Source organism: Anopheles gambiae, chromosome 2, assembly GCF_943734735.2.
Source record: "Anopheles gambiae chromosome 2, idAnoGambNW_F1_1, whole genome shotgun sequence".
NCBI classification, from domain to species: domain Eukaryota; kingdom Metazoa; phylum Arthropoda; class Insecta; order Diptera; family Culicidae; genus Anopheles; species Anopheles gambiae.
This window is the reverse complement of record NC_064601.1, coordinates 36683249-36826312: the sequence shown is the minus strand read 5'-3', so window position 1 is coordinate 36826312 and position 143064 is coordinate 36683249. Positions and strand designations below refer to the sequence as shown.

Sequence of the window (143064 nt, the reverse complement as noted above, 5' to 3'; positions counted from 1 at the left end):
AAATAAATAAAGGAAGACGTTAACTAATGACTTCAAGAGGAGCAGGCATTAGGCACTGGACTTAAGAACAGTTCCGCGATTATGTCTAAGGATGGTATGCAGGGCTTAACCAAGGATGGCCTTGCCGTAGGCTGGGTATCCGTATGGAGCGTACGGGGCAGCAACCTTAGCGACGGCGGGATAGGCCAGCGGGGCAGCGTACTTGGCAATTGGGGCAACAGCCTTGACGGCCAGCGGCTCACGGTGGACGACGGCGTTGAATCCGTTGATGGGGTCAGCGTTGTACTCAACAGTACGACGGGTGCCATCGGGCTCAACCAGCGAGTAGGATCCAGTCACAACATCTCCGGAGCGGGACTCCTGCTGGTTCTTGTTATCACCAGTCACGGCATCCTGTCGAACAGAGCAGACGGACGGATTGTTAGTACAGGGATAGTAGTAGCCTCAGGCTTTGGGAAGCTAGAATACTTACGGCAACGGCATAGCTGTAGCTGTACTGAGGGTTGGCATCGTATTCTGCGTACGGAGCAGCAACCTTAGCGACGGCCAGAGGAGCAGCGACCTTGGCCACAGCAGGGTAAGCTCCCAGAGGAGCATGGTATGCTCCGAGCGGAGCGTGGTAGGCTCCCAGAGGCGCGTGGTAGGCTCCGAGCGGAGCGTGGTAGGCTCCGAGCGGAGCGTGGTAAGCTCCCAACGGGGAGGGGTGGATGGCGACGGCGCTGGCGACGGCCACGATGGCGGCGAAGACGGCGAACTGTAAAAGAATCGCGTGAAAAGGGAGTGTCTCAGTAAAATCTTATTCACGTGACTGGCCGGGTAAGCGTGCCCTCTCTGGTGATCCTGGCAAAGACACTTACTTTGAATGCCATTTTAGGTGTTTAGTGTTGTGCTAGCTACGGTTAGGCCGCTGCTGTGTTCTTGCTAGACGAATGAAGTGATTGTGATACGGTTTCAAAGGTATCGGTGGGTTTTTATATCAAAATGCGTGGTCACTTTCCAACGACTTTGCCAACGATAGCTGGCGGGTTGGAATAGTAGCGCCCGATCAACCCACCTCAGAACTAGTTTCGCTAGGGCTTTTCGTCATTGCCTTTCAGTATAAAATAACGAAAGGGGCGATCAAGAAAACTGTGAAAATACTTGTAATGCCTTTTGAAATGTCTCTGCTCTGATACGCTAGTGCAACAGTAAAAGGATATCAATGGACATTAATTGAATGTATAATTATTGAGAAGTATTTACAAGTGTAACATAATAGTCTTGAAATCTCTGTATCAAACATACAAATCCGCTTAGAGATAAAAAGTAAACTGAATTGAAGCCTGAAATGTGTAGATCACGACAGTTTTTTTTAACTTGGTGTGTATTGAAATCGTAGAAAATCTCAGTTAAAAATTGCATCTCAAGGTACCAACTATGGCTATAGTGTAACTTGGTAACTTGGTGTGTATTGAAATCGTAGAAAATCTCAGTTAAAAATTGCATCTCAAGGTACCAATTATGGCTATAGTGTTCCTAGCAATTCGCCATAGCTGTACCAATTGTGGCTTTACGCCGAAATTCCTGAGTATTAATTTTTCTGTTTTCTATCACTGGTTTTGTTTATAGCCACGCTTAATTAATCGCATAATTGAGGAGGCTAATCCTTCCAAAATACTTTATTCCACTGATATTTTTACTTTACTATATTCCACTGATAACACAAGGTATGTCCGTGTTTGGACACAATTCATGTCATCTGGAAATCCTTCATATCACTTGGAAGGTATACGCCAGCTACTGTTTCCGCACGAGACGCAGATGTCAGGATGGTCTGTTTAAGTATTTTTATATGAAGAATCGTAGCCATTATCTAAGTATCTTAAAAAAAAGTTTTACATTCTGGTCGAGCCTTATCCTAACTAACGATCAGGGAAGAAAAAGAGCGCACTTTGCAATAGGACCATACGAGTGGTGTTAAGATTACATTTTGTTTGTATGAAAGTTATGTTGATGAAACTGATTCGATTTCAAAACATTTCTTCATTCACATCTTATTTTTCTTCTGTTTGGCGTAACGCTCTAGGTGGCATGCCTGCCTATACTGGCTTTCGATACTTATTCAATACTACATAGTCGGATAGTAAAACTTTGCTACAGGAGAACGGTCCATTCTAGGCTTGAACGCATGATGGACATGTTATTGAGACGTCAACTCGCACGACTTAACAACATGCCTGTCGTGGAATTAAACCTAGTATGGACTGCTTCCGTCAAATAACATTAATCGTCAAATAACAACACAACGCATTTTTATGACAAGTTTGATTTAAAAAAAGTTGTCTAGAACGAAAATTAAAAGCTTTAATATCCGCAAAACTCCCATACAAAATGTATGGTCCTATCCCTGTAGGCGGTCGTAGAAATTGGATGTTTTTTTTTGCAAAACATCCTATAAGTAAGAAATATATAGAAACACAATTTTCAAAATTTCAGAAAAAATGTGTTTAGTTAAATAACAAGAAGATGAAGCTTTTATTTAAAAAAAAATCGTGCAAATGCAACGAGCAGATCAAATGATACATCCTTTGGAATTCGCAAAACTGCAATCTCCCATACAAAATGTATGCTCCTACACGGGTAGGCGGTCGTAGAAAAAAGTGTAATTTTTTGTATAGATACTACGGTTAAGGGATTTAGTTATGAATTTATACACGTTATTAGTTTAAATTGCACATTAACTTGGAGCTGTGATGCGTTTCCCGACAGATATTTCGCCTGTCAACTAGTTCATTTCGCTGTATACTGTACATCGTTTGGCCGTACGGTTAAAAATTCTTATCAAATATGGTCGTTTCGAGCACACAATAAATTATCATTATTTATAGTAACATTGAATTAACGGATGGAAACATATGAAGAACTGTTATGTATTCTTTTGTAGAAATTGCTTTTATTTTCTTCAGCTCGTCAACCGACGACTCCTACTTGCACAGCAACAACAATAGTTTCACACATCTTGTCACACAGTCAAATCACATGTCTGTAGAGCGAAATTACATTCATTTCGTCTATAGCAGCAGTATTGGCATTACATATGTACAAAAATCATCGACAAGATAGAAAGTTTCATTTCAAGAAAGACGGAAAAGGATTGCTAACAGAACTTAGCAACAGCGTTTGTAAGAAGTACAGTGACAATCGAGAAGGAAGAAATAAAGTAAGGAAAATAAATAAAGGAAGACGTTAACTAATGACTTCAAGAGGCGCAGGCATTAGGCACTGGACTTAAGAACAGTTTCGCGATTATGTCTAGGGATGGTGTACAGGACTTAACCAAGGATGGCCTTGCCGTACGCTGGGTATCCGTAGGGAGCGTACGGGGCAGCAACCTTAGCGACGGCGGGGTAGGCCAGCGGGGCAGCGTACTTGGCAATTGGGGCAACAGCCTTGACGGCCAGCGGCTCACGGTGGACGACGGCGTTGAATCCGTTGATGGGGTCAGCGTTGTACTCAACAGTACGACGGGTGCCATCGGGCTCAACCAGCGAGTAGGATCCAGTCACAACATCTCCGGAGCGAGACTCCTGCTGGTTCTTGTTATCACCAGTTACGGCATCCTGTCGACGGGGCAGACGGACGGATTGTTAGTACAGGCGTACTGGAAGCCTCAGGCTTTGGGAGGCTAGAATACTTACGGCAACGGCATAGCTGTAGCTGTACTGAGGGTTGGCATCGTATTCAGCGTACGGAGCAGCAACCTTAGCGACGGCCAGAGGAGCAGCGACCTTGGCCACAGCAGGGTAAGCTCCCAGAGGAGCGTGGTAGGCTCCGAGCGGAGCATGGTAGGCTCCGAGCGGAGCGTGGTAGGCTCCCAGAGGAGCGTGGTAGGCTCCGAGCGGAGCGTGGTAAGCTCCCAACGGAGAGGGGTGGATGGCGACGGCGCTGGCGACGGCCACGATGGCAGCGAAGACGGCGAACTGTAAACGAATCGCGTGAAAAGGGAGTGTCTCAGTAAAATCTTATTCACGTGACTGGCCGGGTAAGCGTGCCCTCTCTGGTGATCCTGGCAAAGACACTTACTTTGAATGCCATTTTAGGTGTTTAGTGTTGTGCTAGCTACGGTTAGGCCGCTGCTGTGTTCTTGCTAGACGAATGAAGTGATTGTGATACGGTTTCGAAGGTATCGGTGGGTTTTTATATCGAAATGCGTGGCCACTTTCCAACGACTTTGCCAACGATAGCTAACGCTTGGCGGGTTGGAATAGTAGCGCCCGATCAACCCACCTCAGAACTAGTTTCGCTAGGGCTTTTCGTCATTGCCTTTCAGCGTAGAATAACGAAAGGGGGATCAATGGAAATGTGAAAATGCTTGTCAACGTTCCGCAATTATACGGTAGTACACCGGATAAAGGAATTCAATGGAAATAAATTTAATGTATAATCAATGGAAATAATTTATAAGTGTAATATAGAAGACTTAAAATCTCTGTATCAAACATAAGAAGAGAGATTAGAGATGGAAACGTAATAACGTTTGCATAAAAAAAGATGTTTTTCGGCTGGCTGTACAAAAAAAAGAAGAGAAAGAAGAGAAAACTAAGGGTATTTTTTCAATTGTTGCACGCTTAAGAGCATAGCCAACTTATTTAAAATGTTTGAGATGGATGAAATCACAATATGCATGTTATGCGTGTCTAGTATAAATCATTATTGTTTCAAAAATAACAAAAATATTAGGCAGAATTATGTATAATGTCAAGAAATACTGTTAATTCAAAAATACAATCGTTGCACTCTTACAAAAACTCAAAATTATGTTGCACACTTTAAACCAAATTATTGCACACTTTCAAATACACTGAAACCGACGAAAAAAATCCCTAAACTGGATCCATTTCAGTCGAATAGTGTTTAGGGCAATACGCAACGCTCTTACATTGCTCGAGTGTCATTTGTTCAAGCCGAAATTCTACAAAATAAGTTGAAAACTTGTACCTGCTGCCGCATGTCAAAATAAACATCATTTTGTAAGACAAAATTCCTAGCGATTGAGATAACAAATCCATTCGTTTTGATCGAAATAAGTTGAAATATTTTCACCTGTGTTTAAAAAAGCATAAAATGAACTCTTTGAAAAATAAAATAGACAAATATGCAGCAGAAATGGTAAATGTTTAAGAAAAAATGCTCCCTTAAAAAAAGTTTTATTAACATTAATTACCCAACTTCGATGTTTATCAGTTCCTCCTCAGACTTCGCAAAAAAAATTGTTGGAGTAGAGCTTTTGCATAAGGTTCGCCTAGAAAATGATAGGACGCAGCTGGGGAATGTTTGGACTTGTATTAGGGTATCAAATCGAAATGTTGTCGAAATTTGCTTTAAATGATCGAATTGAGTTTTGGCGTTATTGCTTGCCGCTACGGAGCCAGTGGACGCGATTTCTGCTTCCTGTTATGTTTGTTTATGTTTCCCAGGTAATATTTCACTGCTTGGCCGTTTGCATAGACCTCCCGGTCAAGCTAACGCAGCAATGTAGCTACGTTATTATTGAAAGTACAATTAACGTTTCGTTAGTGCGTGTGAAGATAAACCCATGACACATCAACAATCTTTGAAAAAAGTATTTGATACAAACGGTAATAGTCATCATACAAATTAATTGCATTATTATTTTATCATTCGAGATTTAACTTCGCATTTGCTTTTCACTGATACATTCGATTTGTAGTAATCTTTAATATTTTTATGAGGATTTAGATATATGAAATAAGAATGAATTTTCTTTGTTATTGACAGCATGAACTAGTCGTTTGGCTAAGTATGGCCCTGATTTTCTTCAAGAATGTTGGTTTAAATTTTGAAATAGGAGGTCAAAAACAGTAGGACAGTATTCAAGCAGGGTGACGAAAGACATTTAAAGTACGTCATCTTTTTGGTTCCTCATATGTTTGATTATCGTCAATAATAATTAAAGATAAATTCGATCTGCGGGTGTCATCTCCCGTGATTCCTGACAGAGCACGGTACAAACGCGTAGTTAGTAGACGTTGGTAAAAAAACTAGGGAAAGAAATCGTTTATTGTGTCGGTTGCCAGTTCATCTCACCCGTTGCTGGCGCCTAATAGTTCCAGAGGAAAATTGGAACAAGCTGTAGTGAAGTGCACTGTAGTAGGAAAGTTGATACCAAAAAATGAACCTTTTCGATGTGTGTTTACAACATATGCCTAACGCTCGTATTTCGTGCAATTAACATAACATATTTATCCGCATTATTGTCGTTAGCACAGTTAATAACGCCCAGCGATATAATTTGAGTTCAGTTAGTTTAGTTTGTTTTTTAAGTGCATTAAAAATCGTGTTTTTTTTCTTCTTTTCAACTCGTATTAAATTATTTTTGGAACTTTACTCGTCTATTCAATGCACAAACATACAGGGGTTTACGAGCTAATTTTCCATGTCAACAACATTTTTCAATGCTTTTGAGATGTTTTTCAACAGATGTCAAAAGTTGAATTTGCATCACAAATATTTGTTCTTTCGCATGATTTTCTACACATCATAAGCTGGACTAAATTTGGCAGTTCTTTGTGATGTGTTGAAGATCATGTGAAACAATTGAAATTTAATGTAACGCATGTATAATATTAGAGATTGGCTAGGAAAACCCTGGCCTATGCACACAGTTTTGACCACCAGGCAAGAAATTTCAAACGTATATGCTACTGTAACCTTGTATAAGGATCCTGTAACCTGTAACCTGTAACCATCTAGGCTTGCCCTTACAATAGTGCGTCAACTATGAGTTGGAAAAAAATGAAAATGAAGAAACATATGAACAACTGTTATGTATTCTTTTGTAGAAATTGCTTTTATTTTCATCAGATCGTCAACCGACTCCTACTAACACAGCAACAACAATAGTTTTACACATCTTGTCACACAGTCAAATCACGTGTCTGTAGAGCGAAATTGCATTCATTCCGTCTATAGCAGCAGTATTGGCAAAAACCGTTTACATATGTACAAAAATCATTAAGAAAATAGAAAGTTTAGTTTCAAGAAAGACGGAAAAGGATTGCTAACAGAGCGTAGCAACAGCGTTTGCAAGAAGTACAGTGTCAATCGAGAAGGAAGAAATAAAGTAAGGAAAATAAATTAAGGAAGACGTTAACTAATGACTTCAAGAGGAGCAGGCATTAGGCACTGGACTTAAGAACAGTTCCGCGATTATGTCTAGGGATGGTGTACAGGGCTTAACCAAGGATGGCCTTGCCGTAGGCTGGGTATCCGTAAGGAGCGTACGGGGCAGCAACCTTGGCGACGGCGGGGTAGGCTAGCGGGGCAGCGTACTTGGCAATTGGGGCGACAGCCTTGACGGCCAGCGGCTCACGGTGGACGACGGCGTTGAATCCGTTGATGGGGTCAGCGTTGTACTCAACAGTACGACGGGTGCCATCAGGCTCAACCAGCGAGTAGGATCCAGTCACAACATCTCCGGAGCGGGACTCCTGCTGGTTCTTGTTGTCACCAGTCACGGCATCCTGTCGAACGGAGCAGACGGACGGATTGTTAGTACAGGCGTATTGGTAGTCTTAGGCTTTGGGAGGCTAGAATACTTACGGCAACGGCATAGCTGTAGCTGTACTGAGGGTTGGCATCGTATTCAGCGTACGGAGCAGCAACCTTAGCGACGGCAAGAGGAGCAGCAACCTTGGCCAGAGGCGCGTGGTATGCTCCGAGCGGAGCGTGGTAGGCTCCCAGAGGCGCGTGGTAGGCTCCGAGCGGAGCGTGGTAGGCTCCGAGCGGAGCGTGGTAAGCTCCCAACGGGGAGGGGTGGATGGCGACGGCGCTGGCGACGGCCACGATGGCAGCGAAGACGGCGAACTGTAAAAGAATCGCGTGAAAAGGGAGTGTCTCAGTAAAATCTTATTCACGTGACTTGCCGGGTAAGCGTGCCCTCTCTGGTGATCCTGGCAAAGACACTTACTTTGAATGCCATTTTAGGTGTTTAGTGTTGTGCTAGCTACGGTTAGGCCGCTGCTGTGTTCTTGCTAGACGAATGAAGTGATTGTGATACGGTTTCGAAGGTATCGGTGGGTTTTTATATCGAAATGCGTGGCCACTTTCCAACGACTTTGCCAACGATAGCTAACGCTTGGCGGGTTGGAGTAGTAGCGCCCGATCAACCCACATCAGAACTCGTTTCGCTAGGGCTTTTCGTCATTGCCTTTCAGCGTAGAATAACGAAAGGGGGATCAATGGAAATGTGAAAATGCTTGTGAACGTTCCGTTCTCATACGGTAATACACCGAATAAAAGAATTTCAATGGAAATGAATTGAATGTATAATCAATAGGAATAATTTATAAGTATAATATAGTAGACTTGAAATCTCCGTATAAAAGTATTATTAGAGATAAAAACTAAATTCATTGCCAAGAATAGTTATCATGCTAGATGATTGTATTGTTTTTTACTATTCGAGATTCAACTTCGCATTTGTTGTTTACTGATGCATTCGATATGTAGTATTCTTTAATATTTCTATGATGCAACATAGCATGAAATACGTTTTATGTGCAACATGAGCTTAATTTGCAATTGGTTGTTTACTTCCTATGCAGCTTTTTTGTTAGTTTTAGTTATGCTATGTTTTATATCTGTTGTACCTTCCTTCTCTATCACTGACAGCAGGGACTTCGCGCTTAGCTTAGGATCTTCATAAATGTTGGTTTAAATTTCGAATTTGAAAGTCAAGGAGTGTAGTTACGTAGTAAGTGTTTCCAAATGTGTAAAATATGACCTTCTAAATGGAAGTCTTTTAGAGTCCGTAATGCATCATAATGGTTTAATTTCATTTTTTTTATCAACATTAGATATATTTCGCGTTATTCATTGCTTATGAAGTGTCTCCTAACAACTGTCAAACATTTCACCACAGTGCACAATGTGAGCAACGTTCATTGCATTCTATCGCGGTTTTTCTTCATTTGATGTATTTAGTGTGACTATTAATGATACCCGGGACTATTGAACCTACATGAATGCCTGTGTTACATTTTCTCGATTTTTCAAATCGCGTTTGATCTAGAAAATATGCCTCATTCATGACCTTAAATTACAATGTCCCATGTACCGTTCAAGCAAAGTGCCGCAATCAGAGCATTTATTCATTACGAATCGAACAAGTTTTCCAGCATCTTGGATTAGCTGGCAAAATCTTCTAAGATGATATTATCGTCTCCTAAAACACTTTTCGCTGGCGCTCTTTTTTAGAATAAAAAACAATATTTTTCGGGGTCGCGGATAGTCACAGCCATTTTTAACGGAAAAAAAACATAGGAAAATGTTTAATCTTCCATTCGATGTACTACTCATCAGTCAAAGCGAGTAAAATCATAAACATTTTAACAAAAAATGGTGCGATTTCGTGAAAATATACCACTTTTTTAAAAAAAGGTACTTTGGCAGTTCATATTCCACAAAGTTTACTATAAAAATGAGATTTTTTTATTTTATTTGAGGTTACGCATCTATTATAAATATATTTGGCGTTAACCAGCAGTAAATGAATATTTAGGTTTTTGTACATGTGCGCAATGTGCAATGATTTTAAATTTCGCTCACTTGATGTGCTACACTTTTTTTTTATCAAAAAATCATGTTGACGAAAAAATCCCTCATGTCATTTAGTTGAAATATTTGATAGTTTTTAACAACATTTTGTGAATATTTATTTGAATCCGGTTCAAATCAAATAAAACAATTAATGATACATATAAAAAAAGAACATCTTATTCCTGAGTCATAAGTGTTCGACCTATTTTTGGGATTATGTTTGAAACTGTTGTGTTTTTATTACAGTATTTGGCAGTTATTAAATATTAGGACATTTTAGGCTTTCCTGGAAAACTCGTTTTTAAGAATGTTTGAACCTCATTTATGTAATTAAAAATATAAAATAATAATCTTCATCTGCGTGTATCGTCTTTCTACGTGAGAACCAATAGACAGCTGTGCTTCGCCATACTTCAGTTCAAAAATCCAATCATATATGCGCTAGCCATTTCGAGCACACTGTAGTCAAAATTTGCCATTATTTTTGGTAACGTTCAATCAAAGGATGGAAAATGAAAAAAAAAAAAACATATTATGAACTGTTATGTATTCTTTTGTAGAAATTGCTTTTATTTTCTTCAGCTCGTCAACAGACGACTCCTACTTGCACAGCAACAACAATAGTTTCACACATCTTGTCACACAGTCAAATCACATGTCTGTAGAGCGAAATTGCATTCATTTCGTCTATAGCAGCAGTATTGGCATTACATATGTACAAAAATCATCGACAAAATAGAAAGTTTAGTTTCAAGAACGATGGAAAAGGATCGCTAACAGAGCTTAGCAACAGCGTTTGTGAGAAGCACAATCGCAATCAAGAAGGAAGAAATAAAGTAAGGAAAATAAATAAAGGAAGACGTTAACTAATGACTTCAAGAGGCGCAGGCATTAGGCACTGGACTTAAGAACAGTTCCGCGATTATGTCTAGGGATGGTGTACATGGCTTAACCAAGGATGGCCTTGCCGTAGGCTGGGTATCCGTAAGGAGCGTACGGGGCAGCAACCTTGGCGACGGCGGGGTAGGCCAGCGGAGCAGCGATCTTGGCAACAGGGGCGACAGCCTTGACGGCCAGCGGCTCACGGTGGACGACGGCGTTGAATCCGTTGACGGGATCGGCAGTGTACTCAACGACACGGCGGGTGCCATCAGGCTCAACCAGCGAATACGAGCCAGTCACAACATCTCCGGAGCGAGACTCCTGCTGCTCCTTGTTGTCGCCGGTCAGAGCATCCTGTAAGAGATTGCAAGGATCCAAAGGATTGTTAGGAATTTTGGTTCAAGCTTTAGATGAATGTGGCTGGACCACTTACGGCAATGTGGTAGCTGTAGCTGTACTGCGGGTTGGGGTCGTAGTCATCGGCAACCTTGGCAACAACCGGGGCGGCAACCTTGGCCACAGCCGGGTAAGCTCCCAGAGGAGCGTGGTAAGCTCCCAACGGGGCAGGGTATCCGATGGCGACGGCGTTAGCGACGGCCACGATGGCGGCGAAGACGGCGAACTGTAAGTGAAGCACGAAAAACAGGAGTGTCTCAGTAAAATCCTATCCAGTTGAGCAGCCGGTGCGTGTGCTCCACTTTACGATCCTGGCAGAGACACTTACTTTGAATGCCATTTTTTGTGTTGCTAGCTGCTGCTGTGCTCTTGCTAGACGAATGAAGAGATTGTGATACGGTTTCGAGGGTATCGGTGAGTTTTTATATCGAAATCGCTAGCATTAGTTGCGATCGCTGAACGATTCCGAAGTCATTCCTTACCGAACAAGAGCGATCTCGTGTTGCTCGAGAAAGAATTTTTTTTCGCATTTTTCGCCAACGCGCAGTCGTGTGTCGTGATGGCGTGGTTGGGTGAAAGAAACAGAAAGAGCGTACAGCTTTTTTCCTTTCCACGCCACGCGCGGCGACACAGGTGATCTGGCGCACTGGCTGATGCATGCAACTGGTTGACAGAGGGTTAGGGTGTATGTGTGCGATACGCGCATGCGTTTAACGCCACGCATGCTGTTTCCTTTGCCGCCGGGTCAAACGGGCAGCTGGTGTTATTAGTCGGCAATAGACAAGTACAATGCAATGGGTAGGGTAATTGAGACAATGCTTCATCAACTTCGGCCTATCCTTTTTGCGCTCAAATCCACCATAGGGTATGGGGGGCATGTTATGCGTGTGTTTGTGTGGATTGCATTCATGATCTTCACTGTGCAGGGTCAAGCTGTCTTACAAACCGGCCCTAGCTGCTGGCAGTGAACAGGCCCACGATGCTGTAACCACCCTGATAGTGATTAGTTCGCGATCAGGTTAGATCAGGTCGGAAGGGCGATAAGTTATTGCATCCTTTATGATGTCATGCCGCAATGCCGGTTCACGTGTATGGCAGTGGCGGATCAAGGGTATCGGGGGCCCTAGGCGGAACGACGAGTTGAGGCCCTCTGTAAATGAAAAATGTTGTTGGATGGGGGGGGGGGGGGGGAGGGGCCCTAAACTTGCTGTTGGGAGATTGAACAGTAAACTTGAAATGCCGTCGGGGCCCCTTCGATCATCAGTCGCAAACTCTACAATTTTTGCTGACGGGGGGGGGGTGCAATTGATTCATCGGGGCCCCCTTCGCAAATCAAATCCTTCGGAAATCATCTGTCGCAAACTCTAAAATTTTTGCTGACGGGGGGGGGGGGGGGGTGCAAATGTTTCGCCAACCTCGGGGCCCCATCGGCCATCCTTCTGGGGGCCCTTGTCGCTAGTACTCTTTCCATACGGCATACTACAGAATGGCGATCTACGGGGCCCCTAAATCGGCGGGGCCCTAGGCGACCGCCTAGTCCGCCTACCGTTAGATCCGCCGCTGGTGTATGGGGTAAATGAGGTTTATTGAGTTATACCTCATACCGGATATGTATTAGGATGCTAGATATTTTAGCGGAAACAGGCCTATCTATTTATATGGAACCATTCTTGCTCAATTAAATTCGGCAATCGATTTAAAGAGATTTCTTTAAAATCTTTTTTGTAATTGGAAAATCTACGATCAACTATTTTATTCGACTTAGAACCATTAACGAGGCAAACGTGACCGTGAATCAATTTTATAAACATTTTCAAAAAAAAATTTAAATGGATTTCAACTGCGTCAGGCCACTGTTGTATTTGAATTTTAGTGTATAAAATATATTTAGGAAATGGACACACTTCATTCCGACCGTCAAAAATTATACTAAGTTGCTCTAAAATCATGATCATTATTAATAGGATGATTAGTTTTTGCTGTGTGGAACCATTTAATAATGGAAACCATACATGGAGTTTCTTACTGCGATCCAGCGCAAAGTCGCCTCAAATGCATCTCCGCAGTTATGTGCACCGCATACTTGAAAGTGCTAACACGTCTGCACTAGGGCGTGGTAGAGGTCGCCGTAGCGAATCATTGCTCTCTGCGCCAGCCTCTCTCTTTCGGTGCACTGCCTTGCAAACAATGATAGAGCAACCGAGCTGAGTGCAGTTTTTGGTTCGCGCGAGTATGGCATCAAGTTCGTCCGACTGATTAGAATGACCTTTCGAAGGATCTGCAGAGCCCGGCTTCAAAACGTCTCCTTAAGGTATTCTAGAAAAAATGAATGAAAAATAACCTTCCCACTGTCGTCATATGAATTTAACACTAAGCGCGAAGCTCCCTCCTAGCGGCAACAAAGGTGCGACAATTTATGTGTCCCCTTTTCTTTCCTCTAACATCCTCCCTTGTATGATCCACGTATTAAATGCATGCTACAAATGAACTAGTCCGGCGCGAAGTCTTCAAGTTTATTATAACAAAATGCAACATAGTTGTGTGTCACAAACCGCCGCCGGCATAACGTTGATCACTTCGGTGAGCTTGAATGTCACTTGGCATCGATAATTGTTACAAATACCCCCCTCTTACTTCACGCAATAACTAGCCGCTCCAGGCTCGGTCAAGTTAAACTGCAAAGGGCTATGAATTGTAGCATAATGCGTAACGGTTCGTGGAAAATAAATTCAGCATTCATTGAATAGGTAGGAGTGCATGTACCAGATAACCCAATAAACCTAAAGGAGGGGTCATTTCTCTCGTAAAATCTCGTAAAATACAACCAAAAAGCTTTTTCTATATTATTTATCGTATGCGTATAAAAAAAAAGCGAGCAAACTACGTAAGGAACTGAAACAACATTTACATCACAACAAGCACACCACCCACGGGTACTTTCAGCATTTCACGTGCTCCGTTATTGCTCCCTTCGCGAACTTCGTAGCACAATTTAATCGATATTGCACAATCGGTTGTTTGATGCAGGTCAGTTCGGCGCTCGATCGCATTTATCTGATGCAATATAGAGCATGCTTAAAACAGAGACCCTTGCTGCTCCAGCACAGTAGCGCGGGTCAGCCCCAAGCACGGTGCGTATTATATTTGGGTCACATTGATCGCGCACAAGGTCGTTTGCGCATACGCGGTTGCCCGTCACTCGCGTATGTTCTGAGCAAGTGGCTAAGTACATGGGCAATTACACGAGCGAACACTACGCCTCGCACTACGCCTAGCACCGCATTTGGGGGAAATTTATTTATTAACACTTTGATTGCCAGATCATTTTATTGGTTGCATTTTGCTGGGATGCAAATATCTGTAATTTACTCTTGGTGGGTATTAACAATCCTCTTAGGAAACATAACCGCGTATCGTACGTGATAGCCAAGGTAGGTTAAAGTGTTACTGCATTGTTGCTTGTAAATGTTTGTAATGGACTCTTTAACTCGGCGTACTTTCACGGCCTAACGAGTTCGATTTCCACGTGGACCTTCCTCCCGTACTAAGGGTCAACTATCCGGTTCCTTGGTAAATAACAGTGTAGGAACCCGCGAGGAATATGACCGCTTAGGTTGTTACGTCAAAAAGAAGAAACAGAATGCGTAATATACATGAAATTTGATACATTACTGTAGGCATAAAAGTAAAACTATGCAACTAAATATCCCTTTTGATGTGGTTTTAGCCAATCAAACGTTGGATATTTTAGTTTGTGACAGATAGTGATCATTAATATTCAATGCCCAGTAAGGCGACGAACCCGACAAAACCCATTAAATCCAGTTGTCTTATTGAGTACCAGTGCGTTATAAATTAACTGTTACGCATTTTAGTTTTATGTGATACTTTTTACAAGCTTTTCTCTATTTTTTTTTGTATTTTTTCATATATTACTGCCACGCACTGTAAACCAAACTTTACCTGGAAACTGCTTATTGGTAAAATTTAATAAAAAAGCAGTTGATTTACGAACGTAAATGTCAGGGGATTTTCAAAAAAAAAAATTAATAAACAACTAGAACTTATTTCTTTTTTTATGGTGCATTTTTTCGCAAGAAAAGCGAAGAAAAAGAAAACTGCATTTTTAGATTTTTGCTATTTATACGAGTCTGTGTTCTTGTGGTAACATTTCTCCGGAACAAAAGACAGTTTAGTTCATTAAGATTGGCTTTGACTTTGACCCCAAAGCATAACCTTCAATTAGCACCGCCGTTACTTACACATTACTTCCATTTACAGAACATCCGCACTTGCTGTGATGTGAATCACCCGCAGTGAATTGCGCTTATAGACGATCGATCACACTGCAGTTATGCAACAAACCGATCGGCTAATCCTCTGCGCGGTTCCTACATCCGACCATGTTCCATATTGCACCAGGTTTCACTTTTGTGCCGGTGGCCCGAAAGTGCGTCATGCGTGTGTGTGTGTGTGTGTGTCGCGTTTCATTCGTCTTCTTATGCAACATACAGTGAGGAAGGAAAAGATGGCCCAAAATGTATGTCTGGTAATGTGTCCCCTTTTGCTTCAGCATATACTAAGTGGCTGTTGCTGTTGCTGGTCAAATGTTGCCCGAATTAATTTGCTCGGTGCTGGGCGGAGCCCTACTGCTTCCTCAGGGCGGTCACTCTACGTGGTTATCGATGCAAAGTGCTCCACTGCTTGGCTGGCCGACCCGAAATCGGTTGGCCGGTTGACGTTGTGAATTTTTAATCGCATTATTATGAACCCATCAGCGGTTAAGTGGGGCGCATCGTAGTTTTGACTGTAGTTGGTGGTCTGATTGATTTTCAGCAGTAGCAGCAGCAGGGGGTGGATGGGCATGTGCATGTCACCTTATTAAAAACGATACGTCATAAAGCGGACGATACGGCGGAGGGAGTTGATGTAATGTTTGCTTTATAAACCATTGTCCGATGGTACCGAGGGTATCAAAACCATTTCAAACATTACCCAGTGCAGTCTACTTCCTTGTGCTGTTTGTGGAATCGTAACAAACAACAAAACACACATTTCAAAATGAAGGTAAGTGGCAAGTGCGAAGAGAACACGCATTTAACTTCCGTTCAATTCTGACAACCGAAACTTGTTGCTTGCTTGCAGTTCTTCGTGTTCGTCGCTTCGCTCAGTGCAGCAGTGGCTATGTTCGGAGCGCATGGTGCCGTCGTTCCAGTGGCACCGGCCGTAGCCGTTAGCACCAACTACGATCCACTGCCGCAGTACACCTATGCGTACAACGTGCAGGACGCTCTGACGGGCGATAGCAAAAGCCAGCAAGAGACGCGAGATGGCGACATCGTACGAGGTATGCAACTGCTCGAATGGCTTGCACGACGCTCGATGGCTTCGGATTGGCTCGATCGTGTTTGTTCGAGCAGATCGTACGCGTGGTGGTTGAAGTGGTGGTTTTTCTTTTTAAATTCTAATCACCAATCTCTCCCGTTCTTTCTACCTCGTGCAGGCTCTTACTCGCTGGTCGAACCAGACGGCACGCTGCGTACGGTCTTCTACACTGCCGATCCCGTCAATGGGTTCAATGCCGTCGTACAGCGTGGTCCGCTCGTACCGAAGGCAGTCGTGCCGGTAGCGGCCGGTCCGGCCATCCTTGCACCGGCTCCCGTGGCCCGAGTGTTAGGCTAAGCGTTCCAGTAAGATGAACGTCTAATGTAGGATAATTTAGCTCGATTTGCGTTAGCCATCGTTGTTTGTTGTGTTGTGTATAGACTGAAATAAAATAAACGTACCCAATGTTATTACCAGCAAAAGTAGCCATGCAGAATGGTTTGTTCGTTTATTCGTAAACATTTACGTCGGCACTTTGCCATACGCTCAAGGTTGTCTCGGCCATCGGAACGAAAGTTGTAGTATTGATTCTACCAACTAGGGATGTTTTGGCTAATTAGCTGGAGATATACATTGATTTGGCCTGCAGTTGATTGGATGTGGCGCAATACTGCACATCCATTTACGCTAAAGCTTATGATTTAAAGCTCTTTGATCGTGCCCGTAATCATGTGCTGTGAAAATGAGTGATTACTGGTTACGCAAAACTAAAGCACAGACATTGAACGCTTTGAAATTAAATTATTAACCGTTCTGTGTACCATAGACAATATTTGTAGGTTCTATAGTTGATCGGTTTAATAAAAAAAAAGCTTTCTGTTCACTTCATGTCAGCATCATTTCTCGCTCTGTTATCTTTGATGATCTGCTGGCCAGAATCAAAAAGCATGCTGATTATGTTACACGGGTGTCGTGCGCTAAGAAAGCTTCAAACAAATCTGCCCTGTCCGCACAAAATGATCCGTCACTTAAAGCTCTCGTGCGAAAGTAGAGAAACGAACAAACGAGTCAATTAAAATAATACTAAGAACGATCTCAATTCGCACGCCACATCTCGATACACATACAGACACGCATTACGCAATGGTTTGCCGGCGCAAGATCAACGAAACTGGATATCCCGCCAGCGTACGGAATCTATCGAAACACCAACCGGCATGCCATTCTTGTACCGCGACCACCGCAACAACAACCGACCATCCTGCCTCATCCTCCTCCTCGGCGCACTTTTTTTCTTCTGCCCATTGACGTTCTGCTCCTACATCGCAGCCTTGCTAGGGCAGCGTTGTCGATCGATCGAACCGGCAAGAGCGAGCGCGCGCGCGCTCGCGCCCGCCTTCCAAACGGTTGATGAACCGTGTAGAGGAGGTCGGAGCGGATGGAGGCCTTCGAGCGCTTTCCGTGCTCGGTCGGTCGGTGAAATAATTCAAGAATACATGATTTAATTAATCCCGCTTTATGCGCACACACCAGCCTTTGCCGCGATCGCACCAGCAAGACGACCACCACGCTAGGTGGTTGGCACGAGGAACTAAATGGGACTGAAGTGTGTAGCCGTGGGAGAAGGGTGAGGGTGAAAAGTAAAAAAAAAGCGTTTAACTAGTTCACCGTGTCAATTTTGTGACGTTCTGTGCAAGATTGTTGAACTAATTCAGAGACCATGCTTGGGCTGGCCGGGCTGAGCTAACCGGAGTATTGGGAAACACGCCGCTCGAGCTGCGTCCGCTCGATCAGCTGTTTACCAGTGCCGGGCGTGTGCGTGTGTGTGTGTGTCTGTGTAATTGAACCTGTCTGGTCCAGTTCGCTCCTGCCTGGCCAGTAGTAGCCACCTCAGGTGCGCAAGGTGACAAAACTATTCCATTGACGAGTGGAGAAGACCGTTTGTGATCGCGGTCAGTTTGTTGCCGGTGTTGAAGGGTAAATGCGCAGGAAAGGGAGTGTGGCTCTGGTTTAGTGCTCGTTTTTTCTTCTTTTCTCTTTTCTCTATCCTGATCTCGGCGCAAAAGGCCCCGGTCGAAGGGTAACGCAATGATGGGGATAGTGATTTAATGGAGTGTTTCGAAACATAAATAAATTGATTATGCGATTGTGTGTTGTGAGCCAGAAATTAATCTCTCCAGGCGACGTGGTGGAGGTTTCATTGTTTGGTATATTAAATGTTTTGATTACACTTTTTTTGTTTTGCGTAAGTTGGAGAAATTGATGAAATAGATGCAATGTTTGCACATTGTTCTCTTGTGGTGTAATCTGTCTTATATGGGATTTAACAGCAACATTAGCATTATTTTACTAATTAATCCTAAAGACTGCTCTGAACGAATGCTTAATTCAATTTTGCAACCAAATTGACCATTTTGGACAGAAATGTTTAACTTTTATTCTCTCCTTTCGTATGTCAATGAGCTAATAAAAAGGTATATCTTTCCCAACCCGTTGTCCTCATTGATCTAACAACGATCGCCGTAAGATGATATTTTACATTCAACAGCCGGCGAAACGGTAAAGCTGTGGGATACATAGGTTTTGATTTTACTTTTACGTCAGCACAAATCTTCAACCAACCTGCCAGAAGGGTTGGTGGGTGTAATGGTGGTGAAAACGGGTAAAGCTTCCTCCGCATGCGACAAATACCACAAGCACGACGTGGTGGTAGAAATGTGCCTGGCATGTGTGGTGTACGAAAAAACAACCCTCCACCGAACGAAAGGGAAAACAAGTGCCGGCCACGGTCGGTCCAACGAGATCCATCGCCCTTTCTCCCCCACCCTCTGCCAGCTAAGCGAGGGGACAACAAGCCAAGCTTAAGTGACCTGCCAGGGCCGCGCGGCCTATGCACACGTGTGCACAGGAGGTGACCGTTTTTTTCTGCTGCTCTCCATCCATCGTCCATCCACCCAATCCTCCTCCTCCACAGGTTCTGTCAATCTCTGTGTGGCGCAGCATCCGCCCGAGAGCCGTACACGTCGGTCCGTGCTGGTATGGTGTGTATTTATAGGAGCGCACCGATCGTCCTGAAGTCATACCAAAGAACAACCTTGGCTGAAGAACATCTCAAACCGGAGCCGATCGGCAGAGATCAAGATCCTCGGCGCGTGCAGCTCAGTGTGCAATATCGTACCGCGTGTGTTTTTGTGTGCTGTTTAAGTGCATTCTGTTGAAGCGAGTGGTGTGATAAGACTACACAAAATGATTTCAAAGGTGAATAGAAGGATAGCAATATTTAGGTTTTAGATTTTGAACGTGTTAAAGTGCTTGAGATAGTAGAACTAATAGTTAAACTAATTCTTAAAATTGCACAAAGTAAAGAGAAATACTGGAAGTTCTTTGATTTCAACATTTGTCCCTTAGCATGAAGGAGTAGAATTGTGTTTTCTTATTCCCGAGATTATTCCGGCCTATATTTTTTTAAATATTTATCAAACTTTTAGTACACTTTTTGCTAATAAAGAAAGGAATGATAAGCGGTAGAATGTTTAAAGACGACAGAACGATAGGGACAAACAACTGTAAGACATCTCTCTGCATCAGCACATTTCGTTCAACGTTGCCCGCGCTTAAACTCCTTTCCCAGGTACTCCTCGTTGCTTCCCTGGTAGCGGCATCGGTCGCAGCACCCGTCTATGGACCACTCTCGTACGGCCCGGCCCTGTCCTACGGCTATGCGGCAAAAGCCATCCAACCCCTGCACACGGTAGCGGCCGCCCCAGTCCTACACGCGCCAGCCATCGCCGTAGCGGCCGCACCGGTCCTCAAGCACGTGGAAGCGTACGATCCGAACCCGCACTACAGCTTCAGCTACGGCGTGTCGGACCCGCACACCGGCGACTCGAAGCACGCGGAAGAAACGCTCTCGAACGGTGTCGTGCACGGTAGCTACTCCCTCACCGAGCCGGACGGTACCATCCGCAAGGTGACGTACACGGCCGACAAGATCCACGGGTTCAATGCCGTCGTCGAGAAGAGCGGCCATGCCATCCACACGGCACCGGTGCTGAAGAAGGTGGTCGCTGCGGCCCCACTGGTACATGCGGCCCTGCCGTACTACCATCACTAGACGTGGATGGATTTGGCGAAAGCTGCACGAATCAATGCTGTAGATAACGCTCTCTCTCACACACACAAACATTAGCTTTAGGCGCCAACCAAGGGCGCGCACTCACCCTCTCTGTTTAGTAATTGCAATTACGATAGTGAAATGGTTAAGCAAGTTAAATAAAATAAACAAAAAAATACGAACACCAGTACATACAAGTAAAGTAGCCGTTAAAGCCCTGCTTTCCATACCTTCTTGCGGGACCGATGCAAGAGGGGAAATATGGAGCATCATCGAATTAGTGTCGTTTTTGTACCCTTTAATTCAATAGGCGTGAAATAATTCACTCCCTTTTATCTGTCCTCTTTCTTCTCAATAAAAAAAGATTTCACAGATAAAAACCCAAAGCAAAAGGTGTTATTATGGCGGGGTGGAGCCGATGGCATGTACTTCACACCAAGCTACAATGCAAACGCATGCATGCTAACGTGCATCGCATTTGTGATGAGCCATTAGTCGTGCGGCGTTAGCCAAACGGTTGCACAAGAACGGTGCACAATGTCTTAATTATGCTTCTTATTGCGAGACACCGATCATCGTCCGATCCTTGTTGGCTGCAGCTTCACTTTCCCATGGCCTAGTTGTGCGTTTTTGTCTTCCGTAGAACGATGACTGCCACGGGAGTCCGCTGAACCGGGTAGAATGTCGGGGAGCCCCCATTTCGCTCGAGATGGGTTTTGTCACACGCGTTAGGAGTTGGTCTTGCAACAGCAGCAGCAACAACCTCGTCGTCCGGAGCCCCGTTTTAGGTGTAATTAACCCTTTGCAGCACAAACGTTGCGCAAAAATGTCGCTCAACTGACCGGCCGTCGGTTGTTGTCCGTCGCTCACAATTAGGTCGATACGATCAGAGGGCTCACCGGGCTTGCGCACGAGGCGCTCTTGCAAGCGAACCGGTAGTCTGGGACGCGCTTGACGCACGACTGACGTACGCGATCCGCCAACCCATAAGCAGCAGGTACCGGTTCTTGCTTATATAGAGGATCAACGGTGCGATCGAACCCGTCAGACGATTTGATCGTGTTGCCGTGAATATCCTCCGGAATTTATGCGCCCTCTCTGTCACATTGCTGGCCATTGCTACTTGCCCACGGGTGGACGAGGACGAGTGTTGCGGTGGTATTGCTACCAACGCCAATAACCAGCGCCAGCCGCCTGCTTACTTTACGCAATGTGCGCACTAACCGTCGTTAAAGCTGCGTGACCACGCATGGCCACACTAGACGACATTGCCACCGTTGCTATGCCCGCACTGCCCCCCACACCCCCGCACCCCTATGTACTGTACATGGGAAATCTAGGCCATGATACCGGGCGAACTGTTGTGCTGCTTTTACTACAAATTGAAATTCCTCTTCTCATTTCCCTTGGTGCGCACCCCCTTGGAAAGAGCTGGTTGGTAAATTCGTATGCGGTGATCGAAAATTCATTACCATTCCGTTTGGATTTATCGCACGTCGTCGCATCTATATGAATGACAATTCACTTTCAATATGGTGCGTCCTGTTCGGTGCGCATGTGGGGCGATCCCGCGATGACACCAGCAACATGGAACAGCCCCGGGAACTGGGGTGGAAAAGTTTACGAACCAAACCCGTCGTTTGATGAGCGGTTTGATGAGCGAATTTCGTTCGCAACAAACGCTTTCAAAAATATGTCGATGACTCAGTTAATCGATGTGACTTATGGAACGTCCGTTGATGGATGTAAATTACGTTGAAAACTATGCTTAATTAACTGCACGAAAGTCTGACTTGTGAAGCATAGCCGTGTCAATTTGTTTGATAATTTTTGCTTCTTGATAAGAGGATGTCATTTGTTGGCCGACAAAGTGAGCAAATACTCATACTCTGTATCGATGGGATCGAATTAATAAAAAACTTACTATTTCTGAAAACATTTGGAGAGTAAATACAATTAGTAAATAATAAAGATGAGTTCTTCTTCTTCTTTTGGCTCAACACAACCGTTGTCGGTCAGGTCAAGGCCTGTCTGTACCACTTGTCGGGTTGACTTTTAGATAACCCCCATTACAGGATAGTCAGTCCTACGTATGGCGGCACGGTCTATTTGGGGCTTGAACCCATGACGGGCATGTTATTAAGCCGTACGAGTTGACGACTATACCACGAGACCAGCCTAAGGATGTGATACCATAGCCCATACCAGTTCAGCACAAAGTATAGCTGTTTTATTAAGTAACATTATAAAATTGGCTTTTACCATGCAGTACATCAAATTGGCTTCGGTCAAAGATCATGGAAGTGATCACTAACATTATGTTCTTATAATGATATTGTTTCTATTTGGCGTAACGTCCTACGGACACATACAGGCTTGTGAAGCTTATTTCATAATATTACGCTGCTGGATAGTCCGTCCTTGCGCCTACGGGGGGAAGACGGTCCATATGAGGCCTGAACCCATGACGGACATGCTATTTAGCCGTACGAGTTGACGACTGTACCAGGGATCCGCCCTGTTCTGTAATGATACGATTGTCGATATATACGGTGTTGTGTACATAGCTTCTTAAGCAAACGATGCGAATGATTAGCGCTCATATGGTCGTAGGGCGGTCCCGTGGTACAGTCGTCAACTCAAACGACTCAATAACATGCCCGTCATGGGTTCAAGCCCAGAATGGACCGTCCCCCCGTAGCAAGGATTGACTAACCAGCTTGCGTGGCAATGAATTATGTCTCGAAAGCCTGTAATAGGCCGGCATGTCCACGTAGGACGTTACGCCAAATTGAAGAATAGAACGGTCGTGTATCGTGGATTCTAGTGAAGTGGGAACAGTATTTGAATATTTGCCTAGTAACCAGTTCCTTCCCAGTACTTGCTTCTGATCCAATGCTTGGAAGGCCTTTGCTGTCAGGAGAAATGGGGCGTTTGGCGCAGAAATCTTCCACTGGTATTGTCCTTTTTATTTTGATGTTGGGTCTTACTTGTACGTTATCTTTGCTCACAATGCTCAATCCTACCTATGTAATGGTGAGTCGTATGGGAATCGAAATATGTTCGGTTTTGTATCATTCAGTGTGACTTTATTTAGGCACTAAAACGGAATGTAACGCTAGACAAGCCGAAATTATATGTGATCAAACAGTAACAGATTCATAGCTATCAATTAAGCAATACGTCGCCGGCTAAAATGTAATGTTAAATCATAAAACGACAACCCTAAGATAGAGCTTATTGGTATGAATTTCAACAATGCAAAGTCTAACTGTTTGATCTATGACGCTGCCGCCTATTATGCTGGCTGTCATACGCTGTCCAACTAATGAATCATTAGCCACGTTACTTAACCACCAACGACGGCCTTGAATTGTTCGCAATGTCTCCCCAAATGACCTCGCAGCGAACTCCTCTCCCGCCCATCCCGTCTATCCCTTCTGGGCTAGGATGTTGTTCGGTGCCCTCCGCGTCTTTCTAGCTTTGGGGAAAGCCACTTTCCTTCGTACATGCTGCAGTACAGTGACAACAGCTGGATCATGTCCAGCTGTCTGCAGGCGGCCCTACTGGCACGAGCCCCGATTGGGTACGAGGTGAAGCGAAACTCGAACGCATCGGTCACACCACGACGACAGCGCAGTCAACAGGTACCGCACGAAGCAGCGTCGTCCGCTAGGTTTTGATAAGCGCACGTGCATGGAATCAATGATCGGGATTGTACCATCACCCGTGTGCCGCCGATGTGCGTGTGGTTGGGACGATCCATAGCGGCCAGCGATCATCGGATGGCCTTAATATGTGCCACCAGGAGCTGTGAAGTCCCAGCGGGCGGAGGGCAGAACGGGCGGGGGAGCGGCGATGCGGTATGTAAATTTGCCGTGTACCACCCGAAAGTACGCGAGGGCAGTGTGCATCGTCGATCGAAATTGGATTTGTGTTTCGGTATAAAAACCATTCGCTACCATCGATCAGTACGTCAGTCAGTTGCGCTTCACCTCACTAAACAGTGTGAAATTTCACCTACTCAAGCCTACAATGAGTTTGCTCAAAGTAAGTGTGATCCCGGTTTTGCCAGCGGCGGAACAAGTGCCTCGCTCTCTCGTTGTGCTGTGTGTGCCCCAAAGGGCCCGAGAACGAATGACAAGTGTTTCCGGCCGTGTTCCGATTCGATATACCCTGCTGAGTGTTCTGAAACCTCCAACTCTTTTCTCACCCCGTCCCGTCCGTAGGTTGCCGTTTTCGCCGCCCTAGCCCTGTGCGCTAGCGCCGAGCCTAAACCAGATCCGGCGTTGTTGGCCGCTCCGTTGGCGGCTGCGGCTCCCCTTGCCTACTCGGCACCGTACGTGCAGGCCCCGCTGGTAGCTCGGTCGTTTGCTGCGCCGGCGCCGTTGGCCTACTCGGCACCGCTGGCCGCCTACACTGCGCCGGTTGTGGCCCGTGCCGCTTACACGGCGGCTGCCGCTCCCCTTGCTTACAGTGCGCCGGTGGTAGCTGCCCGGGCTGCCCCGCTTGCTGCCGCTGCCTACACCGCTCCAGTTGTTGCCGCTGCTGCCCCGGCTGTTGTTGCTGCTCGTGCTGCCGCGCCGGTCGTTGCTGCCGCTCCAGTCGTTGCTGCCCGTGCCGCGCCGGTTGTGGCCGCCGCCCCAGTGCAGGCCGAGTTCACCGATGCCTACCCGCAGTACCAGTACGCGTACAACGTCCAGGACACGCTGACCGGTGACTCCAAGACGCAGGAGGAAACCCGCGACGGTGACATCGTGAAGGGATCGTACTCGCTCATCGAACCCGACGGTTCGCGCCGCATCGTCAACTACTATGCCGATCCGATCAACGGTTTCAACGCCGTCGTGCAGAAAGATGTTCCGGTTGCTGTGGCGACGCCCGCCGTTGCCGTCGCTGCCAAGACCGTGGTGGCTCCGGCCGTCGCTGCCAAGGCCGTCGTTGTCTAAGCCGAACCCGGCTAGTCGCATGACGCCGTGTACATACAGGACCATCTAGCCCGAGCTCGACTGTAAATAGTGCCTACGTCTGCCAACGCTCACTCTCTCTGCCCACTGCTACACAGTGGGCAGCACTGCACAGGACAACGACCGGATCTGCGTGCAAACTTTGATGCATTCGTTCATCTGTACATAATTTCCACTGTCCCGCTTTTGCTAAAGCACCTCGCTTCTACTGACTTCCTCATTTGCACTCCTTCCTCCCCACCCCCTCACCACCACCCCAGCACCCGTATCCTAGCACCTATCTGGCTCCTAAATTCCTTTCCATTCCGTTTTCCCGTATCCAAAATTGTTGTAAGATTGTGACAAAGAAATAAAAGAAAATCTGTTTTTGTAATGAATTGAAAATAAGCTGTGTTTTATTTGTTTGCTGGTATTTTTTAAATATAATGTTTAGGATTTTTTAGTAATTTTCCCCAAAAATATCGATTGGTTATGCTCTATAACTTAAACTTTTTGTTTGTTTCCCGCTATTTCTATTTCAACACTATAGAACTAGAGAGGAAGAATATTGGCGTTTATCACACCACGAGAATGTGGCTCGTATGCGCCTGAAGCTGGAACCGGACCTGTACCACGATCCGCATACAGCGGCCGCCAATATGCGCGACAACACAACGTCCTCCACCTCGCAAAGCCGCCGCCTTTCGTCCGAGTTTGGATCGACGTTTGCACCTGCCGCGATCGGGGAAGAGAACACCGACGACGAGATGTTGCTGCTGGAGGAGGAAATGAGAAACAGCCTGGAGCCGCAAGTGTAAGAACCAGTGCGGCTGCTCGGGTCGTTTGAGCAAACTGTACTATTTCCCCTACTCGACATATTTTTTTTTTTTTACAGTCCGGAAACGTCGGGACGGGAGAAAATTGTCATCACGCAGGAGTGCGAGCTGATCACGCTGATGACGCGTGTGAAGGGCCGCTTCGATCTGACAACCAACCAGCTCATGTTCACGGAAATAGCATCGCTGAAGGATGACGGCCAGCGGCACGACTTTAAGTTTCCGATCGGTCAACTGCGCGAGCTGCACCTGCGCAAGTTTAACCTGCGACGAAGCGCGCTCGAGATGTTTCTCACCGATCAGACCAGCTACTTTCTGAACTTCACGACGCGGACGCGCAATAAAATATTTACCAAAATTCTCAGCCTGCAGCCACCGAACATACTGTACGGGTCGGGGCGTTCGCCGGCCGAGCTGCTCAAGTCGTCCGGCCTGACGCAGAAGTGGGCCAATCGGGAGATATCGAACTTTGAGTATCTGATGCACCTGAACACGATCGCCGGCCGGTCGTACAACGACCTCAGCCAGTATCCGGTGTTTCCCTGGATATTGGCCGACTACACGAGCGAGGTGCTCGATCTGAACGATCCGCGATCGTTCCGGGATCTCAGCAAACCGATCGGCGTGGTGAACCCGAAGAACGAAGCGGAGGTGCGCAGCAAGTTCGACGGGTTCGAGGATCCGTCCGGCATGATACCGAAGTTCCACTACGGTACGCACTACTCCAACTCGGCCGGCGTGCTGCACTATCTGATCCGCGTCGAGCCGTTCACGTCGCTGCACATCGAGCTGCAGAGCGGCCGGTTCGACGTGGCCGACCGGCAGTTCCACTCGATCCCGCAAACCTGGAAACTGCTGATGGACAACCCGAACGACGTGAAGGAGCTCATACCGGAGTTCTTTTACTTCCCGGAGTTTTTGAAAAACATGAACCGCTTCGATCTCGGCGTGCTGCAGATGACGAAGGAGAAGGTGGATGATGTGGTGCTGCCGCCCTGGGCCAAAACGGCGGAAGACTTTATCGCGATCCATCGGCGAGCGCTCGAGTCGGAGTATGTGTCGCAGCATCTGCACCACTGGATCGATCTGATCTTTGGCTACAAGCAGAAGGGCCCGAAAGCGGTCGATGCGCTGAACGTGTTCTACTACTGCTCGTACGAGGGGGCGGTCGATCTGGATAAGATTGCGAACCCGATCGAGCGGGAAGCGGTCGAGGGTATGATTAACAACTTTGGCCAAACGCCGTCGCAGCTGTTGCGGGACCCACACCCGCGGCGATTGTCGCTGGACGAGCTGACGATACGCCTGCTAAAGCTGGAGCTGCGACGCCCGGATTTGACCCTGATTCTGGACCGCGTCCAGTGTACGGCGTGCGATCTATCCACCGATAAAGACCCGGTGGTGTATCTGAGCACGCCGAAAAGTCCGCCCCGGTCGTTTTTGCAAACCAGCCCGGACATGCTGATCACGGTGACGAAATCGGGCATACTGGGCTGCCACAGTTGGATGTCCTTCGACAAGGAGCGAGGCTTTCTGCTCGAGATCGATGCGACCACGCTGAACCTGAAGTGAGTTGAAAGTGGCACGGAGGGGGGTAAGCGTTCTCTCTTTCCAATGGCCTTTGTCAACCGTGTCTTTTGTCTACTGTTTTTTTCAGAAATCGCAAAAAGTTGACTGGCCCATTTCATCCATCGATAACGCTCAGCTCGAAACTGTTTGCCCTCAGTGTGGACGCGAAGTACATCTACGCCGGAGGGATCTGGGACAACTCGGTGCGTGTGTTCAACATGGCCCGGGGCAAGGTGGTCGCATCGGCAATCAATCATTTCGGTGAGTCGCTACGGATGCTGTGCTGCAATTGCGATCGTGTACTAAACGAAACTTCCGTTGACAGATGTGGTGACCTGTATCGCTATGGACAACTGTGGCTCGTACCTGGTGACTGGATCAAAGGACTGTACCTGTGTCATATGGTCGCTTAGTACGAGCAACAGCGTCAGCCAACCGGCCGGGTCTAATTTGCAGCCCAACACGGCCGCCTTGAACCAGAACCTGGCCGGCAACGTGGTGGGAAGTGCCAATGTTGTACACCTTACCAATAACCTCACGCCGAAACCGGTGCACACGCTGTACGGGCATGACGATGCCGTGTCTTGTGTGGCCATCATGACCGAGCTGGACATGGTGGTTTCCGGCTCACTGGTAGGTTTCCGTGTTTAGAAGACGAACCCTTGAGGTGGGAGTACGAAATAGTAATGCATACATTTTTTCTGTTTCTTTTTTCTCTTCAGGATGGTACTGTAAATGTGCATACCATCAAAAATGGACAGTTCATCAGGACAATAAATCCCATCGGATGTACGGGCTGCAAGATTGAAGTATCCTTCATTACCATATCCTATCAGGGTGGGTAGAAAGTGAAACAATTGCACTACAAATAAGCAAAGTTCGCGATTTTCCCCTTTATGATGGAGGGTTCATTGGTTCTTTTCCCTCCCACCAACAGGTCATATCGCTTTCTCAGCCCTCGACGATACTTCCCATTCGGTGCACGTGTTCAGTATAAACGGTGTCAGCCTCGGCTCCAAGTACGTGTCCGGTCGTGTGACTGGGCTGACCTCATCCTCCGACTATTTGGTGGTTTCGGACGACGCCGGCGACGTTACGATGAGCCGGCTGTACGGGTAAGTAGTGGGTAAGCTATGTGCTTATCTTTCCCTATATTTTGTACCGATCAAAACTGAAAGTAATGATGTGTAAATTGGCTCAAATTGCAGGCTAAAACCTATCTTCGACATTCCCCTACACGTCCCAACGCAAACGGTTGTGGGAACGGTTGGCAATACACATCTGTTGGCACCATTGCGAGATGGCAGCTTGGGCGTGATCGGGATCCAGCAACCGATCCCTTATAAAAAGCACACCGTATTGAACGTCTAATCTTCCAACCTGTAGCCTATATATTATCTGGAAAATCACCTTCCAGAGAAGTTAAGTTTGTATCGCGTCAACGCAAAGTCAGTATTCTTCAAATTGTAGAGATTTATTTGAAAAAAAAAGAAACAATTTCCTGCCTGATATGGGATCGTTGCATTAATGGGAGTCAATTGGTAGTCTATAGATGAATCGCAGGATGAGTTACGTGTTAGGCAGTGTTTTGTTAGACAAATTTCTTCCATGTTTATGTTTTATATGTACCCGCTGTATGCTCCTTGTTTCTTTCGTTTTATATCCATTGAAAGCAACTGGCAACGGATAACGCAAACTACAATCGCATTTCCTCCTCAGAATCCACGAATTCGCAAACTACTTCCCGTCCTGCAGCGTATTGTGACGAACCGTAAACAAAAAGATACTAACATAGGGAATCCTTTTAAAACACAAAGCATTAAAACGTATGAATATGATGTAGAGTAGTGTCAATGTTAAACGTATGTTGTTATAGCTGATTGTGGTGTGGAAGTATTGTTTTAACAGTGTAAACAAAAGCAAATTAAAATAAAAACATTATAAAACATTATAACAAACAATGTGCGATGTAACGTTGGGAGAGGAAAAGATCGCTGTTAGCCAATATATTCAGTATCCAGAGTAGAAGTTTTCTGAACATAAAGCAAAAGTGAGCATTAGTAATGCTATCCCTTCGTGTATCGTGCGTAGAATGCTAGGGAAAGAATTTCGTTTCGAAAATAGTTTCTTTTTCAAGCTTATACACTTATAGGCGTAATCCCTCGATAATAACGATCCTTCATCCTGACAACCCAATTTTTAGAAAACGACATTTTATCAACTACCAAATCCCGTACTATTTCAACATGAGTAAATAAAATACATTTCCACGACTTTTTCTGTTCTTTATTTCTTTTCAATAAAATGCTTTTTTGTAAATCAACTGAGCTTGAATCTTAATATAAATTTACAAGATGCAAACTATGAAAACACATTCACCTGTATCGTGCATAATCAAGCAGTTGAAACGCCCTATTTGCAGTGTTTCAGCTGGTAAGAAAATGGTTCAAAAATATTGTGTCTTTTTTCCAACGTACCCGATCATTTGAATTGGTGGGTTATTTTTTGTGGACCAAAATATCCCACGCAAAATTGTTCCTTGGGACAAGCTGTCACGTTTGGCACAGCTTCAGAACTGTTGCTTGGGAGCGCAGAAAAGGAAGACGCCATTTTGAAACAGTGAAAAACCAAGCTACCCGGTTCCGTGTAAAAGAGTTGCATGATCGCTGTTTGTGGTGTGTCTTGACGTGCTATTTGAGTGAATTTTGCGCCCCTGTTTATTGCCAACCGCATTTTATTATATTGTGCAACGAAATAGGTGAATAATGCTTTGATTTTCTTGACTTTTTGTGATGGCAACTGCGGTGTGCTTACCTCGACGAGGTCCCCCAAAACCGGGGTATCAAGCTCAGCTTTGTTCTATCGCCAATTGCAGCCCAGAGAACGGGCCGAGTGAAAAATCAATAAACATGCAGCGAAGGGTGTTGCTTCCATAACAGTTTGAAACAATCTTTGAATAGTATAATATGCTAGTTTTTGGCGAAACGTCGTCGGGAAAATGGTCTTCGGTAGCATTATCGATTTTTCTATCTTTTTTCTATTCACTCGTAGCAACCCCCGAGAACGGAAGTGAAGTATCCGTTGCCAAGTGTGAACAGCTTACATAAATAATGATGGATATGTCCGGTCCACCGAGAGGTGGCTATCGTGGCCGTGGAGGACCGCCCCGAGGTGGATACAGTGACCGGGGAAGGTAAGGGAGCATAAATGATGCTGTAAATGAGTCCGACGTGTAATACATTCTTAACTTTGTATCATCTTTCCCTTTCTCTCACACACCCAAACACACACACACATATACCCAAACATACGCTGACACGGTTTTTGTACAGCTCACCATTTCCATTCAGAGGTCGCGGCCGTGGAGGCGGACCACCGATGGGTCCCCGTATGGGTATGGGAGGCGGTGGCCCCCCTATGATGCGTGGACGAGGGGGAATGATGCGAGGCGGCGGTCCCCCAAGGGGTATGGGTGGTCCGCCACGAGGCGGTGGTCCACCGATGTCGCGCGGTGGTCCATACGGCGGTGGTGGTGGCGGCCGCCCAATGGGTGGTCGTTCCAATTATGGAGGCCCTCCGTCCTCGGTATCGAACGGATCGGGACCGCCCGCCGCTATTGCTGCGGCAGAAAATGGCGACGGTGGTAAGGTGGCGGAAACAAACGGTGCAACTAAAGCCGTCTCGACCACCTCGAGCGGTGGATCGGGTGCTGGCCAAAGTGGTGGAAGTTCCGGCGGTTCGGGCACCGGTGCTGCCCAGGGCGGTGCATCCGGTGGCTCCGAGACAGAGCACATGTCACCTAAGCAATCGATAAAAACGGCCGATTCGAGCAGTTTGGCGGCCGGATCGCAAGAATCGTCGATACAATCCACACACTCGTCCGCACCGTACCATTCGTCTCCGCGCGGAATGTCCCGTGGACGGGGCGGATTTATGTCACGCGGCATGAGTCGCGGCCGGGGTGGTGGCGGAGGTGGATACGGCGGCGGTGGCGGTGATTACGGTGGGCCAAGGCCGTACCGCGGCGGAATGGGCGGAGGCCGAGGACGAGGCGGTGGTGGCGGGTATGGTGGTGGTGGCGGCGGTGGCGGCTACGGCGGAGGTGGTATGTCCGGTGGTGGCGGTTACGGCGGAGGTGGTGGTGGAGGTATGGGTGGTGGTGGCGGTGGTGGTGGATATGGCAACGCGCCACCCTCCTCTTACAACCCGATGGGTGGCTACGGACAAAACAATGGTGGTCCGGGAGGTGGTGGGTACGGTCAGGGTCCACCGCCACCACGCCAGTTTGACTCACGCCAGCCAGCGAACCCGTCCGCCGTACCGCCGATCAACAAGCGCGGTGGTATCCCTGGAGTGGGAGGCCCCCCGGGACCGAAGCGTGGACGTTACGACGCTGGCCCGCCAACACGCGCACTGCCACCGAAGGCTATGCCACCGCATCACGGTGCGGCGGCTCCGGTTCCGTCGTACAGTGCTCCACCCCAGCCTATGGCCAACCACGGTGGCTATAGCGATCCGAACGCGCATGCTCCACAAATGGAACATCAGTACACGCACACACCTGCGGCCAACACTGGCGGATATGGAAACACGGCCGCACCGCAAGCCGGCTACGCCAGCAACGGATACAGCCAAAGCTCGTACGGCAACACGACGATGGCTAGTACCGGGTATCCCAGTACTGGCACGGAGTACGATACCACACACTATGATTATAGGTACATAAACCATTTAAGTAGATAGATGTTTAATTTTGCCGCTTTTTCAGCCAGATGACCTTCTACTTACTGTTCTTGTCCACTGATTGTTATTGTTCAAGCGTGTGAACCATCTGCTTCTCGTTCCAGTTCATAACAGATTATTCGTTAGTTTAAATTCCTTTTAAAATAACTCTTTTGTGCCTTCTATTTGTTCCACTGTTAACAGCAATACGGCCACATACGATACACGCTATCAGTCTGGCTACACGCAGGATTACAGCCAAACGTACGGCACCACCGCGGACTATAGTGCTGTTTCGACAGACACATACGCCAGCCAGCAGTACGACGATCGCTCCACTGCCTACAGCGGCTACGGTAAGTACGACATAACTCATGCTCCCTTCGTAGATGCATCAATCTTTTCCTCCTTTCCTTGCATTTAAATACTCTGCATTTTCCTTGAACCATGGTGGTAACGTTACCATGGTGACCGAAGCCTGTAGACACTTACTGCGAGCGTGCCAACGCTCTAACTGTGCAATAGTGTCTACCTAATCGGGAAAGTAGAATGATCTTTAAAGATTGTTAAACTAAGAACAGTGAGAATTCGATACCACTTAGCGATTAGTGGTTTATATTATTATTTCATAAAACAAGAGTACATTGTACGATACAAAAAAACAAATAGAAGAGCCGGCTCTATAAACCATCGTATCGTAAGTTTTACGACACACTGAAAACAGTGAAAGTAAATTAAAGGTCCGTATAACAAAATGATGTCGATCGAGCTCGATCAAGTAACAAAGTACAAATGCTAGCGATAAAGTAAAGACAATCATTCTATATTATTTCTTGCAACAAACCAATGCAATGATACCAAAGCTATGAGAATCGTGCAATTGTGATATAAAGTAGACGTTACGTGACGATTATCAGCACGAAATAGTGAATTAAATACCACATTCGCACTATCGATGCGGAAGGGTAGGAATGCAATGAGAATTAAGTTCGTTTTTTTTGCAAAAATAATCTATTACCAACCGAATTATCATTCGTAGCAGCTTAGGCTTGGGAATAATTTACATTTTAATGTTATTATTTCATCATTAATTTCATTCTTAAAGAATTCGCGGGGAAAAAACGGTCGTAGTTGAGCTTGAAGAAAAAGAAAATATGTTTGAAAAAAAAAACAGGCAATACGTATGGAGTATTTTGTTGTTGTTAAAAACAAGTACGACTTAAGACGAGAGACTATGACGAAATGAACTGAGCATACATATGCCAATAATGCAAAACAGTACGAAAAATAACGCGATAAGCTATTCAAAAACACGATGTGAAGGACGCAACTGAAGGAAATGAAACATATTCAACTCTATCACACATTAATCGAAGAACATATTTTGTACATTTGATGAAATAAAACGCTATATTAATAGTCTTTTCATGCGTTATGTATGACTAGTGAGCGGTTGATCAAAATATATATAAAAAGAGCGTGCATTATGCAGTGTTATGTATTAACCGCCATTAACCGCCACGAAGAGAGACAAACTTTAAAACATATCAAGCAAATTCTGCCAAATGAAAATACGCGAAGAATCAAGAATCAAAATACGTACGAAAAATGATAGTTAAATCAACAGCAAAAGAAAACTCAACTGCGATCGTGGGGATGAAGAGGTTTTACGTTTCTTTTAAGTTTTATTAGCCACGTACAGGGCCGAGATGATATAAGATGGAGGTGGTCTTAATATTTGCGAGATTATTTATCATTTTGAAACATGAATTACGCTATAATTGAATGCTTCCGGTAAAGAACGGAAAACAATCACACAAACCAAAGTAGAAACATGGATTGATCATTATTTAACCTTCGCCAAACAAAAAGATATATATTTTCTTTACTATCCAATGATACATGCAAACAGCTAATGAAAAATGATTCAATTTTCTTCCCCTACCATTCTCTGCCTCAATTTCCTTTCCTTTACAAAACCTCCCTGGCCTCTTCTTCAACCTATTCGAACCCAACCGACCATCATTATCAATATTTCATTCTTCCAACTAGACGCGCAAGCGTATTCGCAGGGCTACGCCAAAACTGATCAATACGCACACAGCGGTTACTATTAAACAGCTTAATTAACCGGCTAATCAAAAGCAAAAACGATACCGCGAGCGCATGCCCAAAAAAGGCAAAGGGATGATGGTATAAGGAATAAGAAGGGTGTGCGAGTGTGTGCGCGACAGAGTACGGAGAAGAGTACACATCAAACTGCAGCTGCCGCTACTCTTAACGCGAACAATAACGGCGCAAAACAGCTTTCAAAGATAAAACTCACACATACACACTCTAAAGGCCATGCTGTGCAGTGGGGAAACAAAAACTAAATAGTCAACTGAAGTGTGCGCGCGCGCCTGGGGTGTGCAGGATCAATACACGTCTTCAAGAGAATGAATCCTTTCTCGGCAATCACGCGTCAAAGAAGATAGGATGATAAGCAAACAGTACAGAGTTCTATGCAAAACGCATCTCCCGATTGTGTGGTGTGTAGCCTGGTGTAAAGTGGGGAGGTCTCCCCCCCCTGTGCACTATTACTCAACATGATAACGAACTCATCTATTCAGAAGACCAAAAATTAATAGAGAAAAACGAAAGGAACAATGGTTTTTGCCACATCGCGCTACGCTCCCATACGAAGGGCGTAGAGTTACACCTACCGACCGACAGCGATCGATCATTTACAAGATGTGTACAGAACTACCTAAACGGAATCGGCTAATGCCGTGGAAAAAAAAGCCAGCATCAGCATAAATAGTAAGCAAAAGCGGTGGTAGGCGCATTATTCTGCCAGCTGGCATGGGATGCTCGTTTTAGCATATTAGTAGTTTAAAAACAAGAATCATAACAGCCGAGTAGTAGCAGTCTCTTATCAGTTTCAAGCAGATAGTGTGAGCAATTAGTACGTAAGCACAGTTCGTGAACTATTGCGCAGAATTATTAATGACATAGTGGGAACAGACAGAAAGAGATACACAGAAAGAAAGCCAGGTATCTATCACGTTTGATGAACAGAAGTTTTGTTTTAAGTTTAAATGTATTCCACATACACACAGGGCGACGACAAGCTCGATAGGTTTAAATAATCTAGCAAAGGAGTGCCCGACAAGTGGACAGCAGGAGTTCGATATGCGTCTTCATGCAAAAGCGACTAAAATTAGGAAGTTAGCTCAGAGCATGCGCAGAACATTGGAAAACTGCAAGACACAAACGCAAAAACAGGATTGAATTTGTAATAATTTGATTGGTTTTAAATCCCTTTTATTTGTTACAAAAGATCATCATGCAAGAGTTTCTCTTTAAGGTATCCTTTTTTGTTTTGTAAAAGTATGACTAAGCACACAGACTCTTAGAACCCAATAGACGATACTAATAAACCCAATAAATAGTGTGATTTTGTTTTAAAGCGAATTTTCTCAAAACAGTTAGTAACTTAGCTTTTTATATACTCAACTGACTTGTAAATGCTTTGAGTTTTTTTTTTCTGACGCCTTCGAGAGACAATTATGTATTTCCCTTTATCTTTCGTTATCTTCCACTGAAATATATTGTGTTATAGTCATAAAAATGCAGGGCTCAGCAGGACGCAGCAAGGCATTCAAACATATTTTTTGGCTACCACTTAGAACGTAAGCTTAAGGAATAATAATAATAATAACAATATAGACTAGAAATTACAGTGAGTAGGGATGAGGTGCGTGTTAAGCAAGATTTTTGGCAGGCAACTTACAGCCAATTTGTGTCCGAGTATGCGTGCGAAGGGCAAATTACACATCGGAAAGGGTTTAAGCATTTTTGAAAGCAAAGTATTGGCAGTGGTAGTAGGTAGGTAAGGTGAGTCAGTTATGGAACTACGTTTTCTATACATAATTTGACTTTCACTTGAAATGTAGTCGCCCCCTTTCCGCTCAGTCATTTAACGCAAAACGTGAAAGATGTCCAAGCAAGTCAAGCAAGTAAAGGGATCAGTTTGTGCAGAGTGTACTATCTTACGGTGGAGCAGCAGAAACGAAAATAAAATGGAAACATTAAACCAACTACACACAACCAACCGATAAAGCTAACCATAAATAAATTTGGTAACACAAACCGTACAGTATGCTTTAGAGGGCGCGTTTCATTATTTTACCTACTACACAAACCTTTCGTAGACTCCGGTATCTCTCAAACGAAATATTTTATTATTCTCATCATTTTCGTGTGTAACGTCCTATTTTGATGGCAAAGGCAGAGGAAGAAAAGCACGTTTTTATGCCCTAAGTCGTACAAAAATCTACAATACCAATTGCTCAAAGCACTGAAAGAAGAGGAAGGGACAGGGAGAGGGTACACATGGTTATGTGTTGTGGAACATATACATATCAACGAGTACGTACAGGTATATAAGAGAGTTTACCTGTAAGGAAATGAACACTTACCTGTGTACCGGATGGGGGTAACAAACAGCTTTAATCTCTACATTTCGGTCGGTACCAAAAGCAAGCAACGGCTATGCAAAGTTATGTTTCGAAATGATTTCATTGCATCCTCTTATCTATAGAACCTTCACCGAAAAGTCATTCCCTTGAAAGACAAAAGCTACCTGGCTGTTGTAAAAATCCATCTACCGGGTACCTGCAAACGCCCTAAATCTACAAAAAGGTGTTCTCTCTACCTATTATGCTGTATAATGTCTATAGACAAGCAACAGGCAAACCTTAAATATGAATTATTTTCAATATTCGTTCGTATTGCTAATCTTATAACAGTAATTTTTGAGTAAAAATCGTACCAATAAATTCCAACGTTCAAAGCTTTACGATATTGAATTAATTCAGTAAATATAGTGTAACAACGATAATGGTTAAAACATGTCTTCCCTTTCCAAAATGTTACAACAGATCTAAAATCAGCTCAGCGTATTTGCTGCGTGCTACGCCTTCGTAATTATTAAAATTGAACCAAATTATTAATGTTTTTTTTCTAACAAATCCAAGCATAAGAAAGGAGATGAACGCGATGTAATGCAACGCGCTAATAGATTATGTGTATGCATCGTAATCATTTGCCGTAGTAGAACCAATCGGTTTCTTTCATTGTTGAATGTTGGGATTTATTTTGTTTAAACCGTCATAATATAACGATGAAAATAGAAGACTTGAAACGCCACAAAGGTTGAAACTAAATTATGAATTTGAGTAATTTCACTAAAGTTGAGCAGTGCTTATCTGCTGGCATGGAACTAGAATGGGATGTGAAACCTATTATTCCTGATTTTCCTAAAAAAAAATAATTCAAATCTGTCCTAAACATGTGCCTTTCCATGGGTTTAAGCCATAGATGATAACGGGGATTAGAATGGGAATGTAATCGATTGATATCCGATTGACAAACAAACAAAAACAAGATGACGAACCAAATCAGAATCTAAACACAACTGAAAACAATCTGGAGAAAATAGTTACGAAATGAGAAACGTCTGCACGCATTGTGTCAACTGCCAGAGAAAACAAGGTAATTATTGGTATTTAATATGTTTGCTATTCAATGCTTCTTAATTTAAAAATCACAACCACTTACGATATGCCGTCCTGTAGTACATATTCATAGTTTGATTATACACATACGTAAATAGGAAGAACCTCCTCACCACTGCTGATCAATCGGCAACAGCTGAACGGTACACTGATAATAATACCCAATGCACAGTTTGAATATATTTTTTTAAATATATGATTTTTGCGGACCCATATATGAAGGTGATGGCCCCAATACGGTGCAATTCGACGTTGGTAATTTAAAATTTCGAAAAAACAAACATTTTAGTTCGTTAAAGAGACTATTAATGAGCAACGATATTATGATATATAAACGAGTACATTACATATAGCGATTATACATGGTCGAATGTGTCTGACTGCCGCAAGGAAAACTGTGTAAATTTAAAAGAAATCGCACTAAGTCAAATACCACAATGTGTGCATTTAAAAGATTATTTATTTTGACTAAACAGTCCCCTATATATACTATATTATCTGACTGAAAAAAAAACGCAATCCTGATTGCTGCACTGCTGGGGGAACGCGCATGCGTAGTAAAAAAAAATCAAGAAAATATGCTGTACAACAAACAAGCCATAAATTTTGTCTAATTTATGTTGAAATTACCAAAGACTGTGATAATGCATCTCTCGCGCATTTGAAAGGATGCTTTATTATACAAAAAGCGAAGTAGAATTATAGATTCTATTTAAAGAATTAACCACTAACACGATAATAATAAGACACACTTTTTATATATCGATACGTAAACGATGATACGTACACTGTTGCACTCGTTTGGAATATTTAAAATTATTTGCGATCTTGCGAATAGCTTTTTAAAGTTCATACCTAGAAAGGGTTTACCGGCAATAATATAAGGGGAAACGTAGCTAGCATCCCCGAAGTGGCCATCTACTGGAGAAATCAATTCCCCATGGACTGCTACCGTTAATTGCCGCATATGCTGTTTGGGTAAGTTTTGCAATCTAAATATTCTTATTTTACATTAACATACACAAATGATGGTTAATAAAGATATACAAGCTAATGACAAAAAACAATTTTTCGCTAATGTGTTGATTTTTCATTTATTCGAACTATTCTGTGGTGTAACGTAACCGTCGTTTTGAAATGGCCATGTCCGCCAGTTTCCGTTATGTCCCAAAATATCCCTTTGGTTTAGTCAAAATATGCTGCGAGCGAAAGCGTTAAATTACCTTTCGTACATTAGGTATTTTACATTGGAAATGGAATTTAACAAATGTATCATTTTAATTGCATCGTGCAGTTTTTGTATTAGATTGTAACGTACAGCAAGAGAGATTCAGATCTCCTATTTTAAGCTTTTTAAAAATCATTTACCAAACGAAACCAGTTGCAAATTACCCCAAACGCACAAATTTAAATTTGTACCCTTGTCAGTTTTGGGCCACATTGGCTCGAACTGTCACGATGCTCAAAATTCTCACAACCACCCTGTTCGAGGCCATCTGCCAAATGGGCTGAATGCGTGTGTGTGCGTAAGCTTGCTGATGAGAAAAATCGACCAACGGCTATCGTGCATGTGTGTGCGTGATCTTTTACGCCTGTTTTAAGCGTTCTATTCGTGCGAAATTGATGATAAATCAAGTGAACTTTATATTATTCGAGATTTTCAAGCTCATTTCTACTGTATTCACATATTTGGCGAACAATTGTGACGTTACGAGATGCAAAAAATAGTCGGCGTCAGTGTTGGACCGCTAATAATACGCAGTGTTGTGGTGTGTGTGTGCGGTGTGCATTGCACGAACACAGTGACCGTGTTGGACGTTGTCAATATAAAAAAGAGCATACGATGGTGAAAAGTCGGCCATTTCTAACTGGTGTGTGAAGCAGAGCAGTTGGTGCGTGCGTGAGTTTCTGCGAGCATTGCCGCGCGGGCGCCGGGTGTGTCTCCCGGTAGCACCCCCGGTTGTTGCTGGAAGGGCGTTGCTACTGCAGTGGCGGCAGCTGAGCTTAGTGTGGCTGGCGTGTGGCAAACCGGCATCGCAGTTCAGTTAACCCTCGGATGCGGTCCACGGCACGGCTGTTGCAACAAAATGGCTGCCGTCTGGTGATAAACGTGCGCGGCAAAGCGTTGGCGTTATTTCCGTGGATGGCGTCATGTCGGCCTGCCGCAAGGTTAGAAAATCAGTGCGTATGTCCGAACCGGTTTAACCAGCATGGAACTAGCGGCTGTCAGTCTTCGATTAGAAAATGGTTAGTTTTCAATTCCGCTACTAAAACCTTCCTTCTCTTAATCAAAATAAATTTTAATATTCATCTTTCTAATTGTCTGTTCACAGATCGCCGTTCTAATTGGCGTGTTCAGCATGGACCACCTTAAGGAAACGACCCATCGCGTCGCCTAATTCCCCATCAACGTGCGTCGCAACCGCGTGGCTTGTCTCTGCTCGTGCTGAAGCGGCTCATGTTCCCGGTATTAGAAGCTGGCGGCGGAGACACGCCGGTACGCGGTGTGAAGATCATGGTTAACGACTTCACCAACACCACAGCACTTCATATTCATACATGCGCATCAGTGTGTGTGTGGGTATAAATCATCGCGATTTCCACATTGGAGTGGATCGCAATCGGGAGAGCGAAAGAGATGCAGTAATAGACCGACTATTCGGCTTTTCAGCACTAAGTCTCAGCAGCTCTTCTTTCTTCAGGCCGATGGCATGGAAAGCCATCCTGGCTGAAAAGATCTTTTAAACAACCACTAAAATTTCGGATGTAACATCTAGTATAAAACCTTGCACCATTGTGAATAAGGTAAACTGATACAGCACCAGCCCCTTAGCGGATAGTGACCAGCAATTGCATTAACGCCATTGTGGATTAGGTATGTCACTATAGCATCAGTGCCGTTGTGGATGCGATGCGGCTATACAGCGTCAGCTCCATCATGCAAGCTATGCGGCGAAAGTGGCACCCCTCTATTCTAATTCCCTCAAACAATCACTAAAATTTCGGATATTATTCAAAGCCTAAATCATTGAGGTAGTCCGTTGTAGTAGGAAGTTTCGTGTTAAATTAAACAACCACTCAAATTTCGGATGTTAACATGTGATATGCATTGCCAATCGCACTCTGATACTTAACCATCGGGTAACCGAGAAAAACCCACGGTAATCGTACAAGTTCTTTGTTCGTGTAGTTGGGATCGTAATCCTAATGTAATTTTGGATGTAGGAAGGAACGTAGAATGTAATAAACGCGTTAATCATTTTCATGCGCTGCATGGGAGAAATATCAAAGAATTTGTGCTTTGTCGTGTATTCGCTAAGAAAGAAAATAATGAACATAAGTGGTAATGGCTTGTCGAGCATAGGAATGTTCTTAGGAAGCTCTGCCGGGATTTTATGAATCAATTGTGAATGCTGACGAATGGTGGTGTGATTAAGGTGGTTAAATCAGGTTTGAGTAGGGTATTTTATGATATTGAACATATTAATTTCCTTCGGAGAAATCGTCATTCCATTTTACATTCCTGCAGGTCAGAAGGCTCCAACCTGTGGTCCGCGAAAGAATTTACTTTTGAAAAAGATAAGCTTATTACACTGTCGTGTATTTTTTTTTCCACAACTAAGCTTACATTTTCAACAAGCACGTCTAGAATAAGATTTAGAGATATTTTTGATCAAAAACTTCGAACTAAATCTACAAAATGTATGCCCTCAATCGATGTGGGCCGCGCGCAATTGTATTTTCTAAGCCAAGTGGTCCGCGATCCTAGAAAGGTTGGAGAGCACTTCTGTAGGCTACAGAACAGGTAAAACGCTTTACGGTACAAGAGCAATTATTTATTGATATCAGAAAGCCTATATTCAACAATACTATATGTTTGTAAGCTGTTCCATGAGCTCCAGAACACAACAAAATAGGTCATATTACGTAACCGAAGTCGCCCAGTGGCTTAGCTTCTCGAAGAGCATTCCAATTTGTAGATGTTTAAATGTTTTACACGCTGTATCGTACATGAAGTTGTATCTTGTAAAGTTTACTACAATGGTGATGCGGCGTGTAACATGTCATGCTTCTTGTTACTTGTTCTGCGATAGTTTTAATGCTTCCACCAATATCTCGATCCCAAAAACGATTATTGCAATTGCCCATTGAGCTAAGAAAAACAGCATCAGTGGCTTAAGATGACTATAGCTAATGATAGCGGATGATCCATCGTACATATCATATTGATGTTTACCGCTATTAATATACCAGATAAAGCAATTGTAATACTCCCGACGCCAGCACTGCTGCATACCGGCTTCGAAGACGCGTTGTTGAAATTTTTGAAAGCGCCTTACCAGCGGTGACTTGGCTCCAAATACATAAAACGGAATAGCCTCGTACACATTTTCGCTCAGTAGTGTGTATTGCATTCCGTACCCTTTCATTTTATCAGCAAACAGCTTTTCCATCATCAGAGCAGCACGATTTTCCACCAATGTAATACCATCGAACGTGTAAACCTCTTTGTCGTAGAATGCTAGCAGGCCGCTCAGTTCATGCAAATAGGTAATGTTGATTTTTCTATAATGTACGGTGATGTTGTGTTCACGCAAGTCTTCAACCGACTTGGCGTCTGGGACACGTGGCGCTTCGGTGATGTACGATACAAGCTTTGCCTCGTACGCACACTTGAGTTGGAAAAATAGCACGATCAATGCACAGGCGGTTATTTTCTCGATGCTTTTGGAAAGCACTAGCTGACGCTTATCAAACCCAAAGAGTGCTAAAGCTAGCAGATTGTTGGAGAAAAGTGTCGGCTTCAGTTGATGGATTATCTGGTAGGTTAAAAGGATGCCCAGTATCATGCCCCAGGCAGAATGCTGAAAAGGTTTGAGCATAATTTCCCACACAGTAAGCGAGCGTCCCTTCGGCGTGGCAATAGCGAACTGTTCCATTGCTACACCACTTACGGCGAATTTGTCGTACTGCGCCATAAAAAATCGATTTAGTATCAAATGTATCGGATTATACCGCGATACACACTGGGCCAGAGATTCATTGCTGTTGCATTGAAGCTGTTGCAAATGAAGTGTAAGATGTTGCGTTTCAGCAAAGAGTAGAAACAGCATAGTGTCCTCACCGTGCAGCTTTTCACAGTAAGTGGATGTGTAGAAGTCCTTAACGTATCCGGCTACTAAAAGTTTGAACTGCATCGTCTGTAGCCGGTCGAAGAACAGTTGATCGAGCGTGGGGAGGCCGGAGTGACTCGTGATGCGTAACGGTTGATAACGAAAGCAGAACACGGCGTCCTTGTTGATTGCGATCAATACGAAGTAGAACACCGACCTCGTTTGGAAATACTCTCCAATGTTCCTTATCGGAATGGTCCCAGTTGAATCGAGCTCAAACAGGACAATGGTGGGACATTCTGGCGGTATGTTCACTATCCATTGGCTGGAGTAGAAGTTGTCAAATGTTTGCTGTTGGTTTTCCCATAGTATTATGACCATGTTGGGCTCTCGTAATGTAGGAACATGGTGGCCCCGATGGTCCGCTTGTAACAGACTGACATCTTGATTACTCAGGCGCTGTGCGATGTTGTCCAGCATCAGTGATAGTACAGATTTGTTGGAAAAATGGAGTAGCCAACAGTTATATACTCCAGAATGTTGGATCTGAAGATTGTGGGTGATATTGGTTAAATAATCTATTACTTGCTCTTGTCGATCGGCCTGTGCACGAACACTGAAAAAGGTGAGAATTGCAAAGGATATTAGATCTATCTTGCGGAACATGTTGAACAAAGGCCGTTTTCAAGCACACTAAACTGGAAAACTTAATTTGCTTAACGATTTTGTTTCAAATTGTCTAGTAATTATACCGTTTATAGTTTACAGGGTTTCAGTAGCAATTTCATTATGATTGCCTAATTATTCGCGACCAGAGCTGCTATCACGGACAATAATTTTTCATTAAACTGTTTAAAACATCAAATAAATGAAAAGGAACACAGCAAATTTTCTCATCCTGCTTCAGTAAAGTTTTTTACAGAAACGGTTCAGTAATAGAATATTTTACTGATTTTCAGTATGAATGTCATGTTTTTACTGACTTTCAGTAAAACAATTTACTGAATGCATTTCAGTAATACACATTTTACTGAAAATCAGTAAAATAAGTGTCAAATTAGTCGTTTCACTGGATATCAGTAAAACAAATGACTGAAAATGCAGCAATTCATTCTGTCAAATCGACCTGTCAGTTAGAACATCAAAACAAAACAATGCGGTACCTACTTGCTCGTGGTGTGCAAAAAGTTGATTTTGTAGGCGCTTAAAGGCACCCTGGTGAAATTTCAGGTGATATTTCGGCTTACGGGATTAATTTAAAAGAATTGGCAGCCGTGTTGGTGTGTAAAATGTTTGCTACAATCAACTGTGCTTGCTGAAATTGCGTGGTGTCTGTGAGCGCTTACTGAACCATCTACACTTGCGGCGGTGAAATACAGTATAAAAACTGTATAAAACAACACGAAACATGTATTAATATGAACTGAGCGACTAGCAATATCTGCGCATCAATAAAAACTCAATTTAAAAGAAGTATTTCGTCATTTTTTAATCGCTACCAACTACTGAAAAATCAGATATGAGAATATGAGAATGGCTTTACTGGGATTTCAGTAAACGAGCTGTCATTTTGGTGAGCACCGGACATTACTGAATGATTCAGTAAACATCCCAAGTGCCACAAATCCACTAAACGACCACTAAACGGCTTCTAAACGACTCAAGTTATCTACCTAAACGGAATATAGAAAGACTTCGTTTAGCAGACGGCAAACGACTCATGCATTCTAAAAATAGCGAAAAAGCTGGTGGCGCTCTCTGTTGGTGGGATACCCCAACCAGTGGAGCTTCATCGCTTGGAGGAGAGCTTTCTCATTTCCTGTGTACTGTTGTATGGTTTCGCATTGAAGTTATGCATCGCTAGAACTAGAACGGCGATACGTTTGTTTAAATACTAAACTCCAACGGAAACCACCAGCACTGAAGCAAGTGAGATTTGAGTAATGGTCGTTGGTGTTGATACCCACGTATCTGACCACACGACCATTCATATAGATTTTTGCTCGGAAAGTTAGAAGCTATATAGGTCATGATAAGATGAAACTTGCCAAAACACATTGCAAGAAAAGGATAGCAATATAATAATCAGTTTTAATACGCCATCTATTGATCAAAACAATGAAGCTGTGGAGCTTTCATTTTTTTTCTATGGATATTCAATTTTCCAGTCCTTTAAGCTTAATCTGTGGCGCTTGGGATTCTTTTTACTGAAAGGATTACTGAAACTTTAGTTAAAAAAATTTCAGTAAAATTTTACTGAAGTTCAGTAAAAAAAGTTTTCTGTGAACGAACGAAATAAACTGAAATATGGCGTAGAAGGATTAACTTACGAAAAGTACGATACGATGGTTTAACCTAGCCACAAGAATTCACGTTGTGCTGTGAGCTCCATGTAGCCATACTAGACTTAATTGCTTACATAATTGGATGAAAAGGACTGTTCACTGCTAAGATGAATGATTCTCGCAATTTTCACCAATACCTACCGATTTTAATGGCCCAGAATCTGTCATTTTATTTAAAGTCTACAGGCAGTCCCCGAGATACACGGTACCTCTTATACGCGGATTCGGAGATACGCGGTTTTCTAAATTTGACAGTTCTTTGAGCAAATTGTACTGATTTGACACATCAATTGTACAGGCGGTCCCCGAGATACACGGTTAATGGGGACCGAAAACGGCCGCAAAATACCGCGTATCTCGAATTTCCGCGTAAGTCGAATCTCGTGATTTCCAGCTAAAATATCACTAATTTTTGTGTAATTTTGCAAGTAGGGGGCGGTTTCAGTCACTTTATGAATTATTTGATTTGATTCTGACTGAATATAACAGTTTTAAACCTTTTGAAATAGTTTTTAACATTCGATCGAAACGGAAATTATTTGGCAATTTACAATTGATGTGTCAAATCAGTACAATTTGCTCAAAGAACTGTCAAATTTAGAAAACCGCGTATCTCCGAATCCGCGTATAAGAGGTACCGTGTATCTCGGGGACCGCCTGTAAATTGCCAAATAATTTCCCGTTCGATCGAATGTTAAAATCTATTTCAAAAGGTTTTGAACTGTTATATTCAGTCAGAATCATATCAAATAATTCATAAAGTGACTAAAACCACCCCCGACTTGCAAAATTACACGAAAATTTGTGATATTTTAGCTGAAAATCACGAGATTCGACTTACGCGGAAATCCGAGATACGCGGTATTTTGCGGCCGTTTTCGGTCCCCATAAACCGTGTATCTCGGGGACCGCCTGTACTTTGTTCTGATTGAATTCCATTCATACAGTAGAACGTCGATTATCCGGGTAGCTCGGGACCGGACGGTTGCCGGTTAATCGATTTGCACGGATAATGTTCGAGGAAATGTCAAATTCATATAAAAATTATAAAATTCACTAGTTTTGTGATTAATTTACTTTGAATCAATCGATTAATTGTTAGTAGAATTTTATTTTAATCAATAAGTATAGGTTTAATAACTGTTCATGAACATAAATGAATTTCGAAAATATCACTAGATACTACAGAGCTGCACAAAAACCTGGTTGCCCACTTGGCTATTGTTGCAAATGTTCGCTGTACGCTTGAACAGCTGTCACATTTATGCGCACGATTAAACCGCCCGCCGGTTAATCCGCCCCCGGATAATCGACGTTCTACTGTATTTTTTAAACTGGACCTTCAACTGAACATCACCCCACGACGGCTGCGTACGTACGCAGCCTGCTTGATGCTGTGATTTAAACTGACAGCATCGTAAGTTAGAAAATCCGTTGCGGTCATCAAGTGTATGGTAATGCTTTTTATTTCACATGATTTAGCTGGATAATCAATTAATGGCTGTACGGTTCAATTAAAACTGACAGAAGTTAAATTTAAAATATGTAGAAGTTGTCAAATGTTTGTTGGTGGGCACTTGTATTATGACCATAGTATTATGACCATGTTGGGCTCTCGTAATGCAGGAACATGGTGGCCCCGATGGTCCGCTTGTAACAGACTGACATCTTGATTACTCAGGCGCTATGCGATGTTGTCCAGCATCAGTGATAGTACAGATTTGTTGGAAAACTGGAGTAGCCAACAGTTATATACTCCAGAGTGTTGGGTCTGAAGATTGTAGGTGGTACTGGTCAGATAATCTATTACTTGCTCTTGTCGATCGGCCTGTGCACCAACACTGAGAAAGGTGAGAATTGCAAAGGATATTTCAACTGTCTTAGGAGACATGTTGTCCAAATGCTGCTTTAAAGAACACTAAACTAAGGTTAAAACTACATTAAGGGTATCCTGTCATATGAACGATTGTTTCACTGACCATCAGCTAATTATTCTTAATAAAGCAAAATGCAGTAGAGGGAAATTGATAAAAGTGCGATATTAAATATAAGCTAATGAAAGATAAGGATAGTGCCATGGGAACCCCCACTTTGCGTGACATTTGGCAGCGGCACGATAGGAAACTCCATACGAATAATCGGTGGTGTGACGGTCGAATCAATTATACCGCATGGTTTCGAACAATTTTTATACAACACGTCTTTACTTCACCGCGTGGGATTGGTGATAATTAATTGCAAGCGTAATAAGTGCTTTTTTAACATTCTCAAATAGTTTGTTGAATCATTAGCTGAAAAAAAAGTCATATTAGCTTTGGTATAGATACACGGTATGCACGATAAATTTGACACTCAAGTTTTTTTTTTTTATTGGCGATTGATATCAACACAAGCGATCGAAATGTACTCGTATAGGCGCTTTCCTGGCCAATCAGCAGGAAAAGTGCTGCAACATGCGTGCGAATAAAGTGCGTTATTTTTACGATTAGGGTCTCAAACTCAATGCAGCTAGCTCAAACTGAAAGCTTCAGCAAACTGTAGTAAAGCCATAGAATACAAAAGTGGTCAATGGTAGGTCTTTCATGTGGCAGTAGTACACGATACTTTACCACGCGGCTGCCAAATGCTAAACCACCACGAGGAAATTTACCACATTTGATCTCCTAACTTTCCAGAACTGAAACCTTTTGTCTATTTTGTTTTTGGCGAAGTTGAAGGAGGTATTAATAGATGGGTCTGCACCAAGGGCTTGCGCCAGGGTGGACGGGCTTGCCTGATACCTATTCATCCTGGTGCTAGAGAGGGCCATCCGCGACTCGAGGGTGGAGACTACGGGAACCATCTTCTATAAGTCAACCCAGATCCTGGTATACGCTGATGATATAGACATCATTGGTTTGAGACTCTCCTAAGTAGCAGAAGCCTACCAAGGGATCGAGCAGGTGGCAGAGAGCCTCGGATTGCAGATAAACGAGGCAAAGACCAATCTGATGGTGGCAACATCAGTGGACCTACCAATAAATAATCAGAATCTACGTAGGCGTGACGTGCAGATAGGTGAACGCACTTTTGAAGTCGTCCCACAATTCACCTATCTTGGGTCAAAGGTCAGTAACGACAATAGCATGGAAGCAGAGTTGCGCGCAAGGATGCTGGCTGCCAACCGGTCATTCTTCTTCTTCTTCTTATTTGGCACAACAACCGCTGTCGGTCAAGGCCTACCTTGTATTCACTCTAGTGAAGTGAGCTTTGGCTTTCAGTGACTTATTGTTACCATAGCAGGATTGTTGTGGATAGACGTACCGAGCCCTGGATTCGTCGTAGCAGTTGCTCTGCTGCTGGTCGACATCCAGGAATCGACACTGCGCTCACGCACACTATCACGCCGCACTTAGCGATGCGCGCTAAGTGTGTGCAGAGCGCACCTAACGCAGGAGTGTGTTACAGGCTACCGGTCGAGCAGGGCTCCCGGTAGGGCTCACGGTGCGGCTCGTGCGTGTGGCCCCATACTTCAATGTATTGTGTTTTGTGTTATTATTTATTATGTAATTCGTGCAATAAATGTGTAAATGTGCAAGACATAAAAAGGATAATCAGTCCTACGTCTGGGGGCACGGTCTATTCGGGACTGGAACCATTGACGGGCATGTTGTTACGTCGTACGAGTTGACGACTGTACCACCAGACCGGCTCAACCGGTTATTCTACAGCCTGTAAAATCCGTTTCACCTCAAAGAACCTGTCGCGACGGACGATGCTGGGACTATATAGTACCTATATAGTACCGGTACTCACATACGCCTCTGAGACATGGACACTGTACAAATCTGACGAAACCCTCTTAGCCGCGTTCGAGAGGAAGATGCTCAGAAGGATACTTGGCCCCGTATGTGTGGAAGGACAATGAAGGAGCCACCATAATGACGAGCTATACGAGATGTACCTAACTGACCTAACTGTCGTGCAGCGTATCAAGCACGCCAGGCTCCGGTGGGCTGGCCATGTTGTACGCATGGAAACGGACGGCCCAGCCCGTAAAGTCTTTTTAGGCTGTCCACAAGGACAGAGGAGGCGTGGTAGTCCCAAACTGAGGTGGCAAGATGGCGTGGAAGCGGCCGCCATTAAGGCCGGGATGGACGCGAGAGCCAGTTACAAGAAAGTTTGCAAAGCTACCAAAATAAATAGATTGTTACCAGGCGTAACAACAAATTGGTTAACTCAATGCAAGATAGTCAGTTTAGCTCAGGTCCTGGATGAATTACACGAGGTATTGCCGAAGTAGATTAACATTCAATATTCAATGAAAGTTTTAGATTGAATTATTTCGGATATTTTTTCAGCTTCTTTTTTCCCGGAATATTCATCCGTTCTTGACTGGAAACAGTTGTGCCTTATGTCTCAGTCATATCATCGCCCGCTCGTTTTTATTATTGCATGTCTTATGAAGCGTTGTATATACTTTACGGCACTCCATTCCTTTTCATAACTCCGCAGACGATGTCGTAGAATAAAGCGGTGAAAGAGCAATGAGACATTAACATCAGCTTAGAAGTAACAATTATTTTGAGAATCAAGTAAACGAGTAAGCGATATTGATTTAGACTAGATGTTCGTCGATTGATTTGGCCTTGAAGTACAGCAGAATTAGGTTCTAGATAATTTCAATACATTTTCATTCCTGTGTACTTTATCCGCAGACTTGTGATAACACCGCTTATAATCGCATGGTTTCTAGTCTTAGCAGTAAAAGCGTCCAAAAGTGTGGATTTACATGGCTTACGATCATGGCATGATGACGATCGGAGAATAACACACCAAAAAGCAAAAGCTGATCTGTTCACGAGATTTAATGTATGATATTTAAAACAAAAGTGCAGTAACGATTGAAGGATTTAATCCACACACGTTATATGACATCAATGTATTACGATCGTTTAAATATTCCCACCAATATTTCGATCCCAAAAACCATTACCTCCAAGGTCCATTGAACGAAGAAAAACAGCATCAGCGGCTTGAGATGATTGTAACTAATGATAATAGATGATCCATCGTATGTACGTTCGGAATGATGTGTGTACTTAAGTCGATCTCGAATGATGTACCAGAGAAAGCAATTGTAATACTCCCGACGCCAGCGCTGCTGCATACCGGCTTCCAAGACGCGCTGTTGAAAGTTATGAAAGCGCCTTACCAGCAATGACTTGGCTCCAAATACATAAAACGGAATAGCCTCGTACACATGCTCGTTCAGTAGTGTGTATTGCATTCCGTAGCCGTCCATGTTATCGGCAAACAGCTTTTCCGTAATCAGAGCAGCACGATTTTCCACAATGGTTATTCCATCGAATTCGAAAAGATCTTTGCCGTAGAACTTGACCATACCGTTCAGTTTATGCACCAACGTAATATCGAAATTTCTATAATGTACGGTAATGTTGCGTTCGCGCAAGTCTTCAACCGACTTGGCGTCTGGAGAACGTGGCGCTTCGGTGATGTACGATACAAGCTTTGCCTCGTACGCACACTTGAGATGGAAAAATAGCACGATCAATGCACAGGCGGTTATTTTCTCGATGCTTTTGGAAAGCACTAGTTGACGCTTATCAAACCCAAAGAGTGCCAAAGCTAGAAGATTGTTGGAGAAAAGTGTCGGCTTCAGTTGATGGATTATCTGGTAGGATACAAGGATACCCAGTATCATGCCCCAGGCAGAATGCTGAAAAGGTTTGAGCATAATTTCCCACACAGTAAGCAAGCGTCCCTTCGGCGTGGCAATAGCGAACTGTTCCATGGCTACACCACTTATGGCGAATTTGTCGTACTGCGCCATAAAAAATCGATTTAGTATCAAATGTATCGGATTATAACGCGATACACACTGGGCGATAGATTCATTGCTGTTGCATCGAAGTTGTTGCAAATGAAGTGTAAGTTGTTGCGTTTCAGCAAAGAGTAGAAACAGCATAGTGTCCTCACCGTGGAGCTTTTCACAGTAAGTGGATGTGTAGAAGTCCTTAACGTATCCGGCCACTAAACTTTTGAACTGCATCGTCTGTAGCCGGTCGAAGAACAGTTGATCGAGCGTGGGGAGACCGGAGTGACTCTTGATGCGTAATGGTTGATAACGAAAGCAGAACACGGCGTCTTTATTGATTGCGATCAATACGAAGTAGAACACCAATCTCGTTTGGAAATAATCTCCAATTTTCCTTGGCTGATCAGTCTCTGTTTCATCAAGCTCGAAAAGGACAATGGTGGGACATTCGGGCGGTATGTTCACTATCCACTGGCTGGTGTAGAAGTTGTCAAATGTTTGCTGTTGGTTTTCCCATAGTATTATGACCATGTTGGGCTCTCGTAATGCAGGAACATGGTGGCCCCGATGGTCCGCTTGTAACAGACTGACATCTTGATTACTCAGGCGCTGTGCGATGTTGTCCAGCATCGGTGATAGAACAGATTTGTTGGAAAAATGGAGTAGCCAACAATTATATACTCCAGAGTGTTGGGTCTGAAGATTGTGGGTGATATTGGTTAGATAGTCTATTACTTGCTCTTGTCGATCGGCCTGTGCACGAACACTGAGAAAGGTGAGAATTGCAAATGATATTCGAACTATCTTGCGGAACATGTTGAACAAAGGCCACTTTGAAGCACACTAAACTGACTAAACTGACGATATAGTTCGATTCACGGTACAATTAATGTGTTGATTACACTTAGATAATTAAACTCATTCCAATAATTGACTAATAATGATACACCTATATTTCGTTATTAAGGTGAAAACCAAAAGCATGGAAAGGTGTTGCGAACAAAACAAAAAATTAAGATTTTTTAAATAGAATTTTAATCATCAAATTTTAATCATTCAAATGAATTGATATGAACTACTATTATATAAATGCAACTGATTTCAATTAAATTTATAGTTTTGCAGCTTAATAGGATCACCAATAATTTATTATTTATATTAATGATTTACAATTGAATTTCCCTTTCGTTAAATTTAATGAGTGGGTACCAACTCTTGAATTAGCACTCGACTTTGATCGTAACGTCGCAAAACGTGAGTGCCGCATTTGTGTGAAAAATCAAAACATATAAACAGCAAAATTCACGATTGCTTTTGATTTGTTCTATTCCAGCTATTTTTTAGAACAACGAGGTCGCAAAAAATGGTCGAAGCAAACACTGCTTCTAGACAGGATACATTCGGTAATCCGCACCTTTTTAATCTGCACTTGATGGAGTGACGTTTGATGACGTTTTGATGCGTTTTTTTATTTTTGTCTCAGTTGTATAATAACTAAGTAAACATCATACATTTTCTTGTCTAGCACTGCTTCTAGACGTCCCAAAAAATCTTCCCCGAAAATTTTTGGCCACACTATCCATCTGTCAAACCATTTATGTTTTAGCACGAAAGTATGGCTAACTTCGATTGTTTCGTCGCGAAACTTGAGCGCTGCGTTTCTGTAAAAATTTTCGACAGACGCGGCTGCCCTTGATTTTGTTCTAAAACCGATACGTTTTATTAGCACAAAGAGCTCGCAGAAAATTTGTCGCGCTGCAACAGTCGTCTTGAAGCAATGTAGAAGCATTGTAACACCGCTTTTATTTACGCGATAACGCTTCTAAATATATAAAAAAAGCATTTTCTAGCTACCTTTAAACACTGCTTCATATATAAAAAAATACCGTTTAGATTGTAGAAACATAGAAACATAAATTCATTTTGAAAATCAAGCTATGTTTTTTAAAGTACAACAAACTTTTATTTATGCTATAACAAGAATTATTGGCATCTGTTCGATCTGAAATTTACACGACAAACCGCCGTGCGTTACGAACAGCTACGGCAAACCCTGCAAGCGAACAGGCTACAGACCAATTTCCATCCAGCGCACATGTCATTTGCACTCCGAACGTCGAGTGTGCCGGATCGCGTTACGCTCACGCTAACGTCTCGTTCAGTCTCTCACTCTGTCTCTCGCGCTGCCGTTCAGATTGGTCTCGTGTGTGTTTGTTCGCGCTCGACTTTCAGATCGGCCGGTGGCGGTTTGTGTTGCTGTCGGTATCGCTGGACCGTGTGCGCCAGTGGTTGTGTTGTGTGCAAGCGGGTATCTCGCGAAGGGTGCCTCACCGGCATCTATCCGGCTGGACCGTGTTTTTGTGCGGTGTCCTTTTTGGTGAAGCGTACACAGGGTAAGAAGCGAGCATCGTACCACCAAGTACCCGTGTGTGTGTGTGCGTGCGCGTCTGTGTGTGAATGTTGTGTGCGTGTGCCCGCAGGTGTAAACAAAAAGTGAGCGGCCACCAGCGAAATATATGTTCGATCAACACAGCATAGAAGCATAGCTGGGCAACGTTGGAATTAGTGCGGCAAACTTCGACAACAGCAACGTAAGAATGTTTTCTTTTAGCTTTTCTTTCGAATTTGACTTCTTTCAAAATTTAGTTTAAAATGTACAATAATTTGAAAATGTATTAAAGTGTGCACCGTGTGGAATGTGGAAGAATGCGGCATGAGCTTAGAAAGCTGCCGAACGGGAAGCAAAGAAAACCGGGAAAGTAAGACGAGAAGCAAACGCTGGAATAGGATATGTGCGTTTCAAAGCCGTTTCAAAGCACGGTTCGATTCTATCGATTCAGGTATTCCCCGTGTTTGGTGGGTTAAAGAGAGATACCGATCGAAATCGGGCGAACAGATTACACGCCAAGGTATTTGTCCGAGCGGTCTGTGGTTGCTACGAAAGCGTAGCTAAGACACCAAACAGTCCCGCTTACTGTGATACCAAAAAGCATGACAGGAAAGCATCGAAATTCCTATAACAAGTTCATATGCAGGAACATGCAGGTCTGTGGCAGCATTACGAAGTGCGTGGAAAACATCTAAATTTGTTTCCGTATCCGTATATTCATCCAGCACAACAGACTAATGAAAAATCATTCAACAATTCAATATGTATTCTAAACATTACTTTTAATTAAAGCGCTCTCAATGCACAAAAGCTACCGAACACCAAATCACTGCTGGCAAAACATTGCGTTTTTATTGGGCGTCCGTGGTGCCGGCTTGCCTTAGCTGACCAGATCGCCACAGGGAATGGCGAAACCTGTTAAAATCCAATTTCGCTTCCACTGCAACATGGATTCACTGCGACTGTGGGATCCGGGTGGGCAGTGGGCCATCCTCGAACGGTAGAGGACGCAACGTTGAATTGAATTTCTTCTCCCTTCGTCGTGCCTTGGTGTTGTGGTCCAAACCGGCGTTCTGCGTTTTTTGGCCTAATTACTTTTCACCGCACAGCGGTTGTTGCCGCTTTGCCGCACGCTTGAAATTGCAACGAATAAAACGGTTTGACGGTTCGTTCTGGACCTCCGTGCTTGGGAGGAAGAGAAGAGCCGGACAAAGCAGATGGAAAGGTTCGCAACACTAAGCATGGTCGCCTATGCCGGATGGTTGAACTTTCGGTGGAGTAGTTTACGCATCTGCTGGAGACTAAATTTCAATCAAATAGAACGACTTTTGGGTAAAATACGGGACACAATAGAGACAAAGGTAGCTTCTTTGTTTGTTGCGCAATGTAGATGCAGCTGACATATTTTGTTACAAATTGTTGCTAAATTTTACAGAGAAAACGACTGACAAAAATTGATTTAATTGTACCAAACTGATACGCACAGGGTGTGTGTCTGTGTGTATGTTAAGAAAATATTATACAATTCACCCGTTTCTGTTTGAAAGTGTAAGCTACAAACATGCGGTTTTGATCGATCAACATCTACCACGTGGTTAAGGAATGTTTTGACGCAGGAAGCATTTAGCGTAAAAGTCAAAACGGAACAGTGGGACACATTCTAACTCCTTTCGGCGTCTCGCTCAGGGTCATCTTACTTCACTCGTCTTGCTTGAACACCACTCCTGTCCGTGGGCCGAGAAGACAGCATGCCAACGAAGCCACTAAATGAAAGATAGAAACAAGATTCAACTCAACAAAAGAAGCAAAAAACGGCTCGTGTTCATTCATCTTTTCGATCTTGTCGTGCCCCGTTTGCGCTGTCGTCAAAAATGAAATCCACAATCAGAGGGCCAAAAAAACTAAGGCCAACGTGAGATCTCCATTCCATTTGGGCTAGAGAATGCGGGCGCTGAGCTCAATTCGACTTGGCGAAGGCCCGAAACTCGAGGTTATTTTCCCGCGAAATCAGTGGCCTCTGAAGGTCTAGCTTTTTGGTTTTGTCTTTTTTGTATAGCAAAGTTTTTCTTTTGTTTTTGTAAGCTAACCAATCGGTAGGCTATCGTATCAAAGGTACTGCTACTACTACGGGAACGGGCGTGTTGCATTGACATTCCATTAAGGGAGAAGATATTGTACGGTTTGGGAAAAGTGGACATTTGCTTTTTGGTGTGTACTTTTGCACGCAAACAGTTGTCTTTGTCTCGTTGGTCTTTCTACATGCGATAAGCTCACTCATGCTGCCACTGTATAGGTGGTTTTAAAACATTTTTTTGTTTGTTTTTCTATACCCATTCCGTTCATGGTACGGAATCCACTCGATGTACTCCAGTTGAGTTTGATACATTGATTTTTAGTAAAATGCGAAATGTTCAACCGTCAGCAGAGGTAGAAGTAGAGCAGTGTTTGTTCTATCGAATGAATGATTTGATTTTCATTCGCTCGTGATTGTGATGTGATTTAGACCGTCCCACAAAGAGGAGATGACCAATTTCGCTTATCCGTTTACGGCTTTTGCCTGCAATTTTATTTAAATGTTACAAAGAGGCGAGCTCGAACCAAGTATCGATTTGATGTCCATCTCGCATAGAACTGTAGTCAATAGTTGTTAAAAAAAAGGAAAAGAAATATTGTCGGTGTGGCAAATTCTTTGTAATTTGTTGTTTTATTATTCGTAAACCATCATACACCACGTAAACTGCTGCATCGTAACAGGGAAATAGGATACATTTGTGGTGATATTATTTTTTTATGTAAAAAAGCACAGAGAAAAAAATGTTCAAGCTCTTAAAACAAGCACTGTGAACAAATACTACACGCAAATGTAATGGGGTATCAAAATTCTGCATACTTTTAATTTAATTTAATTATGGTCCCAAAAAAACTGCAGGCGTTTTGTACCATCAGCTGCCAAAAAGGTGTGCTGCAAGCAAATAAATGATCAAATTAATCGGTTATCTTACCCAACCCAGCCCTGCGGGATATAAGAAAAAAAAAAGCAAAACAAAAAAAAAAACACCATACCAGCAGCGTAAATATGAAACCAGGGACAAATTTGAACAAACCACACAAAAGTGAGGAAAAATATGATAAAAACAAAATCGAGAAAACAAAACACAACAAAAAACGATAGTAACAGATGGAAAGGTGTTTTAAATCATCGAAACACAAAAAAAAAGATGAAAGCAGCAGCAACAGCAACTTTAGCCACACAAACACACACACACATACAAAAAAAGTAGTAAAACCATGCGTTTTCAGCACATTTTCACAGCACGGTCACCGATCGCCGTGGGCTGCTGCTAATCAAGGTGAACCTTAAAACATGTGCTTACCACTTGAGAGCCTTCCGGGCCTCCTCCCGCCCGGGCGAGCCTTAAGGGCTTAGGTAGGCGGTAATTGGTCGTAAGGTTGGCCTAAAGAACCATTTCCGCATCGTAAGCTTTATGTTTTTTTCCTCAAAATTTAATATTGCATTTGTTTCGGGCGAGTTGTGTGGTTGTGTACGCACCTTTTGCTTGTTTTTTCCGCCTTTTATCGTGTTCAACAATTTTGTCGCATTGCTTTGCAACATTTGCAATATTTTATTGTGCGTTTTGTTAGACTTTTTGCTTACATTTGTAGCATTCCTTGTTTTACGGGCTTGATTTTGCCGATTGTATTGCCGGTTGGCATTTTTTTGCGTATGTTTTCTGCAAAGTGTGTTTTTTCCACTTTTTTTCGTTTAAGACGCTCTTTTCTTCCTCTTTGCACACTTGGCAGCCGATGAAATATGCAAATATGGATGGGAGCTTTTGTGTGTGTGTGTTTCAGAACCCCCTCTCTCCCCCCCTCTCCCTGCATCATTTCACTCTGCGATGGCGTGACTTATTTATTTATTTCTTATTTTCTGCCTGTGATGAAGTGCCGAAACTTGCAGCATTTGATGTAAGTTTTTGTTTCTTCTCTCTCCCATTTGGCCCTGTTCGAATTTCGTTCCGAGAATTAATAATGCCGCGGCACGGTCGTCGTATGACCGGCCGGCTTTGACGGCCGAATTTAGATTTCGCATGCGCTTTTGATCCGGTGCGCCACGGTTGAGAAGTTGTTCGATCGTGTCTCCAAGACGTGTGTGACGCATGGATCGCGATCACATTGCCAGCGGAGTATGCGATGAGCAGGCAATGGAGTGGAGTAGAGGCGGTGATAAATTGTGGAATTTATTAGCGAAAGCGAACGATTTATTTGTGTTTATGTATGCACTCTACGTGCGGGCACATATGTTATGTCATCGATTAAGAGTTTAACATTCAATTAAGAAAATGTGCAAACATAAATTTACTACTGCAGGTTAGTGCTTCATTAAGGAAGATACAATGTATAATATCATCACATCGACGATGCTTGTCGTCGCGAGTTGAACACAGCAATAAGTGTATGAGCAAACTGAGTCACAAGTTACACGCGAAAGCAATGCTTCCTCCACGGTCCGCTCCTCATTTGCCGCCGACGATACGTCCCCGCCCAACGGCATCATTATTGTTATTATTTTATTATTACATTATCATGATCATCAGGAGCGCAGGCAACCGAAACAACCAAAAATTCGCCAGATCACGCACAGGAACGTAAGGCCTTCTGGCGACAGTCGCGCCACAAACCGACCCGAGCACATCGTGCAAGATTTTCCCTCTGCTGGCGCTGTGCTTTGTATGTGTACGCGCGCGTTTGCATGTGATAAAAGCTTGTTGCTGTTGTTTTTCGGTTATGCTTCGTTTTTTTTCACCGGCAATTTCCCGGCGGGTGCCGAATCTGCCGTGCGCTATCTTCATGTGTGAGTTTCGCGAACGTGTCCGGTGCGGAGCCTTTTTCCTTATTCCGTTACATTGCTTGGCCCGGGTGTGCCGATGGCTTCACTGTACCGAATGCGAGATGTCCTCCGGATGATATCGGGCGTTGATAAGCGCAAGTGAAGGTTGCTTTCGCCTTCCCACCGTTAGCGGTTAGCGGTGCGGTGGAAATGTTGAGTGCGTTCCGATGATTCCCTTTGGGCCATCCGGACCGGGGCTCGCATTCGGTACACGCCGACCAACCGGTGACTGTGCATCACTGTATCGCTTTCGGCCTTTTTGCAGTGCCCCGAATTTCCGTCCATAAATGGAATAAACGGTCGAGGAATCGCTTTAATCAGCCCACCGTCTGGGATCGTACGTAGGGCTGGGGTTTTGTTTGCTTTTTGGCATTGAATTTTCGAATCCGGTCCCTCCCTTCTCTCACCGTCCGTGTAATGCTGGTACCGGACAACCGCAGACAGGACGGGCTACGGCAGGTTTCAAAAGAGATATTCGGCAAACATGATGCGCACATGTGATGGCGCCAGCTGCTGCTCCGGCTCCGGCCAGCATCGATCCGAGGCAGCATTTAGCTGTACGTACGCGGGCCACAATTGCGCCCCGTGGAACGTGTTTTTCACAGGGGCTGGCAACATTTTTCGGGGGTTGGTTTCGATTTCGAAAGAATGTTTTGGGGGGGGGGGGGGGGGAATTAGGAAGCGTGGTGCACGATAATGACGGTGGTCTCGGGAGAGAGGGAGTGTAAGGTTCTCGATATTATTATTCTGCTGCGCCGTCGCCACCGATACTGGCAAGAACCGGTTTCCCTGTTGGAGTTTTCACCCGCCATGGATCGATCGGGCAGCCGGGAGGGTCGATTGGAAGAAGTATGAAAGCATCCTCAGCTCATTAAACGAGTTCTTGGCCGGAGCTTGTTTCTTCTCCCTCCTCTCTCAGAGGTACTTTTGGGGCCATCCGGAGCAATGAGGACACGCGATGCTGTTGCAGCCAGTGCCGAGTACTTGATAGATTGTAGTGCATTTTTGTTACTGTTGTTGTTGCTGCTGCTGCTGCTGGTACACCACCCCCAGCCCTGCCAAACGAAGGTTGCATCAACCGCGCCAGAAAACCTTTGGCAATTTGGCGTTCCTTCTTCACAGTTCCTTCCCTTTTCAGGCGGATTTCAATGGCGTTTTTTTTTTGACAGCCGCCTTACTTTTGCCATCAACGTCCTTGCACGCATGAAGAATCTCGTGGCATGCGTCGGTGGATGCAATAAATTATCTCCAGACAGCGCCGAAAGGTAAAGATATGGAGGTGCGTGTGGTTTTGCGCAGGACGGCGAGGGGGTTCGTCGCCATGATCGGGAAGGAAAAACCGGCATCGATGCCCCCTTTTTTGCTCCTCGTCCGCTGCTGTCATCATCTCATCCCTGCGGGACCAGCATCTTGGCAAGAAGAAGTGCCTCACGAATATGCAAAAAAAAAGTACAGACACGCGGGAGAAAATAAGAACACACGCGTGTCGCACACGATCGCTGCGAGATCGGATCGGTTTTCGGCGCGGGTTAGAGGGGGCTTGCCGCGGTCGCTTGCAGTAAATGCAGCCATGCGTTCGTTTTGTACTTGCAATCGAGTGTAGCTTCATGTTTTAGCTGGTTGTTTTCTTCCCTGCTTGCGATGATGGTTACAGTACCTAAACCGTGGTTCGCTTTCCTGGCCCCGTTTATCTCGCATTGCCCGCGGCAATGGTAAGTACTTGTGGTGGATGATTTTTTGGATAGGTTCGACTCGATCCGATGGGGCTCATCACTGCAGCATACTGGAGCTTGGTTGGGTTATATTCTTTTTTTTTGCATTCATCGGGAATGAACCGGGAACTGCCGGGACCAGCAAACTCAACAGCGACAAACAAAAAATCCTCCCAAAGCGGACAAAACTGCAGCTGCTTCCTCTCTGTTGTGCATTATTTATGTGCTGCTGTGTGCAAATGTACACGGACCGAACGGGGGAGGGAAGATTGTGACGCGCCGAAATGCAACAAAAGATTAGATAAAGTAACAGCAGTTGTGCGACACAAGCTGCCCCCCTGATCGATGGTCGGAAATGGAGTGTCGAAAAATTGGCGATACTTTGCATTCCAATTGGCTCCATGCCAGACTGTAACGATAAATGTGTGTGTTAGTGTGTGTGAAGTAAAGTGTGCGTGCGAAGCAAAGCGTTAAACATGTTAACTATCACCTATCAGAAAATGACACGTGTTTCTCAACTCACGGTGCTGTGGCATCCAGTAGCGTTGAGCTCTGAAGAGTCAACCATGACTCACCAGTTTCGGCGCGATTGGTATGATAAATTATTTTGCCAGCTCTGCCCTAGCCCTAGTTTCGCACATGGCGGCGCTTTACATCGCACCCCGGTTGTAGTGCCGCACGATCATGGCCAGTTCTGATTCGGCCCAGACAGACCGGATAGTCAGTCCGTTGTGCCAGGCAGGAAAATGCACAGGCAATTCCCGAGGGTAAACGGTGGTTCCCCCTTTTTTGTGGTCGTAATATGCACTCGTGGCAGACGGTGAAAAATGAACTATCCGTGGTGCAGTCTTTGCAGACTCAAACACAGGCACACGAACGCGAAAAACCCTATAAATGGAGGAAAGAAGTAAGAGATGAAAAATAAAACACACGAGCATGAGGTATGGTCGAGCAAAAGGGAGAGGGAACACAACTGGGTTTAAATTTCGGAAAAACGACTGCAGTAAGACATCTCTTCAAGGAAGTGCTGGCGTTTGCGAGCACGTTTTTCTTGGCTACAACACTTTATCACCATCTCAAGATAGCGGTGACACGTGAAAAAGTGGAGTCCGTCTGTGTCGGAAGAAGTTCATTCCTTTTGTATTGAGCGCTTACTAGCCTCGGGTGGCCAGTATTAGTTCGTTGTTTCCTTTTTTGTCATCGAGTTATATTGTGATGTTATTTTGAGGACCTAATGCTTTAGTTTCTTTTGTATGCTTGAAAATGTTCGCATGGATATTAGTTCTTTTCACTTTTCATTATGGAAATTTGTTTTTGATAATTTTAGTATTGGATCTTTTACTCAGATTTCAATTTTAAGTGGTAAAGATTTGTCAAAGATTGCTACAATCTCCTCCGCTGTATTTCATCTGGCATTGCTTTAACGGAGGACATAGAACGAAGCAGCCCGGCGTGTTTATTGTTGCGTATAAGTGTGTGCGTGTAAAACCGTCCGACAGGTGCATCATGCCAAAATGGCATTTCTGTCCCTTGCACCAAACACGGCCACATCCACCCGGTACTGTCGCGAGTTGACAGTTTCCACACTTCTTGCGCTAGTCACGCGCTTCTAGTGCCTTCTGGCTGGTAGGTTTTCCAGCTCATGCTGCTTGATGCTAGTTTATTTTTGCACACCATCATCTGCCTCATACCATCATGATCGGGAGTAGGTTTTACCATAAACGACCTCACCAAGCGTTACACCGTGGTGTGTGCGTCTGGATTCTGTCACCACGCGTCGTTCGCAGGAACCACTCTGTTGGACCTGGGCAGAGCACACCGAGTGACGGCTTTGATGTTGTTGGTGGGTCCGGGGTCCGGTTCATACTGTAGCCCGCTGTGACTCATCAAACGCTCACGCATCCCACTCTCTAGTGGCATCCTCATTATCGCCATCGTCGTCGCAGCATCGTTCGACGGCGAAGGTCTTAGGAATGGTTCTAGAATAGAGTGTGCACGGCACACGCACACATATAATACATGCGAAACAAAAAGCAGTAAACATATTACGCAGTATTGGGCTAACTTGGTTCTAGGGAAATTTCCGCGCTAAAACAACCGACTGCACGGTTTCCCTGTGATCAATCGATCGTTGTCAGTTCATTGATCGATTGATGGTGTAGAAAAAAGAGATGTTTCACGGCAAAGATTCGATTCAGCCGTGCTTACACAAACCAATTAGCACGGCACCATTACGAACTGCCGCTAAAGGCTAGCGGACTTCGGAGAAAGATTACGGATCGTTGTGCGGCCTCCACCATCGTTGATCGTTCGCTAGGTTCTACCCTCGGTTTCGCACCCTCTGTCGCTGGTTACTCACGCACATTCGAGTTACTCGCGAGCTTTATGAAAAGTGCGAATAAAATCCTCCCATACCTCCCCCAGTCCATCCTCTCCATGCACCGAGTGTTAAGTGGCTATAAATTTGGACCAACCGTCAATTTCCTTCCGAGTTTCGCCCATAGTTCGCACATCGAGCAGAATGTGGTCGCGTCCTTGGAGGTTGGGAGACGTGCGGGCAAGTGTTGTTGTGGCACTCACTCGACACTTTTTGTGTATGTGTGTGTGTCTGTGTTTGCATTGGTGTACTGCGCGGAATGCGTTTCGCGTCTCGGATGGGTAGTTGCCCGACTGCACCCGAGCCCCGGCCCAAGGAAGATGCCGTTTTGCTTACTGCTGCAAATCTCGTCCGCCAACCGGGCACGTGATTGCAGGCGGGTTTGTCTGCTGTGGTGCCCCATTTTGCTGCCGCCGCCATTGGGTTGGCTGTTTTGCGCTGCCAAGGCAAACGTACACATGTTTTCCGATACGGCACCGGCAGTGGAATGAATCACAAGAGGTGCGTTGCCGCAAACGAACAAGTATGCAAGTTTTGAAACACAATCTCGAAAGGGAAGCTGTACCGGGTGTCGCACGTTTTACATAGAACTCGTACGGGGTTTTACAAGTTTCTTGGCGGTGTGAAAAGCATATTCAATCCTTTCTAACGGGGACGTATTTCTATTCGGCAGCAATATTTTCTATTTTCAATCTCATTCATTTTCCACGAGTTAGCCTGGCATGTGGTTTGTACCATTTTTTTAATAATACTTTTTAGAAACTTTAGGAAAATAATATGTGAACTTTGAATGATGAGGAGTTTTCTACAACCGGCAATTTGAACTAAAAATAAATTTAACTGTAGCAGTTTAAAGTATCATCCAAATGGGTTTGATTACATTCGATTTTGGTTGTCATACTAGAAGCAACGGAACATAAAAATGTTGTAAGGCAATGTATTTTCAGGACAGTGACGCCTGGACAGTGAGTGTAAGAACTGAGCTATAAAGTTTTTATCGCCAAATGACTTGTAATACTTAGTAAATCCCATTCAGAATGCGAAAATAGCCACGTGCTGGATGTAACACGCTAATTTTTCCAGTCTCACGTTTTCGGTAAATGGTTCTCTCGTCAGGCGCGCCCAGACGAACGATCGAACGACGACGGTCTGACGTCAGTTCGCCAGTGCGATGGGCAAATAAATAGCTGCTTGTTGATATTTAGTCACCTCTTCGCGAAGGTACTCTTGTAGCAAAGCTCATCTATTCTGTAGCGCAATGGACGGATGCTTAAATAATGGCAAAGTAAACACATGGGGAAGGTGATGAGTCTGTTGAGGGGTGGGGAGAGGGCATATTCACCCCCCTCCAAGGTCAGTTTGCATTTTTGGCGAGTAACAGAATAGCTCTCTTTATTTATCCCAAGCAAGACTGCTTCGAAATGAAGTAAAATTGAACAATACGCCGGCTTGATGTTGATTGAATTCTAAGCTTTCATTAAGCAAACCATTAGGCAGCCCAAACAGGTTGGTAGGTGACACGCTAAAGGTTAAAAATTCTTACCATATTAATCACGGGCAGCTAGTACCACTGGTCGTAAAACCCCGCAGCTCCACCGTTTGGGACGAGGCTCGGAGGTGCCAGAACCGGAATACTTTAACGTACTTTATTGCCCATTTGGGTGGAAAACCGCAAACCTCTCTCCTCGCGACGCCCCCGACGGTTTCGGTGGGCAGCTAATTTGACATGCATAAACTTTAATGTTTCGTACCCGGGATTAGTGAAATCTCGTGCGGTAGTGGTGAGTATTGGGGGAGGAGGTATGCGAGATAGAATAAATAATATATTTGTTGTGGGCAATGAAGAGAGACTGGTGGTGGTTGGCTCGAGCAAATGGGGGAAACAGTAGTAGCGGCATTGGTGCCGAACGTGTGCGCCAAGGTGTTAAAGTTTGTACAACTCGGGTTCTCTCTCTCTCTCTCTCTCTCTCTTGTACGCTTGCTGGTCGCACACATTCCTTGCCCGATGGGTTTTACATAGTTTTCCATGCAACCGATGTGGGACCAGTGATGGAGACAAACTTATTCTACCGCACGAATGCTTGCGCTAGCGCATACACGCTCATACCGGCTTCAGGAGACCGTGCGAGACAGTCGGAAATGCAAATACCCTCGGCGGAATGTATCGATGGCAGCAAAACAGATCCGTCCTTCTGCTACCCCAAAAAGCCCCATCTGTGTTCGTCCTCCCGTTGGGCAGAGCACGAGACGCAAAACCTGCGAAATTCCCTGGTACTACCAACTTGTCCATCAGCACCCGCTGCTTGCGCCAAGTGTAGCAACGCGGAAAAGCGCCGATTGGTTGCGGCCGGCGTGAAGCCTCTCATTTCGTAATTAGTTTATGAATATTTATTGGCACTTACAGTGATTTTATGCCACTCGTCGCTAATACTCTCGTGGCAATCGAGATAGGTTAGGGCAGGGCTTTGGACGTTGGTCTCCTGGGACGGTGGCAAGGGAATTCATTGTGTTTCAGGAAGGGTCCTAAGGTCCGCTAGGTTTTGATGTGACATCTTCGCGCGGGCCGCGTGCCCCGCAATAGGGTGGTGAGAATCGGTGATGTGTGCTCGTTATGCTAAACGAGCTCCCATCAGAACGAGTCACACAACAAGGGGCTTAGAAACATTACTCCAATCCAAACTGCCAACGCAACCAAAATGGCTGCGTGATGTTGTTTGTTGGGTAAGGTCACGACTGTGGTGGTCAGTTTTTCAGCGATTACTACCATTACGCAGGAGCAGGTGGTATAAGGCGGGGGTTAATATGCTTTATCGGCTAATTCCATATTATTTTCTCACATTGCCGCTCACCCTCGGCGTGTCATAAATTTTATCCCTCACCTTAATCTCCGCTTCTGCCTGCAGAGGAAAAGGGGATAGGGTGGGGATGGGGATTTCATTATTTCGCTGTGCCCTGTGAAACGACACCTCTAGTGACACTTAAGCCAGCCAACCATACCGTGTGTATCGCTAGTTGTGGTTTGTGTTTCCTTTTGCCTCTAATGCTTCCACCACCACCGCCGCACTTTATGACTTAATGAATGACTTAATGCCGGTTCCTAGGGGCGCGTCGGGCTGTTCGCGTGGTTCCCTCCCCCCCCCCCCCCACAAGTAGAAAGTAGCGTGCCACGTGTCGCCGTGCTGCCCAGGTGGAGTCCCTGTGCTACCCAATACCCGCTACCTGTTATTGTTGTTGACAATGTTGTTTGAAGTGGGTTGAGTATTGTTTTTCGTCCCGTGCAGCACAGCGAAGCGTGTGTAATGCTATCCTTATTAGAAATGAGGATATTAATGTATTTTTCGATTTGTTTTTGAAACTCGGTGCGCTTGATGTCTTAGAATGTACCTGATGCTTTTTGTTTTTCCAATTTCCTACACCATCAACATTACGCCCTAGAGGCATCGAATTGCGTCGAGGCAACCTTGGTTTCCGTTCTAAATTTATACAATGGAGAAGAAAAGCAGATTTGCGCTCCCTCTGACTCATGCTCGCAGTAGATTGGAAAATGTGTAGACTATTGGAAATAAACACACAGCGTCTCTCCTGCCCGACGCTCACTAATGGAACTGACTGAGCGGTTCGTTTTTATTTGGGAAAGCTGCATGCGCAAAAAAAATGTGAATTGCTTTAAAACCAATAATCAAACCAACAAAAACGACCACCTTTTGGCAGACTGCTGGCCGCCGACCAGCCGACGGGGGCGAAGTCGATTAGCGTGTGCATGGGGGAGTGAAAATATCGTCCAAAACCACGCGGGGTCTGTTTATTTTCGGCTTCGATTCGGCATCGTTCCACTAAGCAAGAAAGGAAACGACAATGTAGGAGGAAGTCGATTAACGTCCCAGCGCACCAGCTAGCGGTGAGAATACATCCGTAGTAAAGAAAGGGAACTTATGACACTCCAAAGCAGCACAACAGTGTGGATTTTAATGGACCTTGCCAGCCCTGGCAGTGGTTGTGTTTGGAGCTAATTTCGCGTAGTTTGTGTATTTCAGAATCAATTTGATTAATTTTATGATTGCGCACAAAATGTCTGCACGAAACGATCGGCGTGAAGCCAATGTCCCATTTGGTCAATGCATTGAGGTACCGCAAGTGATTACAAAATGCATTAATCCGATATAAGTGCGCTACAAAGCAGACCACCAGATTACCGGTGCCGTTGAAAAGTCTTCCGATACAACTGTCTGTCGGTCCGGTTTCACCCACTGGCAACAGCATAGCAACCTGTTGCTGTCAGTGTCGATAACGACACTTTGCATCTCGGTGCTGCAATGAAGATAACCGCAGCCGCTTGGCAAAATCCGGGACTGGTGCGCCGACCGAACCCGAATCATCCGATCCGCTCAACGTGTGCAGGAAGAAACCCTTACGGTGCAGTGGCAAGAGTAGCTTGCGCGGAGATTGGTGATTGGTCTTGCATCACACGCAAAGCGCAAGGAATGTGTGTGCACGCGCACGGTTTGCATTTGCTTGCTGACCCGACCGGTTTACCGGATCGATCTTAGCCCATTTGGCACCTGCTTGTAGCCGGTGCCCCTTCTGACAGATGGATATCTGATGCCCTTTTTACGCAAACACATCCATATACACGTTGGAGTCGGTGCTTGGTTGCCACGGTTGCCGATTGAAGCCAGTGCCGTGACGATGGTTTATTTTAGCACGCTCGCGTACATCTTGCACTGTTCACGGTGGTTTCCACCACACGCTGCAGGTTGATCGTAGCAAAACTGTGGAGGATTAGCTGTTTGGAAGCGAGGCCAAACATTTCCCCGGCGTGTCTTGGGTACGCTGCGGGGAGATAAAAATCACAGTGCTTAAGCCAACCTCGTAACAGTTATTTTGAGCACATCTAGCGAAGTAATGGAAGGCATGGATTAGGATTGGAGAAACTACAAGCCGTCGTTGCTATTTCCTATTTTTAATGACGATTATATATGTTAGGCTTTGCAGTGAAATATTTAGTGTTAACACTTTAAGCGCCGCGTCATATGAAATCGCACGACGGCTTTGTTCACCGCTCAGCTCTGCATCTGACGCTCACCAATTCTCTTGATAACGAATGAGTTAGGAAAGAGAGAACGAGAACGACATGTGCTACGCCGCTTATCGAAATGAAACAAAAGAGTGATAATAGTCGCACAAACAATTGTCGCTCTCATCGCTCTCTTGTCATGCGCTACGTGCTCACTCGCAAACTGTGACGTCAGGCCGGCGGTCAAAGTGTTAAAGGATTGATTTATATCACATAGACCATGTTTGTATTCACCTCTCAGGCTTACGGATGGATCCGATTTTGAATTTACATGGTGTTCAAGGGTTGTGGAATCTTTTTTTACTTATTGCATACATATAAATGTCAGAATCAATGTTAAAAAGACATGTCGTGATACATGCAAATTGAGACTGTCACCAAGCAGATATATTTGAAGGATAGCAACTGTTTCACTTCATAAGCAATGAAACGTTTCCTTCACGCCACCCCATTGAATTGATATGTAGCGCCACTCTAACATTAATGTCGGCTGCGATATAGAATTAAAATAGTCCGACAAGCGTCTTCTTACTATAAAAACCTCCATTCGTCTCACAAGTAGCCTTACACATAATAAACATATCCCGGACACTTTACCCCGCGCACGCACAGAACCCCTTTTTGGACAAAAGCTCCACCGGGTACTGACAGATAATTTATGCTGTCACCGAAATCACGCATCAACGCACCTGCCACATAAATGCCAGTCCAGACGGGGGCATTTTTACGACTCCCGTATACGTTCTACGGTACCGTATGCGTACAGTCTTATTGCGTACAGTATGCGTATCGCACTTCGAATGTGCGTCGTCGTGTGTTTTGCGTAGCGCACCGCGTTCGCGAATAGCGTGTGAAATGAATATCCCGTAATCAATAACTGTCAGCGGGTGGCACACCGAGTGCTTTACTATACCGGTACGCCACCTATCCGATATAGTTTTCTCCTTGATTTTTCCCCGGAGCTGGTCTCTGCTTTCGATATGATACAGCAGTTAGGTGTTGGGCGTGGAAATGGGATGTGTTCCTACCGGCCTAGTGTAAATATTTTTCACCATTCCGTTGTTGAACTCGGAACCTACTGTGGCAAGTGAAGTGATCATTTTTCACTGTACCAAAAGGCAAGCAAATACATCGTGTACAATAAATAAACGAAACATTGTGTGACCATACGTTACGTTATGTACGAATCGCTCCGAGTGCAAAATCAGCAAATGGCCGGAGGGAAACTCACAAAAGTTTGGTTGTCGTGCGATCGATTAATCATTCTGTGATGAAGAGATTTGCAGACCGTCGCAGATGTGAGTGCGTGCGGGACAAATCGGTGCAATTATTGAGCAGACTTCAGGTGATGTGTAGGTCTTTTGCACAGGCTAATTGATACGGAGCTGTTTTAATTTCTGTCGTCATGGTACGTTGTGCGTAGTTTAAAGTCGTTATTTATTAATGTATGACTATGAAAGACAGGGTAAGTTAAAATGTTAAGAAACATTTAAGCTGAAAACATTGATACGTTCACAAATTGGACAGATCACAAGTGCGCCACGGCGATCAACGTAGTCCATTATCACGCGATCCGATTTGATTATCCAATCTAGCTCATCTCACAGCAATCGTCTCGTCTCTATGCGGTTTACTTTCCTGTCCCTTCCATCAAGGTGATCCTTCCCATTTGGTGTGGGGACCATAGAAAGACCTCACGAGCAGCGCTATCAAGAATACCGGGACAGAGAAAACGGATTAAGCTGTTTGCCGGGCGTCCTAAATTGGATAATTCGGCGTGACACAAAGCTAGCCGCCAGGGTCTGTTACCGGTGCGAGAGACAGTTCGTTGAAATTATCCGTTTGATTGCCGCTAAACCACCCAACAGGCCAGATGCGAATGGGAAAGTAAACGATCGCCGATCGTCTCTCACTGTCCACCGCGGTTACTGTGCGTGGTTGCTGGTTCTTCGAAAACTTTCTTCCAGGGTGGCAAAGTAAAGATATGCTAATTGTAGCTGCAGCTGCAGCATTGCGCTGGAACTCAATTCCCACTTGTGCCACGCTTCCGATGCCGCGTTCGTGCGCTCCGAAGTTCTGTGGGCCGATAACTTCCCGGATCATTGGCCAATGTGGGATGAAATCGGATCATCCAAATGTCCACGGTGGTGGTGGTGGCGGCAGATTCCGTGAATGACGGGCGACACCACTCATGGTCCAGCAATGCAGATAAATGACCCCCGGGAATGATTAGTACAAGTGGAAAGGCCTGGTAGTGGCAACAAATTCCAACAGAAACAGTCAGCTGGCAGGAAGATTATTGCGATGTGTCTGCACGTAGTGTCGTAGCCCACCCACTGCTGACCTGTTTGGTGTGTTTATGTGTGTGTATGATTCTGTATGTGATAAAGTTTACAGTATCTCGCTGGCCCTAGTGAGACGTTCAGAATATCAAACAGGTTTGCTGGGGTTTGTACAATTTCTTGAGGATCATTCGCAAGGTTCTTCCCGTGGTGTTTGCTGTAGAGAACTCATTTGAAAGGGAATTAAAATTACTAAAGTACTAGGATGCAGTAGTCTATGCCATGACTGTTGTCCGAAGGGATTGCAATGAATGGTTTGTTGGTTGCGTGCCATCCTCATGATAGAACACCTCACTACAGGATCACTTTCATGCTAATGCGCGGGACACAATCAGTGGAAATTAGATTGTTAACAATCGCGGCCGGTTCGGATGGGTCGTCGTTACGCTTGTTCACAATGCCCTTGACTGTATGCGCGTTGAAAGAAGGTAAGAAGTGAGAAGAGGGCAACTGCTCTGTTAAAGGTTCTTTGCAACCAAGGTTGGTTGGTTTGTGCAGGCGAACTGTTAAGAACGTACCGGAAAGCGTAGGCGCGATACACTTGGTAAACGCTGGAGTGAGAACTGCTGCCTATTATTGATAAATTTAACAGGATGAAACCGTTTGTTAAGCAACGTGACCTACTGTCCACTTCAAGAGTTATGTTTTTATTACCTCAAGCAAGCAAACTGCAACTTAGCTTATGCACATTGAACCCAGCAATGATTTCAAACCAGAAACCAAACCATCACCGATAGTTGAATCTGTGGTTCGGTTTGTTTCGTCTCAATTTGCCAGCCAATTTGTAACGCGTCTTAATTAACTGTCTGTGTTCTTTTTGCCCCGCATGTCGAGTGGGGGGTCACACCCATTAGTCCGGAGTTGATAAATGGACTCTCTAAAATAAGCAAACTTCTTCCAGATGGATTCATGCCGTACCAGAACTGGCGTGGAAGAAATCTTTATTTGGAATTTCCATATCTGTAAACAAAAAAACCAAACGAAACGACATACGCAAAGACACGTCCCAAATGTAACCCAATTTCGTCCCAAACACATCTGGCTACGGGAGGGAATATGGTTTAGACTGCTCCATTCCCGTCTGACAGCATCAAATTCTCACCAAAAATCAGCCCCCGGCTGTAGTGATTAGAAGGAACGTGAAACGCATTAATGTCCGCTGGGGTCGCACATCGATACTTGATCCGTAACACATAGCGAGGCCGGTCGGTGTCGATCAGCACCACCCGGAAGCGGTTTCAAACTTGCGGAGGCTTGTCGCATTTGCGCGTCGTCTGAAAATTTCTGAGTCGATTGAGTGGCCATTCACGCGCATTTTCACACGATCTCCTCCACATGACACATTGGGCGGTAATGGTGGGCAATCGGTCCTGTTGCGCTGCGGTCCCATTTGCGCAACACTCACAAATAAATGGTCGTGTTTCTGATTACTTTCTAACCATAAACGGAGACGTGGATTCCGGGATGGCGCACGGGATGGAGCGCTCGTAAACGCTCTAACCCAGGCTGCGTTGAACCAGCGGTAGCATTAAGTAGCAGGCCGTACTCAGCATGGCTCCCTGCGGTGGCGTGATGTTTTTAATGAGCATTTTGATGGCGTCAAACCTCTCCGTGCATTCTGGCCAGCTACCCGTTGAGATCCAACCGAGCGCACAGCTTGGTTGGGTGTCGGTTGTCATTGGAGTGTAGTGGTAGTTCTTGCTGTTTTGGTATTCGGTCTACACCATTTAGCATTCGAATGAACTGTTTGGTTCTTGTGTGAGATGATTCTTGTGTTCCGCAACGTATTGGATTCGAGGCACAGAATCTTTAGCCGTCATAATAGCGCTTGATTGCCGATCCTATTAGAATGACAGCTAGAGCATAAGAAGTATCCAAGCTTTACGAAGTAGAAAACAAGCTCATTGTGCTTCCCGGTCTCTTTTTCGAACGTGATATGTGCTGTGAATTCTTTTGTACCGGCACCATTTATGTGCTCTGGCAAACAACAGCCACCCCCCTGCAGAAGGGCAGCCAATGAGATGCGCTGAAGAGTGGACATCGGCTTCACTTCGGTATCGTTAAACTGCCCCCGAGCTGGACTTGTGTAAAATGTAAAAATCGAACCGTTCCCACGGCTTCTCCTTACAATCACATACGAACCACAGAACCCTTCGCTGCAGGCACATTAAAAACACAACACATGGTTTGGCGATTGCGGGACAACCAACGAAACAACACAAAAACTGACGTGGCGGACGTGAATGTCTGTTTTTGGAGTTATATGTTACTGTCGTGCGGATCTGTCCGCGCTGCACGTTACTTTCTTCCGGGGTTTTGTGTGTTATTTCATGTTGTCGTATCGTAAACTAATCGTTGATTGGAATGTCTTCATTGCATGATTCGTTGTTCAGTCGCATAGCAATAGTAGTATTGCTGTATGCTGTCGTTCACGATCGAAACCCGTCCTGCCACGATGCTGGGTGCCAGCAGAAAGGGGTTTGTTTCGGTCGTAAACAATCGACCAGGCATTGTTTCTCCGAGAGGGAGCCGTGGCAGGCATCGGAAGGAATCGATTGGGCCATCGAAAGCCAAAGCAACCCGTTCGATGACACCGTGGCGTGCTGGAGGCGAGCTTTTATGTTAGTTTGCCGACCTCCCTCCTACCCTTGGTGATGCAATAAAATAGTGAAAGAGAAGAGACATGTTCCATTTTATTGCCACACGATGGTGACGTTCGGCTGTCGCATGATGCCACAGGCTTCCCGGTTTCGGGCGGTTTTGACTAGGTACGGGTCACGAAAGCTTTCACCGGACGGTCTCTATGTCCCTCCAGGACGGCTTCCGGGACGACCCGGCAGTGTGAAGGATTCAATAAGCTAATATGATTTTCCTGCCGGCTCGATTACGCTACCGGGATGCGACAGAATCGAACAATGAATAACTCTTATCCCTCGCCATCGCCCGGCACGGTGACAACATGCTGATGAAGGTGGCCGGACGGGGACGGGACCCCCGTTGAAGGACGTGATGTGGATGGTGAATTATGATGAGACATTTTTTCTCCCGGGATTGTGTGTTCGCTTTAGCTGCTGTGAGAACCGAACGATCACGAACCGATCGATGAGTTGATGATGAGAGTAGGTGGCGTAAGAGAATGGGAATTGAAACAGGATGGCAGCAGGGTGGGTTGCTTTGGTGGGTGGAATTAGATCCCGATTTCATCCCCCCTCTGAGCAGCAGAAGCAGCACTGCTGCGAGCGTATAAATAGAAATGTTTATGAGAGCAATATGAATTCATATCACACATATGTTCGGGACGAACGGTCAAATGGCGCCCGAACGCCGCGGGAAGCGAATGCCGGACCGGGGCGGCGTAATGAATATTGGTCTTTTATGGAAAGCGAGAAAATTATGTGTGCAGAACGTAAATGATTTGGGCAAATAGCGCAACCGTCAGCAACATGACACATTACAGAAATGAAATTCGTAACCGGCAGCGAAATCAAGTGATAAATGTTTCGAATCAAACGACCCTCACGACAACAGCGAAGGACTACTGTATTTTGCACGAGACGCTCTTTGTGGTGAGTGAAGGAAACAAGTAAAAGCCATTTATTGAACTTACTTTGTTCATGGTTGCACTTGATGCTTTTTTGCTTTACGCAAACACAGCGCAGCTCGTCCATATGGTTCCACTCTTGGTCGCTGACGTCAGAGGGGCTAAGAACCACAACGCGCTAACGCTTTAAATCACTTTCATGTGAAGCGTCACGGAGTGCAGCTTTCATCACACACATGGAATGGATGCCGTCGTGCACCGCGTGGTCAATGACAAGTAAAAAAAGAATATCAAACCATATTGTGGCTTTGTAAATATGTTTTGCCACAAATCAGTACCAAATATGCCAGACCGCGGTTCCGTTTCAGACTTTGCGCAATGTGTTGCATTAAATGGTGACTTTTCGGTTTGGAACGATTGCAAATGCGGTCATGAGTCGATAAGTGGGCAAACTGATAGTAAATTCATTGAACAGATACAATAGTATATTTTAATTGAAATTGTAAAAACAAAAAATTGTACGTTAAATAAAAAAAAAACATAATCATTTATGTCTTCCTTCTTCGATGTTTGGCGCGAAATGTGTAGTTCGTCCGTAGCCCGGCGCAACATTCATAACATTTCCTGGGCGAATAAGATGAAAAGTGATTAATTTAACAGGCCGTTCTGGTGGTACAGTCATCAACTCGTACGACTTAACAACATGCCCATCATGGGTTCAAGCCCCGAATAGACCGTCCCCCCATACGTAGCACTGACTATCCTGCTATGGTAACAATAAGACACTGAAAGCGAAGTTCACTTCACTAATGGGTACAGGCAGGCCTTGACCGACAACGGTTGTTGTGCCAAAGAAGTAGAAGAAGAAGATTAATTTAACATTAAGACTTTCTACTATTCAATATTTTGTGCTCTCTGGTGAAATAATATGTAAAACGATCTAATTTATTGTTCTAATCGAAACGCCATTTAGTCAATGTGCTATCTGCTTTGAATGTACATTTGTTTAATTAATTATCTAAAGAAGTGAAATAATAATGCTCGTACAGTTTTGGATGCATGCATATCGAATTGTTGCTCTAATATATTTGTTTAAATATTTGGCTATAATCGATAGCTTCAATGTATTTAATGCCCTTAAGAATTTACCTAAAGATACTATCCCTGTTAATGAAAAAAACCTTAACCAAACGGAAAAAATGAGCTGTATATTTTTTGTATTTTTTTTGAGCTATTGCGCGAAACCGCACGAAAGCGATTGGCAAAAAAGGATAACATTTTTTTCATTTGCATAATGTTGACCAAAAAAATATCTACCAAAATTGAAAGTTTTTCTACAAGATGCCTGCCAGTTATTGCCAAAATAAAGGCAACCATCATCATAATAAATGGATATGGTCTGCAGCTAAGAGCAATGCACGCAGAACGCGCACAGTGTAAAGAGCGGCTGTAAACTGTCTCCCCGTTTGTGTGAGTGAACGAGTATGTGTCCGAGGCAAAGATCCACCGCTCAAGTGTCTGGAAGGTGGCAGGAAGCTCATGATTGTCACACATTTTCCACCCACTTAACCCCGTTTGCCGAGGAGCATCGTTCCCGGTCTCTAAAGGCACGACACCATCTTCGTCGCCCGTGCGGTCGATGCCCGTTGGAGCAAAGGGCCCGGTAGAGGTAGAGCCGAGCGCAACCTGAAGTGATGCAGCTTCTCAGGGGGTGAGAATGAAAAAATGAGAATATATGGAGACATTGGCCTTTTTTTAGCATGTACACTTTCTTTTGCACTTGTTTTCCTTCCTGATCGGTAACGATTGCGCTGAACCGAGTGGCTTTGTACGTGGTTGGTTGGTTGGTTGAGAGCAAGGATAATAACTTTGACGTGTTTCTGGAGACGGTTCATGCTCCCAGTTATCGGGTTCTTGGAAGGACGTTAAATAGTGCAGTAAGATACGGGCGAATGAAGGCAAGGATTAACTAGCGCTGCAAGTGTTGGGAAGAATACAGCGAGAAGGCACTCATCACTCGGAAACTGTTAGGTTCGCCTTCTTGTTGAGCAATGGGGCAGATTACATGTACATGTAGCATATGTAACAAGGACGCATCGTTTCGAATGGCGCCTTCCAGTCGCACTGCAATGAGGGTTGATTGTGGAGCTGTTCCTCCTGCTGTGAGAAGTTGATGATTGAACTGGGTGTAATCCAACAAAAAAGGCATCTTCTTTTGTATTAATCCTGGAAGTGCTTCTAAAATACAGTAACACGTTTCCAATTACCACAGCAAATACCAAAACTTTGATGGTATGGTCTCAATTTTATTAAGATGCTTTGGAAACATAAAAAGTGGTCAAACTTTGGAATAGTTGTGGTACCATCATCGGCGCTTTAACCACTATTCCTCGTGCACACGTTGAACCATCTCGAGAGCCGTCAGTCACACTTTATGTCCACGGGGTTCGCGCTCGCTGCTCAGGATGTTCCTTAAGTGTGTTTGAGTGAGTGTGTGTGTGGTTTTTTGCCCTCACCTTCACCCATGTTGAAGCAATAATTTAACGACGTTGGTGGTTGGTAAGCGTTGGAATGTTTCCTCTACCCGGATGACATCGCAAGTGGTTTCGTGGTGTTTCGGGTTTCGCTATTTTCGTTTGGAGCGTCAGGGACGTTTTGGGTTCCCAATTTTTTTTGTTTGCTGTAGCATGAAGCGTTTAGCTGCACTGGAATTTCTGCACTCATTAACGGCGTACAGTGTGGTATGGCGCAAGCTATGCTGGATAAATGACGGAGAGTAAAATTCTTGTGGGATTTTTGTTGTTGTTCGCTTCAATTTCATGTGCGCGAGAAGGTTTATTGAGTTTACCGCGGATAATATTCGCAGCTTAAGTAAGGTTAGCCAAGTTGAGGCAATGAGAGGGATGATGCTGTTTACGTGGCTGCTATGGCTACGGGAAGGTTTGATAACGAGGAACATCAAATTTACATTTACTTACAATATGTGTTGTGATACTATCCTTATATTCAGGGACACCTGCAAACACTTCAAAGCGTGTTTCAATCTATGCATATTCTCTATTATGTGGTTCTGGCAGCATAAAGCGATAGAGAAAACATGAACCATCCGATCCACCCTAACCGGTCACCAGTTTGACACACTTTTCGTTTTGTCTTCCTCTGTGTGTGTGTGTGTTGCAGTATCCACCGATGACCGGGATGAATCGAAACCGGAAATCGAAAGCAATCAGCCAAGACGGCGACAGTAAAGATCTTTCTCTTTCTCTCGTTCTCTTGCGTGCGTCGGAAAAGACGAACCGGTCCCCGAGGCTAGCCTAAATTAGTCGGTCTGTGTGTCGCCAGTTTTGCTCGGGTGGCCCTAACCGATCAATGAATGGAAGTTAATTTTAGTCCCCCGCTGACTCTTCCCCACGGTTAGCTGTGACTTTCTTCGATGGCAAATGGGTATGCCTAGTGACTGTCATTCATTCATTCAATCGACCATTTCATTCATTAGCCTCCTTCCCAATGTGCCAGTGAAGGTGGGGCCACTCGTTTTAGGCTCGATGAAACGAATTGCACAGTCGTTTTGTCGTCCCAAGGAGTTGCGAGACGAGAGTGAGATAGGTAAAAGGGCAACAACAAAAAAGCAGTAAATACAAAATACGCCCCAAAGAAAGGGCTGGCCCGGTTTGGGCAAGGAAATGCCGAATGCCCGGCGGACGGTTTGTTGATTCATTGATGGCTGGTTGAAATGGCTGAAAATGGTAATCAATTATGGAGCGAGTCGATTTTAGCATTCGTCTGTACGCGCTCACTGCCACCGCACGATAAGCGTTAGGCGTGTGGAGTGGAAAATCAGTGCCCAGTGCCTTTGATTGAGGAAAAATTGCTTCTGCCGCATTAAGCAATAGCGAGAGAGGGAGTTGGGAAAATGGTTTACGGTTTGATGCGTATCGTAAGTTGATTTAAAAGAAGGAGTATGTTTGGGTGTGTGTGTGTGAGAGAAAGATATAAAACCCACAACCAAATGTAGAAGACGGCATAGTGATTCATGCGTTCGTAGTATCCTTCACAACCGAGGACCGATTTTCAAATGGAAGAAAAGGGTAGAAGCATTATGTCGGGTTTACTGTGAGTGTTCAATACACTAAAGATGGTACCACACATTTGTGGGTTTATTTTTTGCGCTTGTTCTTGTGAATCCCCCCCCCCCCCCCCCCCCCCCGTGGCAACCCTTTTAAAGGTTGATTGGATGAGTGTCTGCCCGGAAAAGGGGATCGCATCGGGTGGCAAAAAGGAAATAAGCACACGCAATCGCCGTCTCTGGTCTCGCCATCGCGAAAGAAAGTATCGCATGGACAGGTGCCCAGATGCAAGGGGGGGGGGGGGGGGGTGTGAAATAAAAGGTGGGATATACATGAAAAAACATCACAACCACAGAAAAGGTAAGCATCATCCCGCAACTGTAAAGATGGCAATCGTATTGAATGGAATGGCGGCGAGCGTACCCGGTGTCGGTCGCTTAGGCGAAGATTGTATCCACACCGGGTTAGGAAACGGAAGCTTTAAAGCACGCCGAAGATCTCGCTCTCCGAATATGGGGCGGTTCGTAGCAGGTGGTTGTCCACCTCGGCTGAAGGATCGGGGGGTATTGAAACTTCGATTCCATTGCGGGCTACGGTGGTCGCGAATGTATCAGACGGCAGTGTTGAAGCGCTGCTGGGAAGAAGATGGTCCCCGGTGGGTTTCCTTTTTCGTGAAGGCATTCATTGGCCTTTCCTTAAAGAGGGTTGAAAAATAATTTAATAAATGGATGGAGCTATCCCGGGCCCTAATCGATTACGAAATGTTTGATTATAAAGAGAGAGAGAGAGAGGAAAAAAACACCACGGGTAATCCACGCTTGCTGAAACTTGTTTGTAGATCAAAGAGATCGTAGACGAATGTATTTCTTTGAGATGAAGCAACATTAACCTCTGGCTGAACATATTTGCATCGGTCGACATTTGAATGGTAAGCTTTTTGCCCCGTTCGCCCGTGAATTGAATGAAAAGCCACCGGGGGTAATCTGATCCTCCATTCTTCTGCCACTGCCGGAGGCGCTCCGTTTCCTGCGCCGTGATATGTTGTGCGATAATGCTGCTGTTGCTGCTGCTGCCAGTCATTAAAACCGGTGCCCACTATCTCCGGCCCAACAATCAATGGAAAGCGGTGCGGAAACGATTAGTCCCACCATGTTGGGTGAGATAATCGTGAAAAATTAACTTCCCTAAAATCGGAAGTCATCGCTCTCTTTCTTGGCGTCTAGGACGATGGAACGGCGGGCGTACGGTGTGTGTACCTTTTGCGCGTGCAACTTGTAGCACGTCTCGGTCGGTGGGATTTGGACAGCGAGCAAGATCGCAAGGTTAAATGAAAAACATTTCACATCGAGCAATTGCTCGCGTGCATTGCGCTGGTCTCGAGGTGGGGTGGGGTTTTCCTGTGCACAATCGCACTCGAGCTTAAAGTGAAACAGGATAAGATTATCGTAAGCGCAATGCAAGGAAACAGCACACAATTACCTCGGCTCGTTAATCGGAAACCGAAACGAAGGTAACATGAAGTTGCACACTGGATCGATTTGTATCATCCTTCTTCAACCTTGAGCAGCTACTGACGCTAATTTTTTCCTCTTCCAACTGTTTCGACGTGGGCTGGTAGAAGGAAAACTGTTTCCACTGTGAACTGTGAAGGTTCGGAGAGCGGGTGAATTGATGTTGTTCATTAGAGGCACGTAAATAAATAAGTACGTAACAGAGTTGCTTCCTTCGTGTCTGTCAGCCAGTGGATGGGTACCGTCGCCATGGCTATGGTTTGTGAAGATTGTGCGGACCAGTGTAGTCAAACTCATTTGATCAGGAGGGACAAATTGGTGCTATAATCAGTAGAATGTTGTATCTATGCGAATTTACGAAAATTTCACAATCCAAATGTTTCACAAACACTGGCTACAAATGTTGTATAGCTTTTAAACGTCAGTTTGGGGTTTAATTATCTGTTCTCAAAATATGTGTCAATTCGCACATGCAGCCAGTATACTTTTCGAAGTGACATAATTCTTGGGATGTTGGAGATAAAGACATTGTGTGCACATCATATAGCGTCCTTATTCTATCACCTATAATCGAAACATAACCACTTTATATTTGATTAATACTAGAATAAATATTGAAAATTACAAAAAACTACAATGCCACCGCAGTGATTTTTTCTCAAAAAGGTCTCCCATCTTATCGAATGTTGTCAAGGACCGGATGTTTGACTACTCTGGTATTTGACGGTCATCAAGAACTGGTTTTAGGATGCTACTAGGTTGCCACCTTTTGCGTCCCCTAGCAGAAGATATCTCACGTACGGTGAACACACACATACACACACACAAAGTGTGCAGAAGCATTGTGTGAAGGTTTATTGTCCGAGGTACACAAGGCAAAGGTTACAACGGCACGATGGATGCACTAGAATGCATCGCCGGTGAAAGATCTTACCGGCTTAGACAAACAAAGTAGAGTGATACTAGAAGCATTATGGATCGTTAGGAATAGGATTTAGAACCATTTTGCTGTTGTGTTGTCATTTCCCACGGGACGGGAATCGTTGTAGCACGAACCAGTTTTTACTCAAAGTGTCGGATGCTTTTAACAGCTTCTATTTTGGCAGAGTAGTGGCGAGCGAGGGCTAGCCTAATCAGTTCTAACAACACCATAAAGGAAGCTTTTAGACGAGAGTTTGGGATCGAAGGGGTCGTCCGTCATTTGCCTGTCTCATTCAATTTAACACACAAAACAGTGTCGTCTGCTGCTTTATTATTCTATTAGCAGCGAAATCAATTATGTAGCGTTTTTTTTTTGTAGTGAGTTTATTGCGCTTGAAGCAGTTAAACTAACCGGGCGTTGTTACGGCATAGTTTTTGTTTCTTTACTTTCGCGCAGTTTTATGGAAGGTGAAATAGAGGAAAAAGCTTCCACAACCGATCGATACTCCCCGTCCAGCGCTATGCAGGCATCGTGGGGGCCAACTGCATTAGCGACTCTGTGTGTTTGTGTGACAGCAAAACGCGCCCTCCGACATAACAAATCGCATCCACTTAAAAAAACTGTACACAACGCACGGCGGCATTTATTTATTCGGCTGTTATTTTTGGACACAGCACCGGAAGGAACCTTCACGATACTTCAGGTTTTTGGATTTCCACGCGATGACATTCGGCGACGACCGGGGGAAGCGAACGCGAAATATGTGTGCCTTTCGAGTGACCTAGAACGGGTTGGCCGATTTTTGTTGTATATTTCGAAAACACTCCTCTCTAACTTTTTTGCAATGGTTGGCCGTTGAAATGTCACGGCGAGTATACCAACGAAGCCACAAAGCTAACTCGGCGGTGGTTGTTTGGACGACCGTTTTTTTTTGCATAAGCGCTGACGTAAAGGACGAACACGAGCAGCTTGCTTGTGTTTAGCCTGATACAGTATTTCCTGCACCGCGCCCTTTGCCCTTAATGGAGCTCTCGCTGATCTTCCACCTGCTCCACTTTACCGGAATGCCGTCCTCGCAGCAATCGTTCCTTTCGGAGTTCCTTCTTCGCGTGAATGCACTTGCTGAAAGGCAGATGGTATAAAATGTGTACCACAAGACAATGATGGAATTTTGCTGTTTTGTTTTCATTGCAAGTGGAGAGTGGTGGTGTTGGAGGTGGAAATTTTTATGCTTCTTCCCTTCCCTTGCTGATGGGATTTCTCCAATGCACTTCATCTCCCTCTCGCTCTGGGCTTCAGGAATTGTTGGGCAAGTGATTTGTTGTGTTGCTTTGTGTCGCACATAGAGACACACTAACGTAACGACTAGCCGGGCGGGCTGGAATCATAGATGCATGAAGCTACCGGGCGACATTGATCGGCAGACGGATAGAGTATCACGATGCGATGCAGTTTGTGCAAGCATTGTTTGTGATGGATGGTGTAATCATCATCTCCCTTCGTTACCGTACTGTTGTAATGATTGTTGTGTAAAAATGTCTGAGCGAGTCCGGCCCGACTGGTTGTAAGCTTTACTGCACGCTATAAGATTGGAAGTAATGGATGAAGACTCAACGCTTCAAAATGGGTAGTATTTTTAAAATCGCTTTCTATCTAGGTCATACAGGACATTGTTTAGAGCCACAGCGGTAACAGTGTGCTAAAATAATCGATCGCCAATATATCGTAGTTTTGCTCCAGCCTTTACTATCTCACGCTTTGCGCTTTGGCTCATTTCTAACCAATTCCGATGGACTTGGTATTAGGCGATGTTGTTCATAAATATGGCTTTAATCGTGCCATCGCGCTGACTCCACACAGTCTGTGCCTCACAGTCTGGTGTGAAAGGTCGAGTGACTTATGACTTGTTACCTTTCGCTGACCCCTTGCGCATAGCTCGCGGTTGCAGCAACGAAACATTCCCAACAGCGCTTCAAATCGGCCTGACATTGTTTGTCTAGCTGACCTCGACCAACAAGATCACACTTCACGCCCTACTTGAGTTTGGATGAGGTGAGGTCCTACCTTTTAGCTGTATTAAGCCTCATGCAGAGCCTCTTCGGTACCGGAAATGAGGCGTACTCCTCGAAGGTCAAATCACCCATCTTAATGTCAGTCCGCTTACCGCTGCACCACTCCACCACTTGCGAGGTTCGTGCGATTCACGATTCTTTTTTGTTTGCTGTTGCTTTCTGTAAACCAATGCGCTTCAATTAACGATCTAATGCCAATGGTTTTGGTCGTTCCCGTCAGCGCCTTTGAACTTTTCTCCGCCCAGCGCGCTAAAATACCTCCGGTTTGGGACGGGTAAGTGGGACTCTAAAGTCTGTGTGTGTCTGTGCGTGTGTGTGTGTTTGTGTGGGCTAGCAAAGGCTTCGATTCATTAGCGTCGAGGGAGCCGTTCGGCACTCCGAGATTTTTGTGGAACGCCGGGGTACATCATCAAAGGTATCCGGTTCTGTGTGGCTTCAGCGCCCCGGATCGTGTCGATTTGTTTGATGCTTTCTTGTAGTAGAGGTAGAGTAACAAAAAAAAAGCAACCTCAGACACACTCGAACAACGAAAACGATACCTTCATGGCTCAATAAACTCTTTTGCCAGCCAGCCATTGGTAGGCCGGGACGCTTTGCATGGAATTCATTTCGTTCGCTTCTCCTTCGTTCGACCATTTAGAACGTATGAATATTTTGGGGCCGCGAGCTTTATTTGAACCGGCTGCAGCATTCTGGGTTCCGTTTCATCTTTGTAATTAAACAAATTACAGTGCGCCCCGAAGCACGCGGTTATTAGTGGCGGCAATGCCGGGTGGCGCTTCCAGTTCGTTCTTGTTCTGGTTCCGTTCGGGCGTGCGTTCTCTTCGCGCACCGTTTTTCCTTTTGCGGTGGAGTAGTTTTTGTAGATTTTTTGTTTCCTTAAATCTCTTCCTTTATTCACCGTTTATCATTTGGGCGGCATTTCCACTGGAGGTTTGGAAAAGAACGGGCTAGAAAAATAGGCTTATTCGAGTGCCCTCGGTCGGTTCTGCGACGGTGCAATTTCGTTTGCGAAAAGTTTTGCACGTTCTTTTGGCACGGATTCGAGTAATGTTGAAATGAAATTTACGAATAATGCCCCTCATAATCTAAAGTAGCAGCTTATGGTGATTCATGTCCCTTTTTCTGTCTTGCCCCGTTTTGGAGTATTTCTTTTTTTTCGCTTCGACTGGCATAATGAGACAGTTTAGTGGACGTACAATTTCGCTGCCTCGTCGTCGTCGCTTAGCACAACATTAAGCGCCATCGTCGGCGTATTTGGTGCACAAGAGTGATGTGATATGAAAGAAAGCGAAAAAGAAACGAACAGCTATATAAAACGCATTAAACTGCATTCAGCTGCAACGAGGAGCAGAAAGGATGCGAAGCTTGCTCAAATCCTACTTTTCGTACTTAGCTATTGTGGACGAATAATCAGGCGATTTGTTACGTGGAATGGGTTGGGTGGTCTGCGTCCTAAAGACGGAAGTGTAATGCAGTGTTGCTGTTCATTTCCAGCTTTGTGGATCCGTGCTTCGTGCTCTATGGTGCACTTTAATTTCGAGATAGCTATTCTGCCCGAAATAATTCTTCGTTTTAAAAGAGAAAGAGTACATGACGGGCAGGTTTTGGAATGTTTCATGCTATATTTTTGTTTTGTAGGTGAATTCCACACCGCATAAAACTCCAAACATAGCGCTAATTCAGGCAGAACACTTCAAGTTAGGAGCTGGTCGGCTTAACAGCTCGTTAACCACATTACTCGCGAAGATCTGCAAATGGCAGTGCAAGAAATGAAGCACTGCGCTACAGAATCGTTCCTGCTCTGTAGTGGAAGTGATAACGAGAGCCGTTTAGTAAAATGTCCCCTGTTGGGTTCTAATGTACCCACTCAACTCTGTCCTCACTATTCGGAACTAAACTATTTAACAAAGAGCTCCCCCGTTATAAAAAAAATACCCTTTAAGGGCAAGTGTCGGTGCATCGTACTGCCGAAACTATTTTCAGAAAGCATAACTTTAGCTCTCGAAATAAAATTTGCTGGAGCAGCAACACTTTATGCCCATTCTTATGGCTTTTTACAATTAACGAGCAGCCCTCCTACAAACTCGCCATCATCATCATCATCACCGTTGGAATTGCAGTTTGTGCATTAAAACCTCCCACCCACTTCCACCGAACCGTACGAAATGCACCGAAAAGTTGTGCGCTCAGCCCCCACTCCGGGGCGCAAATCTAGAGCCGAAGGTCGATGCATGGTCACGTCATTTCCATCTCAAGAGCATGACTCATCGAGGAAAAAGCTTCTCAGGGCCGAGGAGAAACCTGTTTTACCGGAGGGGGGGGGGGGGGGATTTGCCAGGAGCACCAAGAAAGCAACCGGCAGTGATGAGCAGACGTTGGAAAAATGCACAGCAACCCTAACCGGGCGGCGGGCATACTCAAAACACTGAAGTGTACGAACTTTCCTTTGCATTACGCTTCTTCGCATCTTACGGAAGTGCTAAAAATGGACGCACTAATTACCCGCCCTTTGACCCCTTTCCCCGTCCGACGGGGTAGGAAAACGCCGTGTTTTTCTGTTCTAAAGCAGTCAACTGCAGGTTTTCCCTTGCTTCCGCTTATCATCCTCGGATGTATGGGGTTGGCCATTTCGCCTCCCTCCTTTTGCAGAGAGGTTTCTTCGTGCTGTCCGGAACGTTGTGCAACTGACACCGGAAAATTCGCCCTTGTTGCCACGGACTCACTCGGATGTTAAAACCTGTTGGGCGCCGTGCTCCACCCAAGAAACACGGACACAGAGCCTTGCCGTGGGGTTTGCTCCATTCCCTTAATGGACTTCCGTACGGTCGATTTAACACTGTTTTATAGATGCTGCACAGCTAATGAAAGCACCATACGATAAAGTGCACAAATTCGTTTGAATGTTTGGGTTGGATTTTTTGAGAAAAAGAACCCCTTTTCCTACAACATTGTCCTGCCGGAATACGGGGTGAACGGAAAATCGAATGACAAGGATAAAAGCAAAACACCACACTCCAGACAGCACAATCTCTCCCTACTCTCGGATACCTGTAGAGAGTAACATTTCGGTGGTGGATTAATTGAAAAGGATCGGTTCTTGAGGGGCGATGTTTCTGCTTTGAACGTTCAGGCGAAGGCGGAAGCACACGATGGGAGCACAGTTTTCCCGCTAGTGTGGTTCAGTTTGCAGGAAGATGGCCCCGAGGGCAAAGGTTGAACAGTGATGACCGCTTTGGCCGGTATTGGCTGGGTATCAGTTTCAGCTCGCCCGCCCGCCAGCCGGCAGATTGGAAAAGAGCCTGGTGGCAATTTGATTAGGTCGTCATGCTCTCACCAAGGGACATGGGATGCACGAGTTGTTTGGGAGTTGTTGGTTGCTGTGTCGGAGGTGTTGTGAATGTAGCGAAACCGGTCGATAAGAAGATTGAAACATTAATTTAGTTTGCATTTCGGAGAGCAACGTGAAGGGAAATAATGCAAATAGGCTAGGGCTGGACTAAAAGGATTTTGTACTTGGGTGGCTCAAATAAATTGGATGGTCACCACATATAGATAGCTTTTAGATAAGTACAAAAGAAGGAAGAGATAGTTTGTTTTCAATTAGAGCATGTTTGGTTAGGAATGCTAGTGAATTTAATGAATGTTTGTAATGATAAGACTTATAAATCCATTTCGTTTCTTTTCATTTTATACAGGAAGTCGGTCAGAAACGTTAGTAATTGCAAAAAAATCTCATTTATAGTTTTTAGTTTTAGGTGCGAGAATTTTTAAACCCAATTTCATAGCAGAAGGTAATATACAATTACAAATATCAATTAAGGGGCTTATTGATGCAGAACCAAAATGGTTTAGTTTAGTATCAGTTCCTGAGTTTAGAGTCAGAGCTAGGATCACTACGAGTTCAGGCTTCTTTGCGCGACCTGTGTTGGGTTCATCATCAATTCCAGAACCGGAATGGATTAAAAACGTAAGCAACATTAAGGCACTCACAATTTTCATCTATGAATAAAATGTTAATTTGATTTAGCTAAAATCCAATCGTTCACCCTCCAGCCGGGATATAAAAATGAGATTCAAATGACCACAAATTCAGTCATCTTTTCTATTCAAGACCGTGCCATTAGTGTTGAAAGGTGTGCGTGCTATTCTTCCCTCAAGGTCAGATAATTCTATCACTTCCAGCAACCGCAACACCAATAGAATTTGCGTTTACTTTCTTTCGCCCGTTGTACTACCAAGCTGCTGTAGATAATTTGTCTGTATTTTTTCGCTTTTAGTTATACACATTTTCCTTCCCACCATAATTCGGGCAAGCATTCCATTTACTCTTAATGGTTTCATTACGTCAATCTCGTTTAATCTGTGGTCCGCTTTTTTGTTCGTGTTCTGTTGGAAGGGGCTTCCTTTGACTTTCGCCTCATCGATTCGACATCGTTCTTCGTCGACTGCGACTTCGGAATGTAAAAATGCGGCGTATGAACACTGCTCTCGTTGTGTTCAGGTCGCGAACGGTGTTCGAACAGGAGACATAAATTCACCTGTTATTAATTTGAGGCTTAGCGTGTCCGCGCGTACAACGCGGTAGACCATCGGCTCAGGTATTATTGGCACAGGGCGAAGAATTTTGGGGTTTACTCTTTGGCTCACGGCCTCGCTCCACCTCGTCGACCGGCGGAGAGTGCGTGGATTCCCGAGGTCGAGAGGTTCTCTTTTCGGTAATTTAATTGCCGCGCTATTACGTTGTAATGCGAATTTTTATTACCTCCACTGTGTGCCCTTTGCCATTTATATTCCTTTAACACACACAGACACACACACGCGCACGCACGGGCTGGATAGAATCGGCGAAAGACACAAGCGGACGCTGGCGCCGCTTCGATTCTGAATTTCGTGCAGTGTGGCGGACTGTCGGTTCCTCAGTTCATGGGGCGGACGGGGTAGTAATTAGCGGATGCGGTTGCGTTTGCACACGATTCCTTACGATCGTTAAGAGAAAGGAATTCGATTCGATTGGCACGACCCCATCGTCCATAAAGATCGCAGATTTTCCGTTGGTGAGCTTTGGTTTGGCGGATAAATGAACCCTGCTTTGTGTCCGCTTCGCGACCACAGCATTAGAAACCATGCTGTTTCTGTTGAATGTTTTCGATTATTTATAAACTATTCTCTAGGTAAATGCTTCAGAGCCAACCCTGTACGCGTCTGTTTGCGCCTGTAAGGTATGCAAATGAGCGTTCGCATTTCACCAACATTTCGGTTGCGCGTTTATGCGCTTGGTACATAATTGCAGCTGGTAGCAGTTTCGCGCTCGTAAACCCGGAACCATCGCAACTAGAAGGTTTACGAAATAAATCATCACAGGTCGCGTTCTCCGTGCTCCCATCTTCCCCCTGGTGCTCTTGATTTATCCTTTTGTCGTACCGTTTTTTGTTTCACTTACCCCGGCGAAGACTAGCGAATTTGCAACATGTGCAAAATTAGCGAAACATTAATCATATTGTGCCTTTTGCTCTTTGTTTTTCTCCTCTCTTTAGGGCTAGCGAGTGGTCACACCCGGGTTGGGAGTGAACGAAAGAAGTGGGAAAAAGCCTCTCCCGGATCCAACGCTGCGCGGCAGGCAGCCCCCTCGGACGCACTCATTAGAGATCGAACCACCGGTGGCACCAGGGTTGGGCCCCGCTGCACCTAATCGCCGTCATCACCGTCACCGAAGTCACGATCATTGACCCCGGAAAATCGAGCGACCAATCGTGGCTTGCGGTGGGTCGAGGAAGCATCGCGCCCCGACCGCGAACACGTGATTGCGTGCGTGCTTCAGAGCGAAACGATCCATCTCGCCGGTGGTATAGTGATGATGATCGCGCCGAAAGCACGATACATTGGTTAAACTCTGCTTAAAGTAGTACAGTGTAGCGGACAGTGAAGTTGGACCACAACGCACTGTGCCATAAATCTGTCCCGTCAAGCAGTGTTAGCTTATGAACGTAATTAGCTGTAAAATGTGCAAAATGATGTGAATCGAGGCGGGCAAAGGAGCGGGTGCGATCGTGATGAAGTGATCGTACAATCTCGGGAGCAATCTGACGGCCAAGGCACAAGCGCCCAGATGCAGGAAATGAGCGGTGAAAGTGTGAGAGCATTTGTGCGACAGCTGCACACCTCATTGGTGAGTGTTTAAAGATGTGCCCGGCCATGTTGGTAGTGCCCGCACCACGATCTAGTTCCCGTTTGTTTGGGAAAATGTGTACACTTTGCAGTTGGTGCCCGGCGTGCCCTTAAGTGTGTGACGCCTCGTTAATACACTCCCAAAGTATATTGAACTGTGATAGTGTTTTGTGTGTGTGAGTGTTCTGTTAGATTGGACGCTGAGCCAATCTGTTTTTCAGTGTGCTTCATTTAAGTACTGCCGAAAGTGATTGTGTTTGCATATTAAAAATTTGTAAGCCTTCAAGTATTCAAGATGGCGTTACAGTGGAAATCATTTACACTACGCACGAAGCGTGGAACAAAAGTCGAAAGCTTAAGACTGGCGGTGACAATGTGCTCCATGCTGTTCGTGCTGCTCGCCACACTCACGGTGGTGGCCGCGGCTGGTCAAAAGGAGGCCGATGCGGAAGCTGCCGGCAGTGTGGCACACCGTGACGTCCAGGCGGACTGGCCCAACTACCAGTACCCGGAGCATCATGCTCCGCATCAGCAATCGCGTCGCAACGGTCACCGAGCCAACGGGCAGCATGCCGGGCGCCGACGACACCACCAGTACCGGGTGACCAAGAATCGACGCGTCCGGGCACCGCAGGATGGGCGCGGACGGGTGAAGAAAAGCGGCACCGGAAGCGTTACGGGCAATCTGCTAGCGCAGGACACGGTCGGTCAGCTCCCGTTGGCCGATCTGAGACAGACGCGCGAGCGCAAGCCAAACATCATCCTGATCCTAACTGACGATCAGGACGTGGAGCTTGGTTCGCTCAACTTTATGCCGCGCACGTTACGGCTGCTTCGGGACGGGGGAGCCGAGTTCCGGCACGCCTACACCACCACGCCCATGTGCTGCCCGGCGCGGTCCTCCATCCTGACCGGGATGTACGTGCACAATCACATGGTGTTCACGAACAACGACAACTGCTCGAGCACCACCTGGCAGACGACGCACGAGACGCGCTCGTTTGCCACCTACCTGTCGAACGCGGGCTACCGGACCGGGTACTTCGGGAAGTATCTGAACAAGTACAACGGGTCGTACATACCGCCCGGATGGCGAGAGTGGGGCGGGCTGATCATGAACTCGAAGTACTACAACTACAGCATCAACATGAATGGGCAGAAGATTAAGCACGGGTTCGACTACGCGAAAGATTACTATCCCGATTTGATCGCGAACGATTCGATCGCGTTTCTGCGCCAATCGAAGCATCAGAACCACCGGAAGCCGGTCCTGCTGGCGATGAGCTTCCCGGCACCGCACGGCCCGGAAGATTCGGCCCCACAGTACAGTCATTTGTTTTTCAACGTCACCACGCACCAGTAAGTATCTAAGGCATTAAAAAACATGAACTCATTTATGCAATTTGTACGACAAAGGACCACATCTTATTTCGTATTTTTTGCTTTAAACCACACGAACCACACGTGACCCTCTCACAAGCGGTCTCGCAAAAGTCGGAAATCAGAGCCAAAAAGAGATAGACCACATTGACCGAATAACATTTAAGATCACAGAGAGCGATTTGTGTTAACGACCACAGATAGCATTAAACGGTCTAACATGGTGTGATCTCGTCGGACGGTCTTTTATCATGCTAACACTAGCGGAACAATATAGTTCCGACAATTAGACTGATCCCCCGTTCTACAGTTATCAATTCGTTTGACTTAACAACATGCCAATCATGAATTCAAACACCGATTGGACCCGAGCCTACGTTGGACTTACTGTATCCTATAATAGGTTCATCAGTGACTTATTGAGAACCAAAAAATCTGTAAGTGGCTTAGACAAGCCTGGAATCTCTAGCGATTGGTGAGATTTCAATATCTTGATTTTGCATATTTAATTTAGTTTGCCACATAGACGCAATCGATCTGTGAAGATATTAGTGATATTCAAGGCTATAAAATTCTATTTTCTATTATTAAGCCGATGGTTTTAGTTTTGTTTCCTTCAACATGCTTCTTTTTTGTAATTTTACTACCTACATAAGTAAAATAACGTAATTTCTTGCAAATTGTAGAGAAACGATCCGGAATGGAAATCGCCACGACTACTACCCAAAGATTAGAATTACAATAAACCGTTGTTAGAAGCAGCTATTGTGTAAGGGAGTGTGAAACGATCATGATCGTTCCTAAGTTTTTATCGTATCTTAACAACTTAGCACTCAAACATCGAACTATTTACACACCTCTGCTACAATGTTGTTGCATTATGCCGTAGTGTAATGTACGAAATAATTTAACTCCAATTATCACTTTGGTAGCGCTACAATCAGTTTCTTCTTGTTTTGGGGGAAAAAACTTCGACGCAGTCTAACATCTTCATACGGCATTTGAACACATCCCGACGCTAAGTAATTGAGTCACAAGAAGACAGGTATTGATTGCATCAGGCAAATGTAAAAAAACACTCTACTCATACCGTTTGCATAACTCATGGAACATGGAATACTTGGTAGCTTCTATTTTTTGTACCGAACCTGCGCATTTCATTTCAAACCAACGTTAGACAACCATATTTATCACACGAGGACACGTGCACCAGACGTCGTCACACAGGGGGCCATTCTGTCACTTCCCACACTCAACGCGCTTGTTTTGCATCGATTAACTCACATGGGCCAGCGATTAGGAAGTAGTCGCTGTTAATCGAATCAGACACATCCTAGACCTCGAACGGTGCTGAATGCTTCATCAATAATCTATCCGTGTGAATTAATTATTTAGCGCTGCGCAGGATTGCGCAAATGAAACTGTGAAGCGTCATATCAACAAAACCCCCCGTAACGTGTTGCAATCTGCCAGGCACCGCCATACACGGCAGGATGTTTGGATGGACTGGAGGCGCAAACGTATGGCCGACAAAGTACGCCGACAACTATTTTTATTAATGTCCCATGTCATCGATGATATTAATATTTTGACTCACGGCGGCGCACACTCGCCAGAGAAGAAAGGGACCCGTTAGACTGGATAGAAAACGGATCCCCTCTCGAAGCAAACCGTGCCCAAGCAGACGCTACGGTAGGTGCCCTCTGAACCAGGGGCTATAAATCACCCCCTCAATAGGTTGGCACGAAATCCACCACACTACACCATTATGGCCCACTAGGCCGCCTCAATGGTCTGGGTTGGAATATCCACCATCCACCACACAAGCTATTCCCGACGACGGAGAATGGCAAATTAATTAATCGATCTCACGCCATCATCCATTAACTCCCGGCGGTGCTCAACTCTGATGGGCTTTACTCCCCGAAACCCCCTTCTTACTTCTACTGCAACCATGAGCCGACGTGCCCTGTTCGGCTAGAGACCGCTTGTTAATAGTGTGTCATGATGCTGGCTGGTTGGTTTTGTTTGTTTGCACCGGCTTCATTGCGACCTCAGGTATTTGCGCTACCGCTCCTGGTACGGGTTGCATGCTTAGCCGCGATTGCACCGAGATAACTACATTCTCCCGGCTTCCCTCCGTTGCAGCAGCCGCTGGAACGCTATAATCGTGTGGTGCATTATTAACACATTCGAAATTGAAACTTAACTATGCATATGATTTGCATATCGAGCGCGACCGACTGCCTGGTGGGTCGTGTATGGATGAGTGATTTATGAACCGCCGGATGCCGGCGGTGTGTACCGGTATTTGCGAAGGCGAAACACTACTTTTCCGATTCCAATCGTAAGATGTGTGCCAATCAGGTACGCGGCACTGGTGTGCTGGTGTGTGACCATTCGATTGGAAGGATTTTATTTTGAACTTCAACAGTCCTTTACATTATTTACGAAAAAAATCAAAAACCCAAGTAGTAGTTGCATATATGCTAAGAAATTATACTGATCTTGACGGATCATTACCATGGTGGGAATGTGAAGGATATATCCATCCACGAACCAATCAAGCTTCATAGTGCACAATACGAAGACATATTCGCGTCAAGTTATGCTGATTGCGACACAATATGCGCCGCTGGTAGCGTGGATAAGGCCCCAATGGTGCTCATAGGTCTGCAAAACTTGCCAACACCTTGACAGCTGCAAGTTTTTATGCAACTTGTTCCGTGGGAATCGGAGATAACCTGCCTACATGGTCGTGTCCCTCAAGGACTCGTTTGGTCGCATTCCACTTCATATGGGCGAGATATTTGATGAAGTCCTCTCCCCGGGTCTGAATTTCGAATGCACCGATATAAATCATCATCATAAAACCAATACACTCCCACCGGGCGTGCATTAGTCAACCGCTCATCCATCCATCCATCCATCTCATTCGCGGCGGAGTACATGCATGAAATGAACCGCAACGGATCGGGGATATAAACCACGCGCATCAAATGTGGGCCCCGTCGCATGGGGACAATTATTCTTTTGCTACGGTTAGAAATGCCGCACACTTCCTCGCTCCAGTCGTGGCGTGTCCAGTCGAGCGTGTTGAACGACGCGTTTTGCCAACCGAACGAACGTTTGCTGCGGAGCGTGGGGAATTTAATTGAAATTAATCACACTTTGTGGGTCTTGTATTTGTTCGTCTGCAGGTTCGGTCGGTTTTCGGGCGGGGGGAGAGTGGCTCGAATCATCCAAAGTGTAGGACAAATGCAGCGGAAGAACAGCCAACAAAAAAGAAGGTAGATAGTTGTGGGCTTCTGTTCGGCCATCGCATTACTGAAGTGCACGTTCGGTCGCTCTTCCTGGGTAGCGTTGAATAGCTTTTGGTTGTCCGCCCGTAGTTTGGGGTCGTCCATTCCATCCATAATCGACCGGGAGTGTGTTGGGGTCTGATCGGAGAAAAAAGCGTAGCAACGGAACGGATCGCATCATAAATCAGAAAGTTTGTGAAGCATGTAAACGAATGCTATTTATCGATTGCTTCCGGTGTGAGCGGTGTGTGTGTGCGTTGAACCGCATCATGGCAAGATTAGTGATGGGTTCTTGGTGCTTGGGAGTGCATCAATGACTCTGGATATAGTCTGGTGAATCTGGTACGGTTCCGATGGAACTGAACGTTTCGAATGGTTTGGGATAGTTCCAAAGATTCCACAGATTCCGACTATTCTAACAATTCCAAACGATTTCGAACGGTTCCAGACGATTCCGAACGGTTTTAAAGATTTAGAACATTACGTATAGTGTTGACGTCTCGAGACGTCTTGGTACCGAAAATTTCAAATGATTTCCAAGTTCTGATGGTACAGGTCCGAACGCTTGCGACTATCTCGGCCATCCCGGAAGGCCCGGACGTCGTCAAAAGAATTCGACGCATCCACGTCGATTCCGGATGGTTCCGAACAATTCCAGACGATTCCCAATGGTTCCTAAAATTCCGAGTATTTTATATGGTTCCGATATATCTAGATGCTTTCGATGGTTCGTACCGTTTTGGACAGTTTGAATATTTCTAGACAGCATCAAAGGTTCCGACGATTTCGTACGATTCCTAATGATTCCATACTGCTCCAAACGATTCCGAGCGCTTCCTGCCGGTTGCTAACCACATATCCATTACTGAACTTTGCCCAACTCTAGCAGCCTATATGCCAAGTTGAATCCATGTACTGCTTTTGTTATAATTTGGGTCATCCTGGTATGATTTACGAGAGGGCCTTTGTTTGTTAAAATTGATGATGCATATTTAGAAATTGTTTCATTTCTTTACAAATCGATTCGCAATACCGATGGAAGCACACATAAAAGCTTACCCCTACACATGTCTCTCTTGCCGGTATTGACTGTCTCTTCTTTACTTTCAGCACACCGGCTTACGACCATGCCCCGAACCCGGACAAGCAGTGGATCCTGCGAGTAACGCAGCAGATGGAACCGATCCACCGCAAGTTCACCGATCTGCTGATGACCAAGCGGCTCCAAACGCTGCAAAGCGTGGACGTGGCGGTCGAGCGTGTCTACCAGGAGCTGAAGGCACTCGGCGAGCTGGACAACACGTACATCATCTACACGTCCGACCACGGCTACCATCTCGGCCAGTTCGGGCTGATCAAGGGCAAAAGCTTCCCGTTCGAGTTTGACGTCCGTGTACCGTTTCTGATGCGCGGTCCCGGTATCGAACCGGCGACAGTGTAAGTGAGCGGAAATAAAGTCACTTCATGTCACTTCACTTCATGTCACTTCATGATCATGTTTCATATTTATTTCATTGTTGCCCCCGTTTCCAGCGTTGACGAGATCGTGCTGAACGTTGATCTGGCCCCAACGTTTCTGGACATTGGTGGAGTGGCTCCACCGCCCCACATGGACGGGCGCAGCATCCTTCCGCTGGTGCTGAACCGACACCGGGCGGTGCTAGACAAGTGGCCGGACACGTTTTTGATCGAGAGCTCGGGACGGCGCGAAACTCCGGAGCAAATACAGGAGCAGAAGCAGCGGGCAGCGGCCGCTCGGTACAGTGCTCGGTTTAATTTGGTGAATGGTAACGGTTCGCAGCCGAAGCTAGTGCCGGAAGTGCTGGTCGAGAGCCGGCACACGCACGGGGAAGGGTCGAGCGGAGTCGCGAGCGTGATGACGGGTGGGGCAAACGATCGCAAAGAGCTCGACTTTAGCTCGCACGAACACGACGACGATGAGGACGAGCATGAGCTGGACGGAGACGATGGTAAGTAGATGGGCCAGGGGTTTGCAGATGATGTGTGAGTGATTCGTTCTTTCCTGTTCGCTGTGTCTGTCCCAAACAGATGACGACCATCTTGGAGCGATCGAAAGTGAAACCGAAGCGATCGAGCTGACGAAGCACAACGAACAGCCCGAAGACTATGTGATCGATCATCAGGAGGCACACACATTAGATCGTAAGTGTAATTGATCGCCAGGAGCTGCAAAAAGCGTGCCATTAACCGCAACCGCAACAATTTCGTTTCGCAGAAGCCCCACCGCAACACGACAACCATCATCTGGATAATCATCTGACACCGTTCCGCACGAAGATGGATCGGCTCAACACGGAGTGCTCCAACCCGGCGCTGCAGCAGAACTGCGTCCCGGGTCAGAAGTGGCAGTGCACGAGCGAGGACGGCCGATGGCGCAAGCACAAGTGCAAATTCCACGGCCAGCTGCAGCAGCATCTGGCGGAAATGGCGCGCAAAACGAACGGCCAGGCAAACGGGCGGAACTGTGCCTGCTTTACGCAGGATAACTTCTTCTACACCAAAATCAAAACTAAGCGTGACCACACGAAATGGCAACCGATGGCGACCGGGCAGCCGATGGCAACGCATCAGCACCGGCGGCGGCGTACCCGCCAGAAGCGGTCCGTGTCGACCGGGCTCGGTGGCGGTGAGGAGGAACAGGTGATGCTGATGGAAGCGGAAGGACCGACGATGGAATCGTTGGTGCAGGTGGCCGCACGAATCGATGCGCTACAGCGATCGCTTTATGAGGGTGAGCTGGAAGAACACGAATCGGAAGGCAAGCGAACGAGAAGCAAGCGTGACACGACGTCTTCCTCGCCTAGTCACTTGGCGGATGTGATACATGAGCTGCAGCAAACGCTGGTAGAGATCGAGCGGGAGTACGAACAGACGGCAACGGTGGAGGGGCGTGATGATCACACCACGAACGGCTCGAACGGCTCGAACACGACGGCGAGCGGCGAAGGTGTGGTGGAACCGTACGGTGTCACAAAGCGATGCTCCGTCATTGCGGCAGACAAAATCAACTGCTCGAATGTGATCTACGAGGACGAGGTGAGCTGGAGGCGCAACCGCATGAAGGTGGATCAGCTGATCCGGGTGCTAAAGGATAAGATCAATGCACTGAAAGACATCAAGCGGTTGCTGCGCGAACATAGGCCGGCAGGATATCGAGGCGAAGACTCGCAGCTGGAGGATAATGAGGAGGAGGATGAGAACGAATCGATTGGTAGCGGTGGGATGGAGGAACGGACGACCTTAAGCAGCAGCAGTACGACGTTTTCGAGTACAGCTGCAACACCCGCGGCGACGGAACCGTCGGAAGCTGTCCTGACTCCCAGTGGCAGCGCTGGGCCAAGAAGAGTACCTTCCTCAAGCGGTACCGTTGTACGTCGTCCCACTGGGAAGTATTCACACATTGGGTACGGTCAACGGCGGAAGGTACCGAAACCGACGGCAGCACCGGCAGATGACGATGCCGAGGGATCGCTGATTGATATGAGCCTGTTCATGACGGATGTACAACCCTCTCCATCAGCTACACCGAAGTACAATCGTACCGGTTATGGTGGTGGAAGGCATCGCACAAGTGGAACGCAGCATCGTGGCCATCGTGGACGGCATCGGGGAGAGCTCGGGGGACCGTATAATGGCAGTACGTCTTCGACGGCTTCATCCAGCACAAGCTCCACAATAGCAGAATCTACAACGGAATCGAATGAAGGCTCACCAGGGGCAGTACGCGGGGAGCACTGGTTCACAACGGATTCGAGCCGCGAGTCATCCGGTGCAGGGCCCGGTACAACTGAGAGTCTCCAAAACCAAACGTACACCAGTGACGAACAGATCTCGCCCAACGCTATCGATGCGGGTGTAATGTCGTTCTCCACCACGACAACGGAACAGTCATCGGTTAGTTTGAGCACAAATTCCATCGATCAGCACAACATTGTCATCGATCGACAGAAGACCACAGACTCACACCTTGCGGGCGGTAACTCGGTGCAGCAAAATGCGATACCAACGCCCTCAACCGTCGGTGCCACGATTCCACCGACCGAGTGCTACTGTGCCGCAGAAACGGAAAGGTAAGTGTTGTTGCTACTAAGTTACTTTGCTGGAGATGGTTTAACAGATGGTCCTCATCCTCTTCTTGTTCGCCGCACAGCCCCGTGCCGGATGAGAAGGAGCTGGCCCGCGAAACACGCCGCCGGCTGAAGGAGGAACGCCAGCGGAAGAAGGAACGCAAGCGCATCAAGAAGGCGAAGATGGAGAAGGAGTGCCTGTCGGAGCGGATGAACTGCTTCAGCCACGACAGTAACCACTGGCGCACGGAACCGATGTGGGACGACAAACCGTTCTGTTTCTGCATGAACGCGAACAACAACACGTACAGCTGTCTGCGCACGATCAACCAAACGCACAACTTCCTGTACTGCGAGTTCACGACCGGGCTGGTGACGTACTACAACCTAAGAATAGGTAAACAGATCGTTCCGTACTAGAAGCTGCGATGTATGAACGATGACTGAGTGGTGTGCTGATCGTTTTCCATTTTTTGTTGCTGTAGATCCGTTTGAAACGCAAAACCGTGAAGCATCCCTGACGGCGGAAGAGAAGGCAGTACTGCACGAAACGCTGGAGGAGATGAAGCGCTGCCGTGGCAAAGGCTGCACACTGCCCCGGCACCAGCAGAATGTGCTCCCGGAGAGTAACATGCTGCCGTCCGGTGCAGGAGCAGCTGTAGGTGGCTCCATTGGCAATGGTAACAGTGTGGGAGGTCGTCACGCAGGTGGCTCGATCGGTTACGGCATAGGAGCTGGAGGGAATCGGCGAAAGTATCACACTCACCGTGATCACCTTCAATCTGGCGGTTAGTTTGAAAAGAGGAACGCTGGGTAAAAATGAAGTAATTTAATGTTGTCTTTTCGTTTGTTGCAGTTGGTGTTGGAGGCAGTACTGGTACGGCCGCGCACTACCCAGGAGAGTACGACAGTGGGATGCATCTGCCCGGTGGTATTGCGCCTGGGGCGAGCTCAAAGAAAAAGAATAAGTAATAGCGCGCAACTCTGCACAAACTCCGTTCCACTGACTGTTGTTTTTGTTTGTTTGTTTTGTTTTAGAAATTGGAAAAGAAAACATCACCAGCAGCAGCAACATCCGTCAAACCGTCGGCAGTATGGAGATCCAGCAGGATCGGCAGCGGAAAGTGATATCATGCCGGATTTGCTTCTACCCACCGGTACCGGGAGTGCCGCGAAGCGAAACCGTACCAGCCGCCGACCGGTTTGGCGAACGATCTACACCGAATGAGAGATTTAGGGGCAGTCCGAGCCTGCCGGCTGATGTAATTAACGTGTGCAATCTTTAACTTGATATTTAAAGCGGCACGGAACCGAGCGCTGCGCTGATCTATACTTTCAAACAGTAGCAGCAGCAGCATGGTCGTGATATACCCAGCGATCGCCATTCCCACAGCGCGAACCCTGTGCTATGATAAGTAGGTCCCGCTTCTCCCGCACCTTTCTGCGGTGGTATGGAGTGTAGTATTTTTAATGTAATCTCTATGCTTTATCACTGTTTATAGTTTTTTTTTCTCATGTCCGCGTGGCTACTAACGCTGGATTTGTTTTAGTGTGATGGTTGTTTTTCTTTGAGCCATTTTAACGAAGCGATAATGACCCCATGCAGGAGTACAGTATGCTAGGATCGTATTCGCCAGGACCGTAGCTATTGCACAACATTACGTTCAACCTTGGTCCACACTGCCATTCCAGTACAATCTGCTAAACAAAAGAGAGTAAAAAGGATCAGGAAAGTGCCCTAAACACACTAAAACTAAAACAATAACGGAAGCAACGGTTAGCTTACAGTCCCTGATGGATCACAGTCGATGCTATTTGCACTATGTAATGTGCAATGTATCGTTTAGATCTTGTGCTTTTTTTTATTTTATAGTTTGGCAGTCACAATTACGCCATTAATAATTAGCTCTGGAGGCTTTCGTAAACTATTTATTGCCAAAAAGTCGAAGCAATTAGGTGTCTGCGGGCTTTTAAGATCGGTCAGCACTCGGCTTGAAGCAAGCGTAGGATCCATTTTGTTAGGAATTGAATTTGCCGCGAGTGTACGCGCGACCCGCTTGATTTTAGTCATACGCTTTTAGCCCAGTTTTATTGGAGTAGCTGTAAGTAAATGTGTAATAATTTATCGTATGAGTGGCGGGCGCGTACGAGTGCAGTGAATTGATTAAATTTTACTAATCAACCAAGGTACAGGGGGTGGAGAAGATAGATCCAATCCACTGTACACTATACTTATCGAAGGCATCGAACAACGCGAACGAACAGAGCCGCACACTCAGAAACGAAATAGAAGAGGCGTCCGTGCCTCTTGGATACAATTTTACGTACAGTAAAGGTGTTTAGTTCAATTAGAAGTGGGATGTTTGTTCTGTTCACCGCAGAGTCCGCAGAGCATATTTATTGCTTGAGAAGAAATGCGCATTACATCCTACAGGCGCAACGTTTGCGGAAGCACAAATCCATTTATGCAAGCGATTTTACTATCACACTACAAAGAGCAGCAAAGTATAACGCATTTACCGATGGTATGTTACGTTGAAATTGTACCCCCCAAAATTGCCGAGCAAGGCAAACCCCCTCTCAATTGTACAGCATTGCGCAGCGAAAAGCTTAGAAACGTGTTGGACCGGCTTCCTTTTCTAGGGCTTAGTATTTGGGCGTTTGGGACAGTGGAAAAAGGGGGGATGGAAATAGAGCGCACCACCAAAAACCAACACGCACACATCCACCCACCACTGCGCATAGTTGCGCAGGGTGGGCAAACAAATAATCGCAACGATACACATGCATGATATGATAGTAGTGATGTATACAGTCTTACTGAGCAAAGTAAACCCACGCACCTTGACTAGTATAAGGTGCGTTGAGAAAAGTGAGGCAAAGCTGTTCGACCGATTCCATTACATATTTACATCCGAAACGTTTCCAGTCGGTCTGTCGATTTCGTTCATTTATCCAGAAACGTAATTTGTTCATCCATTTGAAAGAACTGAACGAACTGGCTAGTTCCAGCTGTTAACATCACGGTTAATGCAGACAGTCTGTTGCAACTACTGATGGATGCATACGTGTCGATGCATACTGCATCAGATAGAGCAGTGCGGCAAAATGTCACTGTCAATGTCATAAAAAATCTGACTGAAACAAAATCCATATCAGCGTCACGTACTCAATTGTGATAATCAGAGGTGATACTCAGAATGGTTGGTGTGACCAATACATGCTCATGACATGTTTGCGACCATCGCTTGGTCAGTCACTATGTCATGATTTTTTTTTTTGGTGTCAGGACTGACATAGTCATGACAAATTCCGACTGCAACAAAATCATGTCAGCGTCACGAGCTCTACTGTGATGATCAGAGGCGAGCCTCAAACAGTTGGTGCGACCATCACATGCTTGGTGATATTGTGTGCAACCAACTCTTGGCCAGTCACTTGGTCGCGACATTTTCAGTCGGTGATCATCGCGATGGTCACGGGAGATATACGGTACGTGCGAGTGGTTCCAAGAAACAAAATGAACATGTTTTCTCGCTCTGTTTGACCCAACAGATAATCAAAACAGATAGAGGGAGAAAGCATGCTCATTTTTTTGTTAGAGCCCACGCGCCAAGTATATTCCAAGAAAGTCACGATGAATGTATGTGATTATCACCGATAGAAAATGTCGTCACTAAGTGAGTTATCAAGAGTTGGGTGCTGAACAAAACGTCACCAAGCATGTGATTGATTCTCCAACTGTTTGAGTATCGTCACTGATCATCTCAGTTGTGTACGTGATCTGATTTGAGCTTCGTTTCAGTAACGAGTGTTGATGACTAAAACAGTGGCATTTTGCAGCACTGTTCACAGCCAGAAAAAAAACATGATTATGCTTGTGCCGGCATTAAGCTAAGCTTGTCAGTCAGAGTATCGCGTTGGACTAAAGAATTCACATGTCGTGTTCAGCATGTCATGACACACTTTTATAGACTATCAGCAATGAGCATCAAGCTACCACGGATATCTTCATTGTTTTGGTTGGTTAAAATATCGCGATACTCATGACATTCTGTAGCACTTGATAGAGTGTCTGATGTACATGTTTGCAGCGAAAGAGTTGAACTAAACTTATTTGTGAGTTGACTCTTAACGTGGACAAGCAACTCACTCACTTGAAATGAATCATGCGCGAGTTAAAAACTATTTCTTCTAAAACTACTCTTTATGCCGATTAATAACTCACTCACAATGAATTGGATCATTCGTATGCTAAACAACTCTTTCGAGAGTTAAATCTCTATGAGCTAATCAATCCTTCACGTCAATTAGATGATCACTCACTGTCAATACTACAATTTGTAGGATATGTAACTCAATCACGATGGTTGATATAACTCTTCCCTCATGGCCAGTGACTTACTCACAAGTTGTTTCTCATTAATTTTCGTTACAGTTTTAACTCCCAATTCTAACTCATTCACACTCAATGAACACATTAAGTGGACTTTCCTATGACTTCATACGGCTTCAAAAAACCAACTCAAGGAATGCCATTTGATTGGTTCAACAGTGTTGTTTTTGTGTGTAAATTTTAACACAAAGTAAATCAAGCATCTTATGAAATCAACAATATGGAAAATAAATGCAAAAAATAGAAGAGAAAATTGAAAAAATAAAGGATTGTTTTATTTCTCCTCATGGTCATTATGAATCTCATATTTAATTTACTAATTATGCATCGACAAATGTTTTCATTTTCCAGCTACCAAACAGTGTTGATCATCAAATCAAACGTTCGCTTCCTATGCACGTATCTACTCCCATTCGTTAATAATATCCTCCAGAAACAGGATGGCCTTCCCTGAATGTGAGAATACTAATTCATCATTAGTTTAACGACAGGTGCGCAATAAAACCAATCACGTGTTGTTTGTGCTGTGCCAAACTGGCCGCCCATGAACGCCCATTCTTCAAACCCAATTACTTTCTAGCTGCAAATCTGCAAAAATCCTGTTCGAAATGCTCCCCTCCCCGAAACACACCACATCATACCCGACGTTTGTACTAAACCATCAATCTGTGAACGCGCACAAACGCGTATTTGTTTTGTTTGGCGATCGCGAAGCGTGAACCGCCGCAGAACGGTCGCGCGCGATTTAGAAAATGGGAATAAAACAAAATCGCACAACAAATAACAAAACCACAACGGAGCACGGAAGGGAATGTAGTTCCTCTTGTGAATGGGGAAGGTGAATATGGGGCCTGTTTTTGGTTGGGTGTTTTGTTGCGGTCAAACACGTCAAATCGCGCCAGAATCGGGGCGCTCGCTTGTTTGGCTTCTAAGGAGCCGACCATCGAATGGCACGACCGTTGAATGGCGGAAGGGACGAGGGATGAGGAGGGGAAGGCCATGTTGGATAGGCGATTAACAAATTTCATACCGTAGCTAGCGGCATGTGCGCCACGCAGCTTCTGGGGTTTTGCGTTTATGATGATCTCTTTTTAAATTGGGCTTGTGGAGTGTTTGCTTATTTTTTTACCTCCTCCCCGCCCTTGTTTACCAGCTCATTTGACGTCAGTTATGTATGTTTTTTGTTGTACCTAATTGAAAAATTCGATCTAAACCTTCCAGAACCGGAGAAACTTGAACCTTGCGTGTGTGTTTGTGTATTTCTCGGCATGCGGGTTTACCTGCGGTTGTGAAATTCGTCGATCGTGATCTTTGCAAAGGGGTTGTCGCATTCAATCTCAGCAGCCACTGGTTTGCCTTTTTTTGTTGTTGTTGTTTTGTTCCAAACCTCCCATCCGCATTGAACCGAAATCACACCGTAACCGTTACGTCGCATTAGGCCTTCACGTGTGTGCGAGTCTATAGCCTACTGTGATGCACCTTGCAGAACGGCTTCCTTGTTCTGGGACGTCAAGGTCGCTACGTGTTTCGCTCCTCCGCCCTCCGTTTAAAGGTTGTGGTCGGGGCGGAGGAGCCAAAATCGAATTTGTTATTTAATTCCCTTGTGCAAAAGTGGCACCAAATAGGGCTGGTGTGGTGGTTGGTGTCCGAGGGGCCTGTCCGAGGGGTGAAAGCAACCTTCTTAAAAGACCGCAGAAAGCATGCGCGAAAGACGCGCTACCCATCCCACAGGAAGTGGACAGCAAAACGCGACCGAAACTGACTGAGCAAACTGTCGTCAGAAATTGCATCATTCGTCATGGCCCGGTATGAGCCCCTCCAAGAAATCGTAACCAATCCTATTAATTAGCAGACGAAGACGGTGCTTCTTTTTGCTGCGTGTCGCGTGACCTCATCGCGTACACAGGACGAGAGCGCGCGCGCGCGTACCACGTGCAGCGTCTTGACTGGATGGCGGATTTTTGTTTGCGCCGGAATCCGTGACGTGTGTGCGTGTGTGTTATCCGTGGAAGTACACGCGAATCTAATCGGTAATCTATTGCTGGTGGTGGTTTGCTTCGGTTCAATATCCTGCTGCCACGTGTCACCGTGGAGGCAATTTTGGGGCTGAGGTGATAGCGCTCGTCCTTGTCCGGTGGTTGCCATTTTCGGATGCGCAGACAGAACACGTGCCCCTTCGCAATTATGCGCAAATTGTGGCGTATGGCTTCGGGGGCCGGTAATAGGTTTAACGTGAATAACGCGTGTAACTTGCCCCTCGCCCCACCAGCGGACAGGCAGGCAGGGCAATGCATCGTGAGCGGCTTTGCGTTGTGTTTAATTCGTTTAATTTGTGCTGTACGCACCCGTGTAGACAGGCATCTCAAAATAAAACAATCCATTAGCAGCGTGTTCCATTTGCAGCGCTGTAACCGATTGCGTCATACTATGGCGCACAATTGAAAGGCTTACCCCACAGGGCTTACCATTTCTCCAGTTGCCGGCTGGCGCACAATCGAGCCTCCAGATCGCTTATCTGCATGCTTTAACCATATTTGCTCCATTTGAGATGCTCGGGGGAATGTGTTCTAAGGTGCAAACATCGACTTGCACACCAGCCAAATGGAGGCTGATGGTGCGTTCTATGACGCACGATGTTTTCATTCGCAAACGCCCATCATGAAACGGGTGGTAATGAGCAGCAGCAGCAGCAGCATCAGCATGGTGCATCTCCGGCAAAACAAAGCGGTACCAAGCAGCGACTTGTGATTGCCGGGAGCATTTAAATTCCGTTGGCGTGTATGTCGGCGATATAAATGCGCCAATTGATTTGGTTTTTGTCGCTGTGACGGTGGGATTTCTGCATAAGGAGCGTTGAAAATCACGTGATTGATTTTTCGTGGGAGCGACTGTCAAACATACTACCAAACAAACTACCGAAATATTAGTAATAACAGTGAACATTGCCTCATTTAATAACGTTTCTCCATTTACAGTGTCCTATTAAGCGATCTAAATGTATCAATTCTTACACAAACTGTGCGTAAATTTGGCTTATTTGCCAGTACAGTCGCCTCACAGCCCCAGACTTTGCACGTGCCAATGGAAGCTTTCCCGCTTAAAGTCCCCCATTCCAAACGCGAGAGTACGATATGATCTTTCCATCATTAAAATGTTCTATGGCAAAAGTGCAGCACTAACGACAGCACGGCATCCCAGCAAACAATCGAACGCTCGAGCTGTGCCACCGCACAAAAGCCCTGACTACCTTTAATGATGATACTCCATATAGCTTTGTAAATCACACTTACACCAACTGGCCCAACTGTTTTACAACTTTACCGGAGTGCCGGTTTACTGCCAGCATGTGCATGTGGAGCTTGCAACTCGAATGAAGGCAACCGAGGGGAGGAGGAATGTCGGAAGTAAAATGATTTACCAGTTGGAATGTGATTTTATGAGGTAGTTCAGTAGAGAGTTGCAGTTGGTCTTTAAATCAGCCTTACTTTGTATTTTTAAAGCCGCGATAAAGACCCATTTTGGCACGCTTCTGTGACAGCTTTAATTAGCTTGTTTTTGGCGGGCTTTTTTTTAATAAACAAAATAAAATCGCACAATTTAATGCAAGTTTTTTGATAAACAACAATTAACATAGATGCAGCTGTAGATAGAACCAAGCGAAACCAAATAAACAATCGCGCACCAATCGAGGCATACACAATTGTCATCCTCAAATCGGGTTTCGATCGTAAGACGCATGCGTGCGTTGCGCTTCGCACGTGGAGCGTCTGTGGCAAAGCGTTAGCGTTAGTTTGTTTCGGTAAAAAAAACACACAGATTCGCGCGCACTTTCCGCCGGCCAAGCCGAAGCCGTGGCGGGGGGGGCGGCTTATCGAAGCCGACGCTGCGAACAGCCGAACCACCCCCCTTCATTACAGTGTACAGTGGTGGCCGTTTGTTTACTGGCACTTCACTTTGTTCTATGCGATGGTTTCCATTCAACGGACCATCGCATCGCACCATCGTTATTTGATTCGCAATAAACAAAAACGTTGTTGAGGGGCATTTTAATCGTTACCTTTTGGTTATTATGAGTAAACGTTCTAATCTTGTTTTGAGAGAATAAATATTTTTTTATTATTATTGTATTTTTTTTATTCTTCAAAAAGCTTATCCATCGGCCGTATTGAAGGCTCTAGAGCAGGGATCTCCAAACTACGGCCCTCGAGAGCCCATAATGCGGCCCGTGATAACTTTGTAAAGACTAAAACACACATTATATTAGTTTGATTATTTTAATCATAATTACAATGCTTACTTTTTATGTTTAAATTTAGATTCAACAATAGAAAGCTGTACAATTTTGATACATTCAGTTGGTATTTTCACATTAAAAGGAAATTTAAACGTTCGAATATTAGCTAAAGATGGCGCCAAAATGGTTCTCAAAACCGGTAATTGTGAAGCAATGCGGCCCGCGAACTGAAAAGTTTGGAGACCCCTGCTCTAGAGGGATGCATTTTGACCCAAAAAGCCAAAGTTTGGTGACGTCTGATTTAGATGAATTTAAATTCATTACAGATTCATTAAATTTATTAATTCTAGAAAAACTAAAATGCTTCATTTTGTTTCTTTGTGTGTAGTGTTTAGCAATCGAAATTTATTATTTTTATTATTATTATTTTTATTATTATTATTATTATTATTATTATTATTATTATTATTATTATTATTATTATTATTAATCGTTAGTCTAACAAACTCTCACATATTGCACCCTTCATTATTATTATTATTATTAATCATTATTCTCACTAACTCTCCCATATTGCACCCTTCGCTCTAGACTACGCTCTCCCCTGTTCCTATTAGTTGCTAGGATAATTCGTGCCTTCTCTCCATATTGATGTTTTTCTTTCTCTCACCACGTTGTATTTTTCGCAATATTCTTGAAATGATCCAAGTTACCATGTTCGGCAAACCATAAATATGACGTCATCAACTGTTTTCAATGGTTTTCAATGGTTTTCAACCGGTGGGGAATTCCCCTCAAAGGGGGAAATTTTGATTATTCTGGTGGGAAATTTTGGATCAACATTTCGCTAAAATCCATGGATTGTCACGCTCTCTCTCTCTCTCTCACGCTCATGTACTTTTAAGGGGGAATGAAATCCTACATGCACCCTACATGGGGCGGGGGGGGGGGGGGAAGCTGCAAAAAGGTTGAAAACCACTGATGTAGTAGGATGAGTCTGATTAACGAAATATCAAAGTTTTTAAAGTTTTAAATTTCATTTTATTTTTTTAAAATTTCAAATTACTATTATTTTGCAGCTATTAGAACACAGTGCCACAACGCACTGTAAATGTGCGCGGCGAGTTAATATTTTTCGTTGAGTCATAACGGAACGGAGGGGACACCTGGGAAGGGGACTATGCTTCTTCCCCTCTTCCGTATGCACAGTGAACGAAACGTGAATTGTTCACAGGCAACAATTCTTATTTGGTGTTTTATTGCCATTTTTAGCAGCAACATGAACATTGATCGATTATAAATTAATTACACCGCTGCTTACACTGACAAATGTTCGCTTATTTTTTAATATAATTAATCGTCCTATTTAAATTACCATAAAGTGGATAAAAACATACAATACTACAAATAGTCATCAAATAACTGTCACCAAAATTACACTGTCTAAAAATAGATCCACAATCACAGCCAGTTTCTTCGTTCTAAATACCATAGTGCTTTCCGCCCGTCCTCCCCGTCTTGCCTTGTCGCCTTATCTATTGCATCCCCAGGGCAGTTCGTTAGAGCGAGATTTGAGCGACGGCCAGCGACGGAGGAAAGGCACCACCGCACGCAGCACACTCTCATCCTCGTTTCGGTTGCGCCCAGGACACGATCACTGTGTGTGCATGTGTGTCTGTGTGTGTGTGTTAGTGTTTGGCCAGAGCCAGTGTGCGTATTCGGCCGGCCGAGGGTATTTCATACCGACGCTCGTCCGTACGGTTCGGTCAATCATTAAGCGGACGCCGTCGCGGTTAGGTTCTCCTCTGCTCTCGACACTCTCGACAGCAGTGAGGCACACGCAGCTCAGCATACCACAGACAACGGGTTTGCTAAACGTTCGGTGTGCGTCGTCGTTGCCGAAAAGTGTGACGATTTGCTTTTTGGGAACTGTCACACATTCCCGCGTAAGTGCAATTGGCCACCTGCATACACCCGTGTCCCGTGTTGCAACGGTTTTGCCGCTCGTACCCGTTTCTGTGTGCCCCAAATCTTATCAGCTAGATAAAGCGACGTGCAGCATAATCGCGGATAGCTAACGGGTGTGTGTGTGTGTAACGAGATAAACGAAACCAAAAGACCAAACAAACACAGTGTGTGCGTGTGTCCGCGGGGGCAAGGCAACATCTGTTTCGGAATTTCGGCTAGTCCCGGTCATTGGTGTGCCGCACGCAGTACGGTTCGGGAAGGGTTCCGCGTTTCCGTGGCTTAGTGGCGTAAACAAGTGACCGCAGAGTGACAGTTTCGCGTTGCAAGGTAAGGGAGAGAAGTAAATTTAGAACATCATTCCTCGGACTCGGGAGTGCGTTGAACGGTGGCAACCTTGAGCGCTGCAATCCGCCTGCGTGCACATGTGCATTCGTGACGCGTACCGGCGTCAGTCAGTGTTCCCGTGCCAGATGCGTGGTGCTTAAAAGTGGCGAAAAATAGCGCACACAAAAATCGCGTGATATTCGTGTTTGAAAGGGAGTGAGATTGAGCGAGAGAGAGAGACAATAAAAGGATAAATTAGAACCGCGACCGGAAGAACTTATTTATCCAGAGAAATAATAGCGTCTTGTAAGAACAAAGAAAGTGTAGGCAAACACACACATACATACGCAAACGCGCGCATCGCATTAGATTTTGCGTTTCCCAGCATACGCGTTGTTTTATTCGCGACCAACAGCGCAAAACCGGGTACAAGGCGAACCCTTTTATTTCGTTGGCAAACCAAGCAAACGCTTACACCAAGAAGAAGACGCATTTCGGGCATAGTGTGCGTGTTGAGCGTCTGATGCAAATCTGCTGCTCTTCCGCCGTTACCAAGGATACACGCGTCAAGGACAGTTTGCTGTGTGTTTGTGTTTGTGCTGAATAGGCTGTGTGATCTTGGCGCTTCGGGGTGGAATTGGAGGTCCTTCGGAAGCCTCCAAAATAGAAGAACCGGGTTTAACGACCCGCTCCGCGCACTGGGAAGTGATTAAGGAAGGTTTTTATGTTGCAATCGGGGCAACATCCGGCCGCTGACACGGAGAAAGCCACCGTCGTCTATCAGCTGGCCAGCAACGGCAACCACACCAACGGTGACATCGGTAAAGTGAGGTTAGTAAACACACACACACTTGAACTATCTAATCGCTTCTGGAGTGTTAAATAACTTCCAACAAACCACACTTGAAGCGTTCCTTGCCCGGATTCTCAAAAGCTAAGCTTAAGGGGGAGAAGAAAAAAACAACCATCGTCCGGCGGAAAAGGGTCGTTGGTCTCGTTCGCCGGTAACGAGAGCCTACCGAGGATTGGATTGCCTTATCTGGTCTGATAAAGTGTTGTCACTCTGGTGGACTTTGGTGTTCTATCAAAATCGGTTTTTAACGATTGGGGTGATACACCACGGCACTACCGATAAGCTTCACTTTCGAGATCCGTTTGCTCCGTTTCCGTTTCTTCCCAAAACCTCCTCTCATGTGCCGTGCCGCTGTGTAATCTGCCCCTCGTGACAGATCGCGGATGATGGCCGGGACTCAATTACGCCTCGAGAATTCTGCTTGGCCCATATGCTGTTGGCGCTCCCAACACTCCCAACCCCCGGAGATGGGGTGCAGCTAATGTATGCGCTGCTTGATGACATAAATTGCTTGCCAGTGCGCTGATATGTCCAGATCGCTCTACACTGATACAAAGACATTTCACAGAGTGTGAAGATGCGAAGTCTCCCGCGTCATATTTTTATAAGAACAGTAAAACCTAATCAAAATCACGTAAATTTTGAAATTTCGCAAAACCGCAAATCCCACTGATCGGACAGATCGGAGCAATGCGCACGATGTGCTCTGGATTCGTTGCAATCTGCTGCCCCTAACAGATGACCAACATTGCCCGAGATTAGAATCCTGCACAGAGAGAAAGTGTACCAGATAGAGGGAGAGAGAGAGAGAAAGAGCGAAAACGATCACACTCTGGCACACGTCTCTACACATGTCCGTAATGTAATCGCTGTTTGCTGTCAACATCGGACAAGACGCGGAAACTATCGCGGCCCGCGTACTGCCGTCCCATTGCTGATAATACATTCTCCAATAGATAATAACTACTTGTGTGGGGAACAAGCTTGGCCATTACATCTGGGCTGACAATTTCTGTGTGTTTTGTTTTTTTTGTTACTGCTGCTAGTTTTCTGGTTTCAGAACCCTTCGAAATGATTAGAGAGCTATCTCCGGGAGGATGCACCCGCGGGGACCGTTTCGTCCCATGCCGCTCACCAACAACGAATCCTTCTAATCATCCTGGGAAAAAAAGGGTGAGGAGGGTTACGAGAGGGTTTTTTTTTATTGTATGTTGTTTGCTCTTCGCTTTTGATGGCGCGTTGTGTGATGTGCGGGTCTAGTCGCGAGAGGGTGGCTGAAACGATCGCGACGATGTAAACGCAAAGCAATTGATAGCACACAAGCAAATGAATTTGATGACCCCCTTCTCTCCCGTTTTGGGGCCACTGCTGCACAACCTTGAACCTCCGCGAAACCGCGAATCTTTGGCCACTCTCTCCGCTCGGCTCAGCACACTCGGTTTGGCATTATCGCAACGCAGCTGCTTTGGAGGCAACCTTTTTCTTCCACGCGCTTTCAATTCCTGGTCAATCGCTGTCCACCGCCCTTGATGGTTCTAAGGAGGAGGTTCTAATGATGGGAATGTGTGCGTTTGTGCTTTGTTTAGAATTGATAAAAGTGTGTTTATTTAATTTTCTTGCTTCCAAAACAACAAGAACACACAGCGGGGGAATCGTTAAATTGAATGCTTGACGTTTGGCTTGACGGGTGCACGTTCGGTGCTTCTCACTTTACGTGTTACTCTTTTCCGGTCCAGTTACTTTTTTTTGGCGAATTAAATGCATGGTGCATGAGTGACATTGCAGTGTTTGTTTGGAAAACGATTTACTAATAAAGTTTCACAAAAATTAGGTTGCGTCAGCATTTGGATGCTAGTTTACACACGCATTAGGCGCATGCGATCACGATCGTGTTTGAAACGTAAAACGCGCGTTGAATTACATTCATCCAGGTCCTTGATTTTTTGACTACTCGTTGAAATTGACAGTTATTGGCAATCAGGTCAAAATTTTTGAAAGTTTAAATTCATGCGCAAGGTTAGCAAATGTAGCCTATGCTATTATCAGCAGTGTGTACAAGATATGCTGGCCGAAAGTGACGTGGTGTCGGGCATGTATGCCAACACCGGCAGTTGGACATGCCATAAAAAGAACTTTATATTTGCACAACACCTCAAACACCAGCAGCGAGCGATGATTCACCTTACTGTCCGGTAACTAAGGCAACCGGTACATTTTGCGCAAATGCTCCCCATTCGCTAGGCGCATTGTCGCACCAGGTTGGCGCAAGCCAGTTGTGTGTCGACCGCAGACCGGAAAGAAATCGCAACGCTTACGTCGGAAGCTTATCAGTTCGGTTGGTGCGACATGGTGTCGTGTAAAAGAGGGAAGAGGTGGCCGGACCGTTCGATTACGAGCGATTGAAGGAAATAATTTCAACACCAATCGGGAAGGGGCACTGTCTGCGAGCCCTTCAACCTGATGCAGTACGGGCGTGATCGATTCTATAGCGCATCGTACGACCTCGTCCCCGTGACTTCATTCACACCTCGGGAGCAGACACATTCATCAACACGGGAGCGGGCACTTAATTGGGTTAAACACTTGTTAAGCGATCCTTTGATGAAGAAACCCGCAAAGAAGGGTGTGAAATGAGACTGGTTTGAACTTCGTCATAAAGATCCCCCAAGATTCCCATGGCCTCAGGCATTACAGTGTAGATATTTGGCTACCTGCACGAAATCTAAAGGCCGGGCTACATTGATCGTACTCGCAAGCGTAATTTTGATTTTCACTAGCGCATCTGGCGGCGGCTGACCGAAGCATTTTTCCAAACAATTAGGAGCCGCTTCAGAAAATATGTTATTTTTCCATGTTTTTTACCTTAACTGGACTGTAAAAGCTTTGTAATTGATAGATGAATATGTTGTGCAAGTATTTCAGCCGTTTTCGCATCGAAAAACGGCGAAAAAACTAATTAATTTTGAGATCCGGCACGACCATTCCCTTGAAGATGAAAAAAAGCTTCCACCAGCCGCCGCCAGATGCGCTAGTGAAAATCAAAATTATACCTGCGAGTACGGTCAATGTAGCCCGGCCTTAACATTTGTACAGGTGTTCCTGATTGCAATCCTCCGCCGTTCCGTTTAGTCATCGACTCGCTTGTTGCTGCTGCTGCTGCAAGGCGATAGCATGATGCTGATAAATGGCTAATAAGAATACGTAAAAAAAAAAACAAAACAACCAACGGCCATGTATCACCCAAACAACATTTGCTGCGGCTCTCTTACCGTTTTCGCAACACCTGTGCGATAAGACAAACGCGTTTGGAGCTCACCCCTGGAGGTGTTGTTGGTGTGTGGTGTGTGCTGTAATTTGTACACACGATCGTTCATTGCCGAGCTGGAAAGGGCAAGGGGAAGACTAATTTCGAGAAGGGACGACTCAGCCAGGGTAGGCTCTATCTAATCGCGACTGAGGTGTTTTTTTGCCCAAATCGTCATATCTAGTTGTTGTGTGGAGGCGCTGATTCCCAACACCTGCGGAGGAGTGGTTTATTGGGTGTTGATTTTGATTTAGCAACTCGTTTCATGGGATTCTTGTATTTGAAATGTTTCTAGAATGAGTTCAACACTCAATTCTGTGCTGACTGCGTTTGCATCCTCAGTTTGAAAGGTCGTTGAAGTCATCCTTCCAATGTTAATACGTCCAAGAGTTGGGTATAACACCTTGGCAGGGAAACTAATACGGGGAATCCCACGCATCTGCCAGCTTTTAGCCAAATATTTGCATTATTATTAACCTGTTTTTACCTGTTTCTAAAAGTCTACGGAAACATTATACATCTTCATCTTCTCTTTCTGCTTAAGTTGATCACGGTAAACAACATTTGCCATTTTGACGTCTTTCAGACGATTTTCCAGAATTAACAACCCCATCGCCACCCAGTACCCGGTACTAAACGAAACAAGTGAAACAATCAATTAACACCGCTGTCGCGTAGAATTAACTGTTGTTAGTTGCAAGACAATACCGTCTCCTCCTGCCAGTCTTACCCACCCCCGTCAATCAGATCCGCATCCGACGAGAAGCATCGTTCAACGATCGATGGGCTCTTGATAGAAACATCCAGGTTTCAGGCATTGACGAGCACACGCAGCACGCGGAAAAGGGTGAAGTCATGGCACGACGACGGTGACATTGCTACTTTTTGTGTTCGTGTTGCCAAATTTTTGTCAAATCATCGTTCCCCCTTTCTCGGCACGCTTACCGCCAAGGTTAGCGGGCACTATGACTAATAACCTGCTTGTGTGTGTGCGCGCGCTTAGTCGGTTGAATTTTAGGGATGCTGTGGGGCGCCCGGGGAAATACCATTTGGTGGACGATATGGTCCAAAACGGAAGGCCGCAGCGAAAAAGCCGGTTCCAACCATTTCATTAATAATCTGGAACTAGCCAGTTTTTAAGCGGAATAAATTCACTCCATTGCGTGAGAAACCAGTTTTGGTATCTTACTAAAAACAAACAAAAAAAAGGAAATAATGTATCACACCACATCCGTGGACCCTAATGCATACAGCGTCGGTCAAGGACGCATTAACTAAATGCATTTACCACGACCACGGTACAGCAGGGTTAGTGCATTTCGGCTGTACTAACGTCACGATAGCATTACGGGCGATCGTGCTCTCTGTTATGCCGATACATGTCGTTGACCTCCTTTCTTGCCACTTGTCAAGCTGTAGGTTTTTATTCCTTTTTTTTTTCTTCCGTTATCAGCTAACATTCGGCAGCACAAGATTCAACTAGTTCAACGCTAGGCGCTATTCTTTGAAACCTTTGCCGCTTTGGCAATAGACGACGGCACAATTCATCACCTCGACACGGCACCAATTGGTCAATTAAAGGCCACACACAATTGATCTAATTCGTCGTAACTCAATTTCTCCAGCGGACACCAGCCTGTTTCTTGGGGCCTCGCGTCTTGCTGGCGGGCCATGCACACTCTTTACAACAAAGCGGTTGCGCGCGATCTTTGCGTTCGATTGCGTATTGCAATATGCAAGGAGGGGAGAGCATGGTGGGATTTTTGGTGACAATTTCCCACCGTCTGATCTATCCGCGTCTGGGCCGCACCGGACAAAAGCCTGCAGTGTTTGCCAATTGCCGAGCCGAGGAAGGAAGTGTTGCCTTTTTGAAGTGACACGGTTAAGGATCTCGACAAAAGGGCACATCGTATGAGTGATTTGGTGGGAGTTTAAAGTTGAGGAGAAGTTTGCCAACCAGCCTGTTTCTTGGGGCCTCGCGTCTTGCTGGCGGGCCATGCACACTCTTTACAACAAAGCGGTTGCGCGCGATCTTTGCGTTCGATTGCGTATTGCAATATGCAAGGAGGGGAGAGCATGGTGGGATTTTTGGTGACAATTTCCCACCGTCTGATCTATCCGCGTCTGGGCCGCACCGGACAAAAGCCTGCAGTGTTTGCCAATTGCCGAGCCGAGGAAGGAAGTGTTGCCTTTTTGAAGTGACACGGTTAAGGATCTCGACAAAAGGGCACATCGTATGAGTGATTTGGTGGGAGTTTAAAGTTGAGGAGAAGTTTGCCAAGCTAACACTTAGCAGTCATCTATTGTGCAGTAGACTTCCACTTTAACAGGCATGCAATCATTCGGCAGAAACAAGCTACGCTGTGCGATTTCGAGTTTGTAATGGGCCTTTTTATTGCTTGCAATTGGGGTCGCGGATGGTGTTGGACATTTAGGATAGCCATTTAAAATTCGCACTTAATTTCTCTAACTGGAAAAAAGTGTAATTAAAACAGGTTGTACTACATTAAATAAAATTATTGCCCTGACAAACTTCGTTATTACATAGGTCAGCGTGTGTAAAACATAATACGAGTTTCTTGTTTCTTTTAGCTTATGTGTAATGAACATTAGTGATTGACAGAATGAGATGAAAGCCTAGATCGAAGCATGCGGATTAGAATCTCCGGATTCAATGCCAATGCTAGTGTGCTGGCTTCTTAAAACAAAGATGATAGAAAAAGTAAGCTTAGTGGATCTCTAACGCAATCGGATTTAGCTTTTGGAAGTTTGAGAGGATCTTCAGAATTTTCTTCTTTATTGCAACAAAGCTAGAATAATTGGAAAACGTTTATAACATAAAGAGAGATTAAGCGATCGAGTGAAAGTGATCGTGACATTTTATTGCTTAATTATATTTCACAAAATACCATTCAAAATGTTAATTATAAGATGTCAAAGGAAAGGAATCGCTAATTTGACCTCTTAAACGGTCGGTTCGGATGAGTATTGAACACATTAGACCAGATTATTGGACCTCTCCAAACTTTTAAAAGCTCGAATCGCATTGCTTTTCACATTGGCTGAAGAGCAGACGTTCGTATTTCACTTAGGATTCAAAAAAGTCTTTAATTTTTAACAATTCTTTGCACTCATATTTTGAGGACTAAACTAAAAATGTATAAAAAATATTGTTATTACAGCTTTTCTTAGTTAAAGAAAAAGTGCCCAAAAAGGCACCGCCCCATAGAATTTCGACTGAATTTTAGCTACGTATAACATATCCAAGAAAAGGATCAGGATTTGCATCTCTTTCTCTTGTTTTCAAACATGTTTTCCAATAACAACTTATTTAAAAAATCAATAAAAATTAAACATTCTTAATTCTCACGAGATATAAGATTCACAGTTGGCAACAATTATACGAGAACATTAAATCCAAATAACCCCGTTCTGATCGCAAAACAAATAAGAAAAAAACCCTATCGTTACCAGAAAAGGAAAGTGCGAAATTGAAAGCAATGTTTCAAAACAACATTATGCACAAAAAAAACAATACAATTTCATGTTTACAATTGCTTCCGGATGTTCTTTATCTCTGACAATAACAAAGTTGTTGAATTGAAGAATGGTTTAATTTAGGCCGCTGACGTTCATACACACGCGCGAAAGGTGCATGATTGAGTTTATTCTTTACTGTTGACCTTTCCAACACGCCCCATGCAAACACCGCGGCGATGGCACTTTATGGTGACCCACAAAAAAAAGACACCAATCGATCGTTTCGGTAGCAGCAGTAGCAGCAGGAGCAGCAGCAACAGCCTTAACGCCACGCCGCGTGGGTCATGTTTGGCCATTTCCAACACGCTCGTGGCGCTCAAACTTGACAGTACATTTCAATTAACGTGTGAATTTCGGTAGCGCTCGTGCACCGTTGTTTGGCTGTTTTAATCTATTAACATTTCAAATTCAATCGCAAACCCCAAAACAATATTTGGTTTTGCTCCCTTTTTTAAAACACGCAACGAATGATGCGATCGATGCGGCACTGCGTTGCTTATTTATTGTTGGCCGATTTGGTCGACCTTAGCCGTGTGTTGCGATCTCGATCCCGGCACGTGTTTTGTAGCGTTAATGCAATTTACCCACACTCCTCCTAGGATTGGGCCGGGCCTAAACCCCGAGTGTGCCAAAAATAAAACCACTTCTGCGGACCGAATGCGGACGGTTCACGCAAAAGCGACACGAGTGGGCTAAAGCTCGCGCGAACCATTTGGCTTGGCCGTGAGATAAGGCGGCCAGATAATTGGCGTGGCTCGAACGATGCTATTATGGTGTGTTTGCGGTGGCGATAATGTTTGTACCTCCGAACTTTAATGCAAATAGTGCGAGGAAACGATCGCGTTTTGGAATGTTTTTGCAAGTTTTTACTTCCTATAAGATGCTGAATTATTCGATTCGATTTGTTGACATGATCGCGCCACACTTCCAACGTGGGACGGCATTCCAGGGCTTGTGTGTTATGATACTCTGAACATTTTTCCGCTTTTGCCGAGTTCCCTTTTCTCGCTATTGTTTACCCCATTCACGATACTCCCCTTATCATCGTACGGAGCACAGCGGTGAACCCTTCTTTACGCATTTTATCGCCTCGCTGTGTGTACACTCGATAAGATAATACCAATAAAGCGGTGACAGTCGTCTATCATTTGATATAAATAGTGGGGAGGACGAGGATGAACATTTTGACGTATGCTTTTCCGCATGAAAACACCGCGAGGCAGTGCACGTGCGTACGGTGAGGTTGACACTATCTGATGCAATGCAAAGGGCGTCGAAACAGGCCGAAAAGATCAGTAAGGATTGATTTCAAATCTATTCAACCTGTGCACCGACCTTGAGCAAAGGGTTGCGCTGATGATGAGCAGCAAACATGTGCAGGCTCTAAATCGTTTGGGGATTTTTAGTGTAACACCTTTATCTTTAGTGCAGGATTAGACTTAAATCGCATGGATTGGGAGCCAAACAAAAAACTAGTTTAGTAGACCGGATGTGGAGCAAATCCCATTCCCAAAACGGGATCCATTCTGCGTGGATCAAACCGCAGGCTGTGAGCCAACCCATACCTAACCACGGTGGTGCGAGAATATATTGTATTTGGGCATGGTTTATGTGCGCGAGATTCGAGGCCGCACAAAACGGCCAGTCAAAAAGCCATGCCCCTTGCGGTGGTTATCATCATCGTTTCGAAGTGTTTGATTGCAAAAATACTCCCGCTCCCCCCCCGACCAGCTCACAGGCTCGTAAAATTTGCTAATGAATGTTTCCCAACGCGTCAGATGCGTCAGCATCAGGGCAAAGTGAACAACTGACCAGTGGGGCCGCTGCGGCTAAAAGATCACGGAAGGTTAAATGAAAGCGCTATCAAGAGAGTCAGAGGCAGTGGCCAAATTAATCTCGCTTCCTTAATTGTTAAGCTCCCCTGGGTCTAACGATATGAGAACGTTGCAAAGATGGTTACCCCAGTACTTCCTTTACACTTTACACACTTTCAACGCTAAGCGATCGTCTGCGTTTGGCTAATAAAAACCATGATTTGACAGAAACTAAATGACTCCTCCTTCTTGAACATTCCTGGAGCTAATTGTTTATCCGCAAGACACTCACTCACGTCGCTTGTGGGTCTGATCTTTCGCTCAAACGCTGGGTTTCCCGAGCTTCCTCGCCGACGTTTGATCTGTCTGCCAGCCATCGACAAGAACAACAAAAAAACATCTACAAAACAACGTTCCCTTTAGTTTCTCATTAAGATTGATTCGTTTTAGGCTCCATGGCTGGCTGGCTGGTTGGCTGGCTGGCTGTGTTAGTTGGCTGTCTGGGTGGTAAGTTCAACCTTGACGCACCAAAGCCAAGGTCAGTTGTGTGTTGCGGATGCGAAGCTTGATGAGAACTTTCAGGGCTTGGTTGTGAAATTGGCCAACCGACGATCATGTGTGCGTAGTTTAGAAGGCGGCATTTAAGCGGCGGCATCTCATTCGCCACTACCCCGTTACCCCGTTACGATCGGTTTGGGCGAACAAGCGGGCCGAACAATGTAATTGAGCATCCATGAATGAGTGAATTAACTGGTGCCGGTCTGTGTGTGTACTGTGTGGTTTTAAATTTGTTTGTGTGGTTTTGTTTTGGTTCCAACGCGAACGTTTGGCAGACGATCATCAGTCGACGAACCATGAAACAACGTCACGCATTCGGTGTCGCTGAACGCTCTAGCTTATGGCTGTGTTTGTGTGAGGTTTTTTTTTGTTTTGTTTTTGAGGAAGATATTTTATGCTGTAATGCTGGAATGTTCGTTGACTCATTTGGTTTGGTCGTCAATTTATTGCCAACTTACAAAGAGCATCGCGATAGACCAGAGGGAGAATAAGACAAACGAGTTCTTATTTGGTGGATACAGTCGGATACTGTTTGCTTAATGTCAATTTGTTTTACCAGTTTTTTTTTTGGCAATATTTGCTTAACAACACACTCAGATGATGATAGAATGACATCTTCCCACCAAGAACAGGTTCTGGCCAGTTTTGAGAACGATTAAAGTACACTTACGGAGACTATCGTCAAACACATCTCGCCAGGACAGGTCATGAAGCGCGGTGGAGCTGAAACTGTAATGAGCCATCAGCCTCTAATAAAGATACTTTGTGCGGCTGATGTCTCGCCGTGATATGTACATAAATGGTTCATGTACCGTCCCGGAGCTCGGGTCTGGTTCAAGGCTGCCCCGGTGCCACTGAGCGACTGCAGGTGGCAGGGTATAGCTTGATGGCCGATCAAATTGAATTTTGATTGATGTTAATTCAAAATGTCACACACCCTGTGCCACGCTGAGCAGCATCTTCCCGTGGCGGCTGGGAACGATCTCACACATCTCGGGCACATCTAGATCAAGCGACGACACGCACCCATGACCCACAACAAAGAAAGGTGCAGACGTGCGTCTTTGTGTGGTCCTGCAGGGTGGAGAACTGTGTCACACGCCGACGGATGCACATTGGCAATTTAATTAACAAACGATCAAATCCGATAGCAGCGCTTGGTTAGCAATTGGTTTAATTTCGTGCCCATTCCATCCACTTGCAGATCACCATCGACAGGAGCTGGAGTAGCAGCACCGAGACGCAGCAAGATGCTCGTGAAGGAGTTCTGTAACCGGCGGTGTATTCTTACATCGTCCGGACTGCTGCTGGTTGCCAGCGGGACCTTCTTCATACTGTTCTTCCCGATCATTTTCCAGGACATACTGCACGAGGTAAGCCAGACAAAAGGGAAGCACGGGAAAGCCATGCAAGATCTGAACCGAAAGTGACAGGGAAATTGAATTGTGAAAGGTCTCACCCGAACTGATCGATTGACTGTCCAATTAACCCCAGTTGCTTCGCCGGTGTGCGCTTGGACGATCGCGATTGGTCGGTTCAATTGGATGTGGAGTGAATGAAGTTTAACCGCTTTGCTAATATGCTTCCCCCCTTCCTTATTGCCCGCAACATAGGAGCTGAAGCTGCGACCCGGGTCGCGCAGTTACGATTCCTGGGTGTCGCCACCGTTTCCGCTCGCCATGGACGTGTACTTCTTCAACTGGACCAACCCGGAGGACATTACGAACCACTCGACGAAACCGATCCTGGAGGAGCTCGGCCCGTACCGGTTTATCGAGCATCCGACCAAGGTGGACATCGAGTGGCACGATGCGAACGCGACCGTGAGCTACCGGAAGAAGAGCCTCTACTACTTCGACGAGGAGGGCAGCAACGGCAGCCTGGACGATGTGATTAGTAGTATCAACATTGTCGCTGTGGTAAGTTACCTCATGTACATCCAGGCATTTGATCGATCACGATCGCGATCAATTCAAAAGTCCCCCAATGCTTGAGTGCGAACTGTGGATTGACAATCTTATTACCGCTATAATGCACCACCGTGATAAGCCGGGCCGCCGGTGGCGGAACCGGCTATTAAGACTGGAGTTAATGAACATGCTAACGCATTAAACAATATGGAACGAATTCCTATCCGCACTGCTGAGTGGTTTCGTAACATGTGATCGTACTGTGATTCACCGTTGAGAAGTTTACTGAGCTTGGGGATGAAACCTGTACAGCTTCACTGTTTACTCTTTCCAATCGTAGTAAGCAGGAATGTTAATGAACTTCCATCGGTTGGATTTGATTTGAATCATTAATTTAGAACATATAGGGAATATATAACTATTGATCACAAGAAGCTCAAATTAATTGAATCGTAATACAAATACAAATATAGTACCATGAAAACAGATCGTTAAAACTCTTTTCCATGGGCCGCAACTTCTATTAAGATAAGGACTAGGCACTAGGCATTTTAAATTATCCGTTATGGCTTTAAAATACGTAGGATCACTCGATCTTCATTCATAAGCCTTTAAGAAAACCTGGAAAACGTACATAAGTACACATTTCAGCCTTAAAACGAAGGTATTTTAAGCCTAAATCTTACTCAAGAAGGACGTTTTTGATTTATCATTGGATCTTTTCATATTATGAATTGAATTACGCAAGATCTATCACCTTCAAACGATAGTCCCAAAGTCCCTTTATAACCTGCGATCGCTTACGGATTCCCATTTCAATCTGGTCACTTTCAGTCGGCAGCCAAACGGTCCAAATACTGGGGCTACCTCAAGCAGAAGGGTGTCTCTCTGGGGTTGAACGTGTACGAGCAGAAGATCAACGTAGTCAAAACGGCGGGCGAGCTGCTGTTCGACGGCTACGAGGACAATATGGTGCTGATGGGCAAACACATGTTTGACGCCGACGAAGTACCGTTCGATCGTGTCGGATGGTTCTACACGGTAAGTAGCGAATGTTGTAAAACCATTGATTACATTCACTTATACCACCACCCTTTCCCTTTCCACTAAAAAAAATCGTGTAGCGTAACAACTCGGCGGACCTGATCGGCCACTACAACGTGCACACGGGCGTGGAGGACATCGGCATGCTGGGCAAGATGGGCGAATGGAACTACAAGCCGCGGACGGACTTTTTCGAAGGTACGTGCGGCATGCTGAACGGATCGGCCGGTGAGTTCTACCCACCGGGTCTGTCCAAGGAGCGACCGATCGAGCTGTTCACGCCCGACATGTGCCGCAGCTTGCCGCTCGACTTTGAGGAGGAAGTCACCATTCACGGGCTGAAGGCGTACAAGTATTCGGGCGATCGGAGAGCGATCGACAACGGGACGCTCTACCCGGAGACGGCCTGCTTCAGTGCGGGCGAGATCGTGCCCTCGGGGGTGCTGAACATCTCGTCCTGCCGGTTCGGTACGCCCGTGTTTGTGTCCTTCCCGCACTACTACGGTGCCGATCCGTTCTATCTCGACCAGGTGGAGGGGTTGAGCCCGTCCAAGGATAAGCATCAGTTTTACATGTCCATGGAGCCGGTAAGTTTGCTGCTTACGGTGAGGTGAGGTAGCGCAAATGGTGCTAACTGTTTTGTTGGGAATGATTCGTTACAGACCACCTCGGTGCCGCTGGACGTAGCCGCACGCTTGCAGCTAAACATTATGATTGAACCGTACGAGAACATCAAGTAAGTTGTGCGAAGAATGGCAATTTAAAGGACCGTTTGCTAACACATCCCTTCCTTTTGCTCCGCTAGCCTCTTCTCCGATGTGAAACGCGTCTTCCTGCCCGTGCTATGGTTCGAGCAGCACGTGCTGATGCCCTCCGAGCTGGCGGGCGAAATCGGCCAAGCACTAACCATACCCTCGATCGTGCGGCTCTGTGGCATCGCAATGGTAGTGTTCGGTGCGCTGATGCTGCTCTGGATCCCACTGGAGCGTACGTTCTTCCGAAGGCGGCGCATAGCCGGTACGATCGGTACCAAGGATCCGGCCGCCCTGAACGGTGTCCGTTCTTTCGCGCTCTCCAACGAGAAGCCTCTGCTCGGTGCGGGCGACAAGCAGAAGAACGGCAAAGCGACAACGGCCACCGCAATCGTGCTGGTAGACAAGCTGCTCGAAAAGCCGGAAAAGCAACCGCTGCCCGATCGTCCCCAGTCGCCGCAGTCGGCCGAACCGGAGAGTGCACCACTGATCGAGGGCCGCAATGTGACGATCGTTAAAGCGTGAAACACGTGAAAGCACGCATTGATAAATGTAGCCCAAAGCGGAAACGTGCAGCATTTGTAACAAACAAAACACAAACAAAGCACAGACCACCCTCCCCGGTCTGTGCGGTACTGTGTGAGATTCCATGAGACGTGGCCCTGCTGCCCCCGTCTGTTGCGTGTTCGAAATTCTGACTGATTCGATTTTCGGTGGCGTTTTAGCGTTTTAAGTGATACCAAACCCCGCCTTAACTGAAAAAAAGCAATTCCCCCAAAGTGATAGATAACGTACGTTGCGCGTGTGACAAGCGAGAACCTAGAAGCTACGGGTTAGACAAGTAAGCCTACCGATATATTTACCAATAGCTCCTCCATCGGTGTAACGTGAATCGTGAAAGGGACCCATCCCGTGGGGCCGTTGGCGAGTCGCCCTATGGCCACACACTAACTTTGAGAAGAAGAAGCCACCTGATAAAAGACAAAGCAACCAAACGTAGCAGGAAAAGGGACCAGTCACTCATATTTACACTTTATGCTGTAAGGATCAATTCATGCCCTGTGACCTCCTGAATGATTGCGTCATTTATTGTCGTGCTGTTTCTATGTTAGGTCTTAAGAGCACTTTGCGCGATACATATTTCAGACATTCTCTATCGTCGCGCGTACCGCGATCGCACATCTTCTAATCGTAGTTGTATGATTATACAAAGAGTGTTGTGACGTTGATACGATTTGAGGGAGGTTTTTTTTTCTTTGCTTGGCTGGCTGGAGAATGTAGCTCTACACATACATTAGTAGCACTTTAATGAAACAAATCTCGTCCCTTATAATAGATGTTTAAGATGAAAAAATTAAAGTGAAACAAAACTATTGTCGAGCTTGCTGTTGGGTTTGCTGTTTTTCTATTGAAAATAGCAACCATCACTCTCGGCTGTGTGCGTATGTTTTTGTGCTTGTCATCAAGCAAAGCAAACACACTGAAAAATATACTTCAAACCAGATGGATTGTGTTAGTTGGAAAACAAAAATATTGGAGCAAGATTTGGTTGGAAAAATCGTTCGGAAAACATTTCCAAATCTGTTTGCAAAAGCCGAGAACAGCAGATGATGCGACTGCTTAGTGCGTTAATATTAAATCATCCAAATCCGTTCCTATCGATAAGCAGCAAAGACTAGAGTATAGATAAGGTGAAAAGGTTTATTTTGAAGAGCATCCCTGCTTTTCTTCCCATTTGGTTTTATTGACTGTGAAATGCTCGTTACAATCACAATGATCGCAGCGTAGTGCCGCAGGTAAAGTTGGGCCATTTGTTAACACTTAAGACAGTGTGATTCGTTTTGCCAATGTAACGGAACGGGAAAAGGAAAGGATGGCCAAAAAAAAGAAACCTACTATTGAACGAAACAGTGTGGAAAGATTTCTAGTTTAAGAATATTGTCAATAAAGGAACAAAAGATTGCATGCTAAAAACAGACGAAAATATAGAATGTATATTTAAAAACAAATTATGTTTGATTTTAATGCTGACTTCTTGTCGCAATATATCACAAATACATGTTATTTCCTTGAAAGTGTCGCTTGAAAGTGTGCTTAAATTGTGTATATGTGTAAATATTTGTGTTATATTTCATTGAAGGGTGTTTATAACTGAATTGTTTCAAGATTTTTAGTAAACTTCGTATGAAGTGCTTTAGGAACTCATGCAATAGTTGAAGCTTAAATTGAGCGTATTTTTTGTGGGAAACATATTGATTTAATCGCAAGTTTTAAATTATAAACTCACATCATCAAAAACAACGGTTAAATGAGTGGTGAGTATCGTTTGAAATATGTTGGAGCACGCTCACAGAGTTCCGCTGGTGAAATTGAAAACGTTTCATGAAATATTTCATGAGATTTTCACGAAATTCATTTAAATTAACGGTTGTGATATCTGGCACGCATTTCATAGACAAAACACAACTTACTTTTAAAAATCAATATTAATAAATTTAGTTTTTAAAAATAGCGGTAAATAAGATCATTAATCCTTTAGTTTAAAGTTGTGTGTGGAAAACGTTATGCAATTTTGTTTCAATTCGTTTCGGACTAGCACGCTATTCTATTAACGGATTAATATCGCCTTATTATCAAAGTCTTACAAATAATTCAACAAGTGCCACTTAAATTGATAAACATTTTTATAATCTTTACTTTTGCATCCTGCCAAATAAAGGAAATCCTTGAAGCTGCGAATCGATAGACAACGATGGACAAAACATCTAAACAAATTATACTTTTCTAAAGCATTATAACGCTTCAGACCGCATCAGCCGTTTTCCTTCACCTCATTCGGACCCGCCACACGGGCCGCAAACGGTGGCTAATCCCACTTCCGTTACGATTCCTGACTGTATGCTGCGTAACCCACGCGCTCGGAATCACCGCACAACACAAAACATGAAATCACCCGCGTTTTTTCGCATTTGTTTGCCAGCGGACGGAAAATCCACCGTTTAAAAGCTCATAAACAGTTCAACGTTGGGCAGGCCGCGAACCCGCGATGAGATGGAGGATGAGGTTTGGAAGAAAGCGCAAATAATTGCACGGTTTCGGCCGGGCTCAGCTGGTTTCGCATCATCCCAGTCCCGCTGCCATTTGACGTCATAACGAGCCACACTCCGGAACAGGTCGCCCCGGGGACTGATGGATGTGTTAATCCTGTCTGGTCCGGTTGTTTGCCATTCCTCCCACCGCCGATCGAGGCTAGCGATAGCGCAGAAAATGACCGGCGATCAGTAGCAACCGCTCGCTTCTCGCTCCCTTTCCACTGCCGCCGCTGATCGTGTGCTGATTTTATGGCTGCGCAGCCGTTTCCTGTCCCGACGCAAGAGCAGCGGTGCCCGAAAATGAGAAAAGAACAGGCTGGCTTACCGACCATCACAGCCTAATTTGCATGCGGGGTGTGGATGTTATCGATCGGTTTTGCGATTGCTTCCTCCCCACCGTCTGCGCCGTTGTTCTCAGCATCATCTCAGGCTGATCGGCCTGGGGATGATTGTGAGTTTTATGACAGCGAAATTTGAACCGTTTGTCACTGTGAAGAGCGGGATCCGTTGACCCTTTGCAATGCAACACACACACAGGCATTAGCATAGCCGGGATGGTACAGAGGGAACACGCGCCAACCATTTAGTAAAATCTGACTAGACGAATGAGCTCAAACCCTTGGCTGGAAGAAACCGAAACACGTCTTCTACCAAAAAGTGTGCAAATTTGGGAATGAGTTTCATAATCCCCTCTCTTGGTAAATGGCATCGCTTAGTAATGAGTTTGCAGATGTTCTGCCCCAGTCCACCGGTGACCGGTTTTGTTGCCTTTCCTCCCTCAGAACGGTACTTTATTGAGCCTTTTATTTCGCGACCCTTTCGCTTCGTGTAACCCCCCAAGCCGCCTCAAAAAGCATGGCGAAGCAAAGATTTTAACAGAACGCAAAAGCACACACACACAATGAAAAGGAATTTTATGATTATTACTTCCGTATGGTTTCGCGAGATACGTGATTTAATTGTCCTCAGTTGACCCGAATGCAGTTTTTCGATAAGCGGTTTAATGACGCCTTTGAAAAGAGGCTGATAAGAGGCTGAAACCAACGATAATCGCTCGAAGATGGTTCCGGGGATGACCTCAACTTTCGAATCAGCGAATGGGTGAAATTCAAATTAAATAAACGAACATTTAAATGTACACATTTGCAGTGTGGGAAAAAGAACGGAAACCGCCAACTTCCCCGATTGGCTTCCCCGATGCAACCAAACAGCGAACAGGTTAGATCGTACCACCTGAACCCATCTTAGTTCTATTTTCTCCACAAACACACACTCGCAGTAGCGGTTCTAAAGCATCTAAAATTTGGTGTATTCGGCCCGCCCGAAACGCGCTTACCAAATCCAGCACCAAAAACGAGGCCAAACACCGGCCGGTTCGTCGCCAGGCCGGCCGGCCGGCTTGTCCAACTTGGAGCTGCGCTCCATCAAACGCAGCGCCAGAGCATGCGCAAACGTGTCGTGAACGGTTTCGATTCGGATTTGTTTGTGGCCTGGGTAGAGGAAGCGTAGGGGGAGGGGTATGGATGGCCTCCCATCCATCCCCAATGTTCTCCATCGGCCTGGTCGCCTGGAACCTGAAGGCGCGTGCGCTCGTGCAAATGTGTGGCTGTGTGTGTGTTTGGATCCCCGATTAGCCTTCTTACGGCGGTGCGGCGTGGCGATGGCAATTGGGAGAGGAAGGCAGGGGGGGGATGTTATGTTTCGTTGTTGTTGCTGTTGCTGCTGATGGGCGGTGGGACGGTGCGGGAAGATGGTTAGCGGCTTACCGCGGGCGCACCACTTAATATGACTCCGCTGAGCGCGTTCACCGGCCATCCAGGCAAAACCGGAATGAGCGCGATCGAGAAGAAGCAACAAACACTCACACAGACACACACACAGAGTCCAAACGGCTGAAATAAAATCCCGCTATGTTGTTTTGTCTCTGGCCGCCTGCCTTCCTCCTGCCCCAAAACGACGGTCAGAATGATTTCGATGCTGACTTCTCTTCACCCCGCCCTCCCCCCCCTCACAATGACCCCGTTGCAGTGCGTCTTTGACCCTTCCCTCCTGCGACCTTTCGCGTCGGGAATGCCGGCAGCCAGCGCCAGTTCTTTGTAATCCGTGTAAGATCATCATGAGCGACTCATCATCTTGGTTCTTAGAAGGCTGACTTGGGGGAGAGAGGGGATGCACTGATTGGCTCTACAGTGCGTAACGATTGTTGGCGCACGTCAAAAGGTAGAACATTGATCGTGCGCCAGAGGAGGCAAAGAGGTTGGAGTGTGTGATTTAGAATGGAGTGTTGATATGATTTCAGCCAACAACTGTCAAATTTTATGTAAAAAAAAAATACTGACTAGACAATGACTGATAGTGAAAGGCTCCATTATTACTAAAAATACAGTGAAGCGTCGTGTCCCCGGGCCTCCCGGATACTCGAATAACACGGATAATAAATCAAAGTATATATTTAATTTAAAAAAATCCTGATTTTTGTTTACTTTGTGTTATGTTTTGGTATTATGTTATGTTATGTTATGTTTGGTACCAGTTTTTATTAACATCATGTTTTTCGAACTAGAATATTTGAAATGTTTCAAGAATTATAGCGTTTTATGTTATGACAATGTGCGCTGGTAACCTTTTTTTATATCTTTAGAACTCAATGTCACCTTTGTATTGAACTGTCATTTCTCAACAGCACGGATAAACGAACAGCCGGATAAAAGACACCCGGATAAACGGCGCTCCACTGTATACGTATTAAACAAGTTTAAAATACTCGATCTTACATTACATAGAATGAAATAGATCCTTTATAATAATTTCATCCTTGCTTCGTTTGAACTTATAATCAGATAATTTAATTGGTTCTAGAAAATCAGGAAAAATGATGAAATATTTAGCCTGTGTGTCTGCATGCCTGTGTACAATATTCAATGTACGGGTTGCATTTTCCTTGCCTTAATAGCAATTATGCAATTATCGATAAGGTTTAAAGTTTACCATTTTTTAGAGTATCTAATCGCAAAGACTTTTTATTTATCTTTTTCCATTTTATTGGATAAAACTTTCCTTTCCGGATAAAAATTTCGGGTAAAATATACTCGTCCATGAGCTAATCTTATCAAGAATACAACAAACAAAGTTTTTTTTTATGTTTTTTAGTGTTAAATAAGTATTAACCGGGATGCTTTGATTGCAGTGTTGATATAAAAATCAGGCGTTTATCTGTAAACACCTGAAAAAAAGAAATTTATTGTAAAATACCCAAAAGGGGAAGCAAAATTCTGAAGCCTTCCTGAGATAGAAGTTGGAAACGATTTGTTTCGTCCAGAATGTCCATTTGCAAAACCACGCTTTACCTTTCTGCACTGCTCCTGTCCCTGCCACTGAGTGGGTTCGTTTGTGTTTTCCGGGGATTTTGCTACCATCTTCCTTCACCCGCGATCATTCGGGCGAGCAAAAAAGGAGGACAGCAGCAGCAACAATAACCTGCTTCCTGCAGGGAGAAAAAAGGGAATTCCCTCGTCAGCTTCGCCCCCCACAAAAACGTTCACGGCGTTGGTTCGTTCGTTCGTTCGATGGGGCCGGCAACCTCGGCCCCATGATGATTGGAATAAACAACAATTAACCTCACCGGCCGGTTGCTGTACAGCGAAAGCCAGCAAAAAAAACCCATCTCCACCGATGCCTACACCTCATTAGAGTCGCTAAGATTCGGCCCTCTTCAGGCCGGGGAAGCACAGCAGTAGTAGGATTAAATTTTTGATTTTGACTGACCCCATTTTCTCGCGGCTGACCGTGTCGGCGTACGGCCGTCGCTTCGGTGGCCGGGTCTTGTGTCCAGGCTTGTTGCGCTGTTTTTCTTCATTAAAAGCAGATTAATGTTTAATCCAACGATCGGCGCAGTTTACGCTGTTTGCTTTCCATTTCGGGCGGATGAAGCTGGTAGGTACAGGGCGTGTGTTTGCGGGTGTAATAACACTTGAACCTTCCAACCAAGTGTCAAGTGTCGTATGCTTTACATTTGTTTTTGTATTATAAAATGCACAAAACAAAGTTCAAAGCTACGATTCCTGTTAACTAGTGCGTGATGGACGGCAAACATGGAGCACACACGCTGCACACTGCACAAGACAGCTAGGCAAGCGCGTACGTGATGTTATAAAACCCATTCCGTGCAAAGATTGCCACCTTCGCCGAAGCGACTTCTTTGGCCATACCTTATACTTATGATGCGGGTTTATCGCTATTTCTTGCTAGTGATTACACGCTACTGTAACCGGCCAGCTGACCGGTGTAACGCTGTCGTCATCACAGCGCAGCACACGTGTCAGTCCGGTTCATACATAGGTATCTTCTTCCCGCGGCTCAACGGATGCGTTGCACAGCAGCAAAAGGTTATGAGTAAGAGAGAGAGAGAGGGAGAGAGACCCAGAGAGAGAGAAACCTTGGTTCGCACTCACACACGCATACAATCACACTTTAGCAACAAAAATAATGCAACACGTGTTGCTGGATGAACGATTAGTAGGCCACGAGCTGCTCCGTGGCTATTTAAATCCGTGCAAAAATGCACCAAACAAGTGTTTTTGGTAAGAACATGAGAAACATGGCTTTTTGTTTGTATGTATGTAGGATAGGTGTCGACTTTTTGGTAAGGAAAATAATGATGAAAATTTTAAGTTTTTGTAAAAATGAAAATAATGGTTTGTTGCTGACACATTTCCTATGGCGAAACAGAATTAGAAACAGAAGTACAGACATAGTAAATATTCATTCTGAGGACATTCAGCATTTTTCTATACACTGAATTAATTCGCATTTTTAGCAATTTTTTTTAAATTTATGTTCTATCGTTGAAGCTAAATCCAAGTCTTGTCAACAATTGTAACAATTTGATTGATCAATAAATCCATAATGTTTTATGTGTATTAATCGATGAACTACAGAGCCATCTCGAGTCAAATTGTGCTAACAGTGTACAATTATTAACAAACAGAACAGAAGATTATACATCGATATGATTGAACGTATTCCAAACATTTAAACGTGAAGTCAGCTCTGCTGCAATCATTCCAGGCTCGTAGAGACCATCAACTGAGTTTAGTAAATGGTACATATCATCGCCTGCATCGGCCGTCGAAGGAGTGATTTGGCAGGAATGTAGAAGCGAATCCACGAAAGCAACACTGGACAGTCGATGTTTCCGCCTAGGACTCCGGTGATACAGAGTTTTCGAAGATTATATAGACATGTTCAGCGAGTTGTAGATTCGTTCAGGCATATAATAGACTCTTTCAGCGAGATATAGAATTGTTCGGAAGTAGGTGTAGACATGTTCGGTTATACTGTAGAGCTGTCACTTTCGTACCCCTTGGACTGCAGCTTGGATCATTCTCATCAAGAGGTAAACAAACAGTTTTCGAAAAAATAAGCTTTTTTCAATTAAGTTATGTATTAAATAGCTTGGGTAATGAATATTAGCTACTTTTAGGACTTTTAAGAATGAAAAATTGAACCCTGCGGCACAGTGTGTAAACAAAACAAATGACAGCTCTAAAGAATCGCTGAACATGTCTACGCCTACTTCCGAACAATTCTATATCTCGATGAAAGAGTCTATTATATGCCTGAACGAATCTACAACTCGCTGAACATGTCTATATAATCCTCGAAAACCCTGTAAATGCCAACCTGGCATCTTCTACACATGCGGCGAGGTGCGGGATTCCAAGCAGATGCCTTCGATTAGATGGACTCAAGCCGCGCAAGGACCTGAGTAGATGCGATATAACATATCTGATCGGTATAAACGTTTCAAATTATATCTAACATAAGTATCTTTTAAGTCGAAAATTAATAAGTAACGTTTGAATGCTCACAAATGTATTTGATCACAAGTATCATGTCATGCACAAGCATCTATTCATATTGCACATCAGCTGATTGTTAAAGATTTTCCCTACCAATCCGTTAATCTCGCTGTGGATTTTACTCAGCGTGGTCGTGCTGTAATCTCTGTAAATTATAAGAAAGCAACAAATTTTGTTGGCAGTTGATTCAATTCCCTCATCAACAATGTCCTCATTGGCGCACACAGTGTGATAACGTGCAGTGCGGGCAATCAGCTCAAGACAGTATATTTGCATCTGCTTGTTGATTCTCTGGACGGCGACCAATTTGTCTACCGTCCATCGCGGCATCAGTCATAAACACTTGATGTAGATTTCGATCCATCCATTCCCATGTTGCACCGAGCTCCCGCGGCTAATCGCACTGAGAGAGTAAGAGGACCTTCCCCCCAATTTGTCGATAAGCGATCGATGGGCCCCGATGGTGCGGGATGGTCGCTTCCTTCGCGGCGGATGCTTGCCGTTATCTTCCACCCATCTGATAAGGTACGAAACCGTGTGGTTTTTGGCTTGGTACTGGGTGTACGCAGCACGACCAACCGACCGTTTCCCGTTCGGGCAGACGGCAGATGGTTATTTTTCCATCTGCGGACCCCGGGCACAGCTGTTATCACAGTGCACAGTGCGTGTGGTTTATGCGTGTTTGCGGAAAACGCGGACAGCAGCACCACCCCCACACAGTACACTGACCGATGGGTCCAAATGGTCCAATCAGATAGCCGGCCGGTGGTGGTAAGAGATTAGAGATGATGGGCGCAAAAAGGGCCATTCCAGCAAAACCTCACGATAAGGCGCGCGTGGTGTGTTGTTGTGTTGTGCGACTCACTATATAATTCTCACCGATCGGTGGCCGTTGTTTTGTGAAGGCAAAACCGAGCCTCCGGACCCCGGGCGAAACCACACGCGCGATAAGAAATTGATGAAAATAGGGCGATAGGCGACGAACTTTTGCGACGAAACGTTACAACTTTCAAAAGTTGCGATCACTTGGACGATCTTTTTTCAGCTTCTTGATTTAACAATCTTACTTGTAAACTAGATTGCCGAATGTTTAATATTTTTAAAATATTGTTCTACTTCAACAAAGCTTAATCGGCAGGGTTTCCCTCTTGTGGCCCAAGCGTTCTTTGTTACTCGTGACGACATTCGCGGGCAGTATAGTGCAAAACCTACACACGCTACACTGTAGCCTTCGGTGGCGTACCAACGCCACCAAACACTCCACTCATGCACGTGTTGCGCATTACCGTGTTTGCCACCTTTGCACCGTTTGCCGGGCACCTTGTCTAGTGTTTGGGATGCAAAGCGGAGGCAAAAACGTGATAAACTTATTTATGTACGAACGCATCGGGGATGTGAGGTGGAGAAATGAGCAAATAAACAAGCTAACAAACACACTGGTCGATCAAACAACACTCATTGCCCATTGCAGCCGTTCCAATAAACGAACGAAGAACGAAAATTACCCTAAAAAAAACGCCACTTACTGCCCCGCAGGAAATGCAAAATCCGATTCTAACCAAGATAGTCTCAACTTTCGTTCCGAGAATGAACCCTTCCATCACGCATTACACAACCAACCGGATCGGTGTCGATTGTCAGGTTCGGCCGTGTTTCCTCCAGCGGCATGTTTTGTAACGCGCTCGCGCTAACAACACTGAACTTGACATTTACTTCCCGGTGCCCCGTTAGGTCCAGCCCGTGGGGTTCGTTCGCTTGGTTTTGTGTAGATGTGACATAATTAGTGCTAATGCCGTCGAACATAAGCTACTCTCGGAGCGAGTTCTACCTTCGCCAGCGATAGCGATTTCACCAGCCCCACCAATCAGGGAGGGGCAGCAGGAGGGTCGTAATAGTTTACCAGGTATCGATTGCAATGCGAGTGCTATTTTGACCCTGGTGCGTTAATTCTATTAGCCCTAACGCAGACAGCAAATCAATCAGCTTCAGAACAGGAAATTTCCAAAATTGGAATTGCCTGTGGGATGTGCAGTGTCGGACGTAATGTGGCATTTTATTGCTTACCTCATTATTCGGACGCGAATGCGGCGGCTTACAACGTCTGGCAATGGAGCGGAAGAAGGTCAAACTGCATCACCGCCTACTTCGTGCGGGCGATGCAAAAATAAAACCAAAAACGCATCAAGGTGGCCAGTTTCGCTAGACGTCATCATCATCATCATCATCGTCGTAGTGGCAATTGGTTGTCTGCCATTGAAGACGACTTTGTCCGAACATCTCTCCCATTGCTTCCTTGCTTGCCGGTCCCTTTGTATCCCCACCACCCGGTGCGATGAGTAATCTGTGGCTAGAGACTGCTGAGGAAATACGAACCCGATACGTCATCCGGATCCGGAATGCACACACGGGTAAGGGGGTTGGTGCGGTGAGGGTCGTTATCATTCAGCGGCGCGGTACTGTGCCTGCACGACGTCGCCACGACGTCACCAGCGTTGATTAGGGATTGGGTGGTTGGCACACGGGTTGCGACCAGGAAGGGACGCACCACACACAAAAGCATGACGCATTAGCGCTGGGTTGCTTTATTGCTGACGATGGTCGCACGCTTGCCGCTTGTGTGTGTGCGGTTTTTTTTTTTACTTGTTCTTGCTATATGTTTATCGCACCAGTGGCAGAAGATGGCCTCACGCCCACCGCTCACCTCTCAGCCCGGTTGCAGCCTAATTGACCTCACGCCAGCAGCAAGAGAGAGCGCACTTGTTGCCCGTCCGACGGACCTGTTGTGCTGTTGCTGCTGTCCTCAATTTCCGCTACCTCTTCATTAGGGGTTGGCAGGGTCTGCCGCCACTGTGCCATCGTGGCAGGAGTACCTGTTGTTATTGTCAACCTGTTTTCGCGAACCTTCGGATAAGTGTGTGTGTATGGGAGACTGATTAGTTGAGGGTGTGCGGCGTTTGCAAACAGTACATATTATCATGCGCTTAACCAACCTATCCAGCCATATCGTACGGCGGGCGTGCACCAAGGGGGACGGACGGCTGTGTTAATTAATATGAGCCAGATATTGAAGCATGGTGTGGGCTTGTCTGGAGGTACCCGGCCGGCCGGCCGGTGGTGGAAGGCGTCACTGCACGACATCCATCGAAGTAGGACATATTATTTCTTCAATGTCCGCAGTTACTGTTCGCTGCAGTATGAAGTTCACTATGGATGGACACGAAGGACACAAAGAGAGTGTCTACAGGCAGCTTCTCTGTTGTCTAGCAACTTCCCACGAAAGCCTTACAAAAAAACATTGCGATTTCCCATTAAGCCGGGTTGTCTCGCCCATTCCTCTAATGTGCGTACAAAGTGCGTACTGAAAATGCGATTTGCAAAAACTGTCATCAAACCGGCGTGTTTACCTCGTTAACACCCCAAAGCACAACAAAGCCGAACGGGGAAGGCTCGGCCTGCTTGACAAGCTGACAATCGACAGTGAATGTTGTTGCTGTTGTTGTTGTTGAAAGTAAAACTACGTACCCCAATCCAGTGATCCAGGCTAGTCCAAGAGGGTGTGGTGTTCCCCATTCCCTTTTTAAACCTTACAGAAAGAAGCCACAGCCATTCGCACGTAGGGTCTAATCTGCTCCATGATGGACGTAAAGCAGCAAGAGACGCGATGGCGCGTCATACGTCAAAGGTTTCGGCTGACCACGAATGACTAGCCTACTAGAGCGCAAATTCGTTCATGAGGCTTCCCTTGCGAACGTGTCGTGTTTACCTTTGCTCTTGAGAGTGACATCGCTATACAACAGCCTGTCTCAGTAAGTAAACAAGGGATTTAAGTAGTTCTTTGGAGCTGAAAAGAGCACGTCAAACGGATGTACTGTACATGCTGTACCTTGTTAGAAAAGCGATCTTACTTCGTCATTCCCTATCAACGCTGGCCATTGTTATCATTTGTCAACGGGAAAAACGCATCTTTGCCGATGGATGGCCTCCCACCTTAGCTACTATTACACACCGGCATGGCGGCCCTGTTTTCGTTTGCTCTTAATTTAATTTTCAACACGCAGCGCTGCGAAAAACCATCCTGCGAGACGGACCAAACCCCATGTGTACGGCACGACTTTGACCTGCTTTTGTCAGACGGCTGGGCCCGGGTCCGGCCGGCTAATTGTCGGCCCATTTCCGTTCCGTTATCACCACTGAGAGGTAAACATCACACACAAACACACGCACGCACAATCGGTGGCCATAATTCGACCGGCCGGCGATGGTGTCTGGAGTTTGTCATAATGTGACACATCTTGTCGCCATCCAGCAGCGCGATGGCCGAAAATGAATGGGGAGGGAAGTGGTTGTGGGTTTTCCTGCATACTTCTGAACTAGACTGGATTTATTTTTCTTTTTTTTTTACTCTATGCATTACTTTGAGTCATCGTTTAGAGACGTTTGCGCAATGTGGGTTGTTTGCACAGTGAGTGATTGATAGACGATGGGCAGTGGACTCTCATGAGGTGGATATATGCTATAAACCGGCCAACCGGCGATCATCATCATCAGCATCATGAAGCCTAGCAACGGCGTGGACAAAGACGCAGGTTTATGAGTTTTATGATCATCAATCGTCTCAGGCAGCGTCTATAATGGCCACGTGCAATAAACGGCCTCTCTGAGCAAGACGCCACACAATAAAGATGTAATATAATAAGAAGTATCATTAACGGAGGTGCGTACTGTGCTTGAGATACACAGGACAATAAAAACGAGGAATGTGAGGTGCGCAATTATGTCACAAAGAACCTGCAACGGGTACTAACAGTTGAAAAAAAAGCTGGAAAACCTTCATGGTAAACAAAAATTATACGAAAAATACGATTTTTACTGTAATTGAAATAATTCAATTATAAGATCTTGATCTCTTGCTGTCAAAAAGGCTCAATAATTTGGTACCTGCTCTGGAACATTTGTTTACTCATTCCAGCAGGTATTTACACGGTTTTCATAGCCAATTCGTTATTGTAAACTAGTTATCGGTTTTCATGAAGTCTGACTTTGGCGTCGTAAACCTCAATTGGACACTGTTACCACCATTCGGCCGGAACCGGTCTGGTGGTACAGTCGTCAACTCGTACGACTTAACAACATGCCTGTCATGAGTTCAAGTCCCGAATAGACCGTGCCCCCATACGTAGGACTGACTATATCCTGCTATTTAAAATGAGTAGTAAGTCACTCTAAGCAAGTCCACTAAGTGGGTAGTACAGGCAGGCCTTGATCAACAACGGTAGTTGTGCCCAAAGAAGAAGAAGATAAGTTTATAATACCTTTAACCGTTACCTTTGTATGAAATCTTCTTATCCTGAAGAACAGTGATCGTATTCGAAATTGATGGTCTGGTTGTGTGAAACTAGGGTTTTGTGATTTTATGTTTATGAAGAAATTAATGGAAGAAACCTTAGGTATAGGACCCTTTACCGGGAGACTAGAATATTTGGCCAAGTGGGGGAAGGTGTAAAATACTGTATGATCAGAGCCAGTTTCCAAAGTCTGCAGCATGATTTAACGCTATTGAGATATTTTTAACACATATATGACAGCTACTGGAAAACAACATGCGAGCATTGATTAATGCTGTTAACGGGGCCCTTCACGATTCCAGTCAGCTGGAGTATGTTTGGAGTTTGACAGTTGGAGGCTGAAATTTTGTAAACACTCCATACAAAATCGCACACAAAACTAGCCTGCAATTTTCAGTCTAGATTATTCTAGCCTCAAAGCTAGAATTAGATTCTAGTTCCTGCTCGAAAAATGGCAAAACAAGGTGGTGTTTACAATTAATCCCAAGGTGCATTAAAGAGATCTTGTGATGGAATCCAGAATCAAAGTGTATGTAGTCCAGGTGGTCTCATAGCATGTTTTTGATAACCAAATTTAAACATGACTTTTTGACAGGACGGATGAAAACTTTTGCTCAAACGGGCTTTCTGGAAGGTTGACGAATGCACAAAACACTCTTAAAATCTTCATTCAGAAACAGAAGCGATAAAAATCCGCCTTCAAAATTCATACACCTTGGGTTAGCCTCCCTGTATATTATAAAGACTTAGATAGCTGCTCAAAAACTGCTATACAATGCAAACAGCTGACAGGCTGAAATTTCAGTCTACGAACTTAAAACGGAAAGGACCCCAACATTGGAAACATCTCATTCCGTCGATCACTGATCATCGATTATTCCCGGTTTAAAAGCTCCTTTAAGAACCATGCATCACAATTAATCTAAGAAGCACTTAAGCGTAAAGAACACTTTTAAATGTACGTGTTTTGTGCAGTAATGCTTGCAGTATCACATAATGTTCTGAAATCATGCAAATAAATCACGATAGTGCGTCATTTTTCAATCACTTCGATCGGTCGATGTGAACGAGAAGCTGGCTCTACAATATGTGTCCTTTTTTAATGCAAAAAAGCATACGAAACATTACTTTTGGTATGGTAACACGTTATAATCCTTTAGTAGTACATGTGAAAGAATTAATGCTATTGTTTTCTCACCATCTAATCATATTCATTTGACTGTAAAGGGGTGGAGGTGACACCAACATCATCAGGAAAGAACCACTAAAAAAATCAAATCGGCCCTCCACACCACATAATCGGCCTTCGGTTATGTGCTCCAACACCTCCTACCCGTCGTAACGATTGTCGCTTTGTAGTAGACCCCACACTTTTTCCTACTACTAGCATCCCATCTCGAGTGGGCAAACCACAACATCTTCGCCTTCACACTACATCAGATGGAAACAGATACAAGACGGTAGAGTGCACCGAACGAAACAAAAAAAAAAAACACTCACCCACCCACCCACCCCAGTCCAAATAAAACATTCCCAAAATGAGGTCAAAACCATGTGAAGATTTGCGGTTTCACCCCGCCGGCGTTGCGCCAGTGTTGGTGCGCGTGGCCCGTTGGGGGTGGGCTGCTGGTTCGGGGCCTTGGGCCTTGCATTCTTTTCCTTCATTTCATACGGTGGTTGCTGCGTGTGGTTTCCCATCGCTTCTCAAAACTACACCCAGCTACATTGGGGGTACGGAGTTCCGCATCGAAAGTGAACGCTTTCCGCCCTTGCCTCATTGGGGCAACTCCGCTCCCCGTTGGCCGTCTGCTGGGTGCTGGGTGTAGCCGCAACCGAGCATCGGGGGCCACGGAGTGGGAGCTAGATTTGTTTGCAATGTGTGTCGGCCGTGTGTGTGTGTGTGTGTGTGCTCACGCTATTTGCATTAGAAGTTTCCGCTGCACCTCTTTAGCGTTCCGCCGAGAGCAAACATAACGATTCTGGTACGTTCGCCACCCGCCCGTCTTCCTCTTTCTGCGTTCGTTCTAATGCTGCTTGTGCCATTTGTGTGTGCTCGTACGCTATGATTGCGCAGGACAGGAGGGAAGGAAAGAGCAGCGCATTGAGACCGCCCGCCCCTGGAAATGCATCGCACGTCGGGGTAGAGTAGTAGCGAAATTGTGCCGGGAGTGCATCCCGTGCAAGGGAGGGAAACAAGCAGTTGGTGGGATTGTGACAATAAAAAAAACACGATCTAAAACACTCTAACCCCACCGGCAACATGGCTTCCAAGGGCTCCCCTTGCAGAACACATAACAGTACCGGTGTAACCGATGCGTAGGGCGCATGAATTAGTACAGTGGTCAGGGGAGGGATGCGGAACGCTCCATCAAAAGTAGGCCATGGACTGACCGGATCTGGCAGTTTTAAACTGTTCGGCAGTGGTTTATGCTTGACGCATTAATGTATTCCACACACACACACTTATTAAACATTCTTTTCAAACGTTTCGTTTCAAACGTGAAAATAAAATGCAGGGGTTGGATTAGGATTCGCTGGCGGGAAAATATCGCTCCAACCCCAACGAAACGAGAAAAGGGGGTGGCGGTTGGGAGAGGACGCACCATTATGTAAGCACAGCGTGTCAATTATCACACAATCACAGGTGGATTTATGCAAAGCACTTCACCTGGTGGCGACGATGGAATGCTGCGCTACTGCGGAAAAGGGTCGTCTTTTGTTTATACGCATACACACACACACACATACACTCACTTGCAAGCGGGGGATTCGAATGCGAAGGGAAACCGGCCAATTATTTCACCACGCCCTTAGACACCGAGTCACCCTTTTCTGCTCATTTGCATCGCGGTGCGCTAGCGATTGTGTTTGTGTATACCGTTGCTTGCAGTGTCCAAGGTGTTTCGAATGTCGGCAGCTATCGCACAGCTCTTTCTGGCTGAAATTTTCCAATGTCTAGACAGCACCGTCATAATACGCTTAAATTTGATAGAGTTATTAATTAATTATATAACAAACACCCCAAAATACTTAAGTATGCGAAACAAGCTAGACAAATGCTTGTTCCTCATTGGCAGTACAAAGGTGTCAGGCGTTGGGTGTAGCTGGCCCATTTCCATTTGGTCGACCTTTAGGACGCTCCTAATGGAATATTCAATCGATTAAAAATTCAAGAATAATGCATTTTTTTAGTATTCGTTGCAAAAACCATCGTGTTAAAAAGTATTTTTTAAGTTGCTAAAGTCACACTAGAAACTAGTGATGGGAAAAATAAAGTTTTCGTCGGAATCGATTCCGGATAGCTTCGAAGTTTTCTGGAAAACGTCTGCGGATAGTAGGTCTGGAATCGATTACGGAATCGGCTCCGGAATTGGCTCCGTAATCGAAATCGGCTCCGGAATCGGAATCGGCTCCAGAGTCGGCTCCGGAATCGAAATTTGATTTTCGATGAAATTAGAATCAGCTTCGAAACGAAGTCGGTTTCGACATCTCCATAAGAATAGGCGTTTGGGTCCAATGATGCTACGAATCAAAACTTACTTGTAAACGATCCATTCTCATGGACCGGACTAATTTCGCTACTAAAACTTTTTATTTCAATTCAAAAGAACTGATTCTCATTCTGTAGCTAATTACATTTCTGGAGTCAATCCTGATTCCGTTACCGGAGCAAATTGCTATCCCGGCATCGGTTCCGGAGCCGACTGTGGAATCGGCTCCTGAGTCAAATCCTGAAACGGTTCCGGAATCGGCTCCGGAATTGACTCTGGAATCGGCTCCGGAATCGACTCCGGAATCGGAATCGATTCCAACATCTGAATCGGAATCGATTCCAATATTGGAATCGGCTCCGGAATTGATTTCGAACACATAATCCGATTCCGAGCTCCCATCACTATTAGATGCCATGTTATTCTTGTAACATGAAATATTAATAAATTTACTTAACTAAACTTGATATTGTGGAACATGACCCTTGGGAGTTGCCCTCTGTTTTTTTTTATTTAATGCATATGCTCTACATGATGTACATCAGGTCATATCTAAGCCATGTGTTCTGTTCCCGTAATGCGCAAGCATCTACGATTTATGTGTATTGTATTTTATCTATTGCGCATAGCTAATGAGAGGTGTTGCGTTGCCGTCTACGCGTGGAGAAAATTGCATGTAATGTGGGGAGAAACAAAAACATTCACCAGATAATTTCCCATCCCACGTGCCGTCCCGTGGATGGGGGTGCAGATTTTCTCGCTTTTCGATTTCGTCACCAACATACACACGGTATTTGTGGGGTGTTTTCGGTCACTTTCGCTCTTTGATGACGCCTCGCTCATAACCCCGCGTGTGTGTGTGTGTGTGTGTGTGTGTATTTTTCACTTTTAAACCAGACCTCCTCCTCATCCACTCTGCAAGCTCACTTACACATACTTTCATTTTATACTAACGATCGGTGCTCGGTTGTTGTTGATCGTTTCTTTCGCCGATGTTTGTATCTATTTATGTTGCTATCTTTTGATGCCGTTTACTAGCCCTATCCACTATATTTGCCTTCTTTTTTTCTGTAGCCGTATGTGTACACACCAGAGGATCGCTATTTTGTTCGCTTTTGGTCGTACCTTCCGCCGGGTACGGCCATTTCCGCCTTCGGCCAGGCCTTCGAAGCCATCGCTCGCTTTCGTTGAAGTTGTTTGTTGTTGCGCGATGTTGCGCGATTTTATGCCGCTTTCCACCCCGTTTCCACCCAAACGCGGTTGTAGTTTCCTCCATCCTACCGCCGCCTCTTGCGAAGGCCTGATGACTCCCTCCACCGCCGAAAACTTCCTACCTCCAAACAACAAACTTGAGCATTATTACCGCGCCGCCATTGGTATTTGCATTTTTAAAGCATTGCCATGGCCTAGCCTAGCTGTGGCTTAGGTTAGGCCGCCCCTCCCCCACTCCTCCAAGCTGGTGGCAAGCATGCCGAACCTGCATTTATGCTCTACCGCATCTCCCCTCGCAACCTTTACTCCACGCTTCCCATCCATTGTGACGATCCCTTGACGATGGGTGGGGATGCCGCCGCGGCCCCGTGTACGCTGCCGTCCTACTTCGCGGCACCGAAACCGTCCGACCAAAAGTAGGTCAACGCAATGGCCCGTTGCCCCTCGCTTCCCCTCTTTCGCGTGGCACCCCCCTTCCCCTACCTATATTCAAGCGCTATAGCGCTACAAACGATTTTGCGACGAAGCGATCGCGTGCGAGGTGGAGGCAGCGGTGATCGTGATGATGTGTGTGTGTGAGCGCTGGCAATGACGAGGATTTCCTTTTTCAGAAGAAGTGATGAGATACGGTTTTTTTTTCGGGGGGGTTTGTTGTTCACAGCACAACAACAGAAAAAAGGAACGCATCTCAGCATGGATTTTGTAAGCCGTGGATAACCACTTCCATTACTTTCGCTAGCCGCTCTTTACCGGGAGGGGAACGATGTGCCGTTTGTCGGTGGAAAGGTGTGATCTTAGATTGATCGTACACAGTAACCGTGGCCTAGCTCCGGTGGTTGTGTTGCATCAGCGACATCTCTGTTTCGCGTAGGAAAATGAGTAGCAATCCCTTCCTGTCGACCGTTTCGTCATCGCCTGGGAAGGTGAAGATCATGCTTGAAAAAGCTTTCCGTTGGTCGGATTTGGAAGTGTGGTAAGTATTTCGGATTGAATCCGTACCGGTGAAGCGAAATATTCTGTTTGTTGTTTGTGTGTCTTGCAGAGCGTGCAAAGCGAAACGATACCTCGGGCGATCCTCACGTGATCGTTGCCCGGCATCTTATCCGCGCGAATGTTGCTCGTGTTGCTTTATTTGATTTTTACCGTTTTCAACAACGCACCTCAATTTATTTTTGTTGCTCCTTCGAATGTCAGCAGATCTTATTTTTATGTTTTAGCCGCTTTAAGACGAGAATGTAAAAGTATCCAATTCCATGTATCTTACCCACACACATATGAACATAAACACTTAAAAATGCTATATTTCTGACACGGCAACCCGGAGTGTTCACCGATGTGTGTATCTTAGCCTGCCCTTAACATCGAAAAAATCGTGATATACCAAAAGAGAAAGGATGCAGTTGCACGAAGGAATACACTTCAAAATCGTTTCAAGTCAAAATGTCAGATAGACGAACCCGAGCATCTCAGATTGTGCAATGCATCGGTGCGATCATGCATCTCAATAATAGAGCGGAATGGGTCTGAGATTGAATGTGGGGCAGATGAACCACCGCAAGCAAATGTCACGTATCGTCGTACAACCTGTTGATTGTTGGTGAGGCTTTGCCGAACCGACACTACTTTAAAGCACTAACACACAAGGTGAAGCGTATTTTTGTGCAACCAAAAATAGAACTTTAAATCCAATGCTGTAATCTTTGTGTGTCATACCGAGCGCTGGAACACGCTCGCCAGCATCTCGTGCCGATCGACACCGGGTGCCGCCGCCCGTTCAGCGTCATCGCTGAATGCATCCACCAAACGGGCGCGTGGCACTGCCAATCCCAGATGACGAGAGGATCGCGTTAGAGGAGGCAGGAATGATGGGGGGGAACTAAACAAAATACATTAAATAACACACACATAGAGCACAGCGCAGCGCAGCGCAGGGCTTGTTGGTGTATTCGCGTGTGCCCTACTACTCCCAGCGGCTGGCCCTATGTACCAGGCCGCAGTTGTTTTGTGTTGCATTGTAGCTTTTTCCTCTGTTTGTTGACTCGCCGGTACCGGTCCAGGCACGTGATGTTCGGATTTCGATATCCAATTTTCCATGGCCACACGCGTAATTGTTTCGCCCTCCAATAAATCGCTTGCCCGTACTATTTCCACGTGTTAGTAAAAATGGCACAAAAAAGGAATGAGAGAGAGAAGGAATAGGAAAAAACCACGCTCGGAAAAGACGTAATACACTCGGATTAGCGCAATACGTACCGAATTGTGACGTACCGAAGGGACGTGAAGGCATCCCCCAGGTGGGGAGTGT

At 45.4% G+C, this 143064-nt stretch overlaps 12 protein-coding genes across 14 annotated transcripts in view; 7 read left to right on the top strand and 5 right to left on the bottom strand.

Moving 5' to 3' along the window:
• The window catches only part of LOC3290833 (neurobeachin-like protein 1), a 64879-nt gene extending 34938 nt beyond the window's left edge, over positions 1-29941 (top strand). For both annotated transcript variants that reach the window (XM_061646488.1, XM_061646489.1), the window contains 7 exons: positions 25814-26077; positions 26159-27667; positions 27757-27929; positions 27994-28301; positions 28391-28505; positions 28606-28783; positions 28877-29941. In XM_061646488.1, coding sequence (XP_061502472.1) covers positions 25814-26077; positions 26159-27667; positions 27757-27929; positions 27994-28301; positions 28391-28505; positions 28606-28783; positions 28877-29039 — 2710 coding nt within the window. In that variant the 3' untranslated portion in view covers positions 29040-29941. The remainder of the gene's footprint in view (positions 1-25813; positions 26078-26158; positions 27668-27756; positions 27930-27993; positions 28302-28390; positions 28506-28605; positions 28784-28876) is intronic.
• On the bottom strand, positions 4-949 carry LOC1272760 (larval cuticle protein A2B). Its single transcript, XM_311667.4, has 3 exons — positions 858-949; positions 473-754; positions 4-393 (listed from the first exon to the last, which is right to left on the bottom strand). The coding sequence occupies exons 1-3, from the start codon at positions 867-869 to the stop codon at positions 106-108; spliced, it is 582 nt and encodes a 193-aa protein (XP_311667.3). The 5' UTR covers positions 870-949; the 3' UTR covers positions 4-105.
• Positions 3214-4154, bottom strand: LOC5667732 (larval cuticle protein A2B). Its single transcript, XM_001688271.2, has 3 exons — positions 4063-4154; positions 3678-3959; positions 3214-3599 (listed from the first exon to the last, which is right to left on the bottom strand). Exons 1-3 carry the CDS (start codon positions 4072-4074, stop codon positions 3312-3314), a joined length of 582 nt encoding a protein of 193 aa, XP_001688323.1. The 5' UTR covers positions 4075-4154; the 3' UTR covers positions 3214-3311.
• On the bottom strand, positions 6832-8061 carry LOC4576978 (larval cuticle protein A2B). Its single transcript, XM_001230822.3, has 3 exons — positions 7970-8061; positions 7603-7866; positions 6832-7523 (listed from the first exon to the last, which is right to left on the bottom strand). The coding sequence occupies exons 1-3, from the start codon at positions 7979-7981 to the stop codon at positions 7236-7238; spliced, it is 564 nt and encodes a 187-aa protein (XP_001230823.3). The 5' UTR covers positions 7982-8061; the 3' UTR covers positions 6832-7235.
• LOC5667562 (larval cuticle protein A2B) lies at positions 10150-11338 on the bottom strand. The gene is made up of 3 exons (XM_001688270.2): positions 11207-11338; positions 10916-11104; positions 10150-10836 (listed from the first exon to the last, which is right to left on the bottom strand). The coding sequence occupies exons 1-3, from the start codon at positions 11216-11218 to the stop codon at positions 10549-10551; spliced, it is 489 nt and encodes a 162-aa protein (XP_001688322.1). The 5' UTR covers positions 11219-11338; the 3' UTR covers positions 10150-10548.
• Positions 15787-17091, top strand: LOC1272758 (larval cuticle protein A2B). The gene is made up of 3 exons (XM_311664.6): positions 15787-15945; positions 16024-16225; positions 16382-17091. The coding sequence occupies exons 1-3, from the start codon at positions 15940-15942 to the stop codon at positions 16558-16560; spliced, it is 387 nt and encodes a 128-aa protein (XP_311664.4). The 5' UTR covers positions 15787-15939; the 3' UTR covers positions 16561-17091.
• On the top strand, positions 19270-20495 carry LOC1272756 (cuticle protein 7). Its single transcript, XM_311662.5, has 2 exons — positions 19270-19461; positions 19835-20495. Exons 1-2 carry the CDS (start codon positions 19450-19452, stop codon positions 20315-20317), a joined length of 495 nt encoding a protein of 164 aa, XP_311662.4. The 5' UTR covers positions 19270-19449; the 3' UTR covers positions 20318-20495.
• On the top strand, positions 24224-25671 carry LOC5667708 (cuticle protein 21). The gene is made up of 2 exons (XM_001688274.3): positions 24224-24367; positions 24547-25671. Exons 1-2 carry the CDS (start codon positions 24353-24355, stop codon positions 25264-25266), a joined length of 735 nt encoding a protein of 244 aa, XP_001688326.2. The 5' UTR covers positions 24224-24352; the 3' UTR covers positions 25267-25671.
• A 298-nt stretch (positions 29942-30239) lies between the features above and the next one.
• Positions 30240-40709, top strand: LOC1272765 (uncharacterized). 2 transcript variants are annotated; one of them, XM_311673.6, is made up of 6 exons: positions 30240-30426; positions 30720-30861; positions 31001-32386; positions 32595-32746; positions 34443-40198; positions 40285-40709. In XM_311673.6, exons 2-5 carry the CDS (start codon positions 30779-30781, stop codon positions 34505-34507), a joined length of 1686 nt encoding a protein of 561 aa, XP_311673.6. In that variant the 5' UTR covers positions 30240-30426; positions 30720-30778; the 3' UTR covers positions 34508-40198; positions 40285-40709. The 2 variants fall into 2 exon arrangements, with proteins under 2 accessions (XP_311673.6, XP_061502475.1); XM_061646491.1 differs by having other exon boundaries at positions 30241-30426; positions 32595-40198.
• Positions 40710-41843: 1134 nt separating this feature from the next.
• LOC133391971 (uncharacterized) lies at positions 41844-43731 on the bottom strand. The gene has a single exon (XM_061649439.1). The coding sequence runs from the start codon at positions 43729-43731 to the stop codon at positions 42028-42030; it is 1704 nt and encodes a 567-aa protein (XP_061505423.1). The 3' UTR covers positions 41844-42027.
• A 9589-nt stretch (positions 43732-53320) lies between these two features.
• On the top strand, positions 53321-99937 carry LOC1275055 (extracellular sulfatase SULF-1 homolog). Its single transcript, XM_061643439.1, has 10 exons — positions 53321-53819; positions 87661-89650; positions 94084-94410; positions 94507-94943; positions 95023-95136; positions 95210-97064; positions 97145-97458; positions 97547-97849; positions 97918-98029; positions 98100-99937. The coding sequence occupies exons 2-10, from the start codon at positions 88587-88589 to the stop codon at positions 98287-98289; spliced, it is 4716 nt and encodes a 1571-aa protein (XP_061499423.1). The 5' UTR covers positions 53321-53819; positions 87661-88586; the 3' UTR covers positions 98290-99937.
• Positions 99938-107245: 7308 nt separating this feature from the next.
• On the top strand, positions 107246-123767 carry LOC1275053 (protein peste). Its single transcript, XM_314281.3, has 7 exons — positions 107246-108814; positions 119257-119425; positions 119666-119971; positions 120797-121003; positions 121087-121593; positions 121669-121742; positions 121812-123767. The coding sequence occupies exons 1-7, from the start codon at positions 108708-108710 to the stop codon at positions 122281-122283; spliced, it is 1842 nt and encodes a 613-aa protein (XP_314281.5). The 5' UTR covers positions 107246-108707; the 3' UTR covers positions 122284-123767.
• The last annotated feature ends 19297 nt before the right edge of the window (positions 123768-143064 follow it).

Coding starts and splice junctions, on each gene's coding strand:
- LOC1272760 (XM_311667.4), bottom strand. Junction 394..472: donor GCTACAGCTATGCCGTTGCC/GTAAGTATTCTA, acceptor TCTGTTCGACAG/GATGCCGTGACTGGTGATAA.
- LOC5667732 (XM_001688271.2), bottom strand. Junction 3,600..3,677: donor GCTACAGCTATGCCGTTGCC/GTAAGTATTCTA, acceptor CCCCGTCGACAG/GATGCCGTAACTGGTGATAA.
- LOC4576978 (XM_001230822.3), bottom strand. Junction 7,524..7,602: donor GCTACAGCTATGCCGTTGCC/GTAAGTATTCTA, acceptor TCCGTTCGACAG/GATGCCGTGACTGGTGACAA.
- LOC5667562 (XM_001688270.2), bottom strand. Junction 10,837..10,915: donor GCTACAGCTACCACATTGCC/GTAAGTGGTCCA, acceptor AATCTCTTACAG/GATGCTCTGACCGGCGACAA.
- LOC1272758 (XM_311664.6), top strand. Junction 16,226..16,381: donor AGATGGCGACATCGTACGAG/GTATGCAACTGC, acceptor TACCTCGTGCAG/GCTCTTACTCGCTGGTCGAA.
- LOC1272765 (XM_061646491.1), top strand. CDS start 30,779: ATGATGGATATGTCCGGTCCACCGAGAGGTGGCTATCGTGGCCGTGGA. Junction 30,862..31,000: donor GGATACAGTGACCGGGGAAG/GTAAGGGAGCAT, acceptor GTTTTTGTACAG/CTCACCATTTCCATTCAGAG. Junction 32,387..32,594: donor ACCACACACTATGATTATAG/GTACATAAACCA, acceptor CACTGTTAACAG/CAATACGGCCACATACGATA.
- LOC133391971 (XM_061649439.1), bottom strand. CDS start 43,731: ATGTTCCGCAAGATAGATCTAATATCCTTTGCAATTCTCACCTTTTTC.
- LOC1275055 (XM_061643439.1), top strand. CDS start 88,587: ATGGCGTTACAGTGGAAATCATTTACACTACGCACGAAGCGTGGAACA. Junction 97,065..97,144: donor TGTGCCGCAGAAACGGAAAG/GTAAGTGTTGTT, acceptor TTCGCCGCACAG/CCCCGTGCCGGATGAGAAGG. Junction 97,850..97,917: donor TGATCACCTTCAATCTGGCG/GTTAGTTTGAAA, acceptor CGTTTGTTGCAG/TTGGTGTTGGAGGCAGTACT.
- LOC1275053 (XM_314281.3), top strand. CDS start 108,708: ATGTTGCAATCGGGGCAACATCCGGCCGCTGACACGGAGAAAGCCACC. Junction 119,426..119,665: donor TCCAGGACATACTGCACGAG/GTAAGCCAGACA, acceptor CCCGCAACATAG/GAGCTGAAGCTGCGACCCGG. Junction 121,594..121,668: donor TTTACATGTCCATGGAGCCG/GTAAGTTTGCTG, acceptor GATTCGTTACAG/ACCACCTCGGTGCCGCTGGA.